This window comes from Chenopodium album, chromosome 27 (genome assembly GCF_948465745.1).
Source record: "Chenopodium album chromosome 27, dcCheAlbu1.1, whole genome shotgun sequence".
In the NCBI taxonomy this organism is placed as follows: Eukaryota; Viridiplantae; Streptophyta; class Magnoliopsida; order Caryophyllales; family Amaranthaceae; genus Chenopodium; species Chenopodium album.
Window position 1 is genome coordinate 32,097,576 of NC_137860.1, and position 126,372 is coordinate 32,223,947.

A 126,372-nucleotide genomic window follows, 5' to 3' on the forward strand; every position below is an offset into this window, starting at 1 on the left:
TTGAGCGTTGTAACTAGCTCGGAATACAAGATGCCTGAGTTGAAGAACTGCACAGACCTTATGTTCACTATGTTAGAGGATAATGAAGTGGATACAGCAAATATTGAGACCATTCTCAGTTAACAATCTTAACATTGAGATCTTTTTGATCATTGTAACTAGCTCGGAATACAAGATGCCTGAGTTGAAGAACTGCACAGACCTTATGTTCACTATGTTAGAGGATAATGAAGTGGATACAGCAAATATTGAGACCATTCTCAGTTAACAATCTTAACATTGAGATCTTTTTGATCATTGTAACTAGCTCGGAATACAAGATGCCTGAGTTGAAGAACTGCACAGACCTTATGTTCACTATGTTAGAGGATAATGAAGTGGATACAGCAAATATTGAGACCATTCTCTTAACTATCTTAACATTGAGATCTTTTTGATCATTGTAACTAGCTCGGAATACAAGATGCCTGAGTTGAAGAAGTGCACATACCTTATGTTCACTATGTTAGAGAATAATGAAGTGGATTGAGACCATTATCAGTTAACAATCTTAGCTTTGAGATCTCTGATATGTTGTCTTAGTTTAAACTCTCTTATTCCTTCTTAATGAATACTACTGCATTTTTTTTGATGACCTCCGTGCCTTCTTTGAACCTTCTAGAATAAGAATTGCTTTTTTCTTTTTTTTTCCGTAGAACAGGATTTTGATGCTGTGTATAATAGGTTTTGGGAGAAAAGAAAGTGGCATCACATATTTCTTCTGATCACCTTGTTGTCCTACATATACTGAGATGTATCTCTTTGGTACTACTTGCTGATTTTTAGCAAGAATCTGCTTTGCCTTGGAAAGAACAGAAGGGCAACGAATATTGGATGAAATCGAACAGGAGGGTAAAACAGAGAGATGTTGAATTTGGGTTTTTGCAAGCAAAGGTTTTGAGCTGAGTGTGATGCAATTGCAAAGCCTTAGGTAGGCATTATATTTATACTAAGGCGAATTGATACATTCTCTTTACATAGCCTTGTTTCTAAGCTTCTCAATGCAAAATTTCTCCCTCCTTCCTCATCTGTCCTATACATGTTTCCCTTGAGGGAGATACTCCACCAGATCTATACTCTTATCTATCTTTCCCTGGCTCTTCTTTAATTTGTTGATATGTCAATTGCTAAGTCTTTAAATTATAAGCCCATGTGAAATCCATATACTCAGGAGTCAGGACCCCAGATGCTTGTATTTGTATTCCTCTCAAATTATCACTTTATCTTATAGTTTACTCGATTAATCTAAACCATATTGTAGTTTTCATACCACCTATGAGTTGTCGTTCATCCACTACTTGTACTTGTATACGAGATGTCGGACTGTGTAGCTTCAGCTAGGATAAATATGTTGCAATGTTTGATGGAAGATGCCTCACTACTACTCCAATCCTGCCAAACATATAAAGATATAATGGCATGTCTGGTTCTTATATGATATGTAGTTGCCCATCAGTCATCACATTGCTCATAGACTAAAAAAGTGCCAGGAAAAGATCCCTAGTTTATTTTTCAACATTGGAATATTTGACAATAGTAAAAGATACAGCATATTATATCGTGGGATGTTGATCAAGTCTAATGCTGAAATTCGTGTTACGAATCTGTCGCCCTACACAGATTGTTATCACGTTATATGCAAATAAGTAACCTCAAAAGTAAGCATCATTTCGCTGTTTCAAGGATTCAAAATTTGATTTTAGCTTGTACAAAAACTGAAATTTATATTGATCTAACATACATGGTTAAATGTGGTTTACGGGCTCAAGTTGATCTTAATCACAAGTTGATAGAGTGAGTAGAGTATGTTCTTAGATAAATGTGATTTACAAACTGAAGTTGACCTTACGACATAACACATTATAACAATCCAATGGAATAAATTACGAGTATAAATTATATAATGTACAAGATTTAACAGATGTATCAGTACATAATGATATTTGTATGAGGATAATTGATCTATATCCAGCATTTTGTCGTCCTTGCTACTTATGAGACAGTGAAAATGGGTAGCTATGATGACACAGCATCATCACCTAAAACTACAAGTTTATTGTTGATGACTAAAAAATCAATCAATCAAAGCCTAAATTTGATTATTGTTGATAACAGAACAAGATACAAAAAAGGCAAATGCATTATTCTTGACGCTCCAGAGTCCATATTCCACAACATCCAACATGAATTCTTCAATGTAATTGTTAGCACAACAGAATAATGTCTTTCTCTTCACCAAGCAGAGTCAAAGCCTTTTCATGCCTTCACATTCTACTATCTCACTGATTCTAGTTTCATGTCTGAATTCAGCTATCAAACGACGCCACCAGCGCCTACAAAAATTCATTGCATTACTGAGATTTAAACTGTAAATCTAGCATAAGCATTTAATTTTAGTCTATCATTAACATGTTAATACAAAATTCACCAAAGTGTAGAGATTATAATCAATCCATGTCTTGTGATGGTGGGTTAAAATCATAGTGCAAAGAATTGGAGAGCGACAGTAGTAAGGATGCATTATTCAATTGGCTGAACAACTCAAGTATGCCATAACAAGCACCACCATCGCTAAATAGTATATTTTACTTTCTTTTCTACTCTGGTTCTGGTTGAGTTGGCCAAATTTGGGGGCATTATATGGGAAAGCATGCAAGAGAAGAATTAAAAGTAAACTCAACATGTAAAAACAATCCAACACTCTAAGGTAGAAAAAACTAGTGTTGCTTCATCTTATTATGTGGCAGAATATTGAGACAGTTATACAACCATTTTAGGTTCAAGTATCATATGTGTGATGGTCTAGTGGAGGCTTTGCTAACTTGGCAGCTATGTACTATACCACTAATGGTGCAGTGGAGTATCATTTGTGGAGCACGATAATACTCCTAAATGATTATGCAGGGTCACATAAGCAAGTTAAAAATAATAAAAAGTGCAACAATGCCAACAAGTGAACAGGGAAGCCATAGGAATACCAATCAATAGCAAGAGTCGGAGGGTGGTACGTTAACTCATCACAGCGATCACATGATGCCAAACCAAAATTGGCACCATCAGGCAAGTCGAATATTCCAACATCAAGGTGATAGGGTGATGTTAGGAATAAAGGATTCATAACCTCTTCTTGATAGCGGCTGCTACAATCCGGGAAACTATGTTTGACAAAAAATATGCAGTTCCTGTTGCACCCCACATTCCCAAAGATGTTACTAGCAGTGGCAGCAAAAGAGAAATCGAAACCCACAAAAAGAGCTAGATCACCCAAGCTTACAACCTCAACCCACTCTCGGGTTTGTACCCTTAACTTATAAACTAATATATGAGGTCTTAACCCTCCACGAACTTTGTATCGACAAGTGACAAGTAGATACAAATCACCGGAATGTTCTACCAACCGCTTCCTCCTCCTCTGAAGCAATTGCAGCCCCTCCAGATTGCAGTTAGGAGGGGGTAAGGCGATTAGAGTCAACTCTAACGAATGCAAATCCACTAAAAAGGCTCTCCCTTTGCAATCAACAACACACATTCTCCCTTCCAAATTAACAATATCATCAAACCTAATGTCTTCATCATCCTGTCCATAATTAATTACCCTCCACCCGACTGGGTCAGGGGTTAATTCAGATCCCAACAACCTCAACAATCCCACTTTCCCTCCTCGCAAAAGGGCACCCACAACAACATTTTTTCCATCCTCATCATCACAATCAATAGGAATAGGATAAATAATACTTACATAATTATAATTACTCACAATAATAACTTTATCAACAACACCATTATAACCGGCTAAAAATCGAAATCGATCAAATTTAACAAATCTTTCCTCCACATTTTCTTCTTTATTATGAAGAAGAACAATTCCATAAAACTTAGTAATTGGAGAAATAGTAAAATCAAGCATATTTTTTACCTTAAAAAACCCATCAATAGAAGATTTTGAGGAGAAAACATGAGGCAGAAATTTATTAGGAAGAAGCTCCTCAAACTCAGCAAGCTTGCCAGAAGCCCAATTTACAAATCCGAATGCGGATTTATAATACCCATGCCCAGTTTGTTCGGATTCTTTGGGGTGAAGCAGATACATAGTTCTCTCTGTTAGAATAAATGATGAAGGTGGATCCCTTCTCTTTATGCAGTCGTAAATTATTGGAGGTTCAGGGATTTTAAAAGCTTCAATTTTGGGTTTAAAGAAGAGAGAAGATCTCCATGACTTGCAAACTGACCGGAATCTCAGGACGTCTAACCGGAATTTGAGGCGTTTTCCGATTTCTAATAGAAGCTCCGGTGGGAGTTCCGACCAATCCACTGCTCTGTGCCTTCCCATATCTCCTTTTCGTCAACTCTTGTATGTTATGGAACTTACTAGGGTTTTCAGGATTTATACTCCTAAACAGGTGCACAAAAAAATATTAATATTTACTACTCGTAATACAAAGTTGAAGATATTAATGGCCAAACACATGTGTGAGCCGTGAAAAGAGGTACTGTATCCCTACCTTAAGAGTAGAAACATACTCTTATGAATAGTGTAATGTCAATTATACCCTTCAAAATGTGTATTTACATACATACCCTCATTAATATGTAGATGTTATTTTAATGAACAGTGTTTAGACAACTATATCCTCTAAAATATTTACGTACTTTTATGCTTTCATAAATGTTAGTTGTCTTGAACATTTATACCACCTAAATATACTGTAGTTGATTACAAATTTTTTCTTATTGTTTTTTTTTTTAGGAAAAATTTCTCTTATCGTTAATTTAACAAATTTTGTGATTTAAAAGCCAAACCAAAAAAACCAAAATTTTGTCATTTTGGAGGGAAATGATTTTAGCACACCCCTAATTGATTTTTGCACACTCCTATGTGAGAGCACAATTTTCTATGTTCATTCTCGCATAAGGGTGTACCAAAATCAATAAAGGGTGTGCTAAAATCAATTTCCCATTTTGGAGTGTTAAATACCGCCATAAAATAGAGTTAAGCATAAGATTGGTGATTATGTTTTAGTGTTTTTCATCGTTTGGTGATTAAGTTTCTTTTTTTTTCACCTTTTGGTGATTGGAGGGTTAAATTCGGCCAAAAAAAATATAAAAATAGCAAAATCTAAGTGACATGTCAGATAAACATAATCACCTTGGTTAAAAACTTGGTCACTTGTAGTTAACCAATAGAAAAATAGCACGAAAAAATATATTTTAATTTAGTTTTTTTTACCACCCGTTTTCCTTCATGATCAGTTGATCACAACCTTCATCCTAACCTCAATGACCACTTTTTTCATCCATTTTAATCCAAGAAACATATCAATATTCAATACCAACAACGACTTCAATAATCGAAATATTTTTTGGGTTCATCAACAACAAATCGAAATCCTTTAAAAAAATTGAAAAGGTCGAATTCCATAACTAAACCCACACAATTCTCTATGATTATGGTTAGATGCAGATGCAATCTTAGCCGTTCGATTAGTCGGTTAATGATTGATAAATTCTTCGATTTGTCTTCTTCTTCGCCATCTGATTCAACTTCTCTGATTTTCTTTGCATCCTGATTAGTTTTTTTTTTTTTTTTTCCTTTCTCTGGAAACTTTTTTTTGGGAAATTTATGGATGACTTTCTACGATTTACTCGAAAAACTTATATGTGGGAAATTATTTGTATAAGTTTAGTTTTTTTTTTTTGGTTAAATACTTCATATTAAATTCCAGAATTAATTTGTATAAGTTTAAGTTTTTTTCAGTTAAACATTAAGAATTTTGGGTGATTATGTATTTGCTTGGTTAAAGGCAATACAGGTGAGTTAAGTTGCCTGAATTTTGGGTTCAATCACCAAAGGGTGAATAAAAAACTTGATCACCAAAGGGTGAAAAAAACAAAAACTTGATCACTTGTTGTATGCTTAACTCCCATAAAATAAGAACAAAACCGTTAATGTGTAAATTGACAACCATGTCCTTAATATTTCACCACCACCTTCCCCTGCTTGCCAGATGCCACCAATCACTGATCGACAACAATCACCAGTCCACTACCACCCTAGCCGCTGATGACCACCACCCTGACCCATGTATGGTCCTCCAATCAAAATAATAAACTCTCTTCGGGAGGATATAGTTGAAGTGGTTTTGCCACATATGTTGGTGTAATTGTGTTTTTTATTTGTTTATTGGGTTCTTCCCTAAGTTGTTTATTGAGTTATATGACCAATTGTTTCATTTACATGGCTTATGAGTTATATGACCAATTGTTTAATAGTTTAGTTCATAAAAATCTAAATGTAAAATAAAAACTGGCCCAAAGAATATAAAATCACATAAAAATAACGAGATGAGATAGGTATAACACTACTAGTACTTATAAACCATACATCAAATTAAGCCATAAGTAGTATATACAATTACAATTATTATTTATCATACACTCATTCGGTTAATTAAGATGATATATAACTATATATAAGTATATAATACATGGATTACTTCTACGTAGCATTATTAATTATATTTACAATCTAATTACTAGAAATTAGTGGCAAATCAACCTCATCACTCCATTCTATGCACCTAGTTTCATAATAAGAACTCTCAACATCACTTGGCCAATAAGTCAACCAAATTTTGCACCCAATTCCCCACTTCAACACACTACCCTCCATTTCTTTGTTCAATCTCCACTTAACCTCTTCTCCATACTCATTTCCAGTGAAAACAAGGCCACCAGATTTCATAAAAGGCCTATTTACTCTTGAATACCTTTTTCCTAAATCATCCTTAGGCTTGTTATTGATACATGCACCTCCATTTAACTTTGTGCTATAAACTTCAATCCCATTTGTGTTATCATAAAAGATTGCATCAAATATTGCTGTGTTTCCCTCTACATCTTGGTCGTATCTCCAATTCTTCATCTTCGTCTTTGTTGAGGTCCTTGACATAGTTTTCACCTTAGGATTCTTCATTTTACCAAAACTGCCTTTCACTAATTTTTGCGTCTCATATTCTCTTTCTGAATTAACCGTTGATTTTCCCAAACTCAAACTTGTTACATAGTCAGACCCAACCTCCGGTCCAACCCAAAATTCAATTCTTGAAGGGAAATACAATTCTTCACGAAATTCCACCTCGTTACCATCTTCCTTTTTATTAAACCCTAGTTTTACCACGTGGAGTCGTATGTTATCGACACGTGCACAAACTTGGATATGGCCTTCAAAGAATTTGACTGCATACTCAAGCTGAATATGAGCTTCTAGCTGCTGATGTGCTAGAGCATACCTTAGTGCTGATTCCTTAGCCCCAACAAAAAGGAATCCTTCTTTACCATCATTCGAGCACGTCCGCTTCATCCCCCATATTGGCACGTAGCCTTTCAACAACCAAAGACCACAAGCTTCCGAAGCATAAGTAAGACCAAGGTTTGAAGGCAAAGGTAGTAAAGATGTCAATCCCACGCGCATCTCTCTTGTAATCAACCACTTTGCTAGCATATATCCAAAGGCGCGTGAGATGCACATCTCAACATCGGCACCAACAACACCCATGAAACCCTTCAACACTGGCACGCGATTAACACGTGACAATAACTCAAGGTTTGGACCCAATAAAGAATGGAAGTAGAGTGATCCAACATCAGTAGGAGCATCACAAGCACATAGCCAAAATAAGCGTGTGAATAACAGTAGATTGAAAAAACACGAAAATGACTCAGGTGTATACGTCTCTAGGATCTTTGCAATTGGGTAAAGTTTTACCTTAACAAATTGGGATCCGTGGTGGGTATGAGCATGAAAAGTTATAGGTGCACGATTTATTGTTTCTTGGAATAGTTGGAGTACAAGGGGTAGAAAAGGTTTATTAGAGGAAAGGGAACAAGGGTCAGATAACCATAGTGTCTTATGAGACAACGGTTCATTAGGATCAAATCCTTGGATACATATAGAAAACGTTATCCATACTTCTGTTTTCAACTCAGATGAACGTTCAGCTTTTAGTTGAATTGATCGAGTTGAGTTTTCTCTAGTGGTGTTACTAGAAGAAGCAAGGTTGTAAAAGAGTTGCGAGTTTGAATGACTCCATTCGGGAGAACTAGGTAGGTCACATATCCATGACCAAATATCCATATTTTGGAATTTATCGAGGTTTATGTATGTATGTTAAGAGCTAAGGGGAAGAGTAGTATATGGAAGACTGTAAGCTATGAAGTGTAGTGTACATGCATGGATTTATAGAAAGAATGAGTGATGCATGGTATGCCAACTTGGAACTAATTTTAACCACCTAGCAAAATAAGGCTCCAAGGTATCAACATAAGCGGTCCTTATTAAGCTATGTCTTACTACTTATGTTTGCTTTCATGCATTTAATGTGACACTACACCTAACATATACGAAGTTTTTTTTTTTTTTTTTTTTTTTGATGACGAGACGAAGTATTGTATATACAAATCTTTTACCAAAATTGCTAATTTTACAAAAGTATTTACCAAAACTGCTAATTATAAATTTTAATTCCTAAACTAGCTAATTTATTAACTTGGAAGAAATTTATCTATTTCTTATATTCCGTTGAACCGGTTTGGTTCACATTATGGGTTTTTCCTTTATTTTTTTTATTTAATTTTAAAAAAATTACTGTAGCTTTTTTAAAAAATTTTGGAATTTTGTTTTCCTTTGGGAAATTCTAATGCCATAGTTATTTCGAGTAGATTCAAGTCTTGATTATACTTCGTACGTAATTAGAGTCATACAACTGGTGACCATGAAATCATTTTATTTGCTTCGAAAAATATGAACAATACTTTATTTCCTTTATTGTTGTATAATTAATTTGTGTAAGTCTTGATAGAAAAATACTACTTGAAATTCCAAATTTTTGTGATTGATCATTAGGGCTTTTTTCTGGGATCGAAATTAGGATTATGCCACCGTTTACATACTACGTATTTTTGTATATTACTTAAATTCTCCAACTTAAAAAATCTATAAGAAAATTAATATAAAACCAAATTTTTTTTTAAAAAAAAAATCAATAAAGTGAACCAAACCGGTTCAAAGAAAAATAAGAAATAGATAAATGCATTTCAAGTAAATAAATTAGCTAGTTTGGATATTAAATTTTATAATTAGCCGTTTTGGTAAATACTTTTGTCAAATTAACCGTTTTGGTAAAAGATTCTGTATATACTATGTATTTGCATATACTCCTTGCGTACTTTAAAGATTATATTGCCCTCATTTTATTGTGTGTTAGGGCAATAATTATTACAAGATTGTTCTATTTTCATTTTAGTTAGCATGATCTTCATAATTATTCCTGCTTACTTTATCTATTGCTCTTAATTGAGAACCAAGTTTAGCTACTCACACAATATATTTTTGGTAAACCAGAAATTAAAAATGGAACACTATTTAAGAGATGACGAAGTTTTTTTTTTTTTGAATGGAAGAGATGACGAAGTTTGGGAAGTATATTCAAAGGAAAATGATATTACTGGTTGTCCTTTCTCTTTTCATGGCCCGTGAATTTAACATTTATTGCATTGTTAAGTAGGCTTCAATCTCATCTTACACGAGTAATAAATTTGTCTATTGAGTGGTGATGGAAAAGAATACAAAGAAGTTGACGTGGATATTTTGGAGCAGCCAATTTTGGACTTTACAAAAACTACTTTATACAATTATACGATTGGAAAGTTAGGAAGTGGCCAAAATTCAGCTTTGTAGTTTGCATGTTAGACAAATGCTACGTGCTAAAATTGATACCACTAACCTAGTTAACTATATCTTTAAATACACCAATCTAGTCACATAAATTTTGATAGATTCTTATATACATGCATATATTAGTATCATGTGGGGTTAGAGTAGAGAAAATTCCCCTACTTACAGGGCAAATTGATGATAGTATATGATGTAAGAGCGATAATGGTGGAGCAAAGGTTTATTTAGACCTTTACCTTGTGTATGTCCGAAAATAGTAGTACTTCATGACTTAATAGTAGTATTTTTTGTTCTCTTATTACCTAATTACGTACTCATACTAATTACATTTATGCCACACATGGCCATACCCTCATAATTCCTCTGCTCCACCGACTTTGTAAGTTAAAACACCATTTAAACTTCTAATCATGCCGTATAATATGATCAATATCAAACTTAATGTTACATATCGTAAAAACTTAAAGGAAACGGGGGATATCAAGCATATATATTCCAAACCAAAATAAAAAAATTGATTCCATCTAATAAATACAAGTAGTACAAACGATAGGCTTACCCCTAATTTGACTTGATCGACCCGTTTAACAAGAGAGATTGTTATATACACCCGGGTGTACTGTACACCCAACTAACTCAAGGTTAGTTTTTGATCTTCATTTGATGATTAAATGTAAAACAATCATCAAAATGAGAACAAATACTCATATGTGTACCGTACGCTCAGGTGTATTTAACAATTTCTAGTTTGACATATCGAATTACCCAACTCTAAATTGACTTGATCGACCCGTTTGACATATCCAGTAAAAATGATCCATACCCTATGCTCATAAGTCGTTAACTTCACAAGGCCACAATGAAATGAATGAGATCTAAGAGGAGGCCCAAACAAGAGTACAAATATACAATCCTAATTACTGCAAGCCCAAAATTTGACTTTTCAAAGATACAAACAATTAACAACACATCGTCTTCCTCAATTGAATTAACAGTTCTACTCCCAAATTCTGGAATTCCCTATTTCCGAAGAAGAGAGAGAAAATTAGGGTTCTTATTTTAGCAGCAGCAGAAAAATTGAATGGTAGTAGAGAAAATGCACAAGGCATTGAGAGCATATGCCGAGGTACTGAGGCTAATTAGGCGTCTTCCCAAAGATACTCGCTCTTATTATGCTAAGTATGCTCGCGAAAATTTCGTCAATTACAGAGAAGTTGATGCTGCCGATTCCGCCGCCATTGATGAACTTCTTAATCGCACTTATACTCATTCTGTTTGGGTTCTTCACAAGGTCATCTTTCTCTTCGATGCTTCGATTTTTGTGAATTTTTTATATTAATTATTTGGGTTTTTTTTTTTTTTTTTTTTCCTGATTTATTTGGTGGGTGGAATTGCAGTACTCTGTGAATGTAGGTGCGGCGGAGAAGCTGAAGAATGTTTGTTCTACCCAGTGAAAGATCAGTACGCTCTATCTATTTTTCTTTCTTTTAATTTTTTGGTTTACAGATTAAAAAGTTTGATTGTTTTGCAAGTGTTGGTGAAGATTTGGACTTTGTTTTGATTTGATAAGTGAATTAAGTTCAATTGTAAATGTTGGATTAGGAATTGGTATTCATTTTGTCATTTTGATTAATCATGCAGCTAAGATGTTTTAGCTAACTGCTGTTATCATAATGTTGGATCTTGAAGATATATACTATACCCAATGAAATGGAGTAATTTATATCTATGGATTGTTGATGCCCGAAGCTATGTGCACCCTCCGGCGCATGCATTACACGTGTCGGCGTGTGAGGGATACACGGTAGTCACTTGTACCCTCACACACTGGCGCATGTGGTGCACGCGCTGGTGGATGCATGCATCTTTGTGCACCATGTTAGCATTGATTGAATGGCATTTATTACTGCCTTGACAACTAAGGAAAAGGGAGGGCCGCTATTTTGCTAAAGCCTATATGAAATAGAACTTTTGAGCTTTGACTAAGGAGCCTCAAAGTGTCCTAAGTTACTCTTATCTGTTTGGGAAAGACTTAGTGACATTTAAGATGCATTCTGGAGCATATATATGGTTGTCCTTGTGCCTAAGCCTAAACCTCTCTTTTCTCACAAAGATGTTATATTGTTAATCTGTTACTTTGGTAGTATTTAGAATAACCTTGATGTTATTAAGGGTAGGGGTCCTTCTTGAAGTAAAATTTTCAAGGGATTGTTTGAATAGCTCATGCCTAGCTCTCTAGACTCTCTAGCCCTTAGTTGAATTGATGGTCACATTATATGTGTGAAAAGGCTGAAGGCGCACATTGTGCATTGACGTGAGGCACACTTTAGAGTTATTTTTTTATTTAAATTTTTTTGCTGGCCTCACTGAAAGCACCTCGCCTAGAAAAAGCACTCCACATCCTTTCTGTCAAATGGTGTTCCATTTATTGCCCCACTTTGATAAGGTTATGTTGCCTCGTAGCTTATGAAGTAAAAAATACAAGTAATTTAGTTGTTTCTAACTTGCACAAAAATAATACTATCTCCGTTTTTATCTAGTTGACACGTTTTGACTTTACCACTATTCACAGACCTCCCTTTGACCGTACTTTGTGATTTATACGTAATGAAATAAATAGTCATGTGAGATCTTATTAGATTCGTCATTTTATACACTTTAAAAATATCAACTTTTCATAATCTTTGCTTATCGATAATTAAAGATATTAATGATGGAATAAGTGCATTGGCAAACGTGACTAAAGAAACGTGTCAACTAAAAAGAAATGGAGGAAGTAAGATACAGAAATTAGTGTCTTTTAAGTTTTTAACTCAAACACTCCCTTTACTTAAGGAATATTGTTTAGCATATACTTCTCTAAAAACTTTTAACAATCCTTTTTTCTAATCTCTTATTGGTGCTCCATTATATGTCTTTGGTGTATTTAGCTATATCCACCTCTTGCACATGCATCACACGTGTTAGTGTGTGAGATACATCATATATGTGTTTATTATGAGCACCTCACACACTGGCGCATGTGGTGCACGTGTTGGTTGGTGCATGTATCTATGTGTGCCATATTGCCATGTAAGCATCGACTAAATCATTTAGATAAAGAATTAAGCCCATTCGTAGGTGTGGTAGAAGTTAAGAAGTTATAGTAACCTCTTTGTGGTTTGGGGTTTAGAACCTTCTTGGATCTCTATTAGTTTAAAGCTTAGAGGAATTGTTTAGTCGGCTCATTCATGGGATTCAACTCCCTCTGTAAAAATGTTGTGTAAGCTTTGGCTACATATTGTTGTAGCTAATTCATAGTTTGGACTGCCTCTAACTTGTCTTGTTGTACCATTATAACTTCTATGCATTTATTGTAAATTAAATTTAGTGGAAGGTGCATGTCTTATCTAATAGATCATCATCAATAATCAACTTTTCATGATTCATCCTCCCTTTAGATAATGGGTTTATGAATCTTATGAGGAAAGTGACATTGGGTAAAGGAAGAGTATTCTCTTTGTATAATGTACTATTTGTAAGTAGGGAATAAGATTGGCCACACATAAGACCACCTCTATTTTTCCTTGCTTTATAAGTGTTGTGCATTGTTATGTATACTGGATTCCAGTCATGAGACGAGGAATGATATGGTGATAATAATTGTTGAATGTTTTCTTGCAATACAATATTCAAATGATCGTATTTCTATCATTTTGTCATGATATCTAGAAAAATTCTCAGATGCCACTATTATAAACCTATCACCTCTTAAGTGCTCATGAAGACTTCATTATTAATAGAAAAAAAAGAGAAAATTATGATATATACTTCCCTTCTTTATTAGTTGCAACATTTTGACATTAATGTCCTAATTATAAATGCTCAATAACATAAAAGAAAAACCATAATCACGAGGAATTTTATTCTTGTTAGATTCTTCTTGATTTATTTTTTCTAAATATTAACTTTTTATAATGACCAATACTAAGGAAGTAATAGTCAAATAAGTATTTTGAAGACTTTAAAGTCAAAATGTTGCAATTAATATGGAATGGAGGAATTGTATTGTGTTCTCAGTAGGTTTTAATTAAATTTTAGATTCATGAACAAGGTTTATCATTTGTTATAAAGTGTTGTCATCATTGTTTGATAATCCACTCATTGATTACAAATCTCTTAATTCTATGGGTTGGACTTGGCTTTTATTAAGTGCGCTTGTTGTTGATGACACTACATAGTATTTGATACAATTAGGCTTTTGAAGCTTAGTGTTTCTGATGGTATGCTCCATCTTAGGTGCATCAAGCTAATTGCATCCATCGGCGCATGCATCACACACGCCAACGTATGAGGTACATACGTTACTCATATGTACTTCACATGCCGACGTGTGTGGTGCACGCGCTGATGGATGCATGCATCTCTATGCACCACTAGTCATTAATTTGCGACAATACATTGTTATGTAATTTCTAAACTATGCCTAGCCCAAGGGGGCTAAATTATCTTTAGTCTCTTCCGTAGTGCCATATGGTTGAGGGAGGCATGGTGACTTTTTTTTAAAGATGTGATTCTGTGGAGAATGCTCTTGAAGCAAATCACCTTCAATTATAAGCCTCTTCTTTTTCTCGAAAAAGCAGTAGAATTTATAATATTTTGATGTGTTTAAAGAGAGAGAAGGGGGGGATCATTCTTATTCAGCGATAAGGGTGTATATTTCTTATAAATTTCAAGGATTAATTTTGTTAGCTGGTCATGGAAAATGATGACTAGATCTTCGAGAAAGACTGAAAAATCTGTAGGAATTTGTGGTCGGTTCTTGGTTCACTCTTGATCTTTCGTTTGAGAATTTAGTTTCCTATTTCCAACTTTATTATTATGGCTAGAGACCTTTGAGGTATATTGTAAAAATAATAATAAGAGCTTTGTTTGAAGGGTTTGACTATACTATTATTGGACCATCATTAACCAAAACTTTTTAAGAGATCCTCTTTCTTCTTTTTCATGAACCAAAATTATGGGGTAAGAAGAGAGCATTATCAGAGGAGGGGAGAGGAAAGAGAATGATTCCATAAATGAGCCATCCTCTATTTCTCTATCCTGTTGCACAAGTGGGTGCTCTTCATGAGCTCTTGGTGTGTAGAAGATTCTATTTTATGTTAGGAGGAGCAATTGTATTCCAATAATAGTTACTTATTGAGGACTTTATCTTCCATGAATTAAGCAATATAGCAATTGAATTTGTCTGGATAAAAGCAGCAAAATCACATTCTGTTAACAACCATCACTCCTCAGTTCTCATTAGGTGCTCAAAGGAAGTTTGAGGTTAAGATGAAATGAAATTTGAAAAAGATAGAAGATAAGATTATAGGGTTGAGAAATCATATAGAGGTTTAAGAGGGAAATATGAGAGAAAAAGGAAGAAACTTGTTCTTGGTTGTAGAAATTGAAGTCTTTTGGTTCTGACTAATTTGAAGGGATGTTGAGAGAAAATCTATGAGAGAAAGATGAACTAAACTATTTTTACATTTCTTTAATATTACTGATATCCTTACTGAAAATGTGTTTTATTTTTTTTTTATTTTTGAAAATAACTTCAAATTTTCATGCACCATTATTGTAATTTCATTTTCCACCTTGAAGATGTTTCCACTTATATGGACTATTGAGTACTTGACTGTTGTATTATCTCCATTCCAATGCCTTGATGATTTTATGTTTGTGTATCTTGTTTGATAGGCTACCAAGGTAACACTACTGCATCACAATAATAAAGGTGAAGACCTTCAAAATGACTCATGCATCACCTGTGCTCTGCTATTGTTTGCAACTGGAGCTGCCAAGGTATCTGATAAAGGTCTAAAGTTTGACTTTAGAGATTGTGGTACAAAATTGGAGTACTATTATTCACCGATTTTGGTATTCAGATTTTACGACTGTATTTGAGAATGGTAAAACTGTATCCTGGTATAGTTGACTTTGTTGCCATCAGTTGCACATACTTTTTTTTGGTGGGGAGTGGGGTGGGGTTGATGAGTTTTTAACTATATGAACAATCTTTGAGGGATGTTTTGATGACAAATGAGGCTGATGATATGTTGCAGAAACATATAAGGGCACGAGTTTTTGCACCTGTGTGGATTCCAGTTGACTTGCTTTGTTTAGAATTTTAGATGTTGGAGTATTAAATAAATGAGCAAGTTGTATATGTTTCTGTGCATGTTAGGAAGCCATTCAAATTTGAGTTCTCTTGCTTCTTCCATACAGGTTAATCCAGGTAATCATTTTGATGTTAGATTAACATCAAACTTAAGTCATATATACAGCATTAAGTGTATGTGCAGCTGTGCAAGCGCAAGTTACCCATGCTATTTCTCGTGTCTTACAAATGAAAATTGTTTACATCAAACAGTTTAATGGTATCAATCATACGAGATTAACAAGTGATTAAATTAGTATGAGTATCAATTATACTGTACTATCAAAAAAGTATTGAAAATGATATTGTACTATCAAAAAAGTATTGAAAATCTTTCACTTATGAGGATTTTTTTTTTTTTTTGAAACCGTATCACTTATGAGGATGATTAAAGCCTTTAAGGCTTGCAGAATATTTTTTTATTTTATTTTATTACTACCTCCGTTTCATATTTTTTGCAACTTTTACCAAAAATGGATACTACACATTATTTGCAACTAATCTTTTCTTTCCTTTTTAGGTTGTCATTTCTCTCTTTCTCTCTCCTCATCACATGCATTCTTAATTTTTTCTCTCTATCTTACACTCACAAACAAATTTTGCCTAAGAATCCGTGCACTCTTCAAAGTTGCAAAAAATGTGAAACGGAGGTAGTATTATTTTTTTTATTGAAATTTTCCAGTCTTAATTGGTCTGAATGTGTGCCATTATACTTTTTGGGCAATTTGCATATCTTAGGACCAAATAAGACTTGACTAGTGCATACAAGAGCATAAAACTTGGAGGAACCATACGTTAAACTAAGCTGTCTTTTATTTTTACACGTTAAACAAAATAAGTTGAATAAAGTTAGGTGTCAATTAGAAAAACTGAGTCGGGTTAGCTTTGGTAAGGTTGAATCAGGTCTATCTATTCAAAATTGAATCATGTTAAATTATTGTATTCATATGAGTTAGAATCTAAATCAATTTTTTTTGGGACGGATTGAATTGAATTAGTCGAGTCAGTTTTTGACACCTTTATTTTTTCCTTTAGAAATATGGAATCCTTAAAAATGTGAACCAAATTTCATATGTGAACCAAATTTCATCTACATTTCTTAAAATCTTTCCACTTCCACATGAAGTTAAAACAAACATGTACTCAACTCACTTACTCGATTCCACCAAAGCGGTAGAAACACAGTAACAGTACCATTATCTCTTTTTTTACTGTTTTGCATTTTCAGGTTTAGAAGCACTAACCCATGACTTTTCTTGGGCTTAGTTTTTTTGATTGATAGATTGTGTTTTTCTTCACTCTTTGACTCCCTTAATCCCCATTACCCAACACTCTCCTTGGAAATTTAATTTACCCCCTCCACCATTTCCTCTTTCTTCTTCCTTTCTTCCTTCCTTAAAAACAGAGCAAAAAAAACAGAGCATTTCATTAAATAGAAGAACCTTCCGTTTTTTACTCCTAGAAATCTTTCCCACATTCACTACTTTTTTTTGGGTTTTTTAACAAAAAATTTAAAAAGGGTAAATAATATAGTATGATAATGGGTGAAAATGGAGGAAAAGAGGGAGAAATTCATCTTCCAGGTGGGAGTTTTTCAAGGCTACTTTTATCATTAGAAGATGTTGAAGAAAAGGGCTTTTCTGTTGATTCCCCTGTTTCTCCTACTCTGTTTTCTTCTAATACTCCTAATATGCTCTGTTTTGGTGACTTTATTTCTAAAACTACTCCTAAATTTACTCTTGCTACTGCCAATACTAATAATCTCACTCCCTCCAACTCCAATGTTAGTTTCTTTCTCTATTACTCTTTATGAAATTTTATGTTACTCGGATTCGGGTACTCGTGTCTAACATGAGTGTGTGTCCAAGTTTAATTTTTTTTGTAATAGTGTTGAGTACCTGACACGGGTAATTGTGATGAAATGAAGAGTCGGGTAACATAAATGATGTTGATGAATGTTTAGTGATTTTTTTTATAGTTACAGAAAAGGAGAAATGGGCCGGGTAAAGAATCTGGAAATGGGTCTAAAAGTGGTCAGAATCAGAAAAATGGGGTGAAGAAGAATAAAACAGAAATGGGCCCCATTGTTACTCCTTCTCCTAAACATGTAAAGGTTAGGGAAGGCTTTCAGCTTTGCATGCATGTTCATAAATCATGATTATTATTTTAATTATAGTATAGTTCCACTGTTGTTACAATATTAAGCTCTTCATTTTTTAAGATAAATCAAATCATTGTTAAACGCAATATTGGTGCAAATTTATGTTGTTGATGTTTTATGATTTACAATCTATAGGGGAAAAAAGAGAAACTTGGTGAGAGGATTGCTGTATTGCAGCAGCTTGTATCTCCATATGGCAAGGTTTGCTAACTATTCTCTCTTTCTACTTAGTTTGCATTGCCGATTCTACGTGGACGGTATGTTTAGTAACATATACTTCGTACATAATGTATTAAATAGTTCAATTTTGAAGCATGAATGCTCATATAAAACCCACAAATTGGAGATATAAATTGTACACCATACCCCTTTTTTTTTTTTGACACAAAATTGTACACCATACTTAGTCATGGTAATTGAGTACAACTTTATTATATTTGGTTTATTGATTTTAATTTTCTTGTAATACAGACAGACACTTCTTCAGTGTTACATGAGGCAATGGGGTACATAAGGTTCCTACACGATCAAGTGAAGGTGCTTTCTACACCTTACTTGAAGCTTTCGCCTTCGTCGTCGTCTCCTCATCACTCCATTTTGGTAAATACCCTCTATGAATCTACCCCTTTGTTTGGCAAATTGTGAAATATTTTGGTGGACAAATTTTCATTCTGTTTAGGTATGTTAAGGAGTAAATCAATGCAATTTTATGAAATAAATGTTGATTGGGATAAGACGGTTGTACACAATTGATTATTATTTTTCTACAATTTGGCACCACCCTAAACATCTTTGTTGCTAGAAGTGTTTCACCTAATTTGGTTGTATGATTGGAGCCTTGATGAATTGACTACTTGTTTCTAAATTCTTGGTCTACATGATGTGGTTTGATGATGTAGATGGTCGGACTAGAACTTTGCGAAATATATGTACTCCACATTATAGGAGGAACAAGTGATGTTTAGATGATTTACCACTCTTTAATGCTGCATCATTTTTGGAAGATTTTAATTCGAAATAATCTCTATTTAATTAGAAGGCAAGTTGATCAATATAATGACTGATTTTATGTTCGTTTTTTACTTTATTATATATAGACATTGGGAGATAAGTTTATTAGAAAAAGTTCTTTAGTTAAATTAATTCTAAAATAAAGTGGGATGTTGTGAAAAATAAACTTTTAAAATAGTGATATGATGTCAATCAAATTTCGAAAGACTAAAGACTTGAAAGCTCAAGAGTAACTTGTAAGTGTACGCAGCTATAGTCCCATCATAATCAGGCCATCTACTGAAGCATGCATGCACTTACCTCTTTCCCTTTCTTTTCAATTTTTCTACTACCTCCGTTACATATTAGTTGCAACTTTGGAATATTTTATCTCTCACAAATAATACCCAAAGTTGCAACTAATATGTAATGGAGGTAGTAATTACTATGAAATGATACTTCGGTATAAGTACTCTGTAGTGCATACATAGACACGTAGTAGTTGTATGGTTGACATAGCTTCACTTCGATCAAGTGTATTAAGTCGCTCACCTAGATTTTTACTCGTGCACAAGTACTTGTATAGTCGTATATGCAATACATCAATGTTTGACATATGGAGTAATACTTTTGGGCATCTTTCATGAGATGAAACTACAAAGTATTTCAGGAACTATGAAGTACAAATTATGAAATTAATTTGTCAATGTTTGCAGGAAAAGGGTGGACCAAGTGCAATGGAGATGGGTTCAATGGAGGGTCTAAGTAGCAGAGGACTATGCTTAGTTCCATTGGAATGCATCCTCCACGTCGCAAACAGCAATGGTGCTGATTTCTGGTCATCAGCTACTATAAATTCACCAGGGCCAGGCCTTGAAATCTAGTAGTCATCTAATATAGTCCAAGTAGTAATTACTTTGTTTTTGTGAATTTAGGTAGCTAAAATGAAGAAGTAATGTAAAGTTTTTGCTCAAAGTAAGAAGAATTATGCCTTCATTTTTACCTAATGAAGTTATGAAGGGAGCAAATGTTTTGGGTGCCATGGGATAAGAAGGTATAGATTGTGATTTTGTGAATGGACTTGGGACTTATAGCTAGTACGTATATAAGAATATATTTTTGTATCTGAATATTTAGTACAATATTTTAAATCTCTGTGAAGTATGGAGTAGTGCAACATTGCAACTCAACTAGTGAAGGCTTCTTTTGACCCTAAAACGAATGATTGATACTTGCACTTTGTACACGTTATCCGTATGAGAATTTCTTTAAATTCGCTGTTATAAAGGATGTGAGAAAGAACAAGTTAGTGAATGCAAAACAAATAAATGACACATACATATTTACGTGGTTTACAAAAAGTGTGTTGGATATGTCCACGGACAGACGAGATAAATAGTTTTATTGATATTGGGGAATACACATTCAGAATAGATTTGAGACCAATCACAAATAACAGATTGATTATCTCTCAGATTATTAATGTTATTTCTCTCATCACAAATGAGAAATTCACAAAAGACTCTCAAATTTCTGAATAATCACTTAACTTAGTTGATTCGGCTAAGAGTAATCGTAAGGGGTATGTATAGAACTCTCCAAAACATAAACTGATTTGGGCCAAAGCCTAATTAATAACCACACGACCGTGTACCTTGACCCACACGAACTATGACATGTCTTGTAGTAGCGGAACTACACGACTATATATATAAGATTTGAAAATCGAGCTTTTAAAGGGCTATGATTAATTGACGCTTAAATTTTGCAGAGTACTTCCTTTGTCTCATAATACTTGGGATGTTGAGCTAGACACGTAGTTTACACAAAATTACAAGTGGATCCATTTAAAACATCAACTCCTTTTGCATGCCCCCGGTTTACAATAATTTTATTGTACATCGAACATTTTTGCAAAAAGTGACCCTTTTTCTTTATAAAAGTGACCCTTTTTCTTCACAAAAGTGACCCTTTTTTATTATAAAAGTGATCCATATTTTCACAAAAGTTACCCCTTTTTTTACAAAAGTGACCCTTTTTTCCCACAAAAGTGACCCTTTTTTTTCACAAAAGTGATCCATTTTTTTTCACAAAAACAGAGTATCGAAATAAAAAAAAAATAAACACAAAATGCAAAAGTTAACCCAATGGCTCACTTTCATCCCGTATCTTTATCTCTCATCAAAACTAAACATTTTCACCATTAACAAACCTTCAAATTCTCTCTCCTCCATCAAAACCTCAACCCCCTACTCCCTCTCCATTACCAACTGCAAGTCCTCATATTTTTCCCTTCATAGTTGTCGTCATCGTCACCTTTGCCGCCATAGTCATCACCACCTCCGTCGCTGCCATGTTTGCCACCATCAAAGTAGATGAGGTGAAATGATAGATACCCACAATAAGGTATATATGAAATTGGGGTCGAGGTATTCGGAGTTGTTGTAATTCCGGACTTCAAACTCGACAAATCGGGGGATGGGGGAGGTCAGAAGCGCTGGAATCGGGGGATTGGGGTGTTTAGCAAGGTCGAAATCGGAGGGGACGCCGGAGTTGTTGTAATCCCACTTGCTTTAGTTGGGCTGATTTACAATAAAAATACTGTACACCCGGTATTTTTAAACTTTTGTGTTAAAACATTTGTTTATTGTACGTAGTATAAAAGATTCTTTTTTGTATTTTTATATTACTATAAGAAAACAATAAGTGGGGTGGGAGTAAGGTAGGTGAAGAGAGAGAAAATGTGAGGGTTTTTTATTTTTGTAATGTGTGTGTTTTTTTTTTTTTTTTTTTTTTTTTTTTTTTTTTTTTTTTTTTTTGGTTTTTGTAGTTAGTGATCACATTCTATATTTGGTAACGTATCAAGTATTACGAGACGGACGAAAACAGGATCTCTGTGTATTACGGGACGGAGGGAGTATAAAATATTTTCCGTTTCAAAAACATAACGGGGTACTGTAATTTTCTTCCCCTCTCATCTTAAACTTCTATTGCAAGTTTGTTGTTTTCCTTTGCATTCTTCTTCAAACCTTCATCTGATTCCCGCGCTTTTTGTAGCAAAATTTGCGTCGAAAATGAGCTACGATTCAACTCGTTCTGGAAATTCCAATTCGAATTCCAAAAGAAGCTTCAATTCAAATTCTTCCAATAACACTAACAATAAGAAGAAGAAGACTAATCAGAAAACCCTAGGTGTTGCTTGGGGAGCTAATTCTCTCACCTCTTCTCGATCTTCGTTTCGTAGTGCCCCATTTTCCGATTTTAGCAGGTATCTCTTCTTTTTTTCGGTTTAATTTCTTGAATTTCACTTCAAATTTCGCTCAAAATCGCTTAATTTGATGTAGGTTATGTGCTCAGATTTATTAATTTGGGTTTAATTTCACTTTGCACTAGTTTTTGTGGTTGATTGCAAATTATTTGTTTAATTGGTCAATTTTGACACAATTTGGGAATGCTTTGAATATAAATTGTGATTGCTTAACTAATTGTGGAGAATTTTAATACTTGCTTAATTTTTAGGGTAATTGAATTGGAAGTTTAATTTCATGGTGATGAAATTGAGTTAATGTGTTGTGCAGTTATATGGCTGTGAAGAATAAGAAACTACATGATCAGTTTGATGCAGAAGCTTCAAATTCTTCTTATAGTGGTTCAGATTCTATAAAACCGATATTTCAGGGTGTTTCGATTTTTGTTGATGGATTCACTATTCCATCTAGCCAGGTTTGTCATAAACTAGCCTCCAAATTCTTTTCGTAGTTGGTTTTGGGATTGATAATTGATTAATTGTCCTGAGTCCTGATCATGATAAAATTGATAACCAAACCTTATAGGAGCTTCGAGCATACATGTTGAAGCATGGGGGACGATTTGAGAATTACTTTTCGAGGCATCGTGTCACTCATATAATTTGCAGTAACCTACCTGATAGTAAAATTAAAAACCTCAGGTTTGTTGTTTCTCTTGTCAATCATTTTTTCCTTATATAGTGATAGTAAAGTGCCTTATGGTTTAGGGTTGTATTGGAATATGGTTTAATTTGTTGTATAATTGGTGTAGATCTTTCAGTGGTGGACTGCCTGTTGTAAAACCCACTTGGGTGTTGGATTGTGTCGCAGCTGGGAGATTGTTGAACTGTGAGTCCTTTATTTGCTCATCCTAACTACTCTGTATTCATTATATCAATCAATCAATTAATCAATCAATCAAAGCCTTTATCCCAAAAGTGGGGTTGGCTAACATGAACCAAATTTGATTATTCTGTATTCATTATAGAGTGCATTTTTTTTTTTATTTTGACTTTTTGCACCACTATCACTGTCCAAACAGGAAGAACTTTTATTGACAAAGGGAGGCTATATTATTTTTTTCTTGCCTAGTTGCCTTCGGTGTTTTTGCCAAACCACTTGGATGTTCACTCAACTCTTCAGATTCCCTTAACGAATTAGTATTATAGGAACTTTTTTTAAAAAAAAAAAAAATTAAAAGACAATAGAATTAGCAGCCTTTATTAGCTAAAAGAACAAGTGAGTAAGAACATTGGAGAATGTAGCCTACTTAAATAGAGCCTTCTGGCAAGACCCACATTTAGATATGGCCTATTGATGCAGTTCCAGTTTCTGTATAGACTATAGAATATAGAACTATAGACTCTATGCATACTCTGTATTAAGAGAATCTGACAAATATGTTGAGACTTGAGAGGAGTGGTGCATTAAAGATGTGCTAGCATCAGAGTGATAGGTGTACATTTTTTTTTTCTTAAAAAAACCAATATTGATATGGGAAAGAGGAGGTTAATTGCAGAGAGATCATTTGATGTATTAAATTATGTTTTACAGTTGTAAGTTTGTTTGAGTTACTGTACACCTTTCTTCAATACATAACCTTTCACTTCTGAATCTAGTATAGAGAATTTGTAGGAAGATTCTATGGAAATGGTTAACCGCAGCATATTAGTAAGAAGAGTATTGAACTTTTGTCTTTAAGTTTTCCAAATTTGGCGACTAATTCTTTGCAGGAATTTAAAGGGAGCTGGATACTGGTGCATCCAGTTTTTTTGGCTGGAAATAAGAATTTTTACATGCGAAAGAGAAAACTTGAAATGGCTTAATAATTTTGACTCTTGTTTTTTTCTTAAGAATCTGGTTTTGGGATAATGTAGGGGATGCCAGGTTCACTTTACCCGTTAGCTTCCCAAAATACAAGTAGAAGTTACTTTTTCTGCTTTGGTAATGATCTTGTCAAGCAGTAATTGTGCTGTATGCCTGTGTATTCCCCTGACTTTGTTCATTTTTAATTTATTTATTTTAATTAATTTATTATTATTTTTTTAAAATTTTTATTATGTAGGGGTTCCATACCAACTCATTCAGCTGGCTAATGAAGGAAGCAATCAACCAAAGCTGTCTGCTTTCTTTGCTTTGAAACGAAATACAATTAGTCAAGGTGTTCTGTCTGATTCAGCTTGTATGCTGCAAGCTGAAGCAGATGCTGAAGCTTCAGAAGTGAAGGATGATGTTGTGCTTGATCTTGCCTCTTCTGAATTGGGTGAGTTGTCTGAATGTTCTAGGCAAAGTGAAAAGGAGGTAGAAGACGATGGATGTAAGAAAATTGGTACAGCTGATTCAGAGCAATTTATTGAAGAAGAATTCTCCCAACCAGAAAAGTCAGTCAGCTCCAAAGACAAAGTCGATATTAGTCCCACCAGTCATCATGACTCGTACGAAAAGCCTAGTGGGGAATCATCTGGTTCACTGGCTGGGGGACCTTCCTGCAGCCGTCATTCAACCCTTGAGGACCCTAATTTTGTTGAAAACTATTTTAAGGTGTAAAAACTCTACATGTTTCCCTATTCTCTTTCATCTCTTATATCTGCATTTTCCCTCCATTTCTTTTAAAATATGGTTTTTCAATTTTTTTTTTTTATAATTTTTGTTTGTGGCTGTCAGAGTTCAAGGTTGCATTTCATTGGAACTTGGAGGAACCGGTACCGTAAGCGATTTGCCTGCCTTTCCAATAAAACTAAGCAAAAAAGCTTTGATGTTAATGCTGCTTCTACTTCTCGGAAAACTATGATCATCCATATGGACATGGTACTTGATGACTTGAGTCTTCTCCGTTGGAATTTTTTCTCCAATTCGTAGTATTGTATCAGTCTTTTCAATGCCACACTCTTTGAGTCTTAAGAACAAAATGCGTCTCCCTTACATAAAAGCCCAGTTCCCCTTTTCCCACAATCTATTGACCCTCTTGATATAAATATCATTGCAGGACTGTTTTTTTGTGGCTGTTGTTATCAGGAACCGTCCAGATTTGATGGACAAGCCTGTAGCAGTGTGCCATTCAGACAGTGCTAGAGGAACTGCTGAAATCTCTTCTGCTAATTATCCTGCTCGAGACTATGGTTGATTCTAAATCCTTATGGCAGTTAGCATTGTGATTTAAATGGACAGTTTTTTGAATTTATACTCATATGGTTTTATGTTTCTTGTAATAGGGGTGAAAGCGGGAATGTTTGTTAGAGATGCCAAGGCTCGTTGTCCTCATCTAGAAATCATACCTTACAACTTTGAAGCTTATGAAGAGGTATTATGGACCATCGAGTCTCATATTAGTTGCCACCGTCCCCACCCCCAAAACCTGTGATAGTTTGTATTAGAGAAGTCCTGATTTGCAAGTCTTTAGAACTTCATGAAACTTTTGTTGTTGTGGCAGGTAGCTGACCAGTTCTACAACATCTTGCACAAACACTGTGATAAAGTGCAGGCATGTGCTACAATATTCTATTCAATTTAATCTTTGCTGTCACTCAGTCAGTATTCTTTAGCAGACCTGTTTTTCCTGCAGGCAGTAAGTTGTGATGAAGCATTTCTGGATATCACTGACTCAGACGTGGCAGAGCCAGAGCTTTTAGTTTCTGAAATAAGAAAAGAGATCTTTGAAACAACAGGTTGCACGGCTAGTGCAGGCATTGCTTCAAATATGCTTATGGCTCGTCTTGCCACTAGAACTGCCAAACCAGACGGTCAATGCTACATCTCTCCAGAGAAGGTACTACGCTTTGCAGTCTTGTGCTCATTTTAAAAATTTATTTTATCAGAACAATTGTTTTTGCAGTCAACTTTCTGTCATCAAATGATTGATATTTGTTTGATCTGAGCTCAAGAAGTTTGAGTGCTGGCTTAAATACTCTCTTTGCTGTCTTGTGCATTATTATAATTTACTCTCTCTCGGAACCATTGCTCCCTTTCTACAGTTGTTTTTCCGTCTCTGAATTGGTGACTACTAAAATTGTTTTGCAGGTTGATGGGTATCTGTTACAACTCCCTATAAAGACACTTCCAGGTATTGGACATGTCTTGGAGCAAAAGCTAAAAAATAAAGGAGTTCAGACCTGTGGCCAATTGCGAAGGTTTTCTAAGGTCTAATATATAGTGCAAAGCATTAGTGATAATCTTGTCTATGATGTTTAATACACTGATTGGAATATTGGCACTGTGTATCTTTGTTCCCCTTGGATGTTAAGTGTTATAACTGTTAAATGTGAGATTATATGATCTAAGTAAGGGGTTGGATGTTATGGATCTTCTTAATAAGTTTTGATATACTCAAATTGCAGGAGGCTTTACAGAGGGACTTTGGAACAAAAACTGGTGAAATGTTGTGGAATTACTGCAGAGGTGTAGATAATCGGCTAGTTGGAGTTATTCAGGTTAGGCAGAATATTTGATACATGCCTGTTGCACTTTCCTTTTTGGTGTGCCCAAAATTTTTTGGTGATTGCTCTTGTGGTATTGAGGTACTTACATATTTGCTTGATATATATATATATATATATATATATATATATATATATATATATATATATATATATATATATATAAAACTTTTTTAAAGAGTACAAAAGGCTGTCTAGAAACATGTTAGGGATTATACGTTGAAATTTCTGTGGCACATTGATAAGGTGTGTTTTATTACCCTTCCTTGGAGGGATATGGACATTAAAGTGTACGACTAGATTTAACATGTGCAACTTTAGAATTGATATTTTAAGATTGTGAGTCATTTCTAGAAGTCTATGGAAATTTGAATCCAGCTATTAATTATTTTTATATACATGTTCACTTGTTTGGATGATGATTCCCTAGCTCAAAGTTGAATTAGATTTATGTAATTTTTAATCTCCTTTTTTTTTTTGTTGGAGAGATGAATTGAGCAAAATCTGTGTTGTGAATCTCCAGGTAGTGTTTGATCTTAAACCTTCTTGAATGTTGACTCCGCTTATTTTTGTCATATAGTGTCCTGTGCTGTTTGACAAACTTATATGTGCCTATTCTAACATATAATGTATTTTTAAAAACTTGTTTAATTATCTTTATACTGTTTAAACATATAATGTATTTTTAAGAACCTTGCCTTTTAATGTATAATTGTGATATTGATTATATTGAGCAATTATTTTGACTAATAAACACATTGTGTAGGAAAGCAAGTCGATTGGTGCTGATGTAAACTGGGGTGTGCGCTTCAAGGATATAAAAGATGTCGGTTCTCAGCTCTTTATGCGACTAAATATCCAATGTTTTTTGCCCTTGAGTATGTCTGAGATATGTTTTCACATGCTTTACAGAGTGAACACTTCCTTTCGAGTCTTTGCAAGGAGGTTTCTTTGCGCTTGCAGGGATGTGGATTACAAGGGCGTACCTTTACACTCAAGGTACAACAGTTTTATTTTTTTATATATGTAACATTGTTCATTTCTATGTATGTATGTATTTATATATATATTGTATATTTTTTGGTATTGGATTTTTTCTTTATTTAAATTCTTTTTCCTTTTCACATTCATGCTATGGAGTCTGGAGTTATTGAAAGCTTTGTTGACTGTGAAATACTTGTTTGTTTGTTATTCATGGTGTTAGATAACTCTGCTAACTCAAGCTAAAATCTTTATTTTTGTCTGCATTAATAATTTTCAGATTAAGAAGCGCAGAAAAGATGCTGGGGAGCCAACAAAATACATGGGTCATGGGGCTTGTGAAAATCTTAGTCACTCTACAACAGTAGGTTTAGATTAATTTTTGACAATTGTCATTTTGTTCATGATCATTCTTTTCTCATCCCAGAGTTACTATTCTGATTACAGGTTCCTGTTGCAACTGATGATGTCGACATTCTTCAAAGGATAACAATGCAGCTATTTGGATCATTTCATATAGGTCAGCTTGTATCTGGGATCTTTAACTTTTTAGTCCACTAAATAATATTGGCTACTACTCAGGAGTATTTAATAATAATGATGCGTTTATTTAAATTTGTCTACTGTGGCATGGGAGGTACATGATAAATTATGACTTTTGTGAGTTCCAAAGGTTTAAAATTTGTGATACAAGGGTTCTTTCATAAATTGAGATAGGGCTGCATTATGCTGTAAACAATAGGGTTTGGAAGTCATTTCTATTCCTTAAATGTTTTCTTTTTGGGGTGGCCAGACCTTGGTGCCACTAGCTTTCTGCCATTGTAGTGCTGGGCTATGGTCTTAACTCTTTATAAACGTCTTGTTTATTTTTTTTTGTTTTTGTTTTTGTTTTTGTTTTTGTGAGAGCTTGGGTATCACTGATGCCTTTTTCTACGGGGAAAAAGATGAGTGGGAAAGTCTGGATACTGAGTCTTGAATTGTAGAGCCAAGCAAATGTTTCTATTTCCTCCTAGATTTTCACAGCCTTAGTCATTGATAGATCTATTAGTTCTTCTCCAAGTTTTAAACTATCAGTTTAATTTGTCTAGATGTCAAAGATATTCGAGGAATCGGATTACAAGTGACCAAGCTGGAGAGTAGTGATACTATGAGACAAGGTTTGTGCTAGTCTGTTTGAGCACTTTGTTGGCTTGTTAGTCTATCATCAATTTTCTTTATATCTTTTTGATTATTTTCTGATTTCCATCTGCTTGTTTTCTATGTCTTATAGTAGAAAACTAGCAAAGTATGTCTTCGATTTGCATGCCATTGACAATTTTGACATGGTCATGTATTTTCTTGTTTTGCTTCTTCACTTTGATGTTTCTTACAACATCTACTGTCTCCTTTTCATATCCGATCTAAAGGGCAAGAAAGAAATTTACTAAGGTCGTGGCTTGGATCTGGCACAACGAACTCTAGAGAACACCGCAACATGCATGATACAGGTATTGTTGTATATACCATCTTCAAACAGATATTGTGGTTACAGCCTTACAGGTCTTCCTGTTGAAAGTATTTGCTCTGCATATTAAGGGCACAGGGCTGCTTACTTGCTTAGGACATCCTAGTATTTAATTATCAATATACCTTCATTTTTTTTGCTTAAGTCATATAGATGTCGTCATGGAATCTTAGTTGGTCTTGGAAGGCATTTTTACTGTCACCATCTTCTCAGGACCTATGTGTGATACATGCATTTTGGAGTTATACACTACATATATTTTTAGGAGCTTATTTCATTTGCTCAATACTCTATACTGCTGCGCACTTGTCTTAGGTTAGTGCTTCCATGTGAAGATTGATTTTAATTGATGGAGTACTAGTCCTGTTAGTTTATCACCCTTCTCAAATACTGATCTAGGTCCCTGGCCTGATTTGTAACTCCTGCCAACATGGGGTAATATGGCACAATGACCTTTGAAAAAGGGTGTGCTTGGGGGCTAGAGACATTGCTAACAGCTATAAACTCAATATAAACACTCTACCAGTGAGAAGTCTGAAACTGAGTGAAGATTAAGTGTAATTATGACACAAGTCCTATTAGGCTATAACCGATTGTCCAATTCGTCCCTCTCAAAGACTGGTCTTGAATTGATCCAAGGCCTGACTTGTTATTGCCGCAGTACTGGCGGTCTGGTGACATGGGGGTGATATGGCCCATCGACCTCTGAAAAGGGGTGTGTTTGAGGACTAGAGTTATTGTAACCTAGCTATACACTCATTCAGATAGTTTCAAGAAGGCTAGAATTACATTTTGATTTGAATTGCGTCTATGCTATGCACAGCTTTTGTATATTTGTTTACTTGTCATATATGCTAATGCCGTAGCTGTTATGTATATTTGATTAATTGTCATATATGCTATTTAGTAGCTTCTAAACGGATGCATAACTTTGCTAGAAAACAAGATTGTTTTGCTGGCTGTAAAAAGAACTATGGTTCCCAGTCTCCTGATGCAGCATAACTTAGCTATCCTTATCTTGTCATTATTTCTGGTTTACTTGCTTAAGGATGAAATGGATTATTTGTCTTTTAGTGCTAATCACCATAACTTTTGATAATAAATGAAATATTTGACTTTTTATGCTTTTTGTTTAGATTGTGTGAAATCTCATTTTTATTTTGTTGCAGGCCAAACTTATCTTGAGTCTGTTGGACCTTCAGCGACAAGTTCAGATCCTTCATACCATGAATCTCGCTCAAATCCAGTTTCAGTGCTGCCGTCATTAGGTGATCTTGATCTGGGTGTTATTGAGAGCTTGCCCCCTGAGTTGTTTAAAGAGTTTAATGATATGTATGGAGGGAGGTTGACTGATCTCATATCCAAAATTAAGGACAAAGACCTATATAAGAGTGTCTCTGCTATGCCTGTGAAGAAAGTTGAAGGTAACGTTTTGTCTCTGTGTGTTAGATTTTGCCTTTTGCCTGGCTTACTATTTAACCCCAATGGTCATTTAGGTGAATTCTGCAGCAAACAGGAAATTCATGCTTCTGCTGCTGTGCAAATTAACAACATTAAGGACATCAAGGTAGTGTTTAATCTTCTTTTCTGCATATAATACAGCTGCTGATTTTCGTTTGATGACTGTTTTATTATCACTTATCATAGGAGTTATCTTGTAGTATTGCTTCCCTCATTCATAGGTACATAGTATTGTGATTAATTGGGTACGCATTATAATGTTGCCTCATTTAAGCATGTAAACATGCAGTTGTTGCCTTTGTATGTATGTTTAGTTTATGATGACTTGTTGTGGTCTGTAGGCTGGGTGCTTCGAGAATCAGGAAAAAGAGGTATTGCCTGCTATTGGCAGTTGGCACAGCAACTGTGTCTGTAACTATCTCTATTTTTGTGTTGAATTCTTGAATCAGAAATGCAGACCTAATGCCTTATGCATTCAAGCTAAGTGGACATGTCTCTACGTGTAGGCATGCACTTGTTCCTTTTGTATGTTTTGTTTTGTAATGACTTTTCATTGTGTTCTGTAGGCTGGGTGTTCCAAGAATCAGGAGAAAGAGGCATTGCCTACTATTGGCACAGTAACTGCAGTTATCCCTAAGTCTGTGGTGGAATCAGAAGTTGACCTAATGCCTTATTCATTAAGCCAAGTGGACATGTCTATACTACACCAGTTACCTGAGGAACTGAGAGCAGATATAGTTGGGGCACTTCCTGCCCATCGAAGGCCAAATGGTTTACCTGAGTCTTGCAAAGTTTCCGAGGTAGCGCAGGAAACGGGGCATGGCAAGGATAATACTGGATCCGTGGAATGTGCTAAAGATAGTAATTTTTGGGTTGGAAGTCCTCCTTGTTGGGTCCATAAGTTCAAAGTCAGCAATTGCTTGATGTTGAACATTCTTGCAGAGATGTTTCTCAGTTCAGGGTCTACTGGGGTGTTGTCCTCTACACTGCAATGCTGTCTCTCAGGATTTAAGATATATAGTGATGCCACTGATGATGTGGCTAATGAAGCTTCGGATAACTTATGTGAACTTCTGAGGCAGTATATTCAGCTGAAGCTGGAGGAAGACATGGAGGAAATCTATGTTTGTTTTCGTCTTTTAAAAAGGTATGCATTTATTTTCAGTTTACTAGGTTCGGCACCATAAGTCTGCTAAATTACAATTGACATGTTCCTCACATAGAAGTACTATTTCTGATACAAATTTATGATTGTCTATATTATCTAGAGCTTATTAGGTGCACTTAGGAACTTTTTTCTCTCAGCTTGTTTAAGGGCGTAGACAGGGGTCCGATCCTTATGTTTATCCTTATATTCATGTCACATGACCTGAATGATACTTAGTGGTACACTGATATGCCTTATAATTTGTCTGTGTTTTCAGAGGATCTCAGCAAAAGGTTACATCATACTCTTATAATGTGTTTTAAGGATTTATCTGGACCTGTGGCTGCTATATAGAGAAACTTTACATCTGAATCTGAGAGCCATATCTATCAATATTGCTAAATTGCTGTTTCTGGGGTTGAAGTGGCCTTTCTTTCAATACCTACATTGGAATTATCTATTATGCTCCCTTAACAAGTATTAAAAAAAAAAAAAAATGATTAGCCTCTCAAATACACAAGCATTGGTTGGTGCACCTTCTGAAATGCTGACCTTTTTGAATGCACTCTTTCGGACCAATTTAAGAGGTTTCAGGATCCGATTTCGGAAAATTTCAGGATTTTTGGGGATGCATCCCTAGGTCATATAAAACATATAACCACTAGTTGGTCATAAATGGCCTATGGTGACCTTGAGTTAATTAAGGGAGAAGTGTAAGTAAACATATAAATTGACGGTTCAAAGGCAAGTGGATGGTTCCAACCACCCAAATAACTTCTCGGGGTGTCATGGGGTCCATGGGAAGAACCCCGACAAATTTTCTTTCTTGGTTGGAAAAGTCAGAAATTGACCAAAATTGTAGGCTCACAAAATTGGAGGGGGTTCATGGGTTTTAGACTTTCATGTTGAAAAATCTCAGGGTTGTAGGGGTTGCATCTCTGTGTCATATAATATTGTTTTGAACCATATATGACCACTGGTCGATTGTACTAAGTCCAAAAGTATATGAAAGGGGGGAGGGGGCTAGGGGAGTAAAATTGGCAGTTTAAAGGTAAAGTGGATGGTTTCAATCACTCAAATGGACTCCAGGGGTGTTTTGAAGTCTATGTGAAGCACCCAGACCTGTTTTATTTTCGAGTCCCAAAAAGTTGAAAATTGTTCAAATTTAAAGGTTCTTATTCACGCTTTTGGGCTAATTTTAAGAAAGTTTTCCAAAGTTGAAGTAAATGCTTGGGGTGATCCCTGGGGTCATATAAGCTGGTTTGGAACCGTAAGAAGCCTATTAGTAGGTCTATAAAGTCTCAATAACCAGTTTGGTTCAATTAGGCTATTTTGGTATTATGTTGCATTGGTAAAGAAAAGATGCATGAGATGGTTTCAATAATAACCAACTAGGCATTGCAGGGTTCTATTAATAATCAACTTGGCATTTCGGAGCCCCTCATTTTCATCGATGTCAATTATTCCAAAACCTCGAAATTGGTCCAAAAGCTGGTCTTTGTATTGTGTATCCTATTTTAAACGTTTTTTTTTTTTTTTTTTTTTTTTTCTCCTTTTCCCCCCTTATTCTCTTTAAATAATAATTACATCTTGCCTGTTCGTTTATCATAACACTTGGTTAATGAATCAGGTTGACATTGAAATCTAAGGCTTTTAAACATGCATATGTTGCTGTCTTGCCTTATCTCCAGGTATGATATTGCTTTTGTGATCATGTCTTTTCTTCTCTCATTGTCTGATTCTACAAAATTGCCTAAATCAATTGTTAGAATTATGCGCTTTGATGTAGCCTTTTATTCTTGATTGTAATAAGTTAATCATATGTTAACTGTTGCTTGTAAATAATATGTCAGGCTTGTACTAGTGAAAGCTACGGAGGACATTTGGATTTGCCTGCGATGGAGTAGATGTCTCTGGCTATTCTTTCCATTCATGGATTAACCTTGTTTCCTTTCAATGATTGGTATGGAATTTGGATGAATATGTTTGTTGTTTAATCACTGTCTTTGGAAGGAGTAGTTTTCTGTTATTGTTACTTAAGATGTTCTTTTACATTCCATTTTATTTGTGTATGCCTCCTCCCAACAACTGGGAAGAGCCTTTCTTTTTTGCACATTATGCTTTGATCTAAGTAAGTTTTTATATGTTTAAGGAACCACTCGCTGTGAGTCAACAACATACATTGTTCTTCTCTTCATCTTGCGGGAGAACGTTGATTGAGGATATGCTCATGCCGTAATGCAATGGCAGTGACTGTGCATCTATGTATTTCCGAGTTTGAAGTTATACAACTTCCATTGAAAATAGTGGATCTCTTAAAAGGTGACCTTACACCACAATGGAACAAATTTGCCCGAAGAACTCGTGCCTGGCACAGAGCATGATATATATCCTCAATATGATGATGATGCTTGAAACCCAAGCTGTAGCTACATGCGTAAGTTTCTGACCCCTAGCCTTAATTGGAAGATTATGTTAATGCATCCCAAGCATATTGGGTAGTAATTTTATCTGCAAACACTTATTGTTGGTTTCACAATTCTGCAAAAGATATCAAATGAACAATAAAAGCTAGGTTTTGTTCATGTATTAACTTTTCCAGTCGCTTTGTACATTTAATAATTGTTTTCATCTGGAGTTAAGTATTCATTTGCTTTGCAGTTAAAAAAATGATGCAACTTTGTCTATCCCAAATTTGATGATGATATGGCATAAACTTGGTTCTCCCTGTGTAGAGATTGAAATGTACACAGTTATTTCCCTGTGACCGACTTTGACAGGTTAGTTTGCTTATATTGCATCATGCCTGGATCAGTCACTTTACGTTCTTATTCCTTGTATAGATTTTCATTGCAGGTGATAAAAAAAATGTCAGATTTTGCCCTGAATGCAACATAATTTCCCTCCTATGGGATAGGATGCGCTTTGGTATGAGCCAAACAATGGTGCAACTATAACAGTTCATTAGCATACAGTTTTGGAACTCCCTCAGCACCGTTTGATGGTTACATCATACATTTACAGCTTAGAAACAGAGTGGATGTTGATTTTTCCTATAATCTTCTCACTCGTACTATTAGTATCTTGATTTCCACAGGAATCGTGTCACAGCCGGTTAGTCAAAGCTTATTGCTGGAAAGTATGTCTGCATATCAGCATGTGTAGATGATGAAATTATGAAACAGCTGAGCACCTTCCTTTTATCTCCTTTCTAATAATGTATTACATTGACTATCTATCTTGTAGCTTTTCAAATGTTGTATGTTATTGATGTTTTGACAATAGTTGAGGATTCAAAGGTGCACAAACACAACAAAATCAATGGTGACTTGTTCAAATTAAGAAAATTGACTGCAAAACAAATCTTAATTCAATTCAATTTTTTTGAGCTCGCGCATTCTTGACTGAAAATTGTATTAGCTGCTTGTTTGTGTGCGAGTGAAGAATAAAAGATGTTTAGTCATTGCTTAGGTCACACTTACAGTGTATTGTATGTGCTCTGCTCCAGGACGGTTGGTATTGATCAACATATTGTGCAACATTTCCATAAATTTTGAGCTAATTTTCAGTCGTATTTTGCTATTTGCCATACAAAAGTGGTTGTTCACACGTCATTATATGTTGGCCGTTCACACTACTAGTCTTCCTTATTTCAGCTTGCTGTCATGTACACATGTTACTTTTTTGCGGTAAAGTTTAACAAAATGCTGAAAGTGTAATGGTTATTAAAAAAGTTTTTTTTTTAAAAAAAAAAGATGGTTACTCCCTCCTTACTAATTTAAATAAAGGTTTCTTTTGACTTTAAAGGTTGAAGCTCATAATTTATTATTATAATTGATTTGTTATATTTGCTAATACGTATTACTCACTCTATATACAAATTTCATTGGACGTAGTCAGATTTGGAGAAGTGATAAATTTGTAAAGACCTGGTCCGGATTTAAAAGTTTGAAAGTAGACAACTCAAAACTTAACCTAATTTGAATTATAGTTAGCATGATTTAAATTCGTCTTATAGTAAGTTTAGTTAGGATTATGTATTATAAATGTAAGATTCTTATCTTTTCCCATCCTCAAGATACTTAGATTGTTTTTACTTATAAAAGTTATAATGAACGTATTATCTCGAACTCTAAAATAGGAAATCTAATTTGAGACTCGTACTTATACTTGACCAAATAAATTGTTAAGTACTCATTCATAACTTTAATATATTTTTCATAACCTTTATGTAAAATAAAAAAATGAGAACAATGAAAAAGTCCAATAAATAAACTTTCAACACATAAACAGCATTAAATAACTAAAGTATATACGTACTAAGATTGTACCAGTAAGAATGTGAGATTATACTTTATTAATAACTAAAATCAGTCCAAAGTTTGAAAACGCCAGTCGTTATACTAGTTGCAGCTTAACCAGCGTACCAACTCTCCTACCTTTATTCCGACACTTTGACTTAACTCATTTCATATGCTAAAGATTTTGCAAATTCGAACCTTTTAATCTGTAAAATTTCCTTCATACACGTTTCAAACCCTGTTATTCAAACCTTTGAAAATTTTAACTACCGTTTACTTCTTCGCCAAACTTCATAAACTTTTCCCACAATATTTTCTTTATTTAATATCATCCCACCAAATTTATTATATAACTAAGTCAATTTGTAGTAGATGAAATCAAATTTCATTCTCGTTTTCTTCCTATAAATATATTCAAAGCCTCATTTCATTTCTTCATAACCCTCAAAACATTAATATTTCACGTACAAAGTACAAACTACAATACATATACCAGTTAATTCACAAATTATTATTTCTTGAGATATTTCAGCTTCCAAAAAAGAAAAATAAAAATGAGGTGCCAAGTTTATGTATCATTCATCAATATGATTCTTGTTACAATCTTCTTTTTGCTTATTTCTGAATGTATGCAAGTGGAAGGCGTGAGACCTCTAAGAGGTCAAGAACAACCCGTTGATTCATCGATTTTTCGATATATTATCGCAAGAGCTTACTCCGGTCCAAGTAGGGGTGGTGCTGGTCATTGATCATATTGATAGAGTTACATGTGATGTGAGTTGTTGAAAATATTAATGGTTTCTTTATTATTTTATTCCATTTCTCTACAAAATCTTAGGTAGAGAGCACTTGCTCTTTTTTTTTTTTTTTTTTTTTTTTTTTTTTTTTTTTTTTTTTTTTTCGCCTTGTCTCGGGCGTTGGTAGGACTCGAACCCAGGTCTCTTGCCTCGAAACTGGCTTCATATACATATACCACTACAAGAGTTAGATTATTTCTTGTACTTGTATAGATACTTTATTATTTGACAAATTAGTTAGGAAACTTTGAGAGTGTACAAATGGAAGTGGATAAATTAAATCCATAATCCATCACATGCAATATATATATTCAATACTATAACTTTGTTTTTCTTATCATTCGATTGCAATTAACTTTGTTTTATACGACAAGTAATGAATGAACGATGTTATTTGGAGTAGTTGTATTGTTTTCTTATTATAAATCTTCACAAATGTAAAGGGAAATAATCCAACACCGTCCAAATTCAAATTGGAAATGATTAAGCGGATTGAGTATAATTATATAGATCCATAAATATAGATGTTAAAGCAATCTTTGACTAATATTACTACGTACATGATAATACTGATGATAATAATATTGCGTGGACTCAATTATTTGTCAAAGATCACAATGTTTGACAATTCATACTGATTATGCCGTGCAACTATGCAAGTTCACAAGCAGCTAGATTGTGCTTGGAAATCCAACCGTCTCTATTAATTGTCAAATTGTCAAACAATATGAAGTATGTATGTAACCTCAAAATTTGGCGCCAAATCTATTCATATTAAGAGTTCTTGGCAAAGATTAAAGACATGTGTACAATAGATTAAAAGTTTAAATAGTCTCCCTCGCTCTTCCATATGTAATTTATATGTCCTTTTAGCTTAAACAAAAGAAACAAAAAAAAGTTTTTTATGCAACAAATTTGGCTCTACCAATGTGTAAGTAATAACTATTGTTTTCAAGTGCCACCAATACTGTCTTATCTAATATCTGTATTTATAATTTCATATTAGTCCAATTCTAATATATAAACTCATATCAAACGGTTTGACAATTTTCACTCTGTGAGATCAAAGTATATACTTGTAAAAGAATTAAATACTTTGTAATAAAAAAAAAAAAAAAAACTTGTTAATTATAATAAGCTTACAATTTTTCTTAAAGTTCAAAGACTTCAAGTCTTCAAACTAATAACATGTTACATACTTATTGTCTGGTCGAAAAAATTTGGTCAAACAGTATGAAAGGGTACAATAGCAATAAAAAGATTATAATGTCCATTTGCTGACGTAGAAGTTAATTAAGGAGCTATATTATAGTTATATTCTTCTCTTCCTAATAACATGCTCAATTACCGGCCTTTGATTTCCTTTCAAATTGTCATCCCTCCATCTTTTGAGACTTTTCATATTTGTATTGTTCTTAATTAAAATAAGTTCTGCAACAACGAAAATAAATTTTGACATATTTACAAACAAATTTGTTATATTAAAAATAAGTTCTTTCACAATAAAATTATGTTGTAATTAAAAAGTTTAGATATAGCATAGTTTTATTATATTAAAAATGATAATATTATTCATTAAGAAGGTTAAGGATAATATAGAGTATATAGTATCTTCACTTTAGCAAAGAAATGGGACAAAATATGGTGGCAGAATTAATAAGTGTTCACTCTCTTAAGAAGACATATGGAGAAGGGCAGATTTAGTTTCATTGACGTCTGATTTGATGACTAAGCTTGTACAAAATTTTATTATAATTGTTTGATCTCATTTTTAAGTTAGTAGGTGAGTTGCTTGTAGTAGTAATGGCGCACACAAAAATTCACACACAAAAGGGCTATTGTAGGTGGTTGTAGTAGTAAACGTGTCTACTTCTAACTTAAACTTGTTAATCAAATCTAGGTGTAGGTCTCTCTAATTAAGTGAATAATTAGTATTTTGATACTTCCTCTTTTTTTTTTTTTTTTTTTTTTTTATTTTTTTTATTTAAGTTGACACCTTTCTGTTATCATGCTTGTCAACGCATGTTTTTAATGCTTAATAACTTCAATTATCAACATAGTAAAATTATAAAAAGTGGATATTAATGAAATACAGATATAGACGATTCAAACAAGATTCCTGATGACTATATTTATCATATTTATAAATCACAAAAGCGAGTCAAAGTGTAGTCTATGAATAGTGTAAAAGTCAAACGATGTCAACTAAAAAAAAAACGGAGGGAGTATAAAAGTGATAAGAAAATAATTTATTTTTTTTTTTAAAAAAAGTACCTATGTACAGTATTTTATTTTCATTTGTCAAATAAAATTAAAAATAAAAACAACTGTGTGGCTGCTGGGATTCGAGCCCAGGTCTCCACGGCCACAACGTGGAATTCTTACCACTAAACTACAGCCACATGATTGATAAAAAAGACTAGATTAATATAATTATCTTTTACATATCATAAAAAGAATAGATTAATTAGCCAACAGGCCCAACAAATGGACCAACCAACCAAAATAGCCAAACCATTTTATAAGAAAAAGCCCATTCTAAGTAGAAATAAAGTTGTCTTTAAATAATTAGATAGAGATAGGCCATTTCGTAAGTTTTTTTTTTTTTTTTTTTTTTTTTTTTTTTTTTTTTTTTTTTGACGGGATTTAGTAAGTTTTTAAGTGAGAGAAGTTACACATATGTGTTACACAAGATGTTAAGGCCAAATTTTCTTCCTTTCGTCTCACTAGGATTGATTTAATTTATTTTGCAATAAATTTTTGGTTTTTGTTCTTAATTAAAAACTCAAACGACCTTAAGGAGCATATAGTAACAGCCATCTTTCATAGCTATATCTCAATTTATTGAATTACTTCCTAGTTCCATAACTACCTTTTTTCATGTTTTTGAAGCTTTAACTATGATTGTAGTTTAGATATTAGAAGATATGTTATTCCCTCTGTTTATGATTAGCAACAATAGAGTTGACACATACTTTATAGTTTAATTTAAGAAAATGTATAGGGTGGGAGGCCAAAATGATAATTTCATAATACATAGTCTGTGGAGTTATATTTAGCTGTTAGTAGTGAAGGTGAGGTCAGTGGAAGAGCGGGGCAAAAATATATATATCGGCTCTTACTAAATAAAGTAAAGTTACATTTTAATCCGAAAACAAAAGATGTATCAATATGTAATTGATAAATATGTATATACCTTAACCACACAATTACAATGAAAATTATACGGATTATTTGGGTAATGATATATGTAGCCCTAAGGGCTATAGATAAGCATTAAATATATACTTTTGGAAATTGAATAAAATTAGGAATTCATGACAAAAACACGCGTAAATCAGTGTAATTAGTGTTTATATTTTCATGATTTCTTAGCTTTTTACGATTTTCAAGTGTAAATTTAATGCTTATATGTAGCCCTAAGGACTATGTATAGCATTTTTCATAAAGTTATTATGAGTCTTCCAAGTTGGATTTTTGCCCCACCTCTATATATCAATATCTGACTAAAATTCATCTTATAGATGACCAGGCCAAGTCTTGGCCTCAACTTGTGCATTCTTAATTTCCACCGATAATGGAAAGAAGACTCGTAAAAATTCAAGTCAACCAATCCCATTCTCAATCAATGTGATTAGGACCAAATACTCTTACCTTCTTGAAAAGTTATAGATCAATATCCGATAATTAAAAGAAAAGAGCTAAACACTTAACAAGATTAAAAGGCTAATTGCTTTCCTCCCTACTAAAGTACTAAATTTTGTAACATTGTAAGAAGACGTAAGATTTTGAAGAATCGTAAATTTAAGTACCCCTTCATTGATGAGAGTTTGATGGGTGGATTTGTGGTTCAACTTAACTTGAAGATGAAAGATGGTTATAGTGATAGTTTTTTTTTTTTGAGGATTTGTTAGGTAAAAGTGTTGATCAACTTTGGTCTTATTATAAGGCCAAGTATGGAAATTAGTTTTACTATGAGATGGACTTATTATGAAACATACGTATGTATACTTCATTTATTTGCTCGAAATTAATTGTCATGCTGATAGTTCAATTTGTACGAATAGCATGAAAGTGATATTAGTATTATACTATCTCCGGTCCAATTTACTCGCAACAAAGGGGTATTATTTGTGAGACATAAATATTCCTTTGTTGTGAGTAAATTGGACCGGAGGTAGTATATGTGTTATTGTTGTGCTTAATGGGTGATTATTTTCCATTATAGTCCCACTAATAAATTCTACAAAAAGTTTCGTTTTGGCGAATAAGTATAAGGTTTTGTGGCAGCATGCATTGACTATTGCTAGTAATAGAACAAATTAAAGAGAGTTGATGAAGAAAAAAATCAGCATGAATCAAGTGGAAGCTTAGCTTAATGGTATGCATTATGAGGTTGGGGGTCTAATTTTCCATCACCTTACCATTAAAGGCCTTAATGGTTTATTTTGAGTAAGGCCCTGTTCTATTCACTTTAATTTTGCTGAACTAAAATTATTTTTACTGAACTGAAATTATTTTTGCTGAACTTAAATTAATTTTACTGAACTTAAATTAATTTTACCGAACTGCAATTATTTTTGCTGAACTGAAATTATTTTTACTGATTTTTTTAGTATAATTCTTCTTTAAGAAAACTGAATTTTACTGAACTGAACTTATTTTTACTGAATTAAAATTAATTTTACTGAACTGAAATTAATTTTATTGAACTGAAATTAATTTTACTTAATATTATTTTTTTAAGGTGAAAAGAGCAGGGCCCAAGTCTTTCAATTTTTAAGTGTGGATTCTTATGCCTTGACAATTAAATTTCACACAAGTTGACAATCTTCAATTTACCTTTAAAGGTAAAGCAATGATAGACACTACACGATCTTTGGTTTGATTTGTGGTTGTCCTTGACTTATTAAAGCCTTGTAAAGAAAAGAGTAATGTTATATGTAGCCCTAAGGCCTATATATAAACATTTAATAGATTCTTGAAAAATGGTATAAGATTAGGAATTCATGACAAAAAACGCGTAATTTAGTGTAATTAGTGTTTATATTTTCATAGTTTCCTAATTTTACACAGTTTTCTAGTGCATTTTTAATGCGTATATGTAGCTCTAAGGGCTATGTATAACATTTTCATACACAACACCCTCAACTAGTACTGCTGCGCTACTCTCTAATTCTCTATTTTCTATAAATAGATGTTACTAAATACTAATCTTTCTATGCAACAAAACATAAAAACCTTACTAAAAGTAAAGTCACAAAATATGTCTCCCTTAGTTTTCTTATCCTCCTTCCTTCTACTCCTCACCACCCAAGTCACTGCGGTGACTTACTCAGTCACCAACTCCGCCGCCAATACTCCAGGTGGTACCCGATTTGACAATGAAGTCGGGACTGCCTATGCCCGCCAAACACTCTCCGCTGCCACGGACTTCATTTGGAAAACCTTCCACCAAACCAACCAGGCTTGCCGTAAGAGTAACATCCAACAGGTTACTTTCTAACACTACGTACCGCGTCTCATTGTTTAGGCCTAAAGGCCCTAAATTATTTTTTTGTGAGAGTACCGTACTATTTTTATTAAATTGACGCCGTGATGCATTATTAGTGAACCACATAAATCTATATTATCTTTTTTTTTGGCTATATATCAATCAAATACTACCTCCGTTACATATTAGTTGCAACTTTGGGCAATATTTGTGAGAGATAAAATATTCCAAAGTTGCAACTAATATGTAACAGAGGTAGTAATTATTCACAACATGAAGTGTAATGTTATACTTAATTAGTACGTATATAGTAAGCTAGCTAAGACATGCAAGTATGCAAAATCACCTATAATAATATTAATAGGTTCAATAGTTTAAGAATACTTCAATCTAGTCGATTTTGAAGTATGATTACCTATAATATTGTGTTGATAGGATCAATAGTTTTATAACAAAATAAGAAAACTTATCAAAAATAACAACAAAACCAAGCAATTATAGTAACCAATATAACCTTATAATAAGATAACCAACCTATTGTTCTAGTGTTCTACGTACTGCTTTACGAAATATTAATCTAATTTATGTTATAATACGGCACAGGTGAGCCTTATAGTGGAAAGTATGCAAGATTACGCAGCTTACACAGTCAACGACCAAATCCACCTGAATGCAGACTACGTCCAAAGCTACTCAGGTAACGTCAAAACCGAAGTCACGGGTGTTTTAATCCACGAAATGGCCCATGTGTGGCAATGGAACGGCAATGGGCAGGCACCGGGAGGGTTGATTGAGGGGATCGCGGATTATGTTAGGCTTAAGGCCGGTTATGCACCGTCTCATTGGGTTAAACCTGGTCAAGGTGATAAATGGGATCAGGGTTATGATGTTACAGCCAGGTTCTTAGACTATTGTAACAGTTTAAGAAATGGGTTTGTGGCTGAGCTTAACAAGAAAATGAAGGGTGGATATAGTGATGCTTATTTCAGTGATTTGTTGGGCAAATCTGTTAATCAATTGTGGAATGATTACAAGGCCAAGTTCAACAATTAAGTAATGATGTAAAAGTGTAAAACATTATTACATATATATGCTATCTAAATATATATGCATAAAAGAAGCATAATATAAGCAAAAATTGTAGCCGTAATAAAGTGTCGTTATCTTTCACCAAAAATAAATAAAGTGTCGTTATCAAAGAATACTTCATCCGTTTTATAGTTGCAACGTTTTCATTAAATCAATTTCATAGGATTGTGGAAATATTCATATATAATAGTGATTTGGTGTAGTAGTAAATGATCTATTCAAGTCGGGTTTGGGTCGAGTCCAATTAGGTTTCGGGTTAAATCAGGTTATGTCAGGTCAATCTAGCACTACAAGAAAACAGCTTAATACCGACGGACTGCTTCCGACGGACCCATTATTCCGTCGCAAAAAACGAAATTTCCGACGGATTAATTTCCCGTCGGATATTTCCGACGAATTAAATAATTCATTCTGTCGGAAATCCGTCGGAAATTTCCGACTGAAAATAAATCCGTCGGAATATATGACTTTTCCGACGGAAATTCCGTCGGAAAGTACAATTTCCAACGGATTTTTAATCCGTCGGAACTTTCCGACGGAATTTTCCGTCGGAACTTTCCGACGGAATTTTCCGTCGGAACAAATTAAAAAAAAAAAGAAATTTTTTTTAAAAACCCTAATAACCCTTCCGCCTCCACTCCTTTTTTTTTCCCCTTCACTTTCTCTTTCCACTTCTCCTTCCTCTCTCCTCTTCTCTTCTCCTTCCTCCGTCTTCTCCTTCCCCCTTCTCCTTCCCCTTCGCTGGTTCGTCTTCTCCTTCCCCTTCTCTGGTTCGTCTTCTCCTTCCCCCTTCTCTCTCCTCTTCTTTCCCCTCTTTACCTCCCACGCACAACACCAACAACAACACCACGAACAACATCAACATCAACAACGAACAACACCAACATCAACCACGAACATGCAACCATCAACACCAACAAATTTCGCCCTTTCTCTCTCCTCACGAAGAAAACAAAGGTTTTTAGGCCAAATTCGACCACAAAAACTCTTAAAAACTCTAGATCTAGAGTTTTTGTGGTCGAATTTGGCCTTCTAAACCCAATTTCGAGGTTTATTATGTCGAATTAAGGTATGTGTAATTTTTTTTGATTTTTTTTGTTGTGGGTTTTTCGGGTTTCTGGGTGTTTGGTTGGGGTTTTAATTTTTTTTTTTTTCGGGTTGTGGTTGTTTGTTTTGGTGGGGGTGGTGGCGGTGGTTGTTTGAGGTGGGTGGTGGGGTGGTTCGCTTAGGTGGGGTGGTAGATCTGGGCTCCTAGTGTGGGTTAGGGTTAGGAGGGTATGGGTTTCGGTGGTGTGGGGTGGTGCCGTGGTGGTGGGGTGTTAGTTAGGGGCTGGTGGTGTGGGGTGGTGCCGTGGTAGTGGTAGATCTAGGTGGGTTGTGGTGGCAGTGGGGGTTGGATGTGGTGGTGCGTGGTGTGGGGGTGGGGTGAGTTTTTTTTTTAATTTTTGGCTTGTGGGTGGCAGTGGGGGTTGGACGTGGTGGTGGGTGGTGGTGTGGGGTGGGTGGGTTTTTTTTTTATTTTTTTTGGAAAACGTTTCCGACGGATTTGGTTTCCGTCGGAAATTTACGACGGACTTTTCCGGACCTATATTTGTCTTCCGATGCATGAATTCCGTCGGAAATTCCGTCGGAAATGTGTTTCCGACGGAAATTTCGTCGGAAAAGGCCATTTTTCCTACAAAGGGTTTTCCGACGACACGTTTCGACGGAATTCCGTCGGAAACCCTATTTCCGACGGAAAATAGGGTGTTTTCGAGGAATTTTTTCCGTCGGAAAACGACACTTTTCTAGTAGTGTAGCTTCAGATTAGGTTTGGGTTCAGGTCGGGACAATTTCAATTCAAGTTCTAACGGGTCGTTCACCTTTTCGGATATAGGTCGAGTTCAATTCGAGTTAAAATCAGATCGGGTTCAATTTCAAGTTCAAGTTGTGTTGAGTCGGGTTTGGATAGGTTAACAAGATGGTACATTCGGGTTCGAGTTAGTGTTGAGTCGGGTTTTTGTTCAAGTTCAATTCTAATAAATATCGATGTGACCAAGTTGAACTATATAATTACGCCATTCATAATTTGATCAAGTATCATCAAGATTTTATTACACCTATGTACGAGTAATAGAGAACAAAAGGTATATAAGCTGAACAAAAGATTTTATTAAATCGAATTGAGGGTTTACAAAATTATATCAGTATATAAGCTAAATAAAAGGTATATAAAAATTTATTAAATCTTTCATGACTCGGATTCAGGTTTTAATTGGGTCGGATACTAGTTCGGGTTCGGATTGTTTTCGGATCGGATTTAATCGGTTAACGGTTACTATCAGGTCAGGTCTAGGTTCGGGTTCAGGTCATCAAGTATTGGATCAAAACGGTTTGGTTAAGATCAGGTCAGGTTACAAGTCACTAGTTTCACCCCATTGTTCGAGTATAGGATGGGTTCAGATCATTGTCGGTTAAGGTAAGGTTCTAAGGGTCGGGTCAGTTTTTGACAGCTCATATAATCCACACTTTTTGAGAAAATTTTGAGGTTTAGGGACCCGGTTGAAAAAAGTGTTGAGACCCTAGGGGATATATCTCGGGGTCATATAATGCCACTTGAAACCATATATAATCATTATATGTTGTCATAAACGTACGTGGTAGACTTGAGTTTACGAAATCACTACAAGTTATGCACGGGTAAAATGACCGTTTAAGGGCATATTGGATGGTTCCACTGACCAAATCGGACTCCCAGAGGGTATTAGGGGTCATGGTAAACATCTCGATGATTTTTATTTTCGGGCAAAAAAAAGGTCAAAAAATTATAAAATTGAAGGCTATAATCCACACTTTTTGAGGAAATCTTGAGGTATCGGGGCCCGATGGAGAAAAGTGTTGAAACCCTAAGGAAAATATCTCGGGGTCATATATTGATGTTTGAAACCAGATCAAATCATTATATGTTGTCATAAACGTACATGGTAGGCTTAAGTTTACAAAATCACTGCAACTTGTGAACGGGTAAAATGACCGTTTAAGACATATTGGTTGGTTCCACCGACCCAATTCGACTCTTGGAGGGTATAAGGGACCATGGTTAACATGTTGGCAATTTTTATTTCCGGTTGAAAAAAGGTCAAAAAATTACATAATTGAAGGCTATAATCCACGGTTGTTATGTAAATTTTGAGGTTTCATGGCCCGGTGGCGAACAGTGTTGAGACCCTAAGGGATACATCTCGGGGTCATATAATGTCGTTTGAAACCATATATGATTAATATATGTTGTCATAAACGTCCGTTGTAGGCTTGAGTTTACTAAATCACTGCAAATTGTGAACGGGAAAAATGATCGTTTAAGGGCATATTGGATGGTTCCACCGACCCAATTCGACTCCCAGAGGGGATTAGGGGACATGGTAAACATCTCGGCTATTTTTATTTCCGGGCGAAAAAAGGTCAAAAAATTACAAAATTGAAGGCTATAATCCACGCTTTTTGAGGAAATCTTGAGGTTTCGGGGCACTAAAGCGAAAAGCCTTAAGACCCTAATGGATATATCTCGTGGTCATATAATGCCGTTTGAAACCATATTTAATCATTATAAGTTGTCATAAACGTCCGTGGTAGTATTGAGTTTATGAAATCATTACAAGTTGTGAACGGGTAATATAAAATTACCGTTTAAGGGCATATTTGATTGTTCCACCGACCCAATTGGACTCCCAGAGAATATTAGAGACTATGGTAATCATCTTGGTTATTTTTGCGGGTGAAAAAAGGTCAAAAATTACAAAATTAAAGGCTATAATTCATGTTTATTGAGGAAATTTAGAGGTTTAGGGGTTCGTTACCCTTGAGACCCTAATGGATACCTTTCGGGGTCATATAATGCTGTTTGAAACCATATATGATCGTTATAATACCTCCGTTACATATGAGTTGCAACTTTGGGCAATATTTGTGAGAGATAAAATATTCCAAAGTTGCAACTAATATGTAACGGAGGTAGTATGTTGTTGTAAACGTCCGTGGTAGGCTTGAGTTTACAAAATCGGTGCAAGTTGCGAACGGGTAAAATGACCGTTTAAGAGTATATTGGGTGGTTCCACGGACCCAATTGGATTCTTGGAGGGTATTAGGAACCACAGTAAACATCTCGGCAATTTTTAATTCCGGGCGAAAAAAGGTAATAAATTACAATATTGAAGGCTACAATCCACGTTTTTTTAGTAAATTTTGAGGTTTTTGGGCCCGGCGGCGAAAAGTGTTGAAACCTTAAGGAATATATCTCGGTGTCATATAATGCTGTTTGAAACCGTATATAATCATTATATGTTGTCATAAACGTACGTGGTAGGCTTCGATTTACGAAATCACTGCAAGTTGTGAACGGTTAAATGACTGTTTAAGGACATGTTGGGTGGTTCCATCGACCCAATTGGACTTTCGGAGGGCATTAGGGACCATGATAAACATCTCGACAATTTTTATTTACGGGCGAAAAAGGGTTACAAAATTGAAGGCTATAATCCACGTTTTTTGAGGAAATTTTGAGGTTTCTTGGTGGCGAAAAGTGGTAAAATTGAAGGCTATAATCCACCCCATTGTTCGAGTACAAGCTGGGTTCAAATCATTTTCGGTTAAGGTCGGGTCCTCGGGTCGGGTCGGTTTTTGACGACTTTAGGGTCTTCTACACTTTAGCCACTGGGTTGAAACCTCAAATTTCTCTCAAAAACTGTGGATTACATAGCCTTCAATTTTGTAATTTTTTGACATTTTTTCGCCAGAAAATAAAAATTGCCGAAATGTTTACCATGGTCTCTAATATCATCCAATTTTCCTTTGAATGGTCATTTTACTCGTTTTCGTGCATGCCTCTTGTATTGCCTATAAGCTCTCACGGGGCCTATACGTTGCCGGATAGTGGTCATATTTGGGTCCATACAGTATTATATGATCCCGGGATTCATCCTGCCGTGTTTCGTGAAATTCATTCCAACACCAGCTCCCGACACCTCCTAAATCGCTCCGATTTCGTGTATTATAGTAGAGTTGTCGATTCGGGTATTCAATTCGGGTTTAGGTTAGGTCAAATCATCATGTCTCGGGATAAATTAGGATATGTCGAGTCAATCTAGCCTCAGATCAGATTCAAGTTCGGGTCGGGTCAATTATTTCAGTTGAGGTTTTTCTAGGTCGTTCACCTTTTCGGATATATGTCGAGTTCAATTCGAGCCAAATTCAGATAGATTGGGTTCAATTTCAGGTTCGGGTTGTGTGTGAGTCAGGTTTGAGTGGGTTAATAGATGGTACATTCGGGTTCGAGTTAGTGTTGAGTTGAGTTTTGGTTCAAGTTCAATTTCAATAAATATCGATGTGCTTAAGTTGAACCTGTATAATTACGCCTTCCATAATTTGATCAGCATTATCAAGATTTTAATAAACATATATATGAGTAATAGAGAACAAAAGGTATACAAGCTGAATCGGATTCTGGGTTTACAGTTTTGTACCAGTATATAAGTTGAACAAAAGGCATATAAATTTTATTAAACCTTCCATGAATCGGGTATATGTTTTAATTGGGTCGGGTACTAGTTCGGGTTCAGATTGTTGTTGGGTTGGATCAAATCGGTTGACGGTTACTCTCAGGTCGAGAGCGAGTTCGGGTTCAGGTAAAAAAGTATTGGATCAAGATCGATTGTCGATTAACATCAGGTCAGATTCATCGGGTTACAGGTCACTAGTTTCACACCATTGTTCGGGTACAGGTTGGGTTCAGATCATTGCCGGTTCAGGTCTGGTTCTCGGGTCGGGTCAATTTTTGACAGCTCTACTTAAAACCTCACAATTAAAAAGAAATTCATACTGTCTTCGTTTCTTATTACTTTATATTTGCAACAAATAACAGAGAAATTTTTTATATCTCACAAAAATAGCCTTTTACTGCAAATAAATACAAATGGAGGTAGTTTTAAATCTTTAAGGAATGGATGATGCATTACATTTATTCTTTAACTTCATTAAATTCAACAATTAAGCCTTAAAAAAAATGTACATAAAATCATTATGAATCTTCCACGTTATTGATTTTTTGCCCCACCTCTGAAATCTATATGACTAAAATTCATCTTATAGATGGCCAAGTCTTGGCCTCAACCTTTGCTTACTTAATTTCCACCGATAATGGAAAGAAGACTCATAATAGTCAAGTAAACCAATCCTATTCTCAATCAATGTTTATTAGGACCAATACTCCTACCATCTTGAAAAGTCACATATGAGTATTCACATGGATAAATGAAGAGAGTTAAACACTCTATAATTTGTAAAAGCTAATCTTAATTATTGTCATATAGTTTGTCAAAAAAAAATTTGTCATATACGTAGTAGCTTTAAAGTTCAATTTTTTATAAGCATATTATGATGGATAATGTGACCTACACTAATATTCAATATGTCAACTAAAATGAAGTAGAAAAATATTAATCGGATATAAACATTACTATCATCAGTTAATAGGAAATCATACATGATTTTTTTAAACTCAAAATAAAAATCAAACATGAATAAACTAGTATAATGTTTATTCAATTACTTTTTGGTGTTTAGAGAAGTACAAGGGTAAGTGATGAGAACTGATACCATCATCTGAAACTAATAGGAAAGTTTTAACCACTTTAGCTCTTCCTTAGTCAGTGTCTTTTCAAATTTATTGATACGTTGTAAAACTTTGATTTGGTCACAACTCACATTGCATAAATAGTCTATTTTATCAAAAGTTCGAGTAACATACAAGTTAGGGACATACCACACCCTCTATTTAAAGCCTTGCAAAAACACAAATTCAAGCAGTCAAGCACTCAAGCACCAAAACAAATTACCAATACAAATATATCATTCATACACAACTCCAAAAAACTGAACCAAAATGGCGCACAAAGCGAGCCACAATAGCCTTGTTGCTCTACTTCTCACCCTTATCACCCTAGCCGTGTCGCAAGGGATCCTAGCAGTTGATTACACGGTCACAAACAACGCAGCCTCAACATCCGGTGGCATGGTCTTCGCCAACGAAATTGGCGAAGACCATGCGCACCAAACACTCGAAAGTGCCACCAACTTCATATGGCAAACTTTCCAAGAAAACACTGATGCTAACCGCAAGCCAGTTGATCAAGTTAGCCTAACCATAGTGCCTAGTTTGCCACCACAAATCGTGGCCGAAACCAGCAACAACCAAATCAGTTATTCGGCTGAATACATTACAGATAGTGGCTCGCCTGATGACGTTAAAAACGGATTTGATGGAGTAATTTATCATGAAATGACTCATGTTTGGCAATGGAATGGTAATGGTCAGGCTAACTCCGGGTTGATTGAAGGTATAGCTGATTTTGTGAGGTTAAAGGCCGGGTTCATCCCGAGTGGATGGGCTCAACCAGGGGACGGTGACAAATGGGACGCCGGCTATAGCGTGACGGCAAGGTTCTTGGACTACTGTGAGAGTTTGATGAATGGATTTGTGGCTCAGCTTAACATGAAGATGAAAGATGGATATAATGATGGGTTTTTTGAGGATTTGTTGGGTAAAAGTGTTGATCAACTTTGGTCTGATTATAAGGCCAAGTATGGACACTAGATTGGTTATATTATTATGGTATAAAATAAGTGTAATACTTGCGCCAATTTGATTATTGTGTATTGGTATTTAGTATTGTTGTCCACATTAGATTGTCACTATTTATTAATGTGACAACTAATTCTAGACTTATATGAAAAAAAAAATATATTATTGCTGTTGTTATATCTCTCCTTTGTTGGGAGTAAAATAAAGTAAGTTTTGTTACGTTGATTACTAGGTTATCCCCGTGCAATGCACGATTAGAATTAAACTTTGTTGTAATTTTGTTTTGTTGCATTATATTGTATACCAAAATTAGAATTAGATGTAAAAATAATCTACATTTAAAGAAAGAAAAAACAATTGAAACCACGATCAAACATTAAACAAAGTAGGTATGTGAAACTATAATTTAGGGGAGAAACTTGGTTAATTGAATTTTAATATAGTCACTTTTTATTATACATCAAAGTCAGAAGCGTAGGTTAAAAAAAATCATTAATAATTTATGACATCATACTGTCATACATAGAATTGGAGGGAAAATTTTAATGTGAGAATGACACGTAGGATAGTTTAAGGATTGATGATGTCAGCAATGTTTTGTTTTAGTGTAGATTAAACACTACTAGTACATAGTGCAATTGTATTAAGTGTATTCAATATAAAGCAGATTTGTGGTTCCATATTTATATAAATTCATTTATTCTACTTTATGATAAGTAACGAAATTAATCGACCAATTTATTTAGGTTTTAGACTTTTGAAAGGCTTTGAGTTTTTGGATAAAGCTCGATCTTCTTAATTAACGCCATATTACATGCTTATTTAGCATGGAAATGTAATTAATGTCCTCATTACTTCCTACTAAAGAACTAAAAGAAGTATTTCATGGAGATGCTGCAGGGCAGGGATCGGACATGATAAAATGTGGCTATCAACATTACTGTCCTTCATTATCTTCCTCAATCAACTATACAACTTCAATTTGTTAAGAACAACCAATTTATTAGATCAGAGTAAACCTGACCACGTTTTAGAATTAAATTACGTGTTGTTATAATGACCAAATTCGAATTATTTTCAATATTACTCCGTATGTTTTAAAGGACATGGAACTTGAGTGAATATCCTGTATCCTACCTTTATCATACATTACACATGGTGATTTTAAATTGCCCTGCATTTTAATGGATTTATAAAAGTTGCCAAATTTTTTTATCAATTTATGATCCAACAAGAAAGTTTGTGACCTATCCATGCCAAATCGCAAGATTTAAGGTGACTCACATAGAGGCAAGCGTTAGAAAATAATTTAACCCATAATCATATATGAATTGATACAAGTTGTCCCATTTTGATTACATAGAGTTAAAATGACTAGCAAATAATTACATATACTACGGGCCTGTTCACATTTACTTAATTTCAGTTCAGTTCAGTTCAGCTCCAATCAGTTCAGTTCAGTTCATTTCATTTCAGTTCAGTTCAGCTCTTAATTTCCCTCTCACATAAAATATTTATTTTAGCTCAATTCAGTTCAGTTCCAATCAGTTCAGTTCAGTTCAGTTCAACTCAGTTCAGTAAATATGAACAGGCCCTACGTATAAGAATATAAGATTGCTGGGTTACTTTATTATTTATCGCCAATTGACTTTAATTAGTACTCCCTCTCTTAGTATTGAAAAATGGGGTGTTAGGCAGCTGTGAGTATGGTAAGATTGGTAACATATATTGTTGTTCCTCCCTAGCTACAAAAAATCTAGAGTGATTTCATGAAAAATGCCAAAAGAAATCAAAATTCCACAATTACAAATAGCCAATTTTATGTTGAAGACTTAAGCTTGGGAAGAATAGTAATTGACCTATATATCCATCCATCTAGAAACCCTGAGTCACTATTTTTCTTAAGAAGAAATTTGATGTACCCTTCATTGACTAGATTTTTAAAAGTACAGTGATTCTACTACTCCGTTTACTTTGAATTTAAGCTGCAAATTTAACAACTACGGAGTACTCTGTAACATACAGCCAAATTAAAGATTTTTCCAAATTAAATTATACTTAAACTTTATATTCACTAATAACCCTGTCATTTTTCTTTTTGCTTTAAAAAAAATCCTCTCATATTGCATACATCTTGCCAGTTAAAAAAAAAAAAAAAAAAGGGAAAAAAAGTAACTATGCCTACCTAATTATCGAATGCAGAAAAATTAAATCATATAGCAAGTAGGCCAAGTACCATATATAATGAATCGATGAATCAAGGACATACACCCTACAATAGATCAGATGATCAAAGTAGAAAAATGTGTAAATAGTGTAAAAGTCAATATGGTGTAATAAATTTACCGATATTTATAATCTAATACTCCATAGTAGTCTAGACTCTCTAGAGTTTGAATTGTATTTTTTAGACTTGTATCATTATTTGACCATTTCAACACAGCAAAATTGCTGCCAAATTAGGATTCTAGGTAGGGTAACGCGTTATAAAAAATTATGTGCATGGTCATATCCTCCTATATAAGCGTCATATCATTCAATAACTTAAATCATCAAAAAGTACTAATCATCTTTCCATATATTAAAATTAAAGTATCATTCAAAAAAAAAAAAATGGTGTCTAAAGGGATCAAAACTAGTTCCCTCTTCATGTTGTTAGCTATGATCACCCTCGCAAAATCGCGAGGGATCATAGCAGTTGATTACACGGTTACAAACAATGCTGCCTCCACCAATGGTGGCACAATCTTCGCCAACCAAGTTGGCGAGGACTATGCGAGACAAACACTCGCGAGTGCCACCGACTTCATTTGGCAAACCTTCCAACAAAACACAGATGCTGACCGTAAGCAAGGCATAGACCAAGTTAGTCTAACTATAGTGCCAAGCTTAAACGTGGTAGCCCAAACTAGCAACAATGAAATCCAATTTTCTGCTCAATATTTAGGGAGTTATTCAGGTGATGTAAAAACCGAATTTACCGGGGTAATTTACCATGAGATGACCCATGTTTGGCAATGGACTGGTAATGGTCAGGCTAACGGGGGGTTAATCGAAGGCATTGCTGACTATGTGAGGTTGAAGGCTGGTTATATCGCGAATGGGTGGGCGCAACCAGGGGGTGGAAACCGATGGGACGAAGGTTATAGCACCACTGCTAGGTTCTTGGACTACTGTGAGAGTTTGATGGGTGGATTTGTTGCTCAACTTAACTTGAAGATGAAAGATGGTTATAGTGATAGTTTTTTTGAGGATTTGTTAGGTAAAAGTGTTGATCAACTTTGGTCTGATTATAAGGCCAAGTATGGGAATTAGTTTTACTATGGGATGAACCAATTATGAAACATACGTACGTATAATTTATTTGTTCGGAGCTAATTGTCATGCTGATAGTGTAATTTCTACTAATTGCATCATTAGCATGATAGGGAAGTCTAGACAAAGACACTATTAGTACTATTATGTTGTACGTAATTGGTGATTATTTTCCATAGTAGTCCCACAAAATAAAATCAACAAAAATTTCATGATTATGTTGTACGTAATTAGTACTATTATGTTACACGTAATTGGTGAATTTTTTTTTTCTATTATAGTCCCACTGAATAAATCAACAAAAATTTCGTGATTATGTTGTACATAATTAGTACTATTATAGGTTGTACGTAATTGGTGATTATTTTATATTGTTATTTCACTAAATAAATCAACAAAAATTTTGTTATGGCAAATAAGTACTACTGTATGTATAAGGTTTTGTGCAGTGGCTGCTTGGTTATGGATTATGATTGAGTAATTGACTATTGCTTGTGAATTTGTGATTGACCAAATTAAAGAGAGTTCGTTGAAGATAAAGAAAAATTTCTGCGAGAATCAAGTGAAAGCTAGCTTAATGGTAGAGTTCTATCTCACCTCTGCATCATAAGGTTGGGGGTTTAATTATTATCAATCACCCTTAGGGCATGTTTATATTTACTGAATTAAGCTGAACTAAACATAACTAAATTGAACTGATTGGAGCAGAATTGAACTGAAGTGAACTGAATGGAACTAAGAGAGGGAAATTATGAGCTGAACTGAACTGAACTGATTGAATCTGAATTGAACTGAACTGAACTAAACTGAACTAAACTAAAATTAAGTTAATGTGAACAGGCCCTTAATGGTTTATTTCTGAGTTAAAATTTCAATATTTAATTTATACCATCTTCGCTTTTAGTTGACATCATTCTATTATCACGTTTGTCAATTCGCAACTTTAATGATTAATACATCTAGGTAAAAACAAACTAAAATTATTAAAAGTGGATATTATTAATATATATATATATATATATATATATATAAGATGATTCAAACAAAATTTCACATTACTATGTTTTATCATAGCTAATTAGGTACAGATAACAAAAGTTAGTCAAAGTATAGTGTGTGAATCTATTCAAAAAAAAAAGTATAGTGTGTGAATAATGCAAAAGTCAAATTATGTCAACTAAAAAAAGAAGGAAATATGATTTTGGCATACCAAAAGTTCAATTTACACGCCTTTATGTGAGAATAGTATAGAAAACAATACGTGTTTTCACGATATTGTCCCAAAATCACTTCCCAAAAGAAAGGTAGCCAAATATTTGTCACACTAATTGATTTAATTGTGCAGAGTCAACAATGCCCCACAAGTCTAAGTCAACAAGACATTAGAATTTACAAATACCAAAAAAATAAATAAACTAATTAATTTTTAAAAAAATAAATATTGAGCTATGGCGCTTATTGCATTGCATTCATCAGCCGCTTCAACTAATTTAGGTAACAACATTTACTTCCGTTTCAACTTTGCCAACTTGCTTAGAGTGCTCATTACAATACCCTCAACTAGTACTACTACTCTAAAGGTACCATTGTCTATATATACTACATGTTTCTATCTAACACAACATAACAACCCTACTCAATACTCATAATTATAAAGTCACAAAATATGTCTTCCTTAGTTTTCTTATCCTCCTTCCTTCTACTACTACTCCTCACCACCCAAGTCACCGCGGTGACTTACTCAGTCACCAACTCCGCCGCCAATACTCCAGGTGGTACCCGATTCAACAATGAAGTCGGGATTGACTACGCCCGCCAAACACTCTCCTCTGCCACGGACTTCATTTGGAGAACCTTCCAGCAAACCAACCCGGCTGACCGTAAGAGTAACATCCAACAGGTTACTTTCTAACATCATTTATCACATTTTCAGGCTTTTTTTTTTCCATCAAAAAAAAAAGCTAGGTTATCATGTTTGTATGGAGGGATCGGAATGTTTGATTAAGCTTTGAATATGTTTGCTCCATAAAAACGACCCAACACATGAGTCTCATTATTAAGGCCTTTAGTTGTGAGAAAATTATTGTTGAGCCCATAAACAAACCCACACGTTAGTGAAAGTGTTGTGCAATATCGAAAGAGTGTAAAAATATTAGAAAGTGTATGTATCCTACAATCCTTGTCTACTTTATAAGGCTAAGGGATTATCCCCCTCATTGTCATACGGTTTTGAGATGGAAAATAATCTTAGACTTATGGAGTAGACACTTATGGTGGGTGTGGTTTTATGCAAAGAATAGTTCTCGACTTTGAAGTATGAGTTTACTTACATAATATTGTGTTGATAGGTTCAATTATTTTATAACAAAATAAGAAAACTTGTCAAAAGCAACAATATAAACCAAGCAATTATTGTAACCAATAACCTTATAATAAGATAACTAGTGTATTGTTCTATTGTTTTAATATTTTTTGGTTAAAAGTCTATCGTTCTATATTGCTTCACGAAGTTATTTATCTAATTTATAAACTATAATACGTCACAGGTGAGTCTTATAGTGGAAAGTATACAAGGAGTAGCTTTCACAGTCAACGACCAAATCCACCTGAGTGCAAACTATGTGCAAAGTTACTCAGGCAACGTCAAAACTGAGGTAACGGGTGTTTTGTACCATGAAGTGACCCATGTGTGGCAATGGACCGGCAGTGGCCAGGCACCAGGAGGGTTAATTGAGGGGGTCGCGGATTATGTTAGGCTTAAGGCTGGTTATGCACCGTCTCATTGGGTTAAACCCGGTCAAGGTGATAGATGGGATCAGGGTTATGATGTTACAGCCAGGTTCTTAGACTATTGTAACAGTTTAAGAAATGGGTTTGTAGCTGAGCTTAATAAGAAAATGAAGGGTGGATATAGTGATGCTTATTTCAGTGATTTGTTGGGAAAATCTGTTAATCAATTGTGGAGTGATTACAAGGCCAAGTTCAACAACTGAACAACTAAGTTGTGATGTAAAACATTACATATATATACTTCTATGTATATATGAAAGAAGCATAATAATGAGCAAGAATTGTTAAAGTTATGTTAATATTCTTCAAAAAAAAAAAATGTTATCGAATAATACTTTATCCGTTTTATAGTTGCAACGTTTTCATTTCTCATGGTAATCAGTATCATTGTCAAAAAAGTCCGACCTGCCGGAATCGAACCAGCGACCTAAGGATAGCTGAGGTCAACCCACTACAGTCCTCCGCTCTACCAACTGAGCTAAGGTCGGATATGTGGCTGCTGGGATTCGAGCCCAGGTCTCCACGGCCACAACGTGGAATTCTTACCACTAAACTACAGCCACATTGTTATTAAATTTCTATCAGGTTAATTAATCATAATTAAATCAACAATTATAATTAATTGCTGCAGAATTTTTAGAGCCTAATAATTGGCCAAAGTTTAAGTAGTAGTATACTTGTATACAGGGTATCATATATTACATTGACCAAAGTGAAAAGTAGTTAAGTACTTCACTAATTTCTGGATTGAGTAGTCCTTTAGACAGATTTGAAACTTCAATTTAACTCATTTTCCAAAACAATTCACACAATGCATAAAAATATACTATGACAGTATGACTACAAAAATGACAATTCAAACAAGCTTGTACTCCGAAATTTCAATAATTGTATTGATAAGGTTTGTATAATTGTATATCATCAAGCCTATTTTACATCGATAAACAAGAGGATTATTCATTAATCATTTCACTAAAGTAATACTTGTATTTCCTCTAGTACATTATAATCAACATATTTTTATACATATCATTATCCAAGGCTATGTTTAATATTTAGTCCACCAAACCACTTTAACCAACTAGCTGATTTATGCAACATCTGCATCAGAAAATCTTATGAAGCAACATGTTCAATGGTTAAGATTACTTCATCTATGGACACAAAGTTACTCCTTTCTTTCATGAGCATTTTAGCAAAGTTGAGTGCCTTCCTCTCACAATCAGCTCGTTTGGCAATGTCAGTTATCGACTCAAAGTCCTCCACATGAACCACCCCAACAATTCTCCTGTTAAATGCAATTATATACAAGATTGCATCATTTCATGTTCATTTACAAAATCCTCACATCATATATGTTATAAAGGAGCACAGACTATGGGAAGAGTGGACAACAACAGGGGAAAGACCATTCGAAAAAAAAATGACAAAAAAAGCCACCAAGTTGAACTCACCTAATCATCTTGGCTGACCCAAATCCAAGAGAATCATGGAACAGGTCTCGCATATAGTTTGTCTGTATGAGTTGCCAAACATCGGGATTATTATAAATATGAGGAAGATATGCCTCACCCGGGCCATTCTTGTTTTCATCCCATAACGTGATAAATTTATTGTGAAATAGATTCCAAGTCTCCCCGAGAGTTTTGAGGATCCATTTCTTGTAAGACTGAAGCACATGAGAGAGGAGGATCAGGATTTAAACATTGCAAACTTGTGACACGTTAACCAAAAGAAATGATACACTTTTTTTCCCATCTTGAGTAAATCAACAATAAAGATTGGAGAAATAGTACATTGGAGATTCACAATGTAATGTACTAAAAGAAGACAGCAAGGTAGGTAAAGCAATGAAGATAACTTTGAGGGAAAAAAAATCTGCAAAAGAAATATGCTGCACACAATAGTTGTAGTAATCCTACATAGTTGAGCTAACCTTTCGGTCATTTTCTTGATTTGAATGTCCATCTTGTGCAAAGAAGGCCAAAATTAGATTTCCCATAAAGGCTCCTATGTCAAATCCCATTGGTCCGTAGAAGGAAAATTCTGGATCAATCACCTGAGTCGAATCCTGTGTAACCATGACAGAACCAGTGTGTAAATCTCCATGAATAAGGGCTTGCGCCCTTTCACAGAACCTGTAACACAAGGAAACTTTATCAACTCACATTCTACAAAAATATTTTACCAATAAAGAACTTTTTTTTTGTAAATAAATACAGAGTTGTCGATTTAGACAGCATGATTACTTGGATTTCAACTGAGCTACTTCAAGCTTCAAAACATTATCCTCACGGACTGCCTCAGCATCATGATCAAGATGAGGAGATGTCCAATGGTTATACTCTGACACTTTATAGGGATCAGAGAATACAACCTGCCCAGTATGCCGGCACATTTCCACATTTCCACAGAATTCAGCAACTGATCAATAAACCAAATAGAATAAAATCACCAAAATAATACACAATGGTGGATGAGGTAGGCAATATTCAGCCAACACAATAACATGTAAAAATAAGCAACTCATAAACTTAAGACCACAACAAAAGAAATCTTCAATTTTAATCATATACCAGTATATAGTAAGATAGTTGATATATGGAGTAAGAGCAACAAGGAGTCGACTTATAATATTAGACTGATACATAACAGTAGTTGTGGTTTAAGTATTCATAAACCGTTTCTTTCATTTAGAAAATGACCCCTTACACTAGAGTTGAACTTTCATTTAGAATATGCTACCTTCACGTTTATGCTCCATTGTGGTAGCATAAAGAAGAGAGGTATAAAACAATGTCTTTGACATGTATTCCGCCATGTGTTCTGCAAGCAATGGATATTCAACTCCAGCAATCAAACCCTTCCTCAGAATAATGTGTGGAGGTTCTAAATAGCGCATGCCAATCAAAGCCATGATACGATCAAAATGATAAACCTCCGGAACATGAGCAGGGCACAATCGACCATGTTCCTTTAACGCCTTAGCCTCAAAATATGCCCGGTCTTTAGTCATTGGCCATGATTCCCCTATGCAACGTATGTAAGGAAGAGCCTACAGTCCCAAAGATTCATAACCATATATTTATAATTAATCAAGAGAATTGATATGTGACTTTGCAAATAAAACCACATTGTCAATTACAATAACCACATTCCAATTAGACAAATGATTTAGTAATTTACAAAATCAAGTTGAATAAAAAGTGTACACGCAATCCTTTGGCATATCTTGGTAATAAATTTATACTCCAAATTTCTAGTCTTCCAACCATTCATGGTCGAAAGTATTAGCTTAACATAAAACACTAATTGTCTAATTAACAAGTGATTTAATCATAATTTCTTATATCCGTATAACAAACATTAGCTTAACATTAGTAACACCAATTAACGCGTGATTTAGACAGAAAATCTTAAATGGTTCATGTATCAGCAAATTTAACAATAATAAGCATGATCAAATACTTGAAACACTAGTGGCTCAAAGCCTAAAATCATTGAAAACACAAACGATTTCACTTCACAATTTCCACATGCTACCTAAGTAACATTTCATAAAGATCATTCCAACAATTAAACTTAAAGTTTTCAAAATTCCCATTTTTTTAAAACCCAAAAATACCCTTTTACAACTAAAATCAAACCTATCAACCACTAAAAACAACAATAAACAAGAAGAAGATGAGGGATAACCTGCTTGATGACAATAGAAGCAGAAGAGGAGACAACAATATAGACAAAATTAAGGTTGCCATCGCCAACTTCTTTGATGTGATAATTGTCGGAGACACCCAGTAAAGAGGAGAGATAAGGGGTTGCTTTAATGTACTCTACCAGTGATTTCTCGTCGAGTGGCCTGAACTCATCGTACGTCGCCATTTTTCCCGGTACCGGAGATTTGGTCGGAGTGTGAGCCTAGGTTGTTGTGTTTAGAAAGGAAGGAAAATTGGCATGATTGGGGTTGGAATTTGGTAATATGGAAATTGGATGATTACTTCCCCAGTAACTGCAACCCAGGCCAGAAGAATATTTTGACTCAAAAAGTCTAAATAGGAGGTGTTTGGTCCAAGATTAATCCGTACATGGGATTGGAACTAGAATTGTCAATTTGGATAGTCGCATCGAATTTGGATCAGGTCTATTTGGGTTGGATCTATTCGGTTCAAATTATATTCGAGTTTAAAATTACATTTTTAACCCGTTTTAATTTGGATTGGATTATTTTCGAGTCGGGTCAAAATCTGTCAAATCCAGATTGGGTTTGGGTCGGGCCAACTTCAGATCGACTCAAAACGGGTTTGGCCGGGTTAATCTCAGGTCGGATGACTTTGGATCGGGTTGGTTTCGATTCGATTAATTTTGAATCGGTTAATTTTGGTTTGATTACTAAAGTTGATTCAGTATGCGGCCAATTCTAAGTAAGATACTTTTCGTGTTTGGCTGAATTTTAGTTGGGTTGACCAATTTAGATATTCAAAATTAGAGTTGACCCTAACATCACCCGACCCGTTTTAAACCCAAATTGATTGACTCGTATCGACTCGATCCGAAGTAACTCAACCTGAAGTGACCCGATTCCATAAATAAATAGGGTGAAATGGTGAATTTCTTATTTTAGGACTTCTTTCTTTCCTAAGTAATAGGTACTCATGATTTTTTTACTTTCTTATTGTAACGATTTTACTTTATTTTTCCAACTGTATTTCAAAGTGAATTTAGTTTGGTGACTGGACCCAAACTGACCTAACATGAATTAACTCGACCCGATAAAAATTGAACTGACCCCGAACTAATCCGATTTGAACTTAACGTGAAACTTTGACCTCCAAAACCCAAATTGACTAGACTAGAATACATGCTGACCCCAAAATTAACCCGACCCAAATTGACTCGACCCGAACAACCCGTTTGGCAGTCTAATACTTTTTTGCCATCGCCAACTTGTTCGATCTGATAATTGTCGGAGACACCCAGTAATAAAGAAGAAAAATAAGAAGTTGCTTTTACGTACTCTACCAGTGATTTCTCGTCTAGTGGCCGGAATTCATCGAATGTCGGCATGTTTTCCGGCGCCGGAGGCAGAGTGGAAGCTTAATTTAGAAATTTCTGAGTTGGTCTGACTTTCATCTTACTTCCAAAGCGCATAATGACAGCGCGTTTGCGTTTCCCATCATCATATATTCATAATGCATCTACAAATTTGTTTCCAAACTTCCACTTCACGCCTTTTCCATTAAATCCCACGTGTTTGTTAAATACAACCCCCGACCACTTACATTCCGCCACGCCACCTCTTTCCCCTCTCCTCCCATTTCATCGGCGACGATGCCTCCAACACCACTCACCTTACTCTCACTCTCTTTCTCTCTCCTATTTTTCTCCACCGCCGCCGCAAACTCCGCCGCACACATCCTCCATCGCCGGCCATCTCACGGCGGCAGCCTCTGCGAACACCTCATCATTCCCGCCGGCTACCCTTGTTCCGAATACTCTGTACTCTCTCTCTCCTTTGACTTTCCCGCCAATTTTTATAATTTTATAATTTTAATTTGTATTTATGATGGTGGAAATTTGATCAGGTTCAAACCAAGGATGGATTCATACTTGGACTTCAGCGCGTGTCGTCTTCTTCTTCTGATCAATTAAGCTTGCCACGAGGTCCTCCTGTTCTTCTTCAACATGGACTTTTTATGGTCTGATTTATTTTTCCATTTTTTTTATTTCTTATTCTATGAATTAGCTTAGCATTGATATTGCATGGAATCAAATAATTGAGCTGATTATAGTAGTTTAATTTATCAATTAAGGAATTTTTAACTTGTAATGTTGCATTAAACAAGTCATATTGCACAATTAGGTTTTGCAATTTCACATAATGATGTAAATAGTACCTTATCCGTCCTACTTTATAAGGCCACATATAAGGAATCCACTCAAAATTCTTAATATCCAATAAGGTTAAGTATCATAACATGATACTTTGATCAAACCCGAAAAATATGTATAAGTAATATGGAAAATTCATTTAAACTTGCTCGATGTATGAAGAGCGCCATATAATTCTCAATGTAAAAATGTGACCTGATAAAGTGAGATGTAAGAGCTATGCTAATTAATTAATTATGGAAGTTTTATATACTACTAGCATTTTTGTTTTTGGTATCACTTTTAGTATAACCTGTTATATTCAATGCTGTTGAAGTTGATGACTTGATGTCTTTTCTTTCTTTGGCAAAGATTTTTTCCTTGAGAATCATTTTCCAAAAAAAAAAAAAAAAAAAAAAAAAAAAAAAAAAAAAAAAAGTGGAAAGTTGATGACTTGGTATCATTTTTTCAATTTTTCACTTTGTGATGTTTGCTATCTTATTTTCGTGTACACAGGGAGGCGATTCATGGTTTTTGAACTCAAAAGAAGAATCTTTGGGTTTTATTCTTGCTGATCGTGGATTTGATGTATGGGTTGGTAATGTACGAGGAACACGGTGGAGTCATGGACATGTATCTCTTTCAGAGAGAAGCAAGGTACATGGGATGTTCATTATTGATTTGGTTATACAATTATATAGGGTTGTAGACTTGTATTGAGTAGGGTGCTTTTTGGGAGAAAATCATCTGTCCCATAATTTGTGTCCCACTGGCGTTTCACAAAATATGATTGGTTCTTAAAATATTTATTTGCCTTTTAAAATTTGAGAAGTGGGACCGTGTAATTATTACAACCAATGAGATTAAGTGGAACACAAATAGAACATGAAAAATGGGACAGAGGATTTAAACCCTTTTTTTTTGCCTGTTAATGTTGAAGTTTTAATAAGATTGTATGCTTGTTAGTGCTTTTATATGGATCTGATTATGCCGGGTTTGTACTGATTGTAGTTATGTGTTTCTACCATTACAGGCATATTGGGACTGGAGCTGGGAGGAATTGGCTCTGTTAGATCTTGCAGAAATGATTGAGTATGTATATCAAGAGACGAGCTCAAAGATTTTTCTTGTTGGACATTCACAGGTGATAACATTTTGCCATTTGCTTAGCTGCTACTCAACTTTCTTTGAGCTTTTTATGATCCTAAACTGTGGCTGCAAGTGTGCATTTGTTATCTGCTTGCTTAACATTGATTAATTATTGAAGCACAGGGGACTATAATGTCTTTCGCTGCTTTCACTCAGCCAGACATAGTGAAAAAGGTGGAAGCTGCTGCTCTGCTTTCTCCAGTATCATACTTGGAACATGTTAGTGCACCATTAGTTCTTCGGATGGTTAATATGTACCTTGACAAGGTACCTATTTTTTTTTTTTTTTTTTTTTTTTTTTTTTTTTTTTTTTTGTGTAATATTGCCAAGTATTTACAAAGTATATATGGACTACGTTTGATTAGTGTCAGATTGGCAGATATTAAAGTTAATTTTATTTGTTTCTTGTATGGGTGGCTGCCTGGGTGTGCAGATGGCAATCGCAATGGGCTTTATCAACTTAACTTTCGAAGGTAAAATCTTTTCTTTGGTGAGTCTGAGGCTATGTGTAAAATGTTCATCCTCAGAAGTTGTATGTAATGAATGCAGTGATGCGGCAGTTCAGCTTTTGGATTATGTATGTTATGGCCACCTCGACTGTATAGACTTGTTAGCTGCTATTACTGGTAAGTCTCTTGGTTTCCTTCTTTTAGGAGTGTGGAAAGCTGGAAAAAGAGCATGTTGGAGCTGCGAACATAGCTTCTTGCATTACGCTGAAGCCATGTTAGTCTAAGTTGATAGCTCAGCTGTTATTTTTTTCCTACATTTTTCAGGAAAGAATTGCTGCCTTAACACCTCAAGAGTGGATTTATACTTTGAATACGAGCCCCATCCCTCATCAGCCAAAAATTTAAACCATCTTGGTCAAAGTAAGTGTTGTACTGTGAAACATTTTTCTACTATACACGAAGTTTTTCAATTATATATTTTTGGCTGTGAGTAGCACTTGCATATGCGGTTTCATATACTTCCTCGTGGAGCTTTGTCCTATACAAGTCCAGTGTCCAGATAGGCAGATACTAGTGTGATGGTTGTCACCCCGGAAGATTGCAGCTTTGCGGTTCCTTCTTTCTATGTTTTCATATTCTGTTTCAGTGTTGTTGCAACATAAGATAGAGCATGTTGCCTTCATTTATCCTGTTGTTGAGTAGAGTCAACTGATTAACTGGAAGTGTGATGAAGATTTCAAATTTGACTCTTTACAGAATTGACATTATGCTATTTGTAATTTTCTGATTGTAGTGGTCCGTCAGGGTACATTTGCCCGATATGACTATGGGATGTTAAAAAATCTGAGACTTTATGGATCTTTAAAACCCCCCAGATTTGATCTTAGCCTTGTTCCAAAGTCATTGCCGTTGTGGATGGCTTATGGGGGCAATGATGCCTTAGCTGATGTCACAGATGTACAACGCGCTCTCAAGGAGTTGCCTTGCAAAAAAGAGGTTCTTTATCTTGAAAGTTATGGCCATGTTGATTTTCTCTTGAGTGTGAATGCAACGAAAGATATATATGGACGCATGATAGAGTTTTTCAGCTCTTGGGGGAAATCAAGCAGCTTCTAAGGGGCTGCTGTACTGTGTATATACTGTAAAGTAATTGCAACACTATATATCTCTTCTAGGAGCAGAAGATGATAAACAATGTAAGTTTCTCATTACCTTTTTGTCCTAGTCTTTCGAATGCTCATAAACTGAAAGAAATCAGAGCGTTAAGTCTGTAGGTTGCTTGAGTTTTCTACTTGTTTCCTAAATAATAGATTAAGGCCATTAAGTATTCGGTTTTAATGATTCTAATAATGCTGAATTGCTGATTTACTTGCAGGATCAGACATAGAACAAATATACTCTGGCACTCTTTTATACAAGTATATAGTAGGATTGATCAGATTAGTTCCGTGTGCTTTGGATGATTGCTATTACCTTCCCCTGTATTGTGGCCTTTCCCTTGTGAATATTTACTGCATATATAGCAGCATCAGGACAACTAGGAAGCATGAAGGAGGACAGTGTAAGCTTAGTTTTGTCCGAATCTAATGCTTATCTTTCTTCACAGTTCATGCGAGACAAAAGATGCTCATGTTCATGTGTATGTTAAATATTGTATGCTTTATTATGTAAGTATTGTATATAAGATAAACTTGAACTCATAGAGTCATGGGGAGTAATTGCTTACATGTTGGCTAGTGGAATAGAGGTTAAAACTACTTTGTCCTTGAATGGGAATTGCAATTTTATTCTTTCTAATGCTAAACTGAATCAAATCAATCTATTGATATCTAATTGGAAACACCTCTGTAGCAGAATAAGACTGTGTGATCAAAGTCATTATACAAGTATATGCATAGATAGATTGATATCTGATTCAAACCCTGATTGGAAGTGGATTGAAAATAGGTCATTGCAATCATGAAGTCGGATATATGACCTGGGTTTTGAAACCATATTGGATATCCGATTTTGTTCATCTAACCATATCAATAGTAACGTTGCCCTTGCTCCAACATGGAAATAGAGATTATACTCCCTTTGTTCCCTTTTTTTTTTTTTTTTTTTTTTTGCCTCATTGTAACTAATTTAGTCACTTAACTCACTTTAAAAACGTTAGCCATAATATCCAATTGATGTATAAGAGGTAATATAGTCAAATCGAATCTTGTTGGATTCGTAACATTGTATATTTAATTAATATCAAGTTTTTGTAACTTTTACGCATATAAAAATGGCGTTATATACGTTTTAAGAAGTATTTCAAAGACCATGAAAAGTCAAATGGGGCAAACAAATGAGACAGAAGAAGTATAACTTTCTATTTCAAAATGATTAAATTTATAGAGTATATAACATTGGAAACTTAGAACCTTATGGCTTATGTTAACCCAATCCAAGTTAATAAGCTATACTCATAATGTCATAATGTATGCCATACTGTCTTTCCTTCATAATTTGTTGTACTTGTACTTGTACTACGTACGAAGTATATTATAATAGTTGCGTGCAATACCCCAACAATCAAACATAATACTCCGTATATGTACTCTCTAGTATACAATAAAGAATATCCAATCTCTAACTGCACTATAAAGGAGTCTGTTAAAGATCTGATGGTATAATGTACATAACATGGATCAAAAATTTCCCTAATCTCTAAGAGCTTGTTTGGTTGCAATGGGAAGTTATTTCCCAAAGGAATTTGTAACACATGGGAATTTAATTACTACATGAAATTTCTAGGAATTGGCTTAAAGTTGTTTGGTTGATACTTGGGAATTTTAACTTCCTAGGATTTTACTTCCCTTATCTTGTTTGGTTCACTTGCTACATTTCCCATGTATTTTAACAAACTTAACTACCTTTTATCAAAATTATAATACATTCTTTTTTTTTGAAACTTGCCACAAACAATCAACTCTTAATTTTTTCTTTAATAAGAGCTAAATTACGTTTTTTTTTTTTACATTCATTCATGGCAGTTTCATGCTTTACTAATCTAATAATCCACTGTATAAAAGCTCAATCATATGGAAACTACATGCTCCACTAGTCCACATAAGCGTAAAAATAAACATCACTTTTCAACTTGCATGCATCAGTATCAAATTAAAAAGATGAGCTATGAAGTATTGTTTCTTCCTTCCTTCCCTTACAAAAGATACATTATACTTTACAAAAGAGTTAACCTGATGAAATCCATAAAATGTCAGGTTACGAGCATTACAAAAAATTTACATTTAATCTTGCTATTTTAAATCACAAAAAGCTGCACAAAATATTATAATCGACATAGCAGCAATAGTAAATTAGCCGACACATATATATATTGGTGTCGTATTGTAGTGTATCATCACAAAAAGTAACAATAATAGTCCTGCTAATTAAGAGACTTGAAGAGCAGCTCATATGATCCTTTTAGGTACTAGTCTCTTCTTCATAGTATACTTGCAAAAATACCTTTTAATCGGGAATCAACAAACCTTGGACATAAGCATATTTGTAATCGTCTGGAAGGCTGAAAAAGAAATCGACTTCAAGAGGATTAAGAGCAATCTTCTTTGAGATCGTAAGAACATCATTTGGAGATAATCCCTCCATTTTCATGATTTCACTTGTCACTTTCATTCTTCTCTCTGCAGAATTAGACTCATGTTGAAAACAACTAGCAAGACGACCAATATGTTCACTTGCACCTTCCATCACGTCACTAATTTTTGCAAGCTTGGTCGAAAAGTCTTTTAAGGCTTCAATGGTTTCTGTCCTTGCTCTCTTTGTCTTGGTAGTAGATCGTGTTGCTGATGGTGGAGGTCCAGTAGGACTACATTCAGAAGTTGGACTAGATTCCTCTTCATTACAATGGACTTCTTGTTCTTCTCCACCTCTCTGTTCTTGCTCCATCTCCTCAAGCACATCAAACACACTTTCAGCTTCATTTCCCACTGCTCTGTCTTTGCCAAAAATCTTTCCTAGGTCATCATAAAATGGAAAAGGTTTGTTGCGTAACCCTGCAGCATTCTTATGGCTCTGCCAAGTAGAATGATAAAACAAATTAAAGTTCAGTCATCAAGTTTTTTTCAAGGATATTAGACAAACAATATAGGACATTAGTTCTAATAATTACCTTAATCCATTCATCCCAAACAATTTGCGGGCATGTGACAAACTTTCCCTCATCATTCCACCCAAATCCACTTGCACTAGGGCTAAGCATTTCAGTAATAGCATCGTATTGCTTTCTCAAAAGCTTAACTCGAGACTCAATATGAGGCTTAGCTTTTTTGTCACAACCGGGGAGTTTTCCTTTCATAAGAGCTTCAAGCTTAGCATAAGCACCATTTTTAAATTGGCCGTTGTCAGTTTTCCATCCACCAAGATCGACTAGATCATTCAGGGCATTAACAAGTGCACGATCCTCATGTAATGACCATCTCGACAAGTTTCTAGTAGAGTTGCTTCCAGCACTTTGCTTGAAGCTCCCTTGACCAGTACACTGACTCATTTGAAAGCATGTACTCTGTCCAGCACACATATTACAGGAGACATACAAAATTTTTGTGATCTTTAAGTATATAATAATTAATGACATATACAACTTCATAGTTAGCAAGTACGCAAAACTCATTCAAAATAATAAATATCATAAAAATAAAAACAGTAGATATAGATATATATCTGTATAATACATAAAATTGTACACAAAATTGACCATGCTCTGGTATGATCATGTCATGGTACAATTAATAGTAATAGTATTCTTACAAAAAAAAATTCGTAATACAAGTTGTACGAGGGTAGATTATTAAAATCAAGACAACTACTTAATCAGCCCTGGATTGCAACCAAGAGACATACATCTCAGTTGCTAGGTCATGTCTAAAAGAATTCCATGCTGTGCTAGTCTCCATAACCTCAATACTTTCACCAACATCTTCTTGCATATAATTTTCAATCAAATGCTCCATAGGATCGACATTCATATAGGTTCGAATGAAGTTATGTACCAAAGCACAACCCAAAATAATCCTACATACGACCTTACGACGATACCAAGTTGTGTTTCGTAGAATACCCCACCTCATTTTCAGCAATCCAAAACATCTTTCTATGACATTTCTTGCTTGAGAATGCTTCATGTTAAAATACTCTTCAGCACATAGTGGTTGAGCACCATTTTTCCAAACACTCAAATGATATCTTTGACCCCTAAATGGTGTTAAAAATCCTTCACAATTCATATATCCAGCATCGCATAAGTAGTAGTTACCTTAAAAAAAAAAAGGTCTTTAATCCATTTAGACTTAAACAGATCTTTATATATAATTTACTAATTAATGAAAAATTAGATGTTCTCATTACCTTGAGGGACTCTTAATGGATTTCTTCGAGAAAGTGCATCACGAAGAACTCTATTGTCATGTGCTGAGCCCTCCCACCCAGGTAACACATACACAAATTTCATATCTCGTGTACACACACCTAGGACATTAGTAGAAATCTCTCCTTTTCTATTTCTGAATCTAACTTTATCTTTGTCTCCAACACGAACATAGATATGTGTTCCATCCAAAGCACCTAAACAATTCTACAATAATTTTTCACTTATTAATTGATTTTATATGTGTATGCACTTGTTAAAAAAAAATTACTATAAGCTGCAACTTACCTTGAACCATTTCCACCTGTCATCTTGGCAATTTTCAGTCACTGGCTCTGGTTTTTTAAATAGAATATGGTGACATCTAAGAAGAGCTTGTAAAACCAAGTTGAAGTGCCTTGAAATTGTCTCCCCACTTCTTCTAAAGTATAATTGAGTTCTTCGATTTTTGGTATCATGAGAAAGTGTAAAAAGGAATAAAGCAACTATTTCTTCCAAACTTGAATTCCTATTTCCTTGCAATTTCCCAACATCCTTAAGCATCTCACAGAACTTATAAAAGCAAGCTCTATCCATTCTAAGGTTATCCAAACATGCTACATCACTCCCTTGGATCATTGGTCTTATATTTAAAATCCTAGCATAAACCCTTTCCTCCATAGAATTATCAAATATGTAGGTTATGGGCGTTGGAATTTTGACGTTCAAAATAGTAAGAAGATACACGAGATCAACCATTATTTTCATTAACATGATCATCAATTGCCTATATATGACAATACATGTTGTTGCAATCTTCTTCTGTTTACTTAAAGGCATACGAGCCATAGCTGAGTAACAAATAAAAATCTGAATAAAAATTAGTCTTAGTTGCATAAGAGTAATTTTAAAAAAAAAATCAAAGGAAGGTTGTATTAAATATCTAAACTTAATCGTACCTAGAAAATATATATATGAAAGACAAAGATATAATGGCATGTTGTACATCTTATCTATAGCAAAAATCTAAAAAAATGAGAGGAGTTGCTGATTGTTGACAAATATTTATAAACAATGCTCTTCATAAGCTTATATCACCAAATGTATACTACTTCTACTTCACAATTTACAATGAAATAAAATAGAAAGTTGAAAACTATATTCATTCACATAAAGAGCTCCTTAAAATGAACAATAATCCAGATGCATTTAATTGAAAATATGTAAAATTATTAACAAAAATGAAATAAGCACAAACGAAATACACTATAGGATTCAATCATCAAGTTTAGCCGTGTAGTTTGAAGTAACAATTGTAAAATCAAGCAATAACCTCACAAATCACAATATACCAATATCTTCAAATTATACTCTTAAGTTATGCTACTTGTCAAAAAAAGATATGCTCTAGTAGTCAAATTTATACTCCTAAATCCATGCCTTAATATATATCCTTACATTTCTTTACGCAAACAAAGAATGTATATACTCCTTGGAGGGGCCCAAGTTCAAGCATACACCAAATTCATATATATCTAAATCTGACTATTTAAAATTCTTAGCAATAAAGAATCATGGTGAAATTGTGATTAATCATAGCAAAATACAAATAATTTGAGCCAAAGTATCTCTAGAATCATGGACTCATGATTAATACTCCCAAAACAAATTTAAGCCCTTTGTTCATCAATTATACTACAAGCTAATCAAAACGTTAAACCCCAACCATCCAACTATTTATGAAATTTAACAAAATTGAACCCATAAATAATTAAAGAAGAAGATTCCAGAAACCAAAATTTGAACCCAGAAAACGTTTTTAATTTTTTTTTTTTTACTAGAAACAGCATTATCTTAGTGATTATGCAAAATCATACAAAAAATTGCAAAAAAATAATTCCTTCTACCCTATCCATGCTATGCTCTCCATTCCAATTTAGAAATAATTGGGTAATTTAAAAACCTAGGTTATCAAATTGGAATAATTTTTCTGTCAATTCAAGAACCTCATAATTTATATCACCCATTTTACTTACATGCACCAAGATTTCCGGAGAAATAATGAAAGCAAAAATTCAACCCTTGCTAAACCAATTTAGACAAGCCTCCATATCAAATCCTTTACACAAGTTTAGAAAAATGAAAATGTAGATGTACTAGTTCTTACAAATCAAATTGATAAACCAAGGAAGAAGAGGATAAAATTACATACCTATAATTTGGTTCCCTGGTTGATTATGGAAGAAAGAGATGGAGAGATATGAGACACAATAGCCACAACACCTAAATGCCCACTACTAGAAAAGCAAAGGAGTTTGGAGAGAGAAACAAAAGTGACGGGAAAAAGGAGGGAAATGAAAAAAAAGCAGCGCCAATTTATTATTTCAGGGCTAAAATCGTAAATTCACTCTAAAAATTCATGTGGGAAGTGTAATTGACCAGGGGGTACAAGGTGAGAAACTTCCTGTACCGTACAGCAATTATGATTTCCCAAGGAAATATCATTGCCTGCATTTTACAAATTACAAGGCAACCAAACAACCCATGAAAATTGAAATTCATGGGAATTTTCATTGCCCATAGGAATTTGTGGTAACCAAACAAGCTCTAAGAGTCCTTACCGTTTTTCCTAATCCTAAAGGATCTTGTCCCTTGATAGGACTTTCTCCTTAGTACAACACGTTTTCCATCATTAATAAATTCATAATCTATCTTTATCTACAAATTTGTTCCCTCTTTTGTTTCAAAAAAAAAACTCAAAACTTCCAAGTCACACCTTATTAACAATCCCACGTGAAAACACACAACTTCGGCCAGTTACATTCCCCGCACGCCACCTCTTTCCCCTGTTTTTCTCCCTCTCTCTTCCCATCTCGTCGGAGAACATGCCACCAACACCACTCACCTGCGCACTACAATTACTCTCACTCACACTCCTCTTCTCCGCCGCAAACTCCGCCGCACACATCCTCCATCGCCGGCCATCTCACGGCGGCAGCCTCTGCCAACACCTCATCATTCCCTCCGGCTACCCTTGCTCCGAACACTCCGTACTTTCTCTCTCCTTTAATTCTTCCGCCAATTTTTGTAATTTTTTGGATTTTTTTTGATGGTGGAAATTTGATCAGGTTCAAACGAAGGATGGATTTATACTTGCACTTCAGCGTGTGTCGTCTTCTTCTTCGGATCAATTAAGGCTGCGACGAGGTCCTCCTGTTCTTCTTCAACATGGACTTTTTATGGTTATTTTATTTCCCCCTTTTTTATTTCTGTTTTAATGAATTATTGTCTCATATCGCTGAATTAGGGTTTTTATTTATTCATGTTTAGTGATTATTAGAGACTAATGAAATTGAATGCCATTGGTGTTGTATGGAAACAGAAATTTGAGCTGATTTTATTAGTTTGATTTACCAATTAAGGAATTTTCAATTGTAATGTTGCATTATAGAGGGCATATTGCATAATTAGGTTTTCCCCAATATGCTATCTACTTTGCAATTTCGCATAATGATGTAAGTGATACCTTATCTGTCCCATTCTATTAGGCCACATGTAAGGAATTTAATCGAAATTCCTAAATTCTGATGGGGTTAAGATATATGGTACTGCTGATCAAAGCCAAAAATATGTAAGAGTAATATAGAAATTTCATGAAAATTGCTCTAGGTATGAAGAGTGCCCTATTATTCCCAATGTCGAAACATGGGTTAATAATGTAGGATGGAAGGATATGCTAATTTGGGGGGAGATTTTTATTTTTGGTATCCCTTTCAAAATACTGTAAACTCGCTTAATTCTAATTCTGTTAAAGTTCATGTCTTTTTTTTCTATGACAAACAATATTACCTTCAGTATCATTTTAAAATGCATATATAAGTGGAAAGTTGGTAACTTGGTACCATCCTGTCACTTTGTGATGTTTGCTATCTTATATCTGTGTACGTAGGGAGGTGATTCGTGGTTTTTGAACTCAAAAGAAGAATCATTGGGTTTCATTCTTGCTGATCGTGGATTTGATGTGTGGGTTGGTAATGTACGAGGAACACGGTGGAGTCATGGACATGTATCTCTTTCAGAGAGAAGCAAGGTACATAGGATGTTCACTATTGATCTAGTTATGCAATTATATAGGGTTGTAGAACTGTATGTTTTTTTTTTTGGCTTGTTAATGTTGTAGTTTTAAAAAGATTGTATGCGTGGTCAGTGCTTTGACTTGGATCTTGTTATGCCGGGATTGTATTTATTTTAGTTTTCATCTACCCTTACAGGCATATTGGGACTGGAGCTGGGAGGAATTGGCTCTGTTTGATCTTGCAGAAATGATTGAGTATGTATATCAGGAGACGAGCTCAAAGATTTTCCTTGTTGGACATTCACAGGTGATAAGTCTTTGCCATTTGCTTAACTGCCACTCAACTTTCTTTGAGTTTTCTATGATCCAAAACTGTGGCTCCATGCACATATGCATTTGCTACCTGTTCACTAACCAATGATTAATTATTGAAGCACAGGGGACTATAATGTCTTTGGCTGCTTTCACTCAGCCAGACATAGTGAAAAAGGTGGAAGCTGCTGCTCTTCTTTCTCCAATATCATACTTGGATCATGTTAGTGCACCGTTTGTTCTTCGGATGGTTAATATGTACCTTGACAAGGTATTTATATTGTTTGTAATTTTGCCAAGTATTTATATGCAGACTTTGCTCGATTAATGTTGGATTGTAAGATATAAAAATTAATTTTATTTTCTTCTTGTATGGGTGGCTGCCTGGATGTACAGATGGTAATTGCAATGGGCTTTCATCAACTTAACTTTCGGAGGTAAAACAATTTCCTTTCCTTCGTCGAGTCTGAGGTTATGTGTAAAATATTCAACCTTAGAAGTTGTATGTAAATGAATGCAGTGATGCAGGAGTTCAGCTTTTGGATTCTGTATGTTATGGCCATCTAGACTGTGAAGACTTGTTAGCTTCTATAACTGGTAAGTCTTTTGGTTTCCTTCTTCTAGGACTATGGAAAGCTGGAAAAAAGCATGTTAGAGCTGCGAACATAGCTTCTTGCATTACGCTGAAGTCATATTAGTCAAAGTTGATAGTGAAATTTGAAAGAGCTCGGCTGTTCTTTTACTCCTCCCATAGACACTGTCTATTATATTGACGTATTGTAATAATCCTTAATCATACTGAAGCGTTCTTTTCATTGTTCAAGGAGAATTCTCTGGTAATTAAAACATTAATCAAATTATCTTTTGAGTTGATTTAACTGCTTTTTCCTTAGTGTCTGAATTTCTCTTTGACAATAATGGACATATTCACCACTGTTCATGGTGCCATCTCTTTCCTTCTCATGCAAATTATACTAATCACGTACTGAAAGCATTTTTCTCATGGTTATGTTTTGTTATTTGACTTATATCACCTTGACTTTCAATTCCTAGTGGTTTAGACTTTTCCTCGAATGTCAGCTCCTTGGTGGATTATCATTTTCCCTTGAATGCTCCAAGTGATTCTTGTGTGTATGACTACTTGTTATCATGATTGAGGTTTATAAATCATAAACTTGGGTAGCTGGGGGAAAACTGCATCGAATGTCTACTTTTTCTTGTAGTTAGTTACCATTCTGTTTTATCTTTAATTGCTCATGTGCTATGTCTTTCCTTACCTTTGATTTTTCTTTGGTGCAATATCTTTTCTCTATTTGTTAGGTAAAAGAATTCCTACATTTTGCAGGACAGAATTGCTGCTTTAACACCTCAAGGGTGGATTTATACCTTGAATACGAGCCCCATCCCTCATCAGCCAAAAACATAAACCATCTTTTTCAAAGTAAGTGTTCTGAAGGCTTTTTCTACTATCTATCATACAGAATTTTTATCTTTAATTGTACTATGTATATTTTTGGCTGCTAGTAGCACTTGCATCTACGGTTTCATATACTTCCTCCCTTAGCTCGGATTTATGTTCTACATCCTGTGCAAGTCCAGTGTCCAGATACTAGTGTGGATGGGCTGGGGGCCCGGGGGGGATGTTGTTCGAGTTACACCGACTTGTTATATTTGGGGTGGCCATCCTTTTTATAATGTGACTTTAATTGTTATGGGCCCTTAGCTTTCAGTTATACATCTATATGCTTCCTCTCTTATCTGTGAAAATTGCAGCTTTGCAGTTCCTTGTTTCTACATTTTCATGTCTAGTTTCAGTTCTCATGTCCTGTTTCAGTTCCGTGGCAACATAGGATTGAGCCTGTTGTCTTCATCCAATCTATCCTGTTGTTGAGTAGACTCAACTGAAAGTGTTATAAAGATGTCAAATTTGACTCTTTACAGAAATTGACATTATGCTATTTTTAATTTTCTGATTGCAGTGATCCGTCAGGGTACATTTGCCCGGTATGATTATGGGATGTTTAAAAATCTGAGACTTTATGGGTCTGTAAAACCCCCCAGATTTGATCTTAGCCTTGTTCCAGAGTCATTGCCGTTGTGGATGGCTTATGGAGGCAATGATGCCTTAGCGGACGTGACAGATGTACAACACACTCTCAAGGAGTTGCCATGCAAAAAAGAGATTCTTTATCTTGAAAATTATGGCCATGTTGATTTTCTCTTGAGTGTGAATGCAAAGGATGATATATATGGACACATGATAGAGTTTTTCCGCTCTTGGGGGAAATCAAGCAGTTTCTAAGGGGCTGCTGTACTGTGTATATATTCATTATATTGTAAAGCTATTGCAACACTAAATATTTCTTCTGGGAGCAGAAAATGATATACGAAGTAGAATGTAAGTTTCTCATTTCTCTTTCTCCTAGTCATTAGAATGCTCATAAATGAAAAGAAATTAGAATTTAAATCCTTTGTGCTTATAGATTAAGCATTCGGTTTTACTTATTCTGATAATGCTGATTTACATGCAGGATAGCAGGATCATACATAGACAAATATCTTCTGGCAATCTATGATCAGGTTAGTTCTGTGTGCTTTGGATGATTGCTATTACCTTCCATTGTGTGGGTCTATCCCCTGTAAATTTTTACTGCATATAGAGCAGCATCAGGACAACTAGGAAGCAGGATGCTGTTAGCTTAGTTTTATCCAAATCTATTGATAATCGTTCCTCCGTGACAAAAAGATGCTCTTGTTCTGGTGTTGTTATATTATGTATGTTCAGTAAAACTTATGTTAAATATTGTATGTTTATTATGTATTGTATATAAAATAAGAGCATATATCAACTCATAGGGAGTAATTGCTTACATGTTTTTTTGACAAGATCATGTTGAGTGTTGATTAATTGAATAGATGTGAAAACCACTTTGCCCCTTCAATTAGCCCCCCATCATTCATAATAATATGCCAACATTCTAAAGTATCACTTCCAAAACCAACCTCTTATCATTTTATTGTCCTAGAACTGAGTTTCCCATTTTCTGTATTGTTTACTTCCTACACGATATAAATTACAAGTATGATTTTAAATAAAAATAATACGCGTAAAAGTCCGTTGATTCACTTTTACAAATGAGAACCTATTTTAAAGCCCAAAACTTCAACCAAAATTTAATAGATTGGAAATAAAATACAATCACATGTAAAACCTCACTTAAGATTAAAGTAAAACCAAAAATCCAACTAATAAAAGGATAGACGACATAGCATCAGTCACCGTGTTGCAAGGAAATAAGACTCGATTACTGTTGAAAGTGAAGCAGCTTCTTAGGTTGATGTTACATAGCTCATGAACTCCTCATTAGTTTCAAGGGCTGCCATAACCTCAGGTTTAAGACAGATTTCCAAATCTACACTTCCTCCTCCTTCACAACCCGGGTTTGCATTTACCTTTCCATCTTCATTCTTTCCGAACCCAACGCGAGCAGCTAAAGCTCGTCCCAGCCCAAATTGAGGTCCATACATATCAAACCTCGCCGACCCTCCAATCGAAACCTTATTCGCTCCTAAAGGATCCACTCCTTTAGAGGGAGCCATGACTTTTGGGGCATCGATAAACCTTTTAAAAAAACCAAGTACCTGTTCTTCTTTATGGGCCGTAATTGATTTACTTAAACTCATTGCAGCCCAGCCCAAATCATGGCCCAATAACTGATCCACCTTGCAAGCTCCATGAACTCCACTAATCAAGTTCCCAACGTAGTCATCCGAAAGGGGTGGGTTAAGCCGAGGGCGAGCATTCACAGCTATGATGCATATGGTTGGCTGATCCAATGGCAAGTTTCGAGCCTTCGTTATGGACCTCCATACAAGCGCGCTTAAGGCTTGAAAAGACGATATAACATTGTGAGTTGTCCCACATTGTTGATTGGCCTCGGCTTTAAGTTTTGCCATTGATGTTGATGAGAAGTGGAAGATTTTCTCACTTAATCGTTCAGATTTATAATTATTATCACCGTCTAAATATTGATCAAAATTAAGATACGGAAATTTAATGACCGGAACATCTTTGCTGTCGCGCTTATTAACATTCCATGGCTTATAATTAAAGATGGGTGGACGTGAGATTTGTATAACCTCATTTACACTACCAAGATCACCATCAAAATTAAATATTTCAGACAACATACTAATAAAATGGATAAAAGTGGTGCCATCTCCTACACAATGGTTCATGCTAAACCCAATGAACACACCATCTAGGAGTTCTGTTACCTGAATTGATAGTAAAGCTCTTGTATGACCATCATAATTTTTCCATTTTTCTCCTAGATTAAAAAAAAATGGAACCCCGTCGTTAGAGACCTCAGTAGATGAGAGAATATCAGACACGGTGAGGCCGAGGGCGGCAGCACGAATGAGCCTCGCTCCAAGGCCGCCCTCGGTGCAGTCGATGGAGATCGTACAAGCGTTCTCCTCGGGATATTGTTGCGTTGTTAAACGACCGGCTAACGGGTAGAAATGGACTAGGGCATGGGAGAGTGAGTGTTTGAGCTTCTCAAACAAATGAGAGACAACATTTGTTGTAGTATCATTAGTAGTATTAAGGGTAGTAAAAAGAAGGCCCTTTTGAATGGGATCTTTGAAAAGCATGAGTAGATCAAGCGGGGTTAAAAAGTACGGCTGTTTTGTTTCATCAAACTTCGGTTTAACCAAACATTCTGAAACGAATTTGGTTGGTACTAATTGATTCTGCATTTTGTAAAATTGATAAATGTATACTGATTTTTGATGTAGATTTGATTCTAAGAGCAGTGGGAAAATAAATTGGGCTATTCTTCATTCTTATATGGTAGTAGAGGTAGCTTTTAGCCTCGTGCACCATGAGGAACATTGTACTCCCTCCGTCCCATAATATAATTCATGCTTATTTTGGAGTTTCAAATACTAGTAATTATTTTTGTTTCTATTTTTAGATAATATGTAAAGACCATTATACCATCACTTTTTATCTTTATTCATTATCTTGTCAAAAAAAAAAAACTTTATTCATTATACTTTCTAAATTACCTTTGAATTTTGCACATATTTTGTACTACGTAGTACTTTTTTCCACTTTCTTTCTCTAACTTTTGTCTATAATTCTACTTTTCACTTTTATTAATGTATTTCATCCACTTTTCCATTTCTAATTCTTAAAAATCTTGAAATAACACAAATAAAAACTATATTATAGGATGGAGGGAGTAATAGTTCCTTCAAAAAAAAAAAAAAATGGAGGGAGTAATAGTTATTGTCACTTTTCTCGGGATCTTAGCTTCTTTATTTTAATAAGAGTACTGTTTTTTTCTTTCTTTGATTCACATATTTTTTTTAAAAAAAAATAAAAAATTAATTTTTTATTCTCTTCTTTTCTCGATACTTGCTCAAATCAATAAATGGTATGCACCGAATATGAAGATATTATACATGCATTATTGCATTTTAATATAAATAAAGTTATGGAGTAGTTGATGATTATCGATAGTTATTGTCATTGACTATAGAATTAAAAATGGAAGTAGGAGTGTTTAGAACGGTTTAAATCAATGGCATTGGTATTGGTAATTTGGCACTGCATCCGGTTTTTTTTTTTTTTTTTTTTTTTTTTTTTTTTTTTTTTTTTTTTTTAACATATACTTGCTATTTTTGTTGCTTATTTTAAAGAAAAATTGCTCCGTGTAACCATGGGGTTTTAAAATATGCCCCGTGTTTCCCTAAAAACTCTCATTATCCTGATGAGATTAACAATTAAATTGTGGTTTCTATCTGCATTTTGTCGAAACTCAATATATTAGATGGATATGAATTATATATGGCAGTATATGCTCTTAAGGAACAGCCTGTGATTTAAGGGTTTGTCAAGCTCGATCTACAAGTAGAAAAGCCACGTTTTTGTAGGACAAAATTGTAGGTCATTATCTTCCTTTGCTAATCCTAGAACATAAATTCACTTCATTCATATATTGTACCCTCAACCTAGGCCCTTTGGATGTGTGAAAACATATTTCGCTTTTCCGTATCCATATCAATCCATTTAATAGGTCGTGTCATGTTAATTTCGTGTTTATGACAACCGCAATCAAGTTGAGAATTTTCTTACGATAGAACTTTGTAAGCAAATTTGTTATAACGCTTGACACTAACTCAATATGTTGAATTCAAAAATTAAGTCACGATGACTTGGTCAAGTATAATGTTTAGTTTGTCTATTACTCGTAAATTCGTAATATACAAATATTTGGAATATTTTTTTTTTTTAACGTTAAGAAGAAGGACCATAATCGAGGTATTTGGAAATTACCAAAAAAAAGTTTAACAATAGATTGATATTCCGTACTTCTTTCTTATGAACAAATTTGCTAAGCTATTATATTAACTATAATATAGAAGTAGAACTATAATTAAATACCTGTAAAAGTCTAATAAAGGTCTAAACAATAATTAACATTTATAACTTAGAACCTATTTTAAAGCACAAAACAATTCACCAAAATATAATAAATTGGAAATAATATACAATCACACGTAAAAACCTCACTTAAAAAATAAACTAAAATCATAACTCCAAGTAATAAAAGGATAGACAACATAGCATCAGCCACTATGTTGCAAGGAAATAAGACTCGATTACAATCAAAGTGAACTACTACTACTTTTTCATAATTTTTACAACTTTGAAATATTTTGTATCTCATAAATAATACCCCAGAATTGCAAAAAAAAATATAAAACGGAGGTAATATATTTCTTAGGTTGATGTTACAAAGGACATGAACTCCTCATCAGCTTCAAGGGCTGCCATAACCTCAGGTTTCAGACACATTTCCAAATCTATACTTCCTCCTCCTTCACATCCCGGGTTTGCATTAATCCTTCCATCTTCACCCTTTCCAAACCCGACGCGAGCAGCCAAAGCTCGTCCCAATCCAAATTGAGGTCCATACATATCAAACCTCGCCGACCCTCCAATCACAACCTTATTTGGTCCTAAAGGATCCGCTCCTTTAGAGGGAGCCATGACTTTTGGGGCATCAATAATTCTTTTGAAAAAACCAAGTACATGTTCTTCTTTGTGGGCCGAAATTGATTTGTTTAGACTCATTGCAGCCCAGCCCAAATCATGGCCCAATAACTGATCCACCTTACAAGCTCCATGAACTCCACTGATAAAATTTCCAACGTAGTTATCCGAAAGTGGTGGGTTAAGCCGAGTGCGAGCATTCACAGCTATGATACATAAGGTTGGCTCATCCAATGGTAAGTTTCGAGCCTTCGTTATGGACCTCCATACAAGTGCACTTAAGGCTTGAAAAGACGATATAACATTGTTAGGTGTCCCACATTGTTGATTGGCCTCGGCCTTAAGTTTTGCCAACGAAGTTGATGAGAAGTGGAAGATTTTCTCACTTAATCGTTCGTGCTCACAACTATCTTCATCTAAAAATTGATCAAAATTAAGATAAGGAAACTTAATGACCGGAACATCTTCGTTATCGGGCTTATTAACATTCCATGGCTTATAATTAAAGATGGGTGGACGTGAGATTTGTATAACCTCGTTTACACTAGCAAGATCACCATCATAATTAAATATTTCAGACAACATATTGATAAAATGGATAAAAGTGGTACCATCTCCTACACAATGGTTCATGCTAAACCCAATAAACACACCATCTAGGAGTTCTGTTACCTGGACTGATAGTAGAGCTCTTGTATGACCATAATAATTACTCCACTTTTCACCAAGATCAAAAAAAGACGAAACCACGTCCGCAGTAACATCAGTAGGGGAGAGAATATCTGACACTGTGAGGCCGAGGGCGGCTGCACGAATGAGCCTCGCTCCAAGGCCGCCCTCGGTACAGTCGATGGAGATCGTACAAGCGTTCTCCTCGGGATATTTTTCCGTCTTTAAACGACCCGATAACGGGTAAAAATGGACAAGGGCATGGGAGAGTGAGTGTTTGAGCCTCTCAAACAAATGAGAGACAGCATCTGTTGTAGCATCATTATTAGAAGTATTAAGGGTAGTGAAAAGAAGGCCCTTTTGTATGGGTTTCTTGAAAAGCATGAGTAGATCAAGAGGGGTTAAAAAGTAGGGCTGTTTTGTTAATTCGTAAATGATTTCATCAAACTTTGGTTTAACCAAACATTCTGATATGAATTTGGTTGGTACTATTTGATTTTGCATTTTGTAAAAGGGTGGAAAATTATGGATCGATGTATGCTGATTTTTGATGTAGAGTTTATTTGATTCTAAGAGCAATGGGAAAATTAATTGAGTTGTTTCAAATTTATTCTGTTTTTTGCAATAGAGGTAGCCTCGTGCACCTCCGAGGAACAACGTAGTACTTTAGTGTTCATTGTCCGTTCATTGTCACTTTTGGCCTCGTGAAGTTCCATGAGTAACATTGTAGTACTAGTTCTTTGTCACTTTTTACCGAGGAAATCGTAATACATCACTGTTAGACACAAGCAAAATGCATAACGACCTTTTATACAACTGAAATATCTAATAGTACTATTGAGTTTTTTTTTCCAATACTACTAAGAGTGTCTTTTATATTGCTGGAATCATATATAATACTACAGAGAATGTTTAGTAGTACTATATTACCTCTCAGTGGTACCTCCAAAATGTCCTTATTTACAAAATTGTCATTGTTATGTATTTGCTTGTGTTTAATTGTGAGGCCCTAGGAAGCGCTCTTACTATATCTCGTTTTTTTCTCTTTAATTCACTTCTTTTCTCACTACTTAGCCTGTTCAACTCCATAATGGTATGTATCAAATACGATGATATTGTACATAGATTATTGCAATATAATACCCCATTCGTTCTTAAATAATTGACACACTTTTCCTTTTCGATTGTTTTTAATAATTGACATGTTGAGAAAAATGGCGAGGACAATCTAACAATTCATTGTTTTTCTATCTTACATAGTAACCCACTACTTTTAAGGTTTATGATGAAATAATCCCCGCCCTACTCAAATGTTCGTTCCACTAACTTTACTTTACAATGGTCTATGCATATATTTCTATGAATAAACAATTCAATAAAATTATCCCACTCAAACATCTCTAAATAGCGTGCTCATTTCAATTATTGTGTCAATTAAATGGAAAGGAGGGAGTATAAAGTATGGACTATTTGATAAGGAGTTGTTGATTAATCTCGATATTGTCATTGATGAAAGAATAATAATGAAACTAGGGTTGTTTAGAGTGCGGATAAAATCGCAAATAACAAGGGCCATGGTGTGTTTAGCTCTCTATCTAGCTACCTCTATAGTCTACACGACTACACTCTATACTAATACTACTCTCTGACTCTCTCTTTTCTACTCACTTCTTCATTATGACTGCATTTTCACACCCTTACACCCGTAGATCGAAAGGTTCATCAAATCATATGATGTTAACCCTTAGAATTACATATTTATTGATTTATATATACTAATACTGTTTCTTAATACCATGCAACATTATTATGTTCGCATAATTCATGATTAACATATAAGACTAAGATAATGTGACAAACAATAACTAGGGTGAGCCAATGCGTGAAGGAAATGGTTTCGGGCACCAAGTTGGCCTCTATGCCCGATTGAGTAAGGCGAGCTAATTAAAGGTTGTAATACACGAAATTCTACTATATTCATAGTCAAGAGCTGTAAAAAATGGTTTCAATCACCAACTTAATATCAACAACTTATATATTTTAAAAAATTTCCGCAAAAAACGATAATTTCTCAACTTGTCCAATAATTGAGATTAATTGTCAATCAAAATCAAGGGAGAAAATGGGCAATACAAATTGAAAAGTATATAAACATCATTCCAAAAACATCAACATTATCCAGACAATTGTAAGTCCTTTACCCTCGTAGACAAACATGAATTGTTCATTTGTTCTTTAAATTGTAATATTCCAAAAGATTTTTTTATTATTACGTCACCCACTAGATAAAGAACTTGCCTTCAATTGATCAATTTGTCACTTTAATTTGCCACTAAAAAGAAATGACTTAAGCTCAATTTTTGTACACTAGTACAACGATAAGATTAACAATTAAACTGTGGTGGGAATGGAAAGTTTGCCGAACTTGTTTAGATAACTACTTGTATTGCTTTCACTATGTTGCCATTGATTTTTCAAATTTTGATGTGGATATTTCACGGACTCTTCCGTGTCTTCAAGTATAAAGATTTCTCTTACTTGTACTCTTTCATCATGTAGTACAATTCTCGAATGGCCCAATATAAATTGTTAACACGTCCCTATTTAAAATATAGTGGCGAATTGAAGAGATGCTGAAAATGAAATACTCTGAACAATTTGCGTAAAGTAATCTAGCAAAGTATATATTTTCGGGTTCTCTAAACAATTTTTAGGGAATGAGAGAATATTAAATTACTTTGTAAATTGCTTAAATAGTTTGAAATACATTCCATTATTTCTAATTGGATCAGTAAGTAAGATTTAGTGATAGTGTTGGATAATTTAATTATTGTACTATTGCCATGTAAGAAAAATACCTAGTACAACCTAGCTAGCTAGGTTTTTTTTTTTTTTTTTTTTTTTTTTTTTTTTTTTTTGACGGGAACCTAGCTAGCTAGGTTATATGAACATGATTAAAAGAAAAAATATGGCGAGGTGTAGACATGTTTTTCGCATTAGTTTTTTTTTTTATGTTGCAAATACTTTAGAACCACGAACTCCTTTAGTTGGTTACAAGTTTTACAACCTTTTCTATCGTGCATATAAAATCTAATTTAATCTATATTATATTATTCTGTTAAGCCATGTCATTGTTAGTTCTCTTTTCGTTTTCAATTAGAGCTTTATTTTTTCCTCCAACAGTGAACTAACTACTAAAAAATTCTACTTATTTAATTTGCAAGTGTGTCACATATTCAGTGTGTTATTAGTTCATTTTTGTCAAATAGAGGTTTAAAGTTCATTCCTATACCTTCTTTACATTTTTTAATTTCTAGACAAAAACATAATATATATTGGAACAAGAATCTAACTTTTAATCTTAAAATTAGCGCACGATTAAGCTAATCATAATTATTGAACCTTGGAGCATCTCCTAATCTGTATGAATACTATGGAGTTTATATCATGTACTATAGATAACGAATAAATTAAAGAGACATCAATATTTTGATCTGGTTGTTTAAAGATATATACAAAAATCAAAGCAATCTATGGAATAAGATGATAAATTTTTAGGGCAATAGGGCATAACATAAAAATACAGACAAATGTAGTCCTTGTCGAGTATTTACACAACAATTTTGTATTTACAACGCATTTTGTCAATACTTAATATATTAGATAGGTATGAGTTATACGAAGTATATGGCAGTTTACATTCTTAAGGAATAACCTGTGATTTAAGGGTTTGTCAATTTCTATGAGTAGAAAGGACACGTTTTTGTAGCACAAAATTGTAGATCATTATCTTCCTTTGCTAATATCCTAGAACATAGACACTACATTATGATACCCTCAACCTAGGCCTCTGGGTGTGAGAAAACAAAGTTTGCTTTTCTGTATCAATCCATTGAATAGGTCGTATCACGTCAATTTCATTATAATCAAGTTGAGAATTTTCTTACATACGATGAGACTTTGTAAGTAAATACTTCGTATGTTATACGCTTGACACTAACTCAATATGTTGAATTCAAAAGTTAAGTCATGTTGACTTGTTCAAGTCTTATGTTTAGCTTATCCAGTAAATTACTAGGTATAATGAAAATTACCAAGAAAAGTTCAACAACAGATTACTAGTTCCTTATTATGTACAAATTTGCTAAGCTATCTATCTATTATACTTCGTATTAATTACTACGCTTACCACATAATATATAACGAATTTGTATAACTTGACCATGTCATAGTGAATTAGTGATAGAACCTTTCTATTTATTTAGGTGATTGAAACGAGTTGAAAAGAGTCATATGTGTTTGAAAACTCGAAACAAAACTAACTCAACTTATTTAATTAATTAGATGTAACTTATTTCGTATTCAGTTTGTGTCTCATGTTATCATAATTAGCCAATTTATGTGAGATCTACCATAAGTCCATAACTGATCAAAACAATCACTTTGTATATAACCACTCACCAATAATACAGATTAGTATCTTTTGGTTACATGATTAGTAACCAAGTAAAGTGCATGTCAATGTCAAAATTAATTAGTCGATGGTGTAATTCCACAACCATCTCATCCGAAGTCCTTGGATAGGTTTAGGTATCGTTTTATGAAGGTTGATTTGACATGTGGAATAAGTAGGCCGTCATGGCCAATCATAAACCAAAATTGTTTGAATAGTTTCATTCCTCATTCCCTTCTAACTTGTTCCATGTTACTGTATACAAAAAAATTATCAAGAGATGAATTAATCTTTAAACAAGTATATGAGATTCAAAATAAAAATAAAAATAAATAAATAAATAAAACTACATAGAAAGAAAATTTTTACCTAAAATAATAAAAAGAAGGAAATAAAGCGCGTGTGACTTAGTAAAATAAGAAAATGATGTTAATAAAACGAAACGAATGAATTACATATTCTTGAAGTAGCTAACTAGCATGAGTTCATGACTTAGTGCCAATTCAAGTTCAATCAAAATATCATTATCATAGCGAATTAGCGATTCAAATTCTCAATATTTATATAAATACCTATAGGCAATTAAGAAAATATAAATAACAGGAGCAAGTTGGAAGGAAGAATATGCTTCCTTGACTTTAAAGGAGCAATAATTTTAAAATAATTTAGCACTAACATTCTGCTAATTGCCAGCCCCAACTCTCAAGCTAACGGAGTAATTAATTTATATTCCTGGTAAACGGTCCAAATCAATTGGGAATTGGTCTTTAATTGTGTAATTCTTTTTGGTGTTTATAATTTAATCACGGAGCATTAATTAAATACATATTATACACGTATGAACTAATTATATAGACTTCCTTGTGAGTTGTTAACGTGCCCAAATCAAAAGGACAGCTTATTTACTAATTTGAACACCTCTACTCAAAGACCAAAGAACATGCTTCTGCTCTTTCCTAGGATACATGAGTAAGCTCTATTTATGTTGTTATAATGAACCCCCATAATTTACTAATGCACCGGATTTAAAAAGTACTCCCTCCGTCCCTAAATTACATTCCTCCTTTCTATTTTTGGTATTCCAAAATTACATTCCTCCTTTCTATTTTTGGTAAGTTTTTTTTAGTAAATCAACTCTCTTTTTCTGTTTTACATTTAATGTTTTCTCACTCATCCTCACCTAATCTCACTCATAATCCTTGTGCCAAATTACAATGAATATGATTGGCTAAAAATTTTCAATTAGGAACATGTGATTGGTCCTTTTTTTTTTGCAAAGGATTGATATTCTATCTTTGTACTTCCCATTGCATTATCTAATTATTGTTATTTGTCTTATTTTTCTCTCCTTAATTCCCGTGTAAATTTCCAAACAGGAATGTAATTTAGGGACAGAGGGAGTACAAGTTATTAAATTAATATCAAACATAGTTCACTATGAGTCTATATACTAAACTAGTCTACTACGTACAATACATATGTAATAAGTAATATTAATATTAAGCAGTTTTTTTTACTTAAATTATTTTTACTTAAACTTCAAATTTAAATCATGCATCTAAATAAGGGGTCGATCTCCACCCCCCAAGCACCCTCGTCTCACAAGATTTGAACCTTCACCTCTATAATTTAAGGAGAAAATCTTATTAAGTGAGTCAAGTTTTACGTGTGGTCAACTAAGAATAGGAGAGAGTAATGCAACATTTTACTTGAGATATTAATTTAGAGAGACTTCTGTAAATATTCTACCGCATCTTACTTCTGAAGAATAAAGAATGCGACAGCACGTACTGCTTGTTGGGGCTTTTGTACGCCTTCCATATCCTCACATGCAATTCCAAGATTTCCAACCCATCCATATAACTTGTGTTTCCGTATTCTTTCAACGTTCACTACCCAAAACAATAATATAATAAGTTTTAACGGATTATCACCACTTTAAGGGTCTGTTCACTTTAGTTTAATTTCAGTTTAAGTTCATTTCAGTTCAATTTAGTTCCTAATTTCCTCCTCTCATAAAATATTCAGTTCAGTTGAGCTCACTTCAGTAAATCAGAACAGACCCTAACTCTGATTTTTTAGATTGAGTTGTCACATTACTCACTTCTAATGTCTTTATTAATATCAAAGAAATATTAAAATATGCTATTGACTTTCTAGATTACTTTGTATTGTAGACTTTTAGTTTACAACAAATGTGTTATGAAAAAATTGGGAACAACTTACATACTACTTAGAATTCAATAATAGTTATACTTTCATAGAAGAACTTCAATTCGAACTATTTCGAAGGTCCCTAATAAGTTAGTGCCCGAATTGACTAACAAAGGGTATTCATGAATCATGATAATTCATAACTGGTCAACTACTCATACTTTGATTTATGGTACATACCGTGACCGTATAATCTTACAAAATCCTTGCCCATGATCGATATTTTCGATCTATTGTACGTAGATAAGAAAATTTGTTGATAGAGTTAAAGCTTATCATGGGTTAATCCAACTCGAATCAGCAAATGAGGTCTTTAAGAGCGAAGGGAACAAAGAATAAGAGATATCATCCTCAAAATCTATTACCTCCCAACAAGCTAAGGTTGGAAATTATAAGCTGGGATATTTTTAGAAATAACAACTCTCCTATAATGAGCTTATTAATTTAATGAGCACTGATTTCATGCTTTACGACCGAAAGTCATAAAATTTTTCAACAACTTTAGCCTCCTTTGTGGATATAATACGGATAAAAAGTCATATTTGCTCTAATTACATGAAGCCATGTTTTGTAAAACTTTTAGTACGGAGTAATATAATCAACAGCCACTATACTAACGTGCAAAGAAACAAGTGAGCACGTATGTATCATCTAATTCTATTTTATATATTATAATCCAATATAATTAATTAAGGTCCCACTTCCACATTAAAACTTAATTGTAGCGCACAACTCCTAAATGCAATTTAACAGTGTTGATTAATACTACGTGTGACTTGGCACTACATAATTAAGTATGACTTTTCATGCAATGTGATGTACGAGTGCAAGTAATCAACTACTTGTGTATATGAAAATGTGGAGTTGTTACTGATAAAAGGCGTGATTGCTAATTAATTATTTTGTTCGTATATGGTTTACAGTACAATTGCATACAAGAGTGTCATCATCTGGTTGTTGATGTGCTTGACTATGTCTAGGCTGCTGGAATTTTATGTTCAATATTTAGTCAATACTTTGTATCAATCGTTATCGATTATTGTTATAACGATAGCGATTGATAGTGGTTTTCTTTCTAAAATCACTACGTACACTATTTATTTCACCGGCCTTTTCACATTTTATAGGATAAATGAAAGGTTCAACATTATACTATTTTTGTTTATTTAATTATTGATTATATGAGTCCACTAACAAGATTAAAGGAAAAAGAAAGTAGAAATTTTTTTTCCCAATTATATATGTAGAGTTACATGCACACATATTATTAATTTACAATCTAAGAACATTATACATATATATATCATTCCAAAACCATATGTTAGAAGTTGAGGAACATCTCATTAGGCTTAGAGAGTGATTATCTATCATACGTTTGATGTAGAATATTCACCCGTGTCGTTTGCAAAGATGACCGACTTTAACGAGTATGCATTTGTTATATGCTTCAATTCATAATGAGCATATTTAAGATACGTGAGTAGTACAAAAGTCAATTTGGAACAATTGAAATGAAGGGATTGTTTAGCTAGAGGAAATAAATAGGAATTTCTTAGCTTAATCTTGTACTATTATCAATCAAAACAAACAACTTGAAGAAATTAACAACAATATGAATAAATTAAATAATGATATTAGATAACTTTACACAATAGTAAATATTAAAGATACAACAGGAAAAAATAAAAAACCAGAAATTCCTCCAGTTATTGCTCACGCCTCACATAGTTGATGAAATGATATAACTTTAAAGTGAAGGAACCTTCCTATATCCAAGCGTTGCCATAGGCAGTTAGGCACGCACTCTAAGAGCCGGGCTAAAGTATAAAAGTAACTCCAATATTGGTCCAAAAAAAATGTGCAAAGGTATAGAAAATTAGAAGATAAATAAAATAATAAAAAGTGTAAATTGGCCCTACTCATAAAATCAGCCAAATTGGGCTCATTGTAGTAATTGTAGTTTCTTCTATATCCAAGCACATAATCTTCAATGCATTTGGAGGTTAATCAATGTCCATTTTCTTTAGTAGGCACTCCATTTTCTTTAGTAGGCACTCCATTAGCAACCTTCTTGGCATTAGCAAGAACAATTGCACCCCTCTTTCGTACTTGATCGATAAAAAGATCGAAATTCTTGTCCGATGATCCACCATCGGCTATTGCTTCATCTGCCAAATCCTTCCACTTGAGGGCGTTTTTCTTCATTTCAATTGCCTTAGGTCCTGAGGTGGCGTCTCTCAAACACTTTTCGACTTCTTCCTTAGTGATGAGTCTTTTCTCGTGCTCACCCCTAGTAAGTTGTATTCCTGTCTTGAAAACATCGCAAATGAATTTTGCATCGGTCACTTGGTCACCCCATGAAGGGAACGCTACCATGGGTACTCCATAGGAGAGTGACTCCATAGTCGAGTTCCATCCACAATGTGTCACAAAACATGACACGGCCGGGTGTGCTAGGACTTGCTCTTGTGGAGCAAATTGGACCACCTGCAATTTCGTGTAGGAGAATTTATTAGATTCACTAAATTGTGTATCAGGAAATCACTACACCACATGACCACAATTATTAACATCACCCATAATGTCATCTTCATTTGTACTGGTCCTAAACAATGTAACCGTAAATCAATTCTTGTAAGCTGGTAAACAACTTAATCTCATAATGAAAATCATACCATAACAAAAGACTTTTTATTCTTTGAATAATCAAAAACAAACATCACAAATAAAATATGATTCCAACAACTTAGTACTCGTAGTAGTTACATATCTTGGACTATAATTTATTGCCGAAAACACAGTTTTTTTCCCCCCTTTTTTATGAAAGAAAACTACGTAAGTTTACTTTACTTTTGGCAGAATAAAAGGGATTGTTACAAAATTTATGTTTTTTTGGTTTGGATAATCCTCGCGCAAAATCATTTTAAGGATTCACTTGTGACAGTCGTGGTTTGCTGTCACAAGTAGAATTTTCAACAATTAAACTAACGGAAACCTAGAAATGCGGGTTACATTAATACAAGTACTTCGTAAGTTCTTATCTGGTCAAATAAGTTCAAATACATGTTTGATCACGTCAATAAAACACACCCTAACCTATCATTTTGAGTGAAGAGAAATGTAAATTGTTATATTTTTCTATGTTGTTATATACTGTTATACAAAGTACGGAGTATTTAACACGAGTACTCTGTAATGTGGACCAAGGTGACGGCAAATGCACTTATGTAACACCCGACTTTTCAGCGCTGTATTTTCCGCTTTTGTGTACTACTCCGTATATTAGTGTATTGTATTTATCTAGAACATAAGACTATAAAGGTGATCTCCATGAATGTTTGGAGTGCTCCTTCCAATAAATTTTGTCACTTCTTCGCTATTTTTGATATAAACTATTTTTAATTATTGGTGGATTAGTAAGGAAATTTTAGTTAATATTTTGATAACTTTCAAAAATTAAAAAGACCATTTTTTAAAACAAATGAAACAACTAATAAAAAACGACAAAATTACGGATTTACAGTGTAGATCGATGTTATTGTCCCATTTACATTATGTTTCACTGTACCAACACCAAACAAACGAAACAAGGAGGGATCCCAAGATTCAATCTTTTGGTCAAAATTTCTTAGACCAAGTCCCATTATAATACTACTTACACCTAATTATATATAAAAAAAAAAAAATGATCATTTTAAAATTGAGATTTGTTAAATAAAACAAAGAAGTAAAAATTATGATTAAATTGAAAATACCAACTACGTTACTACTATTTGCAAAAAGACATCAAGATATTCATTAATTTTTTTGTTTTAAATCAAGTCACGTTACACAAAAAGTAATGATTTTTGACAAAGGGGAGGAAAGTTCACTAATTCACGTATCTCAATGTTTTGTCGGTGAAAAGAATCCCATGGTACTATTCATTTTTAACTGTATTTTTAATTAGTTTAGTACTGAAATTGAGAAACAATTAATTGCTTAAAAAAAAAAAAAAAAATCATACCTTGCCATTATCGCCAATTCTATCCAAAAACCCGTCGGGTAGTGTATGCGGGTTCATCTTGGCTTCCTTAGCGGGTGGCTTCATCACCCACAAGAACGTGATCCCGGCCGCTTCGATACCGGCCGCGATCTCGTCTATCTGTTTTTGTGGCGGGAACACGATCGTGCCGAATGATATGTACACTACTGACCCGTCGGGCTTCCCATCAAGCCACTTTAAGCATTCCTGGTTGGGCCTGAGCGGGTCAGCCCGAACTCGGGCCCCACCAGGAATGGGTTTCTTGAAAAGTGGCCCGATGGTCCTGATCGGGGTTGGAGCTAGGAGTTCGACAGTGTGATCCACCGTCGACCTCTCTAGCTCGTAGAATGTATCCATAAGGATACAAAAGGGTTTAGATAGGTTTTTGTATTGTGCCAATATTGCCCTTTTGAGGAAAGCATACGGCGTGGTCGGGTGAAGGAAAGTTGGGATCTCGTCCCATTTTAGTAGGGGTAGAGTTGGAACTTCGACATCGATTTCGAGGGCGTTTTCGGTAGGAAAAGGGATCATGTTGTGGTGGAAATAATAGTAAGCGAGGAAACAAGCACATGATTGAGGCCACAGCATAGCACTAGGCAAACCCAACTCCTCAGCAACATCAGAAACCCAAGGAATAAATGGGTTATTAATCAAGCAAGAAACGGGCCGGCCCTCTTGGGCCAGAGCAGCTAACCTCTCGGGTACCCAACGGCGGCCCACAACATCGAGTTGAGGAAGGTATTGATCCATGTCAAACTTCCTTGGGTCGCCATCAGGCCATTCATCATCAAAAAACTCAAATCGGATGAACCCGTCCCCAATAGGGACGGGTTGATCCGATACAGCATCATTAGAACCTCGGATACCTTGGCCGAGGTTCTCAGTAGTGGTAAAAGTAACCAAAAAGCCTTTAGAGGCAATTCGCTTACCTAGCCTAAGGAGTGGGTTAATGTGGCCTTGGCCGGGGAACGAGATCATGAACACATGTACAAGATGATCGAGGTCGTGGTTTTGAATAATTTGTGTTTCGGACCCCATTTTTAAAAAGTTTAGAGTGTTTGGGGTAGTATTGTATGGTTGCAAATTGAAAATCAGCAAGTTTATATATAGGGGGCCGCCAGAGACCAAGGTTGGTACTAGCTAAGTGGTGGTGATTATTTCTCAATTGTTTTTTTCATTTTGCGTGTTATTTTTTTTCTTGGAGTATTAAAATAATAATTGCATTTTTGTTTCCCATTTTTCCATTGACTTTAAAAGAAAGTGCCTAACCAGGAAACCAGCCAGCCAAAGGCTACAACTGCAAAGTGCTTGGAAGATTCTAAGGTGTATAAATGTATAGTGTATAGTGTAAGGTGTCCTATTTTACTTTTACAGTTTATAAATCATGTCTTATAATAAACAAGTATACATTAACAAGGATCTAAAGTTTTAAAAGTAAATATTAAAACAGATCTAATATAATTAAACTTATACGATTACTTTTTTTTTTTTAACAATGAAAACTCTTGTAAAAAATCTAAAGTTTGTTATTCAAAAAAAAAAAAAAAAAAAAAAAAAAAAAAAAAAAAGCGCAATGAGATACAAGTTTTTTTTTTTTTTTTTTTAAGGAGATGGAGGGGATATAAGTACATATTAAGGGGATGAGTGATTATTGTAGTTTTGGGCTTTTAAAATATTGGCATATTGCTTATCCTATCTCAATTTCTCCTCTTTCCTCTCTCCAAAACCCTACACTCATCGCTGAATTCTGAAGGGGCTTCCATCGGTTTAACCGGTGGAAAGATCCAATCGTTGTTTATTTAAAGTTTTTTTTAGGTTTACAATAATAATGTTTCCTCCTTATGGGATAAACTTTTCTCCCTCGAAAGAAAGAGTTTCCAATCTCATTCGAAAGATAAGGTTTTTCAACTTCCTTCGAAAGACAAGATTTTGTAGGGTTTTATAGGTACTACGCAGCGGAAATAACATGAATCATATTCACACAGTACCTAATCCAAGGATCTAATGCATAACACATAAAGCACAAATAATCGTACCTTTGAAGCGTGATTCCACGTGCGATCGAGCAAGAACAAAGGGGAGATAAAGAACCTCAAATGCGATTCCTCTATTCAGTCCACGGGCATGGATTAAGGCCTCCACTAATGCTAGTTAGTCGCGAGAGAACACTTCTATCGACCTTCTACGGAGATGGACGAACGATCAACTAGGCAAGAACCACCGCGCAACACCACGTGACCACTAGGGGTGGCCGGGCGTGGGTGAGAGGTGAGGTGAGAGGCGTGCGTGTGAGAGAGGAAGGATGAGGGCCTTTGGATGGTGGTTGCTTGTTTCACAATTCACTGTAATGTCAATTGTGACTTATTGTATCCAACCCTAGGCAAGGTTATTATTTATAGATCACATCTCTAAATAATAGCCCAAGTCCAAATCCAAGCCCACTTCCCATTCCTACTCAAACTATATTTAGCCCACTCATGCTTATGACTAATTGATTGCTCATGAGGCCCATAAATGGGCCTCTAACTTGCTTTAACCCAATACCCTTGTGTGTGACCAACATAGGATCCACTCTAAAGGGCTTTGGGCTATTTGACTAGCCCAAAGATCATCTCTCATAGTCTAGCAACAGATGATGACGCCCCAATAGAATGAACTTATTATCTCCATAATAGTGATCCTTGATATATCTAGTAATTGCACTTATCGAAGACACAATTCCTTCAATCTCCCACTTGTCTGAGACAAGTGCGCAATATTCAAATTCCTTAAGTCACTTTGTGTCGATTTGATGATATGATTGCATCTCATGCTAATCCATATTAATCCACAAATCGTTTCTTGAAATCTGAGTTAGAATTACAAAACAAATGTTTACTATGTAACACATTTGAGCACGGCCATGCATTTTCTGAATTCTCCCTCTTCAAGAGGCCAAAACATGACACATTCCTAATTTAATAGGTAGACTCTATCCAATCTTGTGGCAACCAAAGCTCCCACTCAATTTCTGAAATAACCAGGAAACACCCTTTATAATCTCCAGTTACGGGTAGACGTTTGAATGTACCACAGTTATATCATCCATTGAATGAAATCAATGTTCCACTCATGTCAAAGGAATCCACTAATATATCCGGAAGTTCTATACTTGAACTTCAAAGTTTGGTCTATAGTTCGATCCTGCATCATTCATGCATATCCATGTGATTGACCGAGCTTCATCACTATGCTCCTATAGCCCATGAAACCGAGCTATCCAATCAATCTTACATGCTAGTCCATTCATTGAAATCATTTATGTCCACTTTAATGATTTCGAACTAGGAACTTAAATAATATGTGGATTTTGTTCACCTGTGGGGTTTCATACACCAGGTCTCCATCGAATGGATAACCTGATGAGCCCATCAATCCATAATTATTTTGGACATTTTATTTAATTTTGAAACCACAATTAAATAAGATTGAAACTTTGTTTCAATTGATAAACATAATTCTGCAAGCTAATGTATTTACTTTTGTAATATGCTTTCTCAAAACATACATAACTAAAATTACATAACTTGCTTCAATCCAAGAACCTTAGTATGACTTTCATACCTTGGTTATGGAAGGGGTTTAGTAAGTAGAGTTCATGAGACATTCTCATAAACATGAATTTTGCAATTTCTAAATTTTATAATCATTTTCATCTCCATACACTAAGAATTTTCCTTCGCCCTTTCACAAGGAACTTTGGAATTTCTAATTTGTATTCCAACGTCACATTATTGGATTTTGATTGAAATCTATCATCACTTGTTCTTAGAACACGTGAATCAAATAGACGAGTATGGTCCATGGCATGCATGATGCATCCTTTGCGAATTGCATAAGGATCACCACTCAAAGTCTTAATTTCATCAACCTTTCTTAAAGTATTGAATCATTAAGCAATGTGCCATGTTACATGGGATTGAAACTCCTTTCAATATAATGTTGAGCCCTACAAGAATCTTATCAATATAAGCTTCTTAACAAAAACTCAAACATCCTTCGAGACCCATCTATATAGATCTTGAATCCCAAATGTACTCATCTTCTTCTCCAAGGTTTTCATACAAAATGCAATAGCCATTACTTGATCCTTCATTAATTGCTCTTTGTACTAGACCAAGAAGACTTCATAGCTCCCACTAAACATCTTGTACGCTCAAGACCTTTTCCTTCATTTTACGAGAACATCAAACGATTTGACTAACTCGCAAAATTAAGAACATTAACTCCCTGCTGATGCTAACTTCAATCCATTATGGATCTTTTATGCATCCCTAGGATTATTGGATCTCCAAACTTTTGATTGTATCATATACTGATCTTATTTCATGAACAATTTCAAGAAAGTGTTTTGAAATCCATCTACCAAATCTTATAAGGTAGAAATCACTAAATATCTTTAATAGATCTTTGCAACATGTAAAGGTTTCATCATAATCATAGTCATACTATGAATTAGTTGAATCCTTTAACAAGTCTTTGCTTTAGTTAGAAAACATTTTTCTTTCTTGTCTGCTTTGCTTATATTGGGTTTCACCCAATTTAGGCAAATTATTCAAGTGTCATACACTTGCTTACAGATTTAGAATCTATTTCAGATTTCCTGGTTTTAAACCACTTGGAGTCATAACTTGTCAAATCATCTTTATTACTTGCATAATCATAATGTTCCAAAATGAATAATTTAGAACTCTTAGTCAATATGAAATCATATTTCTTTGGCTAAGTTTTACATATGCTAGTCATCACTGTGGGTTTTTATGCAACAATTGAAACTCATACAACAACTTTGTTTAGCTTTCAATGAGAAATGACAATAGAGGATGTGCACTTGGAATGTACTACCTTCGACACATGGTTATTAATCTCATTACACTTAATGAGACCACGCGTTGTCATTTGTATCATGAGGTGAATCATGCTCATATTGTTGCTGTTATTCGATAACTTCTCAAATTTCTTCAAGATTTTCGAAATCACTTTTCTTGAACTCTTTCAAGGTTCTCAAACCTTTCGAGATTCTTATACTCCCACTTGCCTTTTGAGGAGGCATATTTAGCATAGGGTGAACCAATCATGGTTTGAGCCACGTTTGTTTGTTGCTTTTCTCAAACTCTTTTGAGATTTACACTACTCCCACTTGACCTTTTGGAACAATTTCCATAAGGGCACCTACTTTAGCAACAAACATTTTGTGCTAAGCATGGTTGTGTAGTAGTACCCCGTGCTTTATTTAGGAATCGAATGTACATTAAAAGTTTCAATACAACTTTTCCTTGCTTTGTATACGTAGAAAGACTTAATAAGAACTTTTCTTATCCATATCACATATGAAGCCTTTGCTATTTTGATTTGACGTATGTAGTTTTTGTTTAGTTTTGTAGCTTATTTAAAAGTATATCCCTTGAACAATGGTTGGAAGATGGTTAACTTACATCCACTATCAAAAATATATCTCATACAGATTGATAGTTTCCTTCATAAACACTTCACAAGGTTTGCTTTCGGATTTTGTTGTAAAACGATTTCACAACTCTTGGATGTTTATCAATGTCTTGGCTTAAATTCTCACAATTACAATCATATTGTAGTGTAATCATTATCTTGTCAAGTTGATACTGAACTTCATACTGAACATTTTGAACATTTCAAAATCTTCACTCTTATGCTTCAACTAAGCACAAGTGATCATATCACAAATGAAGTTTCATTGTCCGTCTCTAGCCTTGAACCTTTGGTTTTCTTACATCGAGATGTATTTGACCTTGAGTTCGCATCATCATTTCTCTAAATGGTGACGTAGTAAAAATTTCAAATTAGAATGATAATTACATATATCAATAGATTCATAATCTAATGATATTGAAAGTCCATCCCTTTGGATCTTCCGCATGCAATTTTCATTTTCATTCGAATTAATTGACATATTAGAGACAATTTATATACATAGAAATGGTTTAACTATTTCTATCATATAGAACTTTAAACCTATTTAGCAATTCAAAACACATTGTGACTCAATGGAGCATAGAATAACATTTATTCCACGTTTTTGAATCTTCGATGCTTAGTCATTACTAACATTGAATGGTGTTTTGATAATGGCAAGAATAAATAACATTTATTTAATTCTAGCCAATTACTAGTGGTGAAATACTGGTTCTACTTGTAAAGTTGCAACTTTTGCTTCCAAACTTGTAGATTCTACTTGTGAAGTAGCAACATTTGCTTTTAAACTTGTAGATTTATTTCTCCTTTAGCAATAACTTCTTCCTTTAGTTCAATCACATTGTGCAATGAATGATCTAAACAAGACATCATATGTCCAAGAAGTAGCAGTATGCCAAATCAATTTCTATAATATAATTCTTAAATTGGAACATTTCCATTCTTTTACCTTCCAACTATATGAGGTAGTTTCTAATCAATTGGAATTGGTCCATTTAATTTGAAACATTTGTTGTTCATAACAACTTTTGGTATGTAAGTAGTTTTAGGTTTGAGAAGTAGCAACTTGTTTGCATTTCTTGGCCTATAACTTCTTAATGCAATCCTCATATATTCCCAAAACTTTCCCTTTGAGCCACTTAGAACATTTCTCTTAGGTTCAAAATGTTACCTTGCTCAACTACTTTAAGCATTTTTCATGATTTTGCTAAGTCTATTCTATCATTATTTATATTTGAGTTTAATCAAGTATTAAACTCTATATAAAATAGATGAAGAATACCATCATTTGATCAACTTTTGATCATAGAGATTTCCAATCACTTTCTCATATTCAATCATATTGAAGATAAGAGAATTTATTGGATTTCTATACTTGTCTTTTGGAGGATTTGTACCTCCCATCTCATTATATCCCTTGAAACATTTTTCAAAATGAAGATGTGTTGGCATTTTACTCAAAAATTTTGAATATAACCAACCTTAGACATGTGACATGAATTTCTAAAACTTGCCTTTTAGAACAATCTTAGCAAAATTGGAATATAGGTTTATGGATTATCTTTTAAACCTTTTTGAGAACGTTTCTCAACTTTATTTTCAATCGAGGAGATTATATATAATAATAAAATTAGAACGACATGTTACTAATAAGTAAGCGCAAAATTCAATTATGTTTATTAAATTTAAAGTACCATAAACGAATTAAATTGGTAACTTTAAAGCATTTATTCAATGTTAATTGATCCCAATTGAATTAAATGATTCCAAGATCCTTTATTCGTGCAATAATTAACCAGAGTGAAGCTCCGCATCAACCATTACATTTTCAAGGTGAGTAAACTCTTTACTGATTACAACTCTTGTAATTCTTGGTTGAATAATTAACCATCGCATGTTTAATTATTACTCTTAGCTTCAAGGTTCTAAACGATTTAGGTAACCCTGTTGAATACAACCAATTAAAAGTGTAGATATGCGGTTCTACCCCCACTTCCCCAAGATATATTATGATGCTCTGCTGAGTGCTGACCCATCACAAACGATCAAGGTTTTCATCGGGTTTCTAATTGGAAAAGCTGCATCAATATTGCTGGGATCTAGATTTATTATGTTGTGATTTTATAGTGAACTCTAGCGCATCATCAAGCAACATAAATAAACCTAAACATGCATAATCAACTAATGCAATAAAACATGACATAGTATGGCCCCTTAATCCTAAGAAAACTAATAAAGTAAAATGCTCCCACTTGAACCTTCATGGATCTCATCCATCTTGCTCCATTGGGCCTTTACTTCATTGGCTTTTGGATCAACTGCAACCTGTAATTTTATTCTATTCTACCACTACTTAAATAAAATAAAATAAATTACAAAAATACTCAACGGTACGCAGACCGTATTTAGATTACAAAATACTTCACGATGCGCAGATCGTATTTTAGAATCTATGGGCCATACTAGTCTATATATAGCAATAAACAATATCATATATTATAAAGTGCCATATAATAAATCACTCATCATGCTTTCCTAAACTACAACATCGAATGCCTATAATAAAGGAGCATGGCTATAAATATCTCATATTTTAATTAATTACTGTAATTAGAAAATATCATATATTAATCATGACCAATTATAAAATATCATATATTTTAATTTAGGTATGAGATAGAATCAAATCTTATTTGAAATTATGGAATATAAATCATATTTATTTTCCATGATTATCCTAACTAATTTAGGAATTCTATCCTAATTACTTGCCAATCACAATATTTTAAATCAATTATATCCAAAAATAATTATGGGATAATCACATTATTTAAATCAATTATTATCCTTTTGGAATATGCTCAGAATATCCTAACAAATCTTATCCATAATTAACTACTTTAATTGAGGATAATTACCAATTTAACAACTTAAATATGGATAATATCAAATATAACAACTTTTGAATATTTGATTTTATCCTTAAATAAAAGATTTTTTTTTATCCAAAATAAAACTGATTTTATCTCAAAATAATTCGTAATTATCCTGAAATAATTTTTCAAAAACTGATTTTTTTTTTTTTTTTTTTGAAAAACCGCCAGCCACCGTGGTGTGGCCAGCCGAAGCCAGCCACGGTGGCCGTACACCGCAAGGTGTACGCTGCTGTGCAGCGGCGCAGGGCAGCAGCAGCAGCACCGTGCACCTGCGGTGCGGCACTGCTGTTGCTGCTGTTCTGATCCTTGCTGCTGCCCCTCCCCGCCCCTCCCTCCGGACCACCAGCAGCGGCACCACCGTGGCAGCGCCACCCAGCCGCGGTGCTGCTGCTGTAATTTCCTTTTTTTTTTTTTTATTTATTTTAATTAATTAAAACAAAACAAATTTTGTAAAAATCAATTAAACTTTATGTGGTCCTATTAATCCCAAAATTAAATCATATTCAATTTTGAAATTAGGGTTCTTAATGAAATTAATCCCCAATTTAATTTAACACTTAAATTAAATAATTTGATCATGAAAAATTCATAATTTGTCATGAAATCAAATAGATTAAAATCATTAATCACATAGTAAACGAATTAAATCAAAACCAAAACACAAAATTCATAATTTAGGGTTAGGGTTTCGAAATTTTCGAAAAATTAGGGTTAGGGTTCGAAAAAAAAATTCGAATAAACTAGGGCAAAATCGGATCTCTTCATGGCTATCTGAGCATTATTAAATCACATTTAATTTATTCCAAATGTTTAATCCCATTAAATATAACAATTGAACCATAATTAAATATTCTCCCTCCTAATTGAATTAAAATTGTGGATTATCAAAGAATTATTGGCAATATGCGTAAATGCAATAGGCTAACTGATACCACTGTAGGGTTTTATAGGTACTACGCAGCGGAAATAACATGAATCATATTCACACAGTACCTAATCCAAGGATCTAATGCATAACACATAAAGCACAAATAATCGTACCTTTGAAGCGTGATTCCACGTGCGATCGAGCAAGAACAAAGGGGAGATAAAGAACCTCAAATGCGATTCCTCTATTCAGTCCACGGGCATGGATTAAGGCCTCCACTAATGCTAGTTAGTCGCGAGAGAACACTTCTATCGACCTTCTACGGAGATGGACGAACGATCAACTAGGCAAGAACCACCGCGCAACACCACGTGACCACTAGGGGTGGCCGGGCGTGGGTGAGAGGTGAGGTGAGAGGCGTGCGTGTGAGAGAGGAAGGATGAGGGCCTTTGGATGGTGGTTGCTTGTTTCACAATTCACTGTAATGTCAATTGTGACTTATTGTATCCAACCCTAGGCAAGGTTATTATTTATAGATCACATCTCTAAATAATAGCCCAAGTCCAAATCCAAGCCCACTTCCTATTCCTACTCAAACTATATTTAGCCCACTCATGCTTATGACTAATTGATTGCTCATGAGGCCCATAAATGGGCCTCTAACTTGCTTTAACCCAATACCCTTGTGTGTGACCAACATAGGATCCACTCTAAAGGGCTTTGGGCTATTTGACTAGCCCAAAGATCATCTCTCATAGTCTAGCAACAGATGATGACGCCCCAATAGAATGAACTTATTATCTCCATAATAGTGATCCTTGATATATCTAGTAATTGCACTTATCGAAGACACAATTCCTTCAGATTTATCTCTTCTTTTTGAGGGAGAATTTTCTTAGTTTTGAATCCATGATATTAGATTTAATGGATTATCGTGAATATTTTGTTGGTGAAGAAGTTATCAAGTTTTCGAATATTAGACAATTGAATCAAAAGGACACATCCTTATGGCTACAAAGGATCGTGAGATTGTCTCTCCAACAAAGCTGTATTTTCCAGCGATATAAGCGAAAGATGTTTCACAGTGCAAGATCTACTGTACGATCGTAGTTTTTATGAAGAATTTTTTTTTTTTGATTCAATATTTTATGTATTTTTTAACGTCGAATTTCTATTGTAGATTTCATATGACTTTTAATTAATGAATTTTTTTTGGTATTAAAAAAAATAATAATTAAAAAAAAATCCTATCTCAATTTACTACTATATGAGCACATGGCACAAGTTTTAAGAAGTATGAAAATAGAAAGAAATAATTGATGAATGAGTATGTGACATCACTGTAGGGAAAAAAAATTAGAGAAAAAAGTACATGGTTAACGAGGAACATGAAATAGAGGAAAGTTATGTGTTAGTTTAGATGAACTACTACGAGAGGGGGGGTGAATAGTAGTAGGTTCCAATGGAGGAACTTAAGCGGAATTAAACAATAAAAACGTAAAGAAAACTTAAAGCACACAACAAGTTTTACGAGGAAACCATCCAATGCCTAACTGGAAGTAAAATCTCGGCCCTATTGGGACTTATAAACAAATTCCACTATAATAGGCAACTCTCCTAGTACAACCTATTACACAGACCTTTGCTTTGCAAGTTCCACCACGGACACTTGACTCTATGACACTTCCTACCAGACCTAAGACACTTCTCAGGACCCTTTTCTCCCCTTACCCAGGACACTTCCCAGGTGACCCAAGACACTTCTCAGGTACCTTTCACTTTCTGTGCACTCACAGTCTTCACTCAAATTTTAGAGAATTCAAACTCATACACTTGTGTGAATTTAAGAGAATTCACGATCTCACCCCAAAACCAATTACTACTCAAAGACACACATAAATGGAAAGCTACACATGAAACCCGAAATCAAAATGATAAAGCTTAAACCTTTGGCAAACTTACTCTTAAGCACTAAGTGGTTTTCACGCTTAAAACTCTCACTTTGCTGAGCTGAAATACTTCTATATTTATAGGAGTTCCTCAGCTTCTCAAACTAGGGTCTTCGCAAACAAGATAGATCAAACACAAATCTGATCTTATCTTCTTTAAAACCGAATCCAAACAGATTTAAATTCGTTTTTATAAAAACCAAATTTTATCAAATTCGTTTTTGTTAAAAAATAAGATTTTATAAAAAAGATAAAACCAAGTTAAACCAGATTTTATAAGATAAAATCAATTAAGTACTTTTTTATAAAACTCATATTTATCTTTTACGAATTAGTTAGTTTGCCAAGCTCTATATCTGATTTCTAATAAGTTCCAGGCATAACAGTCATTATATGTTTACATCATCCTACGAAAACAAACTTATCTTTTATACAACTATAAGTTATGAAGTCCATCTTCTTCGGTTGATATCTTGATCTTTGCGTTGATCCTAGATTATTGAGGCTTGCCCCAACATTACACCAGAACCAGGTCGTTACAACCCGTTTGAAGTTCCTAGTCAGAAACTTCGGGAAGTTCCATTGCTGGAACTCTTCTTCTGTTCTTTACTTGTCCTCATGGATCTTCTAAAGTTCCTTTGTTCCAGTTCCTACTTCAGCCCTCTACGCTTACTGAACCTGCCAACATCACAACACTAGAAAATCCTTATTAAAAGGAAGTTTGCTCAATTTTTAGTATCATCATCAAAACCTCATAAGGGTCAACATTATGCATTTGTAAATGCATAACATTGATTAAAATATTTTAAAAACACATGGTAGAGAAAGAAAAGAGGAGAGAGATAGGAAGAGAGAGACTTGTAGGTGGGCCCCACCTAATTTTTGGTCGGATTGTATCACGTGATGGGGGACCACATGCTGATTGTTCCACTGAAAGTTTATATAGTACCATTGAATCCTCAGTGGTACTATTTACGCATAAATTTAGTACAACTGAATGCATATATAATACCATTATGTGCATATATAGTATCACTGTATATCTAGTGGAACCATTTGATCATCCAATGATACCAGAATATTTATTCGTTTGTACATTTGCATAATTACATGAATACCCCTTGTTATGCATTTTTAAATGCCTAACATTCCTCCCTTTAAAATTCCTAGTGGAACCATTTGATCATCCAATGATACCAGAATATTAATTTGAAAGAGAGTTAAACGATAATCAATCAAAAACTAATATATACTTTGTACAAGACAAGTGTTACAATTAATTTGAAAGAGAGTCGGATGGAGTAGACGATATTACGGTAATACTCTACTGATCCAACGTACGATTTCAACCACTAAATAAGTGAGAAGAAATTAGAGTGAATTGTGACCCAAATAGTATATCCTGGATATAAAGTTTATACTTCCCAGTTCCCACACAATATCATTTCGTTTAGACTAGAAGACTTAATGATGCTTGTTTGGTCTATATATAGTTCCATATTTCCCGATTTCCGTATCCATCATCATTAATGTGCTTTTACGTTACCATACATAACAACATCCAAAAATGTTCCTCTCAAACTTTTTCGACGAATTTATTTGATAAGACAGCTAGGCAAAGTATATACACCATTAATATTATTGAAGATGAAAAGCATATGAACGATAATAGATTACGTGAAGGAATTCTCTATTTATTTTAAGTAAATCATTATAAAAGTTAAACCAATAATAACGAGCAATGATATTTACTTATTTATTTTTATTTTTTTTTGGTTGGTTGGTAAGGAGAAGGGACTTATGAGGCCATAATCTCTCATAGATCCTCCCAACCCGAGTTAGCGGGTTAGGTACTTTGAGAGTAGGGGGAAAGGGTAAGGGAATCTCCACCCAAAAATGTCTCTAGTGAGGTTTGATCCCACAACCTCATGGTTGTGAGATATAAACATTACCACTAGATTAAGCTATGCGAGGAACTAGAAATGGAGAAAAGTTAGGCATTTACAAATGCATAACAATATAACATTGATTAAAATATTTTAAAAACACATGGTAGAGAGAGAATAGAGGAGAGGGATAGGAAGAGAGAGGCTTATAGGTGGACCCCACCTATTTTTTGGTCGGATTGTATCACGTGATTGGGGACCACATGCTGATTGTTCTACTGAAAGTTTATATAGTACCATTGAATTATCAGTGGTATTACATACGCATAAATTTAGTACAACTGAATGCATATATAATACCATTATGTGCATATATAGTATCACTGTATATTCAGTGGTACCATTTGATCATCCAATGATACCATAATATTTATTCGTTTGTACATATGCATAATTACATGAATACCCCTTGTTATGCATTTCTAAATGCCTAACATTCCTCCCTTTAAAATTCCTCCTCTATTTTACATCAACATGGGAGAGTAGGACTATTCACATTTTGAATTTTTTAACATCCTAATTGGTTTCATGGCCTTCATATAGATTGTTCGATGAAACAAAAACATCTTAGTTTGTGAACAATTATTATCTAAACTGATTTATTTATTAGTGCAAATATGATTACAAAAATTGTTTACAACTTTACATTGTTACAAAATGACATAATTATTCCTTAACTTATCTCAATTGTTATTGTTTTTTTTTCTTCTTTTCTGCCTCCTTTTGGGCGATAATATTAATTCAAGTACAATCATTGAACAATTACTCCACAAATTATGAGTACTTTTTAATTTACTAGTATCAATTATTCACAAAGACACATAAATGATACAATCATACAATAACAATATAGAACTTGATCATGACTCTCTCAATCCATTCGCCTAGATTTGTGTTTTACCTTAATTAGGGTATACACATTTATACATTATGGGGTTTGGAAATATATATTCCTCACCAATTTAAATTCATAACTGTTATCTAGCTAATTCGACTAGTTGGCCAACTTGGCCTTAATTCGTCATAAATTTAATTGGTATTCAACATTTAATTCCAAAAATTAGTTCATGGTCTAAATAATTCCTCTCAATTCGAAGATAAACCGGAATTATCAATTAGTATGTTGCATCAATTCCTCCACATTAATTTTGAATGATTGTATATTATATTTTTTGGACGACAAATGAATGAGAGTGTTAATTTGTAATACTTAACAACCACTTGATATGCATATGCCATATGACCGATCGTTGTATGTTTTCATTACAAGCGACAAAACATAAACTATATTAACTTGGACCTTCGCCGGCGAAGGCCAATGAAGGGAAGTAACCTACCACCTAACGAGCTCACATTGACTTATAACTCCCAAATCCCGATCGATTGTGATTTTTCATGATTTAGATTGCATACGTAACATGCAAATAATTCCTTCGTTTTTATACTCACAATATATTGACCTTTTTTTTTTAAAAAAAAAAATGTATGTGACAAATAAATTTCATTGGGTTAAAGATTTTTTCGAGTTTGGTCTTTTTTTTTTTTTTTTTTTTTTGACTTCAACATTTCATTATCAAATAAAGAATTATACATTGAATAATTAAGATGCAATTTATGAAACAAATGAAAACAAATAGTAGAAAAAATAAAACCTAATTAAATGTAGGATTGCTAATTAATTATTGTACAATAACACTAAAGAATAATGCATTGTTATCTAAAATCACAGTTAATATGAAAGATTCGTATATTGCTATACAAATAAAAGCAATAATTATTTAAGAGCAAATATGCCCACAACATTGCAAACATCATTAGGCTTTACTTTAGCTAGTGGCTCAATCTGATCACCTTTTGTTAAATGGAGCTGGATAACCCGAACAAGGAGGAGAAGAGTTTGGTCCACAAATAAGGCTAAGGGAAAATTAATTGGTGATAGTTCGAGTAATCCTTTACTTATAAAGTAGAATCTTCTCTCCTATTTTTCTAATGTGGAACACTCACAAGTGGGTTTCCAATGAATTTCAACACCTTTAGGATAAGAGGGTTTTAACCAGTAAGTAATTACAGTAATTAAATTCCGCTGTGTTACTCCTCCGCCGCCCCTTTTTTTTTTTTTTCTTTTTGTTCCATTTATCTAAACTTGTTTTTTTTACAAATAAATTTATTGTGTATGAAATATGTAAAAAGGATTTATTTATTCAGTTATTTTATCTGAAATTATTTAAATACATTTAAATTTTTTCCTCCAAAAATTAAGTCAAGATATATATACTCATTTCAAATTATAAGTATGTCTAGATTAATCACGGGGACCACAAAATCATCATTACACTCACTAATTACAATTACAAATGCCTACATGGCTAGTTGGCTACTACATAGTAGTAATTGGGAGACGGCCGGCGTATAATTTAATCGATGGATCCGCAATTTAAGATAGCAGATAATTGTAGGTAATATTTTATTACTAGTACAAGATAACATCGTGCACCAAACAAAGGTTGTATGTTGTGTTTGACTACTATGCATTTGCTGTAAAAGACATTATCAAATTATAGTAATTATTTTATTTGATTGACTATGAACAAATATTCGGTTGTTCCTCGAAGAGCCAAATACGACTATTTTTCATTATCTAACTTGTGCCAATTTCAAAAGCTAAATGGATCCAAGGAATTAATGTACTATATGTATATATATATATATATATATATATATTAAAATAAAAAAAAAAAAAAAAAGCTATAATGGATCAATTTTAACATTCCTAGCTTATTGGGATATCAGGATATGTGATGTATGATGTCACTCACTACTATCTACAGAACAGGCCCTATATAAGATTAATAGCAAAATATAAATAAATACAAAACAAAGCTCGTTATCTCTTAATAATACTTGAAACAAATAGCTATAATTTTCAAAAAAAAAAAAAAAATTGTCCTTAAGGGCTTGTTCACATTTACTTATTTTTAGTTCAGTTCAGTTCAGTTCAGCTCCAATCAGTCCAGTTCAGTTCAATTCAGTTCAGCTCATAATTTCCCTCTCTCATAAAATATTCATTTCAGCTCAATTTAGTTCAGTTCAGTTCAGTTCAATAAATGTGAACAGGCCCTAAATCACATTTATTGAACTGAACTGAACTGATTGGAGCTGAAGTGAATTAAAACGAATATTTTATGAGACAAGGAAATTAGGAATAGATCGAATTAATTAGAGCTGAATTAAACTGAACTAAACTGAAATTAAGTTGAAATGAATAGGCCCTTAGTCGCACACACATGTCCACCTGGCCTTGGGGTTAATACTGATCTAAAGACGACTAGTCCTTCACAAAACTTGTGGATTTTGATAACTCTCATTTAAACAAATCATTCTCCTCCTTATATCTTATAAATGACATCAATAAAGTGATATTATTGACAATCTTCTTTCTTCTCCAGTCATTTAAAGTAAAAATCTTATGATTCTCTTCGCTCAAATTGAGAACTGAACTTTATATTTTAATATTAATTAGAGATTATCTTGGTGCACTAAATGTTGTGGGTACCTATTTATTAGACCTAATTTGGTAGTACTACCCAGCTATCGAAATATAAGATGTTTAATTTCAAGAAGGCATCAAGTAGCGCTCTTTTGAAAAAATTTAAACATTTAATATGAATCTATGAATAAGCTTTGTGTCATTAATTCTATTAAGCATAATAAGCAATAGTGGAAGATCCCTTATTGGACAAAATTTCAACATCATTGTTGATGTGGAGTTCAAAGAAGGACCTTCCAAACTCCAAACTACAAGTTAAATACCTTTTGGTGGAAGGCCAATTTAGTGGTAGAATTTATGGCCAGCTAATCACGGCTCGTTATACCAAGCATAGCTTAATCTAGTGGCAATGTTTATATCTCACAACCATGAGGTTGTGGGATCAAACCTCACTAGAGACATTTTTGGGTGGAGATTCCCTTACCCTTTCCCCCTACTCTCAAAGTACCTAACCCGCTTACTCGGGTTGGGAGGATCTATGAGAGATTATGGCCTCATAAGTCCCTTCTCCTTACCAACCAACCAAAAAAAATAAAAATAAATAAGTAAATATCATTGCTCGTTATTATTGGTTTAACTTTTATAATGATTTACTTAAAATAAATAGAGAATTCCTTCACGTAATTCTATTATCGTTCATATGCTTTTCATCTTCAATAATATTAATGGTGTATATACTTTGCCTAGCTGTCTTATCAAATAAATTCGTCGAAAAAGTTTGAGAGGAACATTTTTGGATGTTGTTATGTATGGTAACGTAAAAGGCTAAAAGCACATTAATGATGATGGATACGGAAATATGGAACTATATATAGACCAAACAAGCATCATTAAGTCTTCTAGTCTAAATGAAATGATATTGTGTGGGAACTGGGAAGTATAAACGTTATATCCAGGATATACTATTTGGGTCACAATTCACTCTAATTTCTTCTCACTTATTTAGTGGTTGAAATCGTACGTTGGATCAGTAGAGTATTACCGTAATACCGTCTACTCCATCCGACTCTCTTTCAAATTAATTGTAACACTTGTCTTGTACAAAGTATATATTAGTTTTTGATTGATTATCGTTTAACTCTCTTTCAAATTAGTTATAACAGTTGTCTTGTACGAAGTATATATTAGTTTTTGATTGATTATCGTTTAACTCTCTTTCAAATTGATTATAACACCTGTCTTGTACGAAGTATATATTAGTTTTGATTGATTATCGTTAACATATATAGATATAATTTGTGTATTCTTTGTCTCCCATGCTAACCAATTAACCATTGAATTTACTTTATTAACATTACTTTATACTATACTCCATAAAAACTTCTTTTTAGTCACCAACCTACCAATTACCATGCATTTTCTTCAAAACATGTGACAGGTTGTTTCAATTTATAACTTAAGGATTATTACGATGTAATATAAATTGTGCACCTCTTATTATTAAGATGTCTAGAAATAAGAATATATTAAATTGGATCAGTTATTAATTGGAGAGGTTTGAATGAAGGAAACCCAAAAAATTTGGGATCAATGTCAAGTTAAAAGTAAGTCATGCATATATTTGGAAACTGATTTTGGCACACCCTAAATTGATTTTGGCACACCCTTATGTGAGAGCACAGTTTTCTATACTCTTCTCACATAGGGGTGTGCCAAAATCAAGTTAGTAGATAAATAGTAGTAAAAAAAAAAAAAAAAAATCAAACGTGTCAATAATTTTGAGATGAATGGAACAATCACATTTTACGCTTGAGAAGTAGTGGGTATGTATACGATTATATGGCTTTAATTTATATCCATATACCCAGTTTCCTATGTTCATTAATAAGCAATTTCTAATTAATTTTCATTGTCAATGATTAGTTTTTACTTTTTAAATGTAACCTCATTTGATCACCAATTCATTAAGTGTTCAATTCTATCTTTTTAATAATTTTTAGCGTATAATGAGAGTATGAAATGAATTGTTTTACTAAGTTCCCAACTTCACATGGTTTCCTCCCTACTTCTAGATCACTTCACATTTGTAAAACCTCTAGAAGATGAGCATAGAAGAGATTGATGATTAAGAGAATAAAAGATATCAATAAGATCATAGTGTCTTCCTTAAATAATGGCAAACTAATCTTTACTGTTCAAACAAAATACAGCTTTCTGAACAAAGTAAAAAGAATCTTAGAACATTGTACAACTAATAATATTTTAATTCAATCTTGTAGCACATGAATATGAATTTTGTACAACAACCAAAAATGCATGATTGTGGCTGCTACTTTAATTTATAACGAATTGAATATGATAGATAATTTGCTAATATAATGTCATAAATAATGTAATGAGGTTGAAATAAGTAACATTGGATGTGCACATCAATCACATGATCTATTATTGTACAGTAACGGATGCATCCGCTCACTATCCTCTTTCTATTTTCTTATTCTTTTCCTACCTCACAAGATTACAAAACCTATAGAATATTGTTCGTGTTTTGTATTTGGATCACTAATTTAAAGCATGACTTGATTTTATAATTGTTTGTGAGATTTTGGGTAGAGCCTAGGAGAACACTAATTAGGCATCGAGATGTTTCCTATAGACATTAAAGGACCTTGAGAGGCCTACTTACGATAAGATGTTATGGCTAAGCTCCCAGCTACAATCGATGTGAATATGTGATCAACCCTTGTATTCAATAACTAACAAAATCGCACATGATAATTTAGAATTTACATCTACTTATTAGAAAGAACAGTTGACATAAAACGTGCGAACAAGTAATTGAACCAATAAAATTATGTCGACCGTCCAAATGGCTCACATGTTAGATGCTCCCTTAATCCTATGTTAATATTTATGCTGCACCAAACACGGTATGCATTAGCAAAAACACTGGGCCCCATACAAAAAGGTCTTCTAGTAATTTCGAAATTCATAATAGTACAAAATGAGATTCGCTAGATTCTAGTTGCTAGCATAACAATCATCAATTGGTATTACATGCACCATGGTGCACCTAGAAATAGGTGCACCAGGCCCAAATAACAGCCCAATAGTTATATCTACCCCAAAAACATGCTCATTACATACTAGCCCAATATTTATTCAGATTTTTTATTAATAAAAAATTGTTTCCTCCTCTCTCAACTGTCATATCAATTTTTTAATTTGTTTGAAAATTATATTTCATCTCATAATTTCATAATCTTTCCTCATTTACTCACTTTAATTTTCTCTTTCCTTTCTCCATTTTAATCTCTCAAAAAAACTGCTTTATCGCCATGGATAAAAACAAATAACAAAAGATTACTCTTTCTAAAAGATGAACATTACTTAAATTTCTTTAAATTTGCTAATATTATTCAACAAATTTCAAAATTCATGAATACAATTGTCGTTTTAATTTTTATCTTTCAATTTAATTTTTTGTAGAAAATCACAACTGTGTTCTCCTATTAATGAAGATGAAGAAGTGTAATTAATATATTGCTCAAAATCCCAATTTTATTTTAAATTGTTGATTTTTGGAATTAAATACTAAATTAAACCCTAATTTTTTTTTAATAATCCAATTAGTCGAATGTTCAATATCATAACACCAATAAAGAAGAAGTCCAATTGTTCATAAAAAATTATTGGAAGAATTAGACAAAGAAATATTAGGAAATCCAATTAACAGGTATATTTATGTTCATATATTTTTTTTTATGTTCATATACGTTGTGCTTTATGTCCATATATTATGTGCTTTATGAAGTAATAATTTGTTTAGAAATTCAATTAATTACGTTCGTATGATGTAATAATTTGTTTAGATATTATTTGTTTGCTCACTTTGTTGTTTAATTTTTAATTATCATATTGATGAACCAAGTACTGAACAGCCACCAGAAACTTATGAACAATACACAATAGCCACTGATCAGCCTTCACAAACCACTTATTTGCCCCCACAAACCACTAATTAGCACCTGAAACATCTAATCTACCCCCATAAAATACTGATCAGCCCCAAAAACACTAATCAGCCACACAAAACATTGAACAACCCCTACAAACATTTGAACTACCCCCCACAAAACACTGATCAACCCCCATAAACATCATAATTACACCCACAAAATATTGAACAGCCTCAATTAACTTCTGTAAAGCCTCCAAAAACCACTAAAAGCCCCCAAAACTTATTGAAAAGCCACCACAAAACCCAAATAACCTAGTAGAAACCGATGAAAGCCCCAAGAAACAAGTGAAAAACACCTAGAAACCTCTGAACCCCTTCAAAAACCTCTGAACCCCCCTTCAAAGACCACTGCTGAATGCCCTTTAAAAAAAGCTGAAGGAAAAAATTCCTACAACAAGCAACGTAACAAAAAATAAAAGCTCCCAAGAAGTAGGCTTGAAGAAGCACTAGAAGTTCAGGAATCAAGAAAGTTTCAAGAATGAACCTCTTACAAAAACTTTTGAACCCCTACAAAAACTTTTGAACCCCAATAACAAACCATTGAACACCTTACAAAAACTTTTGAACCCACTACAAAAACTTCTTAACCCCAACCACGGACCACTAAACAACCTACAAAAACCTTTATATAACCTAGAACAACTTCTGAACCCCAACCACAAACCACTAAACAACCTACAAAAAACTCTGAATCCTCTACAAAAACTTCTGAACTCTAACTACAAACCACTGAACACCTTACAAAAACCTCTGAACACCCTACAAAAACTTTAAAAAAACCTCAACCACAAACCAGTAATTAAACACCCTACAAAAACTTTTGAACCCCAACTACAAACCAATGAACACCCTACAAAAGGTTATGAACCCCATACAAAAACTTTTGAACCCCAACCACAAACCACTAAACACCCAACAAAAAGTTTTGCACCCAACCACGAACCACTGAACACCCTACCAAAATTTATGAACACCTTACAAAAACTTTTGAACCCCAACCACAAACCACTGAACACCCTACAAAACCTCTGAAACCCCTAAAAAAAATTTTGAACCCTAACCACAAACCACTAAACACCCTATAAAACCTCTGAAACCCCTACAAAATTTTTTGAACCCTAACCATAAACGACTAAACACCCTCCATAAACTTCTTAATCCCAACCACTAAACACCCTTCAAAAACTTCTTGATCTGAAGACACTGCTCAGAATGTTGCTCAGCCTTCAGACTTTCCTCATAAACAACTTCATACGTTCTAACTGCAATAAACAAACACAGCTCATAATAATCATTACTGGAGTTCAAAAATAAAACAACAAAGTTCAAATATTGGAAAAAAATGTTCATAATTACGTTTACAATTATTTTCTTAACAGCATATACACATACTCAGAGAATAATGAAAAACGGAAAGATTCATTAAAGTAACCTAAAATGTTTATAAAAATAGAAACAGTGTTCATAATATGATACCGGTAATAACAATTTTGATAATAAATACAGTGGAAAGTGTGTTACTCAAATTAAGAAAATGTTCAAAAACATGATATAAACAAATTATATTCATAAAATACAAATTAAAGTATCAATTCACCAATTAAATTATAAATGATATTGAAAATCATCAAAAAAAAAAAAAAATCAAAAATTAAATTCAACACTTTCAACAGTTTACATAACATTAAATATGAATATCTTTCAAATAATCAATATAACTCAATTGTTCATACAAAAAACATATACATGTCCAAATATCTAACATAATAGGTTCATAATTACAAAACATAAGAAGGTTTTAAATCATAAATCGAAAACAAAATACATTATCATATGCAAAGAATCAAATGTTCAGATATATAAATTATAAAGTATAGAACACCAATTTTTTTTTATTTAATTTAATTTTTTTTAAATGATTACAAAATACATAGATCTAAAAAAAGTTCATAAGAAATGTATCACATGTTCAAAATTATAGTTAAGATGTTCATAAATCCAAAAATATATGTCAGTAAAAATATATATTTATAGGAAACGTATCCTACGTTCATATTTTAACTTAAAATGTTCAAAAAAACCAAAACATAACAAAAAACAAATCTGTTAATAATAGAATACACATATATCACTAACAAAAAAAAAAATCAAAATAATATGAAATCTACATATACGAAATTCAAACCTAACTATAGTGATTTAGACAATGGGATCTCATTGGAAAATAATCATCTCCGTCGTCTTAAACACCTTGTCCTCGTCAAATCCGCCATTTTAAACATCACTTCTTTGCAAAAACTCCATTAACAAAGCTTCAAATATAATTGAAGGTTGAAGAAAACGAATTTTGAAATTAATATATAGTAATCATCAACAATGGTGATGAAAGAATTAAATCAACAACAATGAATGAATTTAAGAAAAAAGAAAAAAAGAGGTGAGAGGAATTAGCTAGAAATTATGAATTGTAAGAGGAAGATATAAAAGATCTCGATCTATGGTGATGAAAAATAGTGATGAAGAAATTAAATCAAAAACAAAATAATGAAAGAACTTAAGAGAGAGAAAAATAGAGGAGAGAGAAGATGGAGGAGGAGAAATCAGAAATTAAGAAAGTGTGAGGGAGGAGAAGAGAGGAGAGAGAAAATACTAGAGATAATAATGTTGGTAGTGATGACAAATTGTTAAATACGTGGCATCTTATTATTGGTGGTGCACACAGTTTAACATGCACCATGGTGCATGTTAAAATTTGCGTAACAATCATAAAGCCCAATAGGACCAAAGAGTAACTTTATAGCCCAATAGGCCCAAAGGATAACAGTATAGTCCATAGTCCATACAACATAAAGACATAAAAAACGTCACCTTCATCAAGAACTTTGACACTTTGTAGAAGTATCCACATTGCATTTTCTATGAGATGATGAAAGATTAACAATGTCATCAATGAACTCTTGAATGTTCCGATCCGATGATCCGCCGCTGGCCACCGCATCCCTAGCCTTGGACTTCCATTCCTCTGCCTTGGCCCTAATCTCGACCGCCCTTGGTCCATCCATGATCTCTTCAATGCACTCTCTAATTGTCTCACTTTTTATAAGCCCATCATCATTGGGCCTTAACCTTAGCCCAACACCAAAAATGTCCGCCATAAGCTTAGCATTAGTGGGCTGGTCAGTCCACATTGGATAAGCAATAACAGGAACACCAGCACTAATAGTTTCTAACATAGAATTCCAACCACAATGTGTTACAAAACAAGCAATTGATTTATGTGACAAAACCATAATTTGTGGACACCACGGCACCACTAGCCCTTGCTCCATAGTTTCATCCAAAAATCCCTTAGGAAGTTCACCGGCACCCTCGGCCACCGGAAGTTCGTACGGCTTCACCACCCAAAGAAATGGCCTCTTGCTGTCCCTAAGCGCGGTTGCCATACTCTCCATTTGTGCCTTCGAAAGGACTACCAAGCTCCCAAATGAAACGTAAATTACCGAGTTAGGATCCTTTTGGTCAAGCCACTCTATGCATCTATCATCGGCTTTCCACATATCAATCCCTACTAAATCACGACCTTCATGATCATCAAGGCCTAAGAGTGTCGAAGGGACTAATGGACCAACTCCCTTAATCACGACGAATTTTGACATAGAATCAATCACTTCTTTCTCAAGCTCATAGAAAGAATTAGCCATAACCCACCTCAACTTATGGATGTTTTCCATGGATTCAAAAAATACATTTGCTAGGCTCCCAAAAACATTAAAAGGGAGCACAAAAGAAGGAAGATCACAAGTTTGTAGCAATGGCAAACCCGGTAAATTCACGCTCTTTTCGGGGTTTTCTTTCGTTGGAAAATCTTCAGGCCTATTGTAAAACCCATGGTAGATTGCAAAGAGTGTGCAAGGTTGAATCCATAGCATACCACACGGTATTCCTAGTCGCCACGCCACGTCAGCAACCCATGGCACAAAAGGGTTATTTATAATACATGAAAATTTCTTTGGCCTAGTAACGTCACAACTTAGAGACGTAATAAGGCTAGTCAAATTTACCGGCCCAAATTCGGCTAGTGTCTTCATGTACGTATCTAGATTGCTCTTGCGATCATACTCTAAGCTTAGCCCATCAGAAAATGACACGATATCGATCCCTGATATAGAGGGGATCTGATTGTCGGCGGTGGAGGTGGTGGTGGCTGTTGTCGAATGGTGGTTCTTAGCAATTCGATGGAGGAAAATTTCGGTGATGGCAAGAGTAACATGAAGACCTTTGTTTTGTAAGTGTTTACCTAGTCTAAGCATAGGGTTAATGTGACCTTGGGATGAAAATGCTACCATTAAAACATGAATTGTTTGGTTTTCTTCTTCCATTATTGTTGTTCAAACAATTAGACAAGAAGCAAAAATAAATTAGAGAGTATGTATATTTTTTTGAGCCATTAAATTAAATATGTAAGTCGACTGAACTTATTTATCTCGTACGAATATATAGTAAACCATATATTATTTGTCTTGTTTAAAATAGATTAAAGTGGAATAAATATGTGGTCATGCATTACTTTTGATATAAGGTGGACCGTTGCAGCACTATAAAAACAAAATGATTATAAGATAATTGTGGAAGAAAACAAAATTTAATGTATAATGGGATAGTGTAATAAACATAATTTATTTGATAATGATGAAGTTGCATTCGTCATTTACTTTAGTTATAAACTTAAAATTAAGTAGGTATCTTTTCAAGTTTAGATGAAGACAAACCTCTTTTTTGGCAATTTCCCACGTTGGGTTTTCATTTAATGGTGCTAAAAATGTTTCATACTTTGTACTACACGTCTACACTTATATTGTTCACGAGATTATGAGTTATGACACATCCTTCTCTTCACTCTCCTTTTTTTTTTTAATAAATAAATTTTGGGATGTGAATCACTTGTCGATGACATATCAATAATTAAATACTTTTATTCTTAGTACTAACTCCGTTACATATTATTTGCAACGATTATATATACATTTTTCCTAGACATTTTTCCTCCGTTACTAATCGTTGCAAGTAGAGAGGAAAAATGTCTAGGAAAAATGTATATATAATCGTTGCAAATAATATGTAACGGAGGTATTATATAGTCTTCAATTGAATAGAAACTTTATATACAATATCTCGTTTAAATTAGAATACTCCTATTAGTGATAGCCTTATTTCAGATGACAATATTGACAATGTGTGTATATATATAGTGGAAAACTTGTGAGGGTTGAAGTCTAGCAAGATCAATTTTCTTATCAAAAGTAGATATTCTGTAATAATGATAATGATAGAGTATATAAACGATCATGAGCTTCAACGATCAGCTTAAGCTTTTGATTGAGATAGTCCTTTAAAATGATTTTAAGAGCCAATATGATACAAAGGTCATGAGTACAATTTTCATCCATCCCCACTTCCAGGTGGAATATTTCACGTTGGGTTTGAAGGGGCCTATGCTGCGTCCACACTTTAAGTCCAAAGGACTTTCATATGAGAGGAAGTGATAGAGTATGTAAACTGATCCTAGAATATGAGTACCTATAAATAGCAATAGTCATTGGGGATTATAATGAACATGAAATATGAGTATGTCCTTTTATAAGAGTTAATAGAAGTTTTAGGGACTAACGTTTCCCAAAAGTTGCACAAAAGGGACTAACGTTTCACAAGTTGCAGTTAGGGTACTCACCACAAAAGTGACCTTCTACAACAGGTTAACCAAACAAAAAAAAAGGAAATTAAAATTCTGACATTAATAAAGTAGGGGACTAACGTTTGGCATTGTTCAAGAAATCTAGCATTTAAATATTATAGCTGGTACAACTCCAAAAAATTTCCATATATACTCATCTCCATAGCCATCTTCTCCAAAAATATTATACCTTGCAGCTATTGATTAAAAAAAAAAAAAAATTCAGAAGAAATAAATAATTACAAAAATTACAGGAAATTAGTTCATGTCTTGTCCTTAATTCATGTAAACTAAACATGCTTAATTCATCCATTTTGCCACAATAAGCACTCTCTTAATAAGCATATCATCATAGCAATTGATTAACTCTAGTATGGTATAAGTGCATAATAATAACAAAGCAAATTAATTAAAAGGAGTGGCTTCATTCATACATATACATTTAATTTGTTCCATCACAAAATGGCTATACAATCAAGCCAAGCCATCCATTTCACCCTAAGCATTGTCATGGTTGTGACAAATCCCAAAAGATTATAATGATTTGTCACTTGAACAACAAAAACCTACTTAACCATGACAATGCACTCCTACAATTCACATCTTTAAACATAAAAAAAAAAATAAGAACAAGCTTAAATCTAGCAGCTCCTAACCCCAAAAACCATCTAGCTGCACATACCCCCCACCCAACCTAACAACAACAGCCTACAGATCCTCCTTGAAGAGCAGAGGGAAGCCATCAAAATAGACTGTCATGTCATTGTTGATCCAGGCATGAAAGTCACGGCCATCATTGTAGATGAGGTCGTTGAGGATCCACTCGTTGACAGAGGCCCTAGGACCAAAAAAGGGCTCGAGTCGGGCAAGGTTGCGGGTCTTCCACCACAAACGCCATCTCCTGCAGACCTTCTTCACTTTATCCCGACTACCCCAGTCCAGCTTGGAGAAGACATGGACCACAAGCAAATCGGGGTTGCTGAAAATTGGGTGGGCATCGGAAAGAGCATCCATACCTAGGTAAATTAATGGAATTAGACAAGGTAATTTCCATGGCAAATCCTACTCTGTTTTAGTAAGCCAAAACCCTAGAAATAATTCTCAAGAAATTCTACCCAACAACAACACAATTCAATTTTGATAATCACCCACAACAACAGAATTACGCAAACAAAATACAAGATCATGATAATTGAAACAAGAAAAATCACTTTCAAACGAAATTCGCCCAAAAAAAAACAGAACAAGCATACAACAACATTCATGGTGAAATTACGAAGGTGAAGACAAAAAAAGGGAATATACCTTGAGTAGATTGAAGCTCAGCCAACTTTGCTTTTTTGGCAGAAGATTCACAATCACACTCCCACATTAATGGCGATTTTTTTGAAAGAGGAAGTTCGAGTTTTTTTTTTTTTTGAAAGAGGAATGAAATTCTCTGTATTTATCTGAAAATGGAAGGAGCTAAGTAATGAGGAAGCCAATGGGGTGAGAGAGAGTATATAAAAAGGCATTAACCTTTCCAAAAATCGTGCCATTGTCAGTGTAATGATGGCTTTTCACTTCCCAAAGTACAGCTGAGTGGATTTTTTTTATTTTTTTAAAAGGAAAATAGGAATTAACCGGTCATTGACCTTTGCAATCTGATTGTTAACCTACAATAGTGGGTTGAGTACCCTAAGTGCAACTTGTGAAACGTTAGTCCCTTTTGTGCAACTTTTGGGAAACGTTAGTCCCTAAAACTTCTATTAACTCCCTTTTATAAATACCTAAATGGATCATTTTGCTTCAGTAGGCCCAATAAGAAAAAAGAAAGGTTGTCATGGTCCATTTCTTGCTTTAAAGAAACAAACTACCTAAGCCCACTTCTTGGTGAGTAGTCAGTAGGCCACTACCTGTTTTATGTGGGCCACTCTACCTATTAGACTGTTCTCAGTTGGGAGCTTATGAGTGATGATGACCCATAATAATAATAATAATAATAATAATAATAATAATAACACAAACTTTTAAATAAAATGGATGTTCAGTAAATTACTGAATGTCCGTTATAAAGTGACAATAAAATGCGCAAAAGTTACACTAAAACGCACAAAAGTTACTTTGACATATATAAGAGTAAATGCTTCATTGATAAATTTGACAAAAGTGAACCCGATGTACAGTAAATTACTGAAAACCGGGTGTATACAAAAGTGATTGTAAAAATAATAGTTACACACACCACTTTGACTTTTTTGTGATTTATTTATACGGTAGAAAAAAATAATCATGTAGAGTCTTATTAGATTTACCTCAATTTATACTTTTAGAATACTACTCTATAACTCTATAACATTTCAAGAGTATAATTAGATATGTTATGATATAAAATGTGCATTTACGAGCGTGGAAACTCTAACGTTGCAATTAAAACAGGTAGAGCCTCTAAGTGATCATTCACATTCATAAAACAATGCCTAGAGTACATGAGATTTTCACCATTGTCTTTTAATTTAAGCCAATTTTTTTTTTTAACTATGACTAGGAAATGATTGTTTTAATGTATTTTAGTCTTAGGCACAAATCCAGATGACTTAAACTAAATTTAACGGGTTTGAACAAGTTCTCAAAAGATACGTCCAAAGTTTCCAATTCACTTTGTTGGGGGTTAAAGCCTATCCTTGATTCGCAATTCAACCCGGATTGACTACTTCTGATCTAGTAGGAATGTAATATAGGGACGGAGGGAGTATATGTTGTTGGCATGGTTATAGCTCAGTCTAACAAAATGATATGACATTAATCAGCCCGATACTCTGATTCACCTACCATTACTGTAGTTTATAAGATCCTACTGCTAGCTTTTGTTAAAGGCCTATGTCGTCAAATCAAAAACTATATAACTTATTCAAGCAAAAGTATTGAAGTTGTCAAAATAGAAAGGGAATGATTATATTTATTTGTCATTCTTAATTACGGAATGGTATTAAACTTTCAAAGTTTTAATTTCAAATACGGATAAAAATTCAAACATTTACTTTGAATTTTCACTCTTCACGTTAATTCAAAGTTTAACACTAATTCAAATTTGAATGGTACATTTAAAGTTGATACTCTATAAAATTATACAGAATTTTGCACAAAAAATTGAAAAATCAGTAGCAAAAACTAGTAGAATATTGAAAATTCAATAACAATAAACTGGTACGAGCAGTAGATTCTAAAAATTTGTGCTAAAGTTTGAAACAAATGTGGAAACTCAATAAACTCAACAACTAACACCCAAGTTTAAAATTTTAGACATTTCAAAGTAGCAATACATAGATACGAGTATGTGAATAATATAAAAGTACAGCAGAACATCTCGAAAGATTGTTGTAAGTATATTATGCCCTTTTAGTTAGCAAAAAGTTTTGCTCTAGGACTTTTAATTTCCAAAAGGCTTGTTGGAAGACTTGGAACTAACGAACTCACTAGTAGGTCGATCAATTTATGTCAAGTCATTTTCCTAAGCCAATGTTTCACTATACCCATAAAAAATGCTTAGTTAATTTTCCACTTAATTTTGGGGTTTTTCTTTGTTGGCTTCCTACTTTGAAACCAAATTAAATGAATATGAAAATTTAGGCGGCCACTGAAAAAACAAGTCCCAAATAAATAAATTAATTTTAATTACCATAATTGTTTGAATTATACTTGTATTATGTATGTCCCCTTCTTAACGAAGTCCAAAAAATCCAAACACAAATTTCTAAATTCAAAAATACTATATAAAGTATAAACCCCCACAATAAGCATTGTTTCATGCAAATTGCACAAAGCACAAGCACAAGCCTTTTGCCTTCAACGTTACGACACACAACCTCTATTGTCCTTAATTCCTTATATTATATAGTTTCTAACTGCTATATATTATAAGTAACCAATTCATACATCATATATGATGCATTGCACTCCTAAACATATTGTGTACTGTATGAGTAAAATTATGGCTCTTTTATTCCTCCTCTCTCTCATTTTATGCTCTATTCTCTCGGAGGTGGATTCTCGGCGGTTACATTCCAACAGCCAACACGACAAGAGCTTCGCTATTGGGTCGATGATGAGCTCGGGTCCTAGCAGAGGTGGTGCAGGGCATAAGAGGCTCAAACACTTTGAAGTATTCAGTGTAAGCAAGGACTCTGGTCCTAGTCCTGGTGTAGGTCATCATAAGAATGTTGACAACAATCATAATTAATATTTTTCTCCTTTTCATGCAAACTCTCTTAATTTGCAATACTAGAGTAAATATATTTTGTAATGTTATTTCTTTCAACTTTGTAATTTTTAAAGAAGTTGATTAGATATCATATACTACTATATCATATACTTGCAAACTTAGATTGTTTTGATTTATCAACTACAGAATATTTTATGTCTATGTCTTTATTTATAATAATAATTAATCTTGTTTATATACTTGTTAGTTGTTACATGTTAATGGCTTTGAAGTGATTATTAATTGATTAATGACTATTCATTCAATTTGCATGGCATACCTAATGATGTGATGATTATTTCCTTAACATGTATAACCAATAATTAGGCATAAATCACGATCATCTAAATTTTATGCATTGACCCTTGTGTAGATACGTCTTATAATCTTATCTTAAAGCAAAAATGCTAGTGTGATAATAAGGGTAAGCCTTATGGGCCATCTCGTGCACGTAAGTTTTAATCTCATTTATGGAATTCAAATAATTAAGTACAGTGCTTGAATTGGTATGCTACGTATGTACATATCTATGTCGCGTCTTTAGTTGATCGGCTAATTTCATGAATAAGATAAATATATAGTGTTACCCCGACCCCTTTACTGATCTTTAAAGATTGTCTTATTTAGAATGTTTTGGTTAAATAAAGAGTCATAACTTTAGCCATAAATACTCACCAATATACAAATATATTAGGGGAAAAAAATACTCATGTTTATAGGTTAGGGTAGTCCTTCTAGATTTATCTTGATGTATATGTAGTTTCAAAGTATAACTATTTGTAACTATTGTAAGGTTTAGAAAAGTGTTGTCATTCGAAGATGTATATTTAAGAGAATACTCAACAAACAATCTTTTAGAAATGAAGGGATTTGTAAGAGTATATTCTATTTACGTTAATATTCATTGTCGTGCAAGGTTTATTGCAAAAAAATGCTAAACTTTATTGTAAGTGTTTTTATTGTGCGTGATTGAGAAAAAAATTAGTAAAAAGTAAACGTTTCATATCACCAAATGACATGCATATGATTATGTTCAACCTTTAGTTGCATCCCTTTTGAGCATTATGGGTTATATGGACGTAAGGATACAAATCATAAGGGAATAGAGAAATAGTTAACCAAGAGACGATGTAAAGCTTGACCATCTTTCTTTTTATCTCCACTCACAATTCCTTGAAAGAATTTGTGGTGAAACCTTAATTTTTCTAAACTCACTACGCTCATATTTAGAGGTTTTTTTTTTTTTTTTTTTTTTTTTTTTTTTTTTTTTTTTAATAATTATTATTATCATTATTATAATTTTTAAGACAAGTTTATTTGATCTTAAATCAAACAAATAACCAACTCATATTTAGCTACTTACGGGTAAGGTATAGTTTTCCAACATATACAACACAAAATATGATATTAAAAGATATTACTCCCTCCGTCCCTAAATTACATTCTTGTTTGGAAATTTACACGGGAATTAAGGAGGGAAGAATAAAACAAATAACAATAATTAGATAATGCAATGGGAAGTACAAAGATAGATTAGTTATCACCTATGACATGTCATCAATCCTTTGCAAAAAAAAAGGACCAATCACATGCTCCTAATTGAAAATTTTTAACCAATCATATTCATTGTAATTTGGCACAAAGATTATGAGTGAGATTAGGTAAGGATGAGTGGGAAAGCATTAAATGTAAAACAGAAAAAGAGAGTTGATTTACTAAAAAAAACTTACCAAAAATAGAAAGGAGGAATGTAATTTTGGAATACCAAAAATAGAAAGGAGGAATGTAATTTAGGGACGGAGGGAGTACGAGAATAAATTTTCTTTAAAGAGAGTAAAAAAAAAAAGTTATTTGACTATTAATTTTCGCTTCCACTAATAATTTTTCTTTTGAATTAAAAAATTAATTTATATTAATAAGAAATACTTAACTACTATCAACATAAGAGTTAGCATTTCAATGTCGAAAACCTAGCAACACATTTTCTTTTTACAAATTTGTTTTACCCTTTGAAAATCATTGGGCACAAGTTGGTTTCCTTGGTAGTGGTAGTTGTGAGGGGCAGAGTGCATGACTATCATTTCAATGAAATTGTGGCATGTTAGTTTGCATCATCTATATTTTTCTTCGTTTTCAAAGTTCTATTTAAATACGGAGTATAATCTTTCTCTTACGACTCTAAGGATTCTTGGTTCTTGCAAAAAAAAGATCTTCGGGACAATTTGCAAAAAAAAGATCTTTGGGACAATTCGGACAAATAATCGGTCTCCGATCCATAGATGCACTTGTACTATGGACACATGTGCACGATTTTACTATGCAACGAACGAACACATTTTTAACTTGCGAAAATTCTACAGTAAATGACATGTACTGCGATGTACCGCTAAAGTAATGTACCGCTATGTACCACTAATTTTATTTATTAAATGTTTAATTTTTGTAATTTTAAACAAATTTCAAATCTAGCTAAGTTGGTGGAGTGTTTCCTGTTTTCACTTGAAGGTACCATGATCAATCTTCTTCTAATCCAATTTTTTTACGTAGTAATTTTTTTTCCCCCAATTATAGTGCTTATCATTGAAACAGGAAAAGTTTGAGCAACCCATCAATGGCTTCTTCAACCGCCTCTTCTTCCTCTCCCTCCCATATTCTCTCTCCTCTCCCCCCTATCCCTTCACCGCTAACCTTAACTCCTCCACCTAAAACGGA

The 126,372-nt window shown here is 34.0% G+C and overlaps 15 protein-coding genes, 3 non-coding genes and 1 pseudogene across 23 annotated transcripts; 8 read left to right on the top strand and 11 right to left on the bottom strand.

The window, feature by feature from the left end:
• Window positions 1-1,929: 1,929 nt before the first annotated feature.
• On the bottom strand, window positions 1,930-4,405 carry LOC145620998 (F-box protein SKIP23-like). The gene is made up of 2 exons (XM_081675737.1): window positions 3,018-4,405; window positions 1,930-2,372 (listed from the first exon to the last, which is right to left on the bottom strand). The coding sequence occupies exons 1-2, from the start codon at window positions 4,367-4,369 to the stop codon at window positions 2,285-2,287; spliced, it is 1,440 nt and encodes a 479-aa protein (XP_081531863.1). The 5' UTR covers window positions 4,370-4,405; the 3' UTR covers window positions 1,930-2,284.
• Window positions 4,406-6,565: 2,160 nt separating this feature from the next.
• Window positions 6,566-8,173, bottom strand: LOC145620069 (uncharacterized). The gene has a single exon (XM_081674720.1). The coding sequence runs from the start codon at window positions 8,171-8,173 to the stop codon at window positions 6,566-6,568; it is 1,608 nt and encodes a 535-aa protein (XP_081530846.1).
• Window positions 8,174-10,738: 2,565 nt separating this feature from the next.
• Window positions 10,739-16,060, top strand: LOC145621312 (LYR motif-containing protein At3g19508-like). The gene is made up of 3 exons (XM_081676051.1): window positions 10,739-11,063; window positions 11,170-11,233; window positions 15,494-16,060. Exons 1-2 carry the CDS (start codon window positions 10,854-10,856, stop codon window positions 11,224-11,226), a joined length of 267 nt encoding a protein of 88 aa, XP_081532177.1. The 5' UTR covers window positions 10,739-10,853; the 3' UTR covers window positions 11,227-11,233; window positions 15,494-16,060.
• Window positions 16,061-17,152: 1,092 nt separating this feature from the next.
• Window positions 17,153-20,197, top strand: LOC145621266 (transcription factor bHLH68-like). 2 transcript variants are annotated; one of them, XM_081676006.1, is made up of 5 exons: window positions 17,153-17,736; window positions 17,932-18,066; window positions 18,250-18,315; window positions 18,586-18,714; window positions 19,821-20,197. In XM_081676006.1, the coding sequence occupies exons 1-5, from the start codon at window positions 17,488-17,490 to the stop codon at window positions 19,986-19,988; spliced, it is 747 nt and encodes a 248-aa protein (XP_081532132.1). In that variant the 5' UTR covers window positions 17,153-17,487; the 3' UTR covers window positions 19,989-20,197. The 2 variants fall into 2 exon arrangements, with proteins under 2 accessions (XP_081532132.1, XP_081532133.1); XM_081676007.1 differs by having other exon boundaries at window positions 17,938-18,066.
• A 1,687-nt stretch (window positions 20,198-21,884) lies between these two features.
• On the top strand, window positions 21,885-35,269 carry LOC145619274 (translesion synthesis protein REV1-like). Its single transcript, XM_081673936.1, has 26 exons — window positions 21,885-22,372; window positions 22,683-22,827; window positions 22,938-23,053; window positions 23,164-23,240; window positions 24,457-24,932; window positions 25,056-25,199; window positions 25,378-25,510; window positions 25,604-25,692; window positions 25,822-25,876; window positions 25,958-26,157; window positions 26,409-26,528; window positions 26,726-26,818; window positions 27,591-27,650; window positions 27,737-27,823; window positions 28,086-28,169; window positions 28,253-28,325; window positions 28,894-28,962; window positions 29,212-29,292; window positions 30,479-30,733; window positions 30,806-30,876; window positions 31,112-31,141; window positions 31,337-31,917; window positions 33,771-33,880; window positions 34,070-34,354; window positions 34,579-34,697; window positions 34,761-35,269. Exons 1-23 carry the CDS (start codon window positions 22,179-22,181, stop codon window positions 33,856-33,858), a joined length of 3,321 nt encoding a protein of 1,106 aa, XP_081530062.1. The 5' UTR covers window positions 21,885-22,178; the 3' UTR covers window positions 33,859-33,880; window positions 34,070-34,354; window positions 34,579-34,697; window positions 34,761-35,269.
• A 4,076-nt stretch (window positions 35,270-39,345) lies between these two features.
• On the bottom strand, window positions 39,346-39,417 carry TRNAH-GUG (transfer RNA histidin (anticodon GUG)). The gene has a single exon. It is a non-coding gene; the product is annotated as a tRNA-His (tRNA).
• Window positions 39,418-42,281: 2,864 nt separating this feature from the next.
• On the top strand, window positions 42,282-43,569 carry LOC145621177 (uncharacterized). The gene is made up of 2 exons (XM_081675913.1): window positions 42,282-42,509; window positions 43,113-43,569. Exons 1-2 carry the CDS (start codon window positions 42,282-42,284, stop codon window positions 43,560-43,562), a joined length of 678 nt encoding a protein of 225 aa, XP_081532039.1. The 3' UTR covers window positions 43,563-43,569.
• Window positions 43,570-50,426: 6,857 nt separating this feature from the next.
• On the top strand, window positions 50,427-51,390 carry LOC145620973 (uncharacterized). Its single transcript, XM_081675713.1, has one exon. It carries the CDS (start codon window positions 50,515-50,517, stop codon window positions 51,223-51,225), a length of 711 nt encoding a protein of 236 aa, XP_081531839.1. The 5' UTR covers window positions 50,427-50,514; the 3' UTR covers window positions 51,226-51,390.
• Window positions 51,391-53,775: 2,385 nt separating this feature from the next.
• On the top strand, window positions 53,776-54,841 carry LOC145620842 (uncharacterized). Its single transcript, XM_081675558.1, has one exon. It carries the CDS (start codon window positions 53,827-53,829, stop codon window positions 54,526-54,528), a length of 702 nt encoding a protein of 233 aa, XP_081531684.1. The 5' UTR covers window positions 53,776-53,826; the 3' UTR covers window positions 54,529-54,841.
• Window positions 54,842-56,173: 1,332 nt separating this feature from the next.
• On the top strand, window positions 56,174-57,922 carry LOC145620894 (uncharacterized). Its single transcript, XM_081675620.1, has 2 exons — window positions 56,174-56,428; window positions 57,075-57,922. Exons 1-2 carry the CDS (start codon window positions 56,195-56,197, stop codon window positions 57,519-57,521), a joined length of 681 nt encoding a protein of 226 aa, XP_081531746.1. The 5' UTR covers window positions 56,174-56,194; the 3' UTR covers window positions 57,522-57,922.
• On the bottom strand, window positions 57,718-57,806 carry TRNAY-GUA (transfer RNA tyrosine (anticodon GUA)). Its single transcript is given in 2 exon segments — window positions 57,718-57,753; window positions 57,770-57,806. It is a non-coding gene; the product is annotated as a tRNA-Tyr (tRNA).
• Window positions 57,810-57,881, bottom strand: TRNAH-GUG (transfer RNA histidin (anticodon GUG)). The gene has a single exon. It is a non-coding gene; the product is annotated as a tRNA-His (tRNA).
• A 262-nt stretch (window positions 57,923-58,184) lies between the features above and the next one.
• On the bottom strand, window positions 58,185-61,313 carry LOC145620525 (methylthioribose kinase-like). The gene is made up of 6 exons (XM_081675212.1): window positions 61,015-61,313; window positions 60,064-60,373; window positions 59,568-59,742; window positions 59,255-59,456; window positions 58,773-58,987; window positions 58,185-58,606 (listed from the first exon to the last, which is right to left on the bottom strand). Exons 1-6 carry the CDS (start codon window positions 61,198-61,200, stop codon window positions 58,435-58,437), a joined length of 1,260 nt encoding a protein of 419 aa, XP_081531338.1. The 5' UTR covers window positions 61,201-61,313; the 3' UTR covers window positions 58,185-58,434.
• A 6,852-nt stretch (window positions 61,314-68,165) lies between these two features.
• Window positions 68,166-72,613, bottom strand: LOC145620331 (uncharacterized). 4 transcript variants are annotated; one of them, XM_081674985.1, is made up of 4 exons: window positions 72,395-72,596; window positions 70,492-71,033; window positions 70,185-70,410; window positions 69,447-70,050 (listed from the first exon to the last, which is right to left on the bottom strand). In XM_081674985.1, the coding sequence occupies exons 2-4, from the start codon at window positions 71,029-71,031 to the stop codon at window positions 69,647-69,649; spliced, it is 1,170 nt and encodes a 389-aa protein (XP_081531111.1). In that variant the 5' UTR covers window positions 71,032-71,033; window positions 72,395-72,596; the 3' UTR covers window positions 69,447-69,646. The 4 variants fall into 4 exon arrangements, with proteins under 4 accessions (XP_081531112.1, XP_081531111.1, XP_081531113.1 ...); XM_081674987.1 differs by having other exon boundaries at window positions 69,447-70,031; window positions 72,395-72,594; XM_081674984.1 differs by having other exon boundaries at window positions 69,447-70,092; window positions 72,395-72,594.
• Window positions 72,614-72,945: 332 nt separating this feature from the next.
• LOC145620970 (triacylglycerol lipase 1-like) lies at window positions 72,946-77,447 on the top strand. 2 transcript variants are annotated; one of them, XM_081675709.1, is made up of 10 exons: window positions 72,946-73,232; window positions 73,311-73,424; window positions 74,132-74,272; window positions 74,454-74,564; window positions 74,697-74,840; window positions 74,966-75,006; window positions 75,090-75,166; window positions 75,915-76,010; window positions 76,549-76,967; window positions 77,101-77,447. In XM_081675709.1, the coding sequence occupies exons 1-9, from the start codon at window positions 73,068-73,070 to the stop codon at window positions 76,869-76,871; spliced, it is 1,212 nt and encodes a 403-aa protein (XP_081531835.1). In that variant the 5' UTR covers window positions 72,946-73,067; the 3' UTR covers window positions 76,872-76,967; window positions 77,101-77,447. The 2 variants fall into 2 exon arrangements, with proteins under 2 accessions (XP_081531835.1, XP_081531836.1); XM_081675710.1 differs by having other exon boundaries at window positions 77,109-77,447.
• Window positions 77,448-77,899: 452 nt separating this feature from the next.
• Window positions 77,900-79,330, bottom strand: LOC145620070 (uncharacterized). The gene has a single exon (XM_081674721.1). The coding sequence runs from the start codon at window positions 79,328-79,330 to the stop codon at window positions 77,900-77,902; it is 1,431 nt and encodes a 476-aa protein (XP_081530847.1).
• A 1,818-nt stretch (window positions 79,331-81,148) lies between these two features.
• Window positions 81,149-82,974, bottom strand: LOC145621071 (uncharacterized). The gene has a single exon (XM_081675805.1). It carries the CDS (start codon window positions 82,806-82,808, stop codon window positions 81,363-81,365), a length of 1,446 nt encoding a protein of 481 aa, XP_081531931.1. The 5' UTR covers window positions 82,809-82,974; the 3' UTR covers window positions 81,149-81,362.
• Window positions 82,975-90,563: 7,589 nt separating this feature from the next.
• LOC145620292 (gallate 1-beta-glucosyltransferase 84A23-like) lies at window positions 90,564-94,058 on the bottom strand. The gene is made up of 2 exons (XM_081674936.1): window positions 92,978-94,058; window positions 90,564-91,458 (listed from the first exon to the last, which is right to left on the bottom strand). The coding sequence occupies exons 1-2, from the start codon at window positions 94,031-94,033 to the stop codon at window positions 90,979-90,981; spliced, it is 1,536 nt and encodes a 511-aa protein (XP_081531062.1). The 5' UTR covers window positions 94,034-94,058; the 3' UTR covers window positions 90,564-90,978.
• Window positions 94,059-116,401: 22,343 nt separating this feature from the next.
• On the bottom strand, window positions 116,402-118,136 carry LOC145621059 (UDP-glycosyltransferase 84B1 pseudogene; annotated as a pseudogene).
• Window positions 118,137-126,372: the final 8,236 nt, after the last annotated feature.

Coding starts and splice junctions, on each gene's coding strand:
- LOC145620998 (XM_081675737.1), bottom strand. CDS start 4,369: ATGGGAAGGCACAGAGCAGTGGATTGGTCGGAACTCCCACCGGAGCTT. Junction 2,373..3,017: donor CCGACTCTTGCTATTGATTG/GTATTCCTATGG, acceptor GAATTTTTGTAG/GCGCTGGTGGCGTCGTTTGA.
- LOC145620069 (XM_081674720.1), bottom strand. CDS start 8,173: ATGGATATTTGGTCATGGATATGTGACCTACCTAGTTCTCCCGAATGG.
- LOC145621312 (XM_081676051.1), top strand. CDS start 10,854: ATGGTAGTAGAGAAAATGCACAAGGCATTGAGAGCATATGCCGAGGTA. Junction 11,064..11,169: donor CTGTTTGGGTTCTTCACAAG/GTCATCTTTCTC, acceptor GTGGAATTGCAG/TACTCTGTGAATGTAGGTGC.
- LOC145621266 (XM_081676006.1), top strand. CDS start 17,488: ATGATAATGGGTGAAAATGGAGGAAAAGAGGGAGAAATTCATCTTCCA. Junction 18,316..18,585: donor TTGTATCTCCATATGGCAAG/GTTTGCTAACTA, acceptor CTTGTAATACAG/ACAGACACTTCTTCAGTGTT. Junction 18,715..19,820: donor CTCCTCATCACTCCATTTTG/GTAAATACCCTC, acceptor CAATGTTTGCAG/GAAAAGGGTGGACCAAGTGC.
- LOC145619274 (XM_081673936.1), top strand. CDS start 22,179: ATGAGCTACGATTCAACTCGTTCTGGAAATTCCAATTCGAATTCCAAA. Junction 26,158..26,408: donor GCTACATCTCTCCAGAGAAG/GTACTACGCTTT, acceptor ATTGTTTTGCAG/GTTGATGGGTATCTGTTACA. Junction 29,293..30,478: donor CCGCAACATGCATGATACAG/GTATTGTTGTAT, acceptor ATTTTGTTGCAG/GCCAAACTTATCTTGAGTCT.
- LOC145621177 (XM_081675913.1), top strand. CDS start 42,282: ATGTCTCCCTTAGTTTTCTTATCCTCCTTCCTTCTACTCCTCACCACC. Junction 42,510..43,112: donor GTAAGAGTAACATCCAACAG/GTTACTTTCTAA, acceptor AATACGGCACAG/GTGAGCCTTATAGTGGAAAG.
- LOC145620973 (XM_081675713.1), top strand. CDS start 50,515: ATGGCGCACAAAGCGAGCCACAATAGCCTTGTTGCTCTACTTCTCACC.
- LOC145620842 (XM_081675558.1), top strand. CDS start 53,827: ATGGTGTCTAAAGGGATCAAAACTAGTTCCCTCTTCATGTTGTTAGCT.
- LOC145620894 (XM_081675620.1), top strand. CDS start 56,195: ATGTCTTCCTTAGTTTTCTTATCCTCCTTCCTTCTACTACTACTCCTC. Junction 56,429..57,074: donor GTAAGAGTAACATCCAACAG/GTTACTTTCTAA, acceptor AATACGTCACAG/GTGAGTCTTATAGTGGAAAG.
- LOC145620525 (XM_081675212.1), bottom strand. CDS start 61,200: ATGGCGACGTACGATGAGTTCAGGCCACTCGACGAGAAATCACTGGTA. Junction 59,457..59,567: donor GTAGCTCAGTTGAAATCCAA/GTAATCATGCTG, acceptor CTTGTGTTACAG/GTTCTGTGAAAGGGCGCAAG. Junction 58,988..59,254: donor ATCAAGAAAATGACCGAAAG/GTTAGCTCAACT, acceptor CATGTGCTTCAG/TCTTACAAGAAATGGATCCT.
- LOC145620331 (XM_081674984.1), bottom strand. CDS start 71,031: ATGGCTCGTATGCCTTTAAGTAAACAGAAGAAGATTGCAACAACATGT. Junction 70,411..70,491: donor ACAGGTGGAAATGGTTCAAG/GTAAGTTGCAGC, acceptor AAATTATTGTAG/AATTGTTTAGGTGCTTTGGA. Junction 70,093..70,184: donor TCCATTAAGAGTCCCTCAAG/GTAATGAGAACA, acceptor TTTTTTTTTAAG/GTAACTACTACTTATGCGAT.
- LOC145620970 (XM_081675709.1), top strand. CDS start 73,068: ATGCCACCAACACCACTCACCTGCGCACTACAATTACTCTCACTCACA. Junction 74,565..74,696: donor TCCTTGTTGGACATTCACAG/GTGATAAGTCTT, acceptor ATTGAAGCACAG/GGGACTATAATGTCTTTGGC. Junction 75,007..75,089: donor CATCAACTTAACTTTCGGAG/GTAAAACAATTT, acceptor AAATGAATGCAG/TGATGCAGGAGTTCAGCTTT.
- LOC145620070 (XM_081674721.1), bottom strand. CDS start 79,330: ATGCAGAATCAATTAGTACCAACCAAATTCGTTTCAGAATGTTTGGTT.
- LOC145621071 (XM_081675805.1), bottom strand. CDS start 82,808: ATGCAAAATCAAATAGTACCAACCAAATTCATATCAGAATGTTTGGTT.
- LOC145620292 (XM_081674936.1), bottom strand. CDS start 94,033: ATGGGGTCCGAAACACAAATTATTCAAAACCACGACCTCGATCATCTT. Junction 91,459..92,977: donor GAATTGGCGATAATGGCAAG/GTATGATTTTTT, acceptor ACGAAATTGCAG/GTGGTCCAATTTGCTCCACA.